Below are 142706 nucleotides of genomic sequence, written 5' to 3'. Positions count from 1 at the left end.
TGTGGAAGAAGAATTAAAAACCATCAAGAAAACGTTTTTGCCTCCATCTCTCTTCTTGTGTTCTTGAGTGAGCTTCCTCTTGTGTATACAGTGTATGTTTGGCACAACACCTCAAGCAAGTCCCCCCACCACGCGATTCTTGACATCTTTGATTCTTGATTTTTTCTTTGTATGCTTAAATTTGATGTATTGTTTATGTTATGAGCATCTTATGTTATGAATTTTAAGCATAGAATAAGTTTCTATTTGGGAAACTCTTAAAGGAATCCATTTCTCAAGAAAAGCAGTTTTTGTGATGTGCTAGGACTCACAAGCTTTCTTCTAGCAAATTCCTACTTAATTTGGAGTTTTGTGTCAAAAGTTTTATCACTTCAAGTAAATTGGACTTGAAACAAGAAAATAAATAAAACAACAAATTTTCGTGTAGACCTCTATGACACAGGTTTCGTCATGATTACTCACTCTTGAGTTTGTGCCAAAATTTTCCAGACCATCATCTATTCTTGGCCAAAAAGTAAAGCGATAATGTTTCCTCATCTATGTTGGGCCGGTTTATTCTTGCACATGTTTTTTCTATTATGAGTTGCTTTATTCTTGCCCACATTTCATCTATCTTGGGTCTTTCTTTCAGAGTATGCTTTTTGAACTAAATGTATTTCTTTACAGAGCATAGTTTTTGTGTAGGACTTGTTATGTTGTACTTTTGTCATTGTTTCAACTATGGTATGTATATTTTGTGATCTCATATTGCACTTATTCTCTTAGCTAGATATGCCAAATTCTATAATGGTCAACTCATTTCCTTTTGGACAATTTTCTATTCCTCACTTTCAAGGACAAGGATTCCTTGGATGGAAAGTAAACACACTGCTAATCCTTGAAGGCAATGACTTGCATGATATTGTTCTTGGTAATTATGAATGTATGCCTCAACCAATTGATCAGGCTCGTGATAATACCCTTGTAACTAAAGGATCTATCTTTGAAGAATGACAAACTTTTTATAATGTTTGGATCACAGGCGGTAAAATAACTCGTTGGTATATTCTTTTTGCTCTTCAAGAATCACTTATGCTTGATGTAATTAATCTTTCTTTTTCGAGCGAGGAACACAATAACGGATGCCACAAAAAGACAATTTAAAAATGATCATTGAATCCAAATATTTTCTTTTAACTTCATGCACTACCTAAATATTAAGGCTACACCATCAATAGAAGAGCGCCATTGCTTTTAACTTCAGGCTTTCTTACTTAAAACAAATATGTGCATCTCTTTTGCATAAGTGGTTTCATTTTTCTTGTGCCCCCGAATTGAAAGCACCTATCTTATCAAAGTTATTGATGACATATATAAAAATGGACCAAAAATCTTTGGGTAAAGAGAAATTACCAATAAAAAACAAATGTATGTTCAATCAACCATATGAGCATGATTCCAACTATGAGGTATCTAACACAAACAAACACATGCCTCCTAGTTGCTACATTCCTCACGACTGTGCTTAGTGAAGAGGAAGAACTCATCCTCAATTCAATCAACCAAAGGAGTATGATTCCAACTACGAGGGATATGAGAGAAACAAATACAAGCTACTAGCTACCGTTGTTGATGTGATGCTATGCATGCACTCGTGAAAACCCTAGTTGAAGGACATGAGTTAGATATTTTGAGTGAATGAATTCAATGGCACTATTCATATATTTTGGTTTGCCTCTTGAGATTGATTGTACAGAAAATCTAAGGTAGATGAGTAAGGGATCATGCATGAAGGGCCCAATGTTTTTTATGGTGAAATAGGTGGCACTGTGTGCAACTACTGAGTACATAATTTTAGCATTGTTTTGGAGTATCTTTACATTTTTGAAGAAAAACAAGGAATGGTCAGGGATGAACATATATGAAAAGAGTAGCTCCTAGCTTTCTTGAGAACACGTCCATGCATAATCCAATGATCATAAGCTCAATGGCCATAAGCATGGTGAATGATAACATAGAAAAGGATGGGAAATAACTGAACCTTCATTGAAATATGGTTAATTGACAAATGATGCATGATTTGTAGAAGAATAAAGGGAAATAGTAAAACATGTATTTTACATCTACTTGTATGCTTTGTGGGAAAAAGAGGGATTTTCCTTGCATTATTTCAAGAACATAAAGGAGGGTTGTAGTGCAACATGACTTTTGGATAAAGGAGGATCTTCATGAAGGGGAGTCAAACAATGTTATTATGGGAAAGTGCAGCTAGTGCATCTTTCCTTCTACTTTCATTTTTTGTATTCCCTAGACTATGTTAGAACTCACCTTGCTAAGGAGGCCAAGAGTGCAATGAAAGGATGGGAGTGCCAATTAATTGGACTCTTAGTTGTCTACAAGAAGACTTTGAAGTTTGATAGTCTGCCAGGCCTTTATCAGGGTTTCACTAGTTCTTTGATTGAATTCAATGTGTATATCATGGCAAATACTTTGGATTGTACCACTCTCTAAATCTAGAGGTGCTTGGTGACAATCTTCATCTTTTGGAGTCACTTCTAACTTTGATTGTGTTGAAGATGATCAACAGAAAATAGTATTCTTTAGTGTGGATCTATTTGGACAATGAGTGTGGTGGTAATTCAGAAAAGGGACGTCACCTTCATGACAATTCATAAGGTGACTATAGTGATGTGGAAATTAATAAAGTCTGGTCTTATATCTAGTGCAAATTCAAATGTTGATGATACATGTGCTAATTATCCTAATCAATCGATATGATCAGAGCTAAATCTAAAGAAGGGTGGCATGCAAAGCGTTGGGTTATAGAAACACAACATGTTACAGGTTGGCATTTTGGCTTGTAAGGCACGTTTGTAAGAAAAAACATATGGAATTCCAATTATGCTTAGCATAGTGATCAGCCTAAAACGAAAAAGCCTTAAGAAGTCCTATCAAGAGGCTCTTTTTACACTCAATCATCTAAACCTCATGATAGTTTGTGGTCTACCTTGATGGTGATCTTCTCTGACTACAAGGTTTCCTTTAAGCTTACTCCACTGGATTTATACATTTGACTCCAAGAAGGCACCAATCGTGTGACACATCAGAGGGATATGTAAGTTCAAAGAGGGTGGATGTCGTGATGTTGTGCATCCACTTATGAAAAACCTAGGAAAAAGGACATGAGTTAGATGTTTTGAGTAGTCGAAGTTAGTGACACTATCCATATATTTTGATTTGGCTAGTGAGATTGATTGTATTGATGATCTAAGTTAGATGAATAAGAGTTCATGCATGACGGGCCCAAAATTTTTAATGATAAAATGGGTGGCATTGTTTGACTAATGAGTACATGCTTTTAGCATTATTTTTGAGTACCTTTACATCTTTGGAAGGATAGAAGGAATGGTTAATGATCAATATATATGAGAAAGGTGCCTCATGGATTTCTTGAGAACACCTCCATACATGATCCAATGGATGTAAGTTGTGTGGCCATAAGAAAGGTGAATGATAACATGGTCAAGGATGGGGAAAATATTAACCTTCATTGAAATATGCTTGACTGGTGAATGATACTTGACTTGGAGACAAAGAAAGAGGAGAAAAATAAGTATTTAATATATACGGACATCCATTGTGGGAAAAATAAGGATTTTTCTTGCATGCTTTCAAGAACACAAAGGAGGGTGCGGGTGCAACATGCATTCTAGTAAAGGTGGATATTCATGTAGGGGAATGGGGGAATACTATTATGCAAAAGAGCAGCTAGGGTGTCTCCCCTCCTATTCTTCTTTTTGGGTATTCCTTATAATACATTAGAACACACCTTGCTAAGAAGGCCAATGCTACAAGGAAAGGAGGGGAGCATCAGTTCAATGGAATCTTGGTTGTCCTCAAGAAGACTATGAAGTTTAATGGCCTACCAAGGTTTTACTAGGGTTTCAACAATTCCTGTGTTGAAATCATTGTGTATACCATGACCACTACTTTGGACTATATGACTCTCTGAAGCTAGATGTGCTTGTTGAAAATATTCATTTTTTGGAGCCTCTTATAACTCTGATTGTGTTGATGGATATCGACCACCTACATGAAGAGGATGGTATTCTTCTATGTGGATCTATTGAGACTACTACTGTGGTGACAATTCAAGGGGTATAAGGCTTTCATGAAAATTTGAGAGATGACTATAATAAGGCATAAATTCATGAAGTGTGGTCTAACATCCAGTGTGAATTGAAGAGATGATGATGCATATACTTATTGTTCTAATTAAACGGGATTATAAGAGCTAAACCTAAAAATGGGTGGCATGCAAAGTGCCGAGTTATAGTAGTAGAACATGTCACACATTGGCATTTTGGCTTGTAAGGAAAGTTTGTAAAAAAACATATGGATTTCCAATGATGCTTAGCATAGTGATCAACTTAAGAGAAACAAGCCTTAACAAGTCCTATTAAGAGGCTCTTCCTACATGATGATCTGAACATCATGACAACTTGCGGCCTACCTTGATGCTAGTATTCTTCGACTACAACACTACCTTCAAGCTATACTCCACTAGATTTATAAATTTGACTTCAATGTGGCAACAAGTCGAGTCTCTCTCCATGCTTCTATGCTCAAAAAGACAACTGAGTAAAGGCAACAATAGTTCAAGACCTACCCTCCCCTACCAAAAAGTACAAAAGCTAATCCTTTTTTTTTTCCTTATCATGAGAGCTAGCACTACTAGGAACTCCTTTTGTGTCGTCTATGCTCCTTGCTACTACCATTAGGAGTTGAAAGTTCCCTGTTGTCATAGCTACCATCTAGCAAGGGCATCTTATCATGACTGAGGAACCCTTGGAAAGAAACAAGTGACATCAAGAGAGGCATATACCTACCCTAAAAGGAAAATCAAGCTTCACTTAATTTGCATATATTGGAGAAGTGGAGCAATTGATGTAGCTACCATAGTTCTTCTTAGCTTTTTTTATGTATGTGCTAGTCAATGCTCGACGGAAAGAATGAGATGAAAGAAGTTAGGCTTTATCTCACGTCAGAAAACATACTTGAAATTTTGGAGTGACTTAATAAGGGTTAACTACCAGGGCTTAGTTTTGATCACTTTGGAGAAATTTTATGCTCAGATGAAGTGAAGGGCTAAGTAGAGATTGGGGTTAATGTCAACCACTTCTAATCCATGGAAGTACTTGGATGAAGTGGAGAGTTAACATTGAGGATATTCTCATATGAAATTGTGATTTGGGTTTAAAGCTTTTGACTCTAGCTAATACTACAACTCTTCCTCCTCTTTCCTAAATCTCTTGGTAGAGACCCCAACTCTTATTGGCCTATATCCTCATCCTTCAAATATGAGTGTTCAAACCCAATGTGAAATGCAATGACAAGGTTGTAGGACGGGAGATAGGAATCATGAAGTTGACAAGGAGTTAATGAGGAATGTAGTAGGGGTAGATGTGATTATTGAAAAATTGTATACATGTAGTTAAGTGTAAAGATTTGGATATGGATTGTAGGATATGTAAAATATTACACGGCGCAGCGAACAGAATCTGAGAAAGAGATAGAGAGTACACAACAGATAAGAGGAGAATCAGTAAAATTCTTTAACTCCAAACAACTGATACAAAGATGGCTCTGTCCACCCGTGCGCTTCCACTGAGTGAAGCTTAGATGGCGATCTAGACAGAAGATAGGCGAAGAGCTTAAGGCTAGCTGGAACAACAACTCTGACTGGGTGAAAGATGAGTGTAAGATGGCTGCGAAGGGGTTTAGCTTTTATAGCCCGCGTAGGTCGTTAGGTCGGCCTGCTGACCGACCTACCATATGAGCCTCCACTAGTCGGCCAGGGAATATTCCAGGGAATATTCCCTTTACCATCGGGCCGGGGGCGCTGCCCCCGGACCCCCGCCAGGGGGGCCGCTGGCCCCCCTGGGACCCCCCAGCCAGGGGCCGCTTCCGCGGCCCCCGGACCCCACAATAGGGGCCCCTTTTAACTCCCTTACCACGCAACTCAATGCAATGTGCCTCGAGTTGCTACCAGCATAACCACTCCGTCTAACCCAAAGATTAGACCCACAACAGTCACCTTTTTGCCATCCGGTCACATAGACCTCATCTGATATACAAGTCAGGACTCAACCAATGTCCGGGCTCACACTTGGCTTCTCCTCATAATGGGGGCCTTACAACTTTGAGCACCATGGATCATTGGTAGTACCTAATGAGGGTGGGGCATTGATCATATCTAACACCCCCCCTCAATGTCCACCCATAGGTGAACTATCTCCTCGGCCCAATGCCGAGTCTCTGAAGATGAACTTGAAGCAGATCCTTCGTAAGTGCTTTGGTGAAGATATCTGCTCCATTCTCCTCTGTTGGACAGTAGACCAATTCCACTATCCCATCCTCCATCAAATCACGCACATAGTGATACTGGATCTCTATATGTTTGGTGCGTGCATGAAACACTGGATTTTTGGCAATGGCGATGCAACTCTGATTGTCACATCTCAGCACAGTTGGTTCTTCATCCTGCACTCCCATATGCCATAGAATCCTTCTCAACCATACGGCCTCACATGCAGCAAAACAAGCTGCCTTGTACTCTGCTTCGGTAGAAGACAATGCCACTGTTGGTTGCTTCTTACTAATCCAAGAGAAAATTCCTGAACCCAAAGAGAAACAATAACCAGAAACTGACTTCCTGGAATCAATGTCTCCTGCCCAATCTGAGTCACAGTTCCCCACAAGAGAAGTTCCGAAACTGTATGTGATACCATAGTCAAGAGTTTTCTTCAAGTATCTGAGCACCCGCATCCCAGCCTTCCAATGACTCTCATGAGGTTTGTTTGAGAACCTGCTCAAAACACCAACAGCAAAACTGATATCTGGTCTGGTGTTACACAAGTAGATTAGACTGCCGACCAACCTCCTATACCTCCCAATGTCTGCTAGTGCTGATGTATCCTCAACGGATAACTTTACATTCACCTCCATAGGTGTAGCTATCTCCTTGCACTCGGTCATGCCAAATGCCTTCAAGATCTCCCATGCATACTTCTTCTGAGAGATGAAGATCTTTCCTGGCTCTTGCCAGACTTCAATCCCCAAACAATAGTGCAGCAAGCCCAAGTCTGTCATTTCAAACTCAAAACTCAAAGCCTTTCGAGTTTGGTTGATCATATCTTCATAGTCACCTGTAATAAGAAGGTCGTCCACATATAGGACAATCACTACAGACTTTTTACCATCCCTGTAAACATACAAGTTAGCATCTGAGGCACATCTTTTGAAGTTTAGGTTTAAAAAGAACCTATCTATCCGCTGGTACCATGCTCTGGGGGCTTGTTTCAGCCCATACAATGCCTTCTTCAGTTTACACACTTTGTTCTCAGAATGGGGGGCCTCAAACCCTGGTGGCTGAGCCACGTACACCTCCTCCTTGAGGTCACCATTTAAGAACGCTGACTTAACATCCATTTGGTACACTGGCCACTTCTTGTGGGCAGCCACTGCAAGTACCGTGCGAATAGTGGTCATTCTGGCAGTTGGGGCAAATGACTCTTGAAAATCAAACCCTTCAACTTGTGAAAATCCTTGGGCAACCAGTCTAGCTTTGTACTTTTCTAAGGTACCATCAGCCTTGTACTTTACCTTCCAGATCCACTTGGTGCCAATAATCTTCCGCTTTGCTGGCCGATCCACTAGCTCCCAAGTGTCATTCTTCATTATGCTGTCATACTCCGCCTGCATAGCAGCCTTCCATGATGGATCTGCAAGTGCTTCTTCTAAGTCAGTTGGCTCCTTTACTTCTCTCATAATCTCAACCATCAAGGCCATGTTGACTATGTGAGCAGAAGCCCTCCTTTGCTCCTCTATTCTCTGAGACCTCCTTGGTCCGTCTGCCTTCTCCTCAACAGATGCAGGCATAGGATTATTGTGGTCATAGAGCTGCTTCACCCAGCGCGGCAATGGCTTTTCCGGTGGGGTGATGTCAGGTTGGTGAACTTTTTCCTCATCATCTGAAGATGATGCTTCCTCCTCCTTAAGGATAGGGATAGCTCTCGGGACAGGTTCATAGTGTTGAGATATCGAGCTCCACTCGTGATACGCCAGGGTGACCATTGTGCATTTATGTCACCGACGTGTTAGTTGCAGACGCGGTTGGTACACCGCCCCTGAATAATAGCTACACGATAGCTATCCTTATCTACTCTAGTTTGTGGCTCAGTTAGTATGCCACCTTAGTTAGTTGAGTTTGGTTTGAGACCCATATATACAGGGTTCTTCTATTTCTTTGTAAGAGAGTTCATTTGGCTTACACAAGTAAGAAGAGGAAAACTGTTTTCAGCCTCCACCCTTGTGTGTCTTCCCCCATTGTGCAAGCAAGAAAGCTTCAAGCGAGACTCCTTCCTTCTCTCCCACAATCTTGACATGGTATCAGAGCCTTGTTCGTGGTAAGGAGCTCAAGAAAGCAAGCCAAGCTCGCGGTGGTCTGGTAAGAGGAGCAGTGTTGCTTTCATTTCCTGTTTTGGGAGCAGATCTCTGCAGGTAGCACAGCCGGAAATTGCAGGAGTGCATTGTCTCAGGTTGAGACGCCCTTCGCGGTGAAGCAAGAGGGCAGTATATGCTGCGGGAGAGGGCTTTAGCCCTCGGCGACCTTGTTTTTTTTATTTGAGGCCATTTCGGGGCCTGTTTTGCAGACGGAAGTTTTCTGCACGCACTCAGGAAAAGGCTCAGTTTTATGCTGTGCGACCACTGTTCTACAGGTCGGTGAAAAGTTACTGTAGAAATTGCATCGTATGCTTGAGCGCAGAGACATTGGGAGTTTCAGAATCATCCTTGGTTCCTGTTTATGCAAAATCGTCACTAGGAAGCGACTGTGTGGTCAAATACCACTTTCGCCAGTTTTGGAGATTTGCCCTTGTGAGGGTGAAGCTGTGTTTTTTTGCAGTGACAGAATTTCTTGCAGTATTCTGTAATGGCGTCTGATTCTCTTTCACAGATTGTCACTGAAAAGCTTGACAAGAACAACTTCCAGGCATGGAAGTTTAGAATGACGAATTTCCTTATGGGAAAAGGATATTGGGAATTTGTTGCAGGAAATGAAGAAGAACCAGTTCTTCCTGATGTTCCCAATCAACAACAAATGCAGGCATTTAAAACATGGCATGAGAGAGCCAGGAAAGTTATGTATTGGCTGTCTATCAGTATTTCAGACTCTATGATTGTGCATATTCAGGATGCAAGTACGCCAAAGGAGGCATGGGATACTTTGTCAAAAATGTATAGCACAAATACGCAAGCCAGGAAAATGCAGCTCAAGCAAGAGTTGCATAATGTGCAAAGAGAAAGTATGAGCATCAACGACTACCACATGAAGGTGAAGAAGATTGCAGATGCACTTGCTTCCATTGGGTCGCCAGTGGAAGATGATGATTTAGTTTCCGTGACCTTGAATGGTCTAGGAAAGGATTATGCACAGTTTCGGACATCCATTTCAGTTCGTGAAAGATTTCCTGATTTTGAGGAGTTGATTGCTCTTCTAATTTCTGAGGAACAGAGAAATGGTGGTGCATCTTCTTCAGGAGGAACTTCAAAAGAAGCTGTCTTCTACTCAAATGCTGGAAGAGGTAGAGGCAGAGGTAGAGGAGGCCGATTTGGAGGCCGTGGCAGAAATCAAAATATGCAGCAAACTCAAGAAAACCAGTCCTATGGAGGAGGACGTGGTAACTCTAGAGGCAGGGGGAGCCAAAGAGGTCGTGGTGGATGGCAAAGAGGCCAAAATGCAAACAGTAATGTTGAATGCTACTATTGTGGTAAAATGGGTCATATGGCTAAAGACTGCTATAAAAAGCAGAATGACATCATGAATGGAAAACTGCAACAAGGAAATTATGCATCCTCTAGTAGACAGGGTGATGACAGAAATGAGCATCTGTTTATGGTGCAGCACATGAACAATTCTGTGACAAGTGCAGAAGAAAGCAACGATGTATGGTATGTTGACTCAGGTGCATCAAACCACATGACAGGTCATGCAGAATGGATGGAGGATGCAAGGAAAATGGAAAAACCAGGATTTGTGGAGACTGGTGATGATACTGCACATCCTATTGTGCAGATTGGAAAAATTCCCTTGTCTATGCAGGGTGGGAAAAAGAAATACCTGTCCGATGTATTTCATGTCCCGAATATTACCAAGAATCTGGTTTCAGTTGGTCAAATGGTTGAACAGGGCTTGCAGGTCAGATTTAATCCTCATGGATGCTTTGTTGAGGATATGAAAAATAAAGGTCGCTTGATAGCAAAAGGAAAGAAGAAGGGCAGAATGTTTACATTGGATGCAGACATGTCTGAATTGAGTGCAGCAATGTTTGCACATGGGACCGGTGTAGTTGCAGATATTGATATCTGGCATAAACGCATTGGTCATGTTAATGTACAGCGACTTAAATCAATGCAGGCCCAAAATATTGTTGCAGGATTGCCAAAATTCAAGGTTGCAGAAATGCATAAGGTATGTGAAGCCTGTCAGTTTGGAAAACAGGCAAGGAAACCATTTCCTAGACATGTTCAAGAGAGTGAGAAGCCATTGGAATTAATTCACTCTGATGTGTGGACAACTAAAGCTGCATCTCTTGGAGGCTGTCATTATTTTGTCAGTTTTATTGATGACTATAGCAGAAAAGTTTGGGTGTATTTTATGAAAAAGAAAAGTGAAGTTTTTGGGCATTTCAAAACTCTTAAAGCTATGGTTGAAAAAGAAACAGGCTTGCAGATAAAATGCCTAAGGTCAGATGGAGGGGGAGAGTACCTCTCAAATGAGTTTGCAAAGTTCTTGCAGGAGCATGGCATAAAGCAGCAATATTCATGCAGTTATACCCCACAACAAAATGGAATTGCAGAAAGGAAAAACAGGCATATTGGAGAGGTATCTCGTGCCATGCTCAATGAAAAAGACTTGCCAGATTTTTATTGGGCTGAAGCAGTTGCTACAGCAGTCTACATAATGAACAGGACTCCCACTGCAGCAATACATGGAATGACTCCAGAGGAGAGGTATACTGGTAGGAAACCAGATATTTCTCATTTGAAAATTTTTGGTTGCATTGCCTATGTACATGTGCCAGATGAGCTGAGATCCAAGTTGGATCCAAAAGCTGAGAAGTGCATCTTTATTGGTTACTCTCTGCAGCAAAAAGGGTATAGATGCTATAACCCTTCTACTCGTAAGTTTACAGTGAGCAGAGATGTTATTTTTGATGAGATGAGTAGCTGGTATAGACCAGTAAATGTGATTGATGATGAAGATGCACAAAATGGTAATGCTACACAGAATTCACAGCAGCAGTCACAAAATATTAGTGGACCTGGAGCGTCCTCTAGCAGTGGTTCACATTCTTCGCCATGGACAGGCAGATTGAGATCAGGAGAATCTTCTCAAAGCAATGCAGATAGTGGTATGCAGGTATCACGAAAAGGAAAAGAGAAGGTTGATCAGCCCATGTTTGATGTGAATGCAGGTCACTCTTATGTAGATGGTGAATCCAGTGGCTCAGAACAGAGCATTGATGATGAGTTGGGTATTCCTTCTATTGTTACACCTGGAGTAAGGAAGACCAGGGATGTTTTGAGAGCACCTGGGAGTGAACCTACTTTGCGCAGGTCTACAAGAGCTAGGTATCCTGTGGATAGGCTGAAATATGATGGATTTACAGCCATTCACTATGCATATATGGTCAAAGTGATACAGGAACCAGAACCCACATCTTTTGAGCAAGCCATGGGAAAAGAAAAATGGGAGAAAGCCATGGATGAAGAAATGGATGCCTTGGAAGCAAATGCTACATGGGAGTTAGTACCTTTGCCTAAAGGTAAGAATGCAATTGGCTGTAAGTGGGTTTATAAGGTGAAGCACAATGCTGATGGTTCTGTGAACAGATACAAGGCAAGATTAGTAGTCAAGGGGTATGCACAAACATATGGCATTGACTATGAAGAAACATTTAGTCCGGTTGCAAGGATGGCAACCGTAAGAGCAGTCATTGCTATGGCTGCATCAAAGGGATGGTCTTTACATCAGATGGATGTAAAGAATGCCTTCTTGCATGGTGATTTGCAAGAAGAGGTCTATATGGAGCAGCCACCAGGTTATGTGCATGCTGTTCATCCTGAGTTTGTTTGCAGGTTGAAGAAAGCCTTGTATGGCTTGAAGCAAGCACCTAGAGCATGGTCTGACAAGATAGGACAGTATCTTGTCACTATTGGCTTTCAGATTTCCAAGGCAGATTTCTCACTTTATGTGAGAAAAACAGAGAAAGGTATTATGCTGCTTGTCATTTATGTTGATGATTTGATTATGACAGGTGACAGTGATGAAGATATCCTTCATGTGAAAATGCTATTGAAGCAGAAGTTTGAGATGAAGGATTTGGGAGAGCTGCGTTATTTCTTGGGCATTGAGGTGATTAGATCACCAAGTGGGATACAGCTCTTGCAGAGGCAGTATGGATTGGACATGCTGTCCAAATATGGGATGACAGGCTGTAAGCCTATTTCAGTTCCTTTGGAGCAGAATGTGAAGCTGAGCACAGATACAGGTGAGCTTCTAGAAGACCCTACTATGTACAGACGCATAGTAGGAAGTTTGATTTATATGACTATTACCAGGCCAGATTTGAGCTATGCTGTTGGATTGGTAAGTCAGTTTATGCAGGCTCCAAGGAAACCACATTTGGATGCGGCTAGACGCATACTCAGGTATGTGAAGTCCACATTGCAGTATGGACTATTTTATGAGACTGGGATTCAGATACAGCTGCATGGATACACTGATGCTGATTGGGCTGGTAGTATTTCTGATAGACGATCTACCAGTGGATATGTGTTCTCTTTTGGGAGTGCTGCAGTCACTTGGAGCAGCAAGAAACAGCCTACAGTCGCCTTGTCGAGCACAGAGGCTGAGTACAGGGGTGCAGCAATGGCTGCATGTGAGGTAGCTTGGTTACATAAGCTACTTTATGATATGCATCAGTCTACAGATGGGCCAGTTGTCATTTATTGTGACAACATGAGTAGTATACACTTGGCAAATAACCCAGTCTATCATGCTAGAACAAAGCACATTGAGGTGCATTATCACTATGTGCGAGAGAGGGTTTTACTAGGTCTTATTGATCTAGTTTATGTCAGCACAGAGGATCAGGTAGCTGACATATTCACGAAGGCTTTGGGCGCAGAGAAGTTGCGCAAGTTCAGAGACCTGCTTGGTGTGCAGGAATTGGGATTGAGCTCGAGGGGGAGTGTTGAGATATCGAGCTCCACTCGTGATACGCCAGGGTGACCATTGTGCATTTATGTCACCGACGTGTTAGTTGCAGACGCGGTTGGTACACCGCCCCTGAATAATAGCTACACGATAGCTATCCTTATCTACTCTAGTTTGTGGCTCAGTTAGTATGCCACCTTAGTTAGTTGAGTTTGGTTTGAGACCCATATATACAGGGTTCTTCTATTTCTTTGTAAGAGAGTTCATTTGGCTTACACAAGTAAGAAGAGGAAAACTGTTTTCAGCCTCCACCCTTGTGTGTCTTCCCCCATTGTGCAAGCAAGAAAGCTTCAAGCGAGACTCCTTCCTTCTCTCCCACAATCTTGACACATAGTGGACTACTTCTTCGCTTGATGATAAAGTGGAAGACCTTGCCTTCTCCTCCTCCACTGTATGCGGCTCCTCCTTGAACACCACATCACGGCTCGCGATGATCTTCTTTGCCTCTTGGTCATATAACTTGTAAGCCTTCTGCTCATCACTATAACCCAAGAAGATACATTTTCTGCTTTTTGGTTGTAACTTGTTTCTCTTCTCATCTGGAACATGTGCATAACATTCACATCCAAAAATTCTGAAATGTGAAACAGATGGTTTCTTACCAGTGTAAGCCTCATGAGGTGTTTTTCCCTTGAGAGCCTTTGTGTAGCTCCGATTTAGAATGTAGACTGCAGTATTAACAGCTTCAGCCCAAAAATGGTTAGGCAATCCCTTGCCCTTTAGCATGCATCTTGCCATCTCCACAATGGTACGATTCCTGCGTTCCACAACACCATTCTGCTGAGGTGTGTGAGGCGTCGTCAATTGACGCTTGATCCCTTTGCTCTTGCAAAAGCCTTCAAACTCCTTTGAGTTGAACTCACCACCACCATCTGTTCTAAATTTCTTCACACTTTTCCCTGTTTCATTCTCAACAAGTATTAGCCATTCTTTAAACTTACCAAAAGCTTGAGCCTTATCACGAAGGAAGTACACCCACATCTTCCTACTGTAGTCGTCGACAATCAACATAAAATAAGAAGATCCCCCCAAGGCCTGTGTAGGCATCTTACCACACAAGTCAGCATGCACCAACTCTAGAGGAGCATGTGCTCTATTCTTGCTTTCTTGTGGAAATGCCTTTCTCTGTTGCTTGCCCATCATACAAGCTTCACATGGTTCCTTCAATTCAGTTATTGTAGGTAGGTGAGCAACCATACCTTGCTTTTGCATCTCCTTCAATACTGCAAATCCGATGTGTCCAAACCTTTCATGCCAAAGCTTACTTGTGCCCACTCCAGCGGTGGCTGTAAGAGCACTTAGCTCATACAGGTTGTTCCTTCTTTCTCCTTTGCCAACAATTGTGCCAGCACTATCAATAATTTCTGCACCTGTCTTCTTGAACCTCACTTCATGACCAAGATCAGTTATGGCAGCAACTGATAAGAGATTTCTCCTGATTTCGGGAACATACAACACATTTGAAAGCTTTTTGACTTCACCATTTGCAGCAACAAAAGAAATAGTACCTGTGCCCGCAGCAGGGCATTTAGCATCATTTCCAACCGTCACAGTGATGGATTCTTGTAGAGGCTGCATAGAACTGTATAGACCTTTCTTGTTGGTCATGTGACGGGAGGCCCCACTATCCAACACCCAAGAGTCAGTGGTAGATTCTTCTTGCGCCGAGGAGCACACTTCCTCAATGGTCGCCATGAATAATTCCAACTCTGCTTCAGCCGTATTGGCTGTCTCTTTCCCTTTAGTTTTAAGGGTACCATTCTTTTCATCTGCCTTCTTGACACGACAATCTGCAATTGCATGTCCTTTCTTCTTACAGTAGAAGCACTCTCCTTGAAACTTCTTCTTGCCGCCCTTTTTCTTTTTGTCACCATCATTTTTGGTGGAGGAAACACCTTTGCCTTTTGCATTGGCAGAGAATGCAGCATCTCCATTGTTGCTTCCTTCTCGGGCTTTCAGCCTCAACTCCTCCTCCATTAATAATGCACAAAACTCCTCAAAAGTCAAAGCTTGAGGTCTCACCTGAGTATTAAGGGCAGTTACTAGTCCATCAAACTTTTGTGGACAAATCCGAAGACACCTCCGAGCTAGCTCTTCGCTAGTCTTTTGTATCCCAGCGCCAGCCATCTGGTCGCGCAGATTCTTAATCCGAGTGATGAATGCTTCAACCGTCTCTCCTTCAGCAAACTTCTCCGCTGCTAGTTGATTCTCCAAGTTTTGAATCCTTGTTTGGTTTCGTGTTTCATACTGACTCCTTAGTACATTCCAAGCCTCTGACGCTTTGGTTGTATGCTGAATCAGAGTCAAAACACTGTCAGAACAGCTTGTAACTAAGGCACACAATGCATCTGCATTCCTTCGTTTCCAAGCTCGTAGAAGATCTGCATTCGGAGGAATCATCACACTAGGATTTGATGGGTCGGGGGTAGGCTGTGGTTCTGCGTCAGTCCCCAGCACAGTCTCCAGAAGCTCATAAGAATCAAGGATAGTTGTAATTTTGAACTTCCACAAGGTGTAGTTTGTACCATCTAACTTGCCTTCGCTGAAGGTTGGTGGACGAATCCTCAGTGTTTGAATAGCCGGTACAGCAGCACCACCTCCTGCACCGCTTCCTGATGCGCCAGAACTGCTTCCCGGAGTCGACATCGTTTCTCTTTGCTGTTGAAGCCTTTGCCTCTTGCACGCTCTCCGATCTCTAGAGCCCCCTGGGCTCTGATACCATGTAAAATATTACACGGCGCAGCGAACAGAATCTGAGAAAGAGATAGAGAGTACACAACAGATAAGAGGAGAATCAGTAAAATTCTTTAACTCCAAACAACTGATACAAAGATGGCTCTGTCCACCCGTGCGCTTCCACTGAGTGAAGCTTAGATGGCGATCTAGACAGAAGATAGGCGAAGAGCTTAAGGCTAGCTGGAACAACAACTCTGACTGGGTGAAAGATGAGTGTAAGATGGCTGCGAAGGGGTTTAGCTTTTATAGCCCGCGTAGGTCGTTAGGTCGGCCTGCTGACCGACCTACCATATGAGCCTCCACTAGTCGGCCAGGGAATATTCCAGGGAATATTCCCTTTACCATCGGGCCGGGGGCGCTGCCCCCGGACCCCCGCCAGGGGGGCCGCTGGCCCCCCTGGGACCCCCCAGCCAGGGGCCGCTTCCGCGGCCCCCGGACCCCACAATAGGGGCCCCTTTTAACTCCCTTACCACGCAACTCAATGCAATGTGCCTCGAGTTGCTACCAGCATAACCACTCCGTCTAACCCAAAGATTAGACCCACAACAGTCACCTTTTTGCCATCCGGTCACATAGACCTCATCTGATATACAAGTCAGGACTCAACCAATGTCCGGGCTCACACTTGGCTTCTCCTCATAATGGGGGCCTTACAACTTTGAGCACCATGGATCATTGGTAGTACCTAATGAGGGTGGGGCATTGATCATATCTAACAGGATACATGTAATTCAAATATTTATATGGGAAGTACAAATATAGTTACCATATCAAGTCATAGATATGCAGGAATAGGAAATTACTAATTAAGAACCTAAGGGGATGGAGGATTTGGCAATTGAACCACTTCAACTAATTATAGAGGAAGGAGGCATATTTAATGGATAGGATGTATGTAACTATGTTAAAATTTTTAATGAAACGATGCAATAATTTGATATCTAAGAGGATTATAGGATTGAATGCTTTGAATGTGTTCATGAAAGTGGTGTTTAAGAAACAAGTTCAGGAGATTCTATGGATGTATGGCATAACCTAGGATGACTGCATGTATGCTCTTAAAGTCTGGGAAGAATATAAGTGTGCCCAAAGAGCTAAGATTTGTATGCAAAATCATGATTTGTCTATTGAACTATTTGAGATTCCAATGCTAGATGCTCAAATTGCAAAGTATAATGCAAAAGTAGACATAAATTCAAAGATTATTGATGATGCATAGATTTTTTTCTTGACATGTATTGAACTATTAAAAATGATGTGGCTAATGATGCGATTGTGTTGTCTATTGATTTGATTGGTAGCATTCCTAATGAGGGTGTAATGATGGAGTTTTTTCATGCTAGTGTGCAAGAAATGGATGATGCTATGAGAGTTGAAGACGTGAAAGAAATCTATGCTTTGGGTGAATATGTAGATGTGTAGATGGATGCTTCAACCATGCAAGGCAAATATGATGCATTTATACATGATGTTCTCGTAACACATAAAAAGATACATATCAGGGAGATTTCTTCCTTGCAGTTTCTTGAGAATGAGACAAAATACTTTAATGTACCAAAGAAAAGGGTTCTTACAGTTGAACTTGAGGGATACACTAAGATTTTGGTTTACCATTTGATCTTGGAGGATCTAATGAGTTCAAGGGTTTAAATGCAGAGGGCTTGTGAAGATAGGAAACTCAACATGTGCAGGCATTGATAATGGACCCCTTGGTTAGAGGGATCTACACATCTATATTTAGCACTTCGATGGTTATTATGATCCTCACATGGTTACTAACTTATTAGTTATTATATTTAGTTTGTTGCACCTACTTTTACGACATACTTATAGCACTAGTCGATTAGTATAGTTTGTTATGCACTGTTTAACTTGGTATGTTACTTTGTTTTATATTGTATCTTATTTATACTTTGTATGCATTGTATTTTGGGTGGAAGAATAAGAAAAAACTAGTAAGAAAACGTTTTTGCCTTCATCTCTCTTTTTGTGTTCTTGAGTGAGTGGTTTCTTATGTGTATGGTGTTTGTTCGATGCAACAACTCAAACAAGTCCCCCCCACCACATGATTATTGACATGGTATCAAAGCGGTGCCACTAAGAGAGGCTAGTTTTGAAAGCTAAAGTGAAGGAGAAGAAGTAAGAATTAGAGCAAGCAAATGAGGAGTAAGAAGCTCTCCCATTCTTCCACTCTTTCTCTTAGATAGTGCATGTGGAGGCATGGAAGCAGGACATAGCAAAAATCTTAGATTGTTATGAGATTTGGTGTGCAGAAAAAGCATTTTATATTCTATAAGATAGTCTTGTTATGTTTTTGGCCATCCAAGGTTGTTTTGGGCCTCATTTCAAATCTGTATGGTTGCGAACAATAGTTTTAGGATATATTGCATTTTTTGTTGCATGGACCGAAAATGAATGCATAGGTTGCGAACAATAGTTTTAGGATATATTGCATTTTTTGTTTGATGGACCAAAAATGAATGCATAGGTTACAGATTTCGAATTTGTAAGTTTTGAGGTGTTTTGCAGGAATCAAACACAAGTTTTTTATGCAAATAGGTTACATAATCAATGTTACATACTCAATGTACTATTGAGTAGTCAATTAAAAAGACTACTTAGTATATTGATGTGCACTTGTGAAAGGTTATAGAAGACTTGCATACTATTTTGAATCAATTATGTGATGCTGATAAAGAATAATGAAAATCCCATCATTGAGAAGCTAGACAAGAACAATTATCTATCATGGAAGTTTCGTGTGACAAAATTTCTTATTGGAAAGGGCCTTTATGAGTTCGTTTCAGGTAAAACACAAGAGCCACAACTGAGTAACCTTACGACCACAAATGAATTAAAAGCATGGAAAGAATGAATGCAAAGGCAAAAAGGTGATGTATTGGCTATCTATAGTGATTGATAATACTATGTTGATATATATCAGAAATGGATAAACTTCACATGCAACTTAGACCATTTTAATAAAACATGTTTTTAATAAATACGAAGGCATGGAAGATTTAACTCAAGCAAGAGTTGAATACTTTGAGGAAAGGGAAAATGTCAATTAATATGTATATTTTGAAGGCGATGAGCATTGCAAATGCTTTGGCAACGATTGATACAATGGTTAATGATGATGATTTCATTTTATCTACTTTGGATGGCCTTAATAGTCAGAAGGCTTAGAAATCATTTACTATTTCTATATATATATATGAAAGACATTTCAAGATTTTGATGAGTTGGTCTCTCTCATGATCACTGAAGGGATCAATATGTAGGATGAATTATTTGAAAGAAGTGATAAACAAGTTCAAGAATTTTACTCGAGTTTAGAAAGGGAACATGGCAGATTTTCTTTGAGAGGCATTGGTATGGATGCATTGGCGATAACTAGCAAAATGGGTTTAATGAGAAATTTGGTGAAATGAAAGTTTCAAGAGGCCATGAAAATTGTGGAGATAGGGGGAGCACTAGAGGAAGAGGTAGATGATAGAATAGAGGTTCTCAAAATTATGGTATTGTGTGTCATTATTATGGTAAACCACGTCATCTTGCAGCCCATTGTTATGCTAAGAAGGATGATATCAATAGTGGTAAGTTACAGCAAGAAAACCATGCATTGTCTTCTCATGAAAAATGAAGACCAAATTGAGTGTTTGTTTATTATGTAGCATATGATGAATACGATTACCAGAAAGGGGATACATGATGATGTATGATTTGTCAATTTTGGTGACCCTAATAATATGATGAGTCGTGCTAAATGGTTTAGAAAGATAAATGATTTACAAAATCTAGGTTATGTGTAGACTGGTGATGATTCATGCCATCGAGTTTCACACATTGAAAAGATTCCCTTGTCCTTTCATGATGGCCAAAAAAAGTGTTTTTCAAATGTATTACATGTGCCATCAATCAAAAATAATTTAGTGTCTATTGGCCAAATGATAAAGCAAGAGTTGCAGGTTTGATTTAGTACAAAAGGTTATTTTGTAGAAGACTTTAATTATAAGTGCAGATTGATCACAAAATAAAGTAGAGCTCATCATATGTTCACTTTAGATGCTAGAATTCCTACTATGAATATTGCTACGTATACTAAAGGTAGAGTGATTGTAATTAGTAAAATATAGCACAAATACATTGGAAATACATGTTTCTAGTCTATTAAGGTTATGATTCTTGCTTTTCTTTTTGCACATAACTATTATGATCACCAACATCATCCAATGTATTACCACTACATGCATATCAACTGCTTATCTAATTAAAAATAACATCCGTGCTCACTCTAAACTCACGACCCTTTCTCTCTCCAATAGAAGTTGTGTGTGATAATGATTGACTGTGAAGGAGCTTGAATATAAATGAAAAAAATATGCCATAAATGGCAGCATATCGATGATTCTGCATAAAATGCTTAAATAAACATCATAATGGTCACAATAAAATGTCCAAAATACTTGGAAATGTCAAGTATGGATTAGACTCTTACAAGCTAATCAGATTGCTAGCATCCTCTCTTAGATCATGGGAAATTTGATATAATAGAATGATACAATGATAATGACTCATCATAGTCCATACAACAAAGACCACTAAAATAGGACCACGGATATCCAAGCAGTGGGTCATGAAGCCACCATTAAGGTTTCTCAAAGAGAATCTAAGTATTGATGTCAAGCGTCTAGTACAAGATTATCCCATTAAAAATGCCTCTAAACATACATGACCATAGACTACTTGCCATTGGTTAAGATCACCAAAGTGTTGCCTCATATGAGCATAAACTAGGAGCTAATGTTGCTCTATCACATAATAGCGAATGAACTTAGATGTCAATCTTAACTCTAGGATTCCAAAACTTGTCAGACTTCGGTTGATGTGTTAGGGATGCTCCTTTCTAGAACTTGTGTGCCTATATATCTATATAGATGAGGCATACTTGTGCTATCTCACCACCCACTTGCACGTCCTCTCTTGCATTGGGGAGTCATAAGGGATGATTGCATAATCGATATTAGAAACCAAGAGGAGATTCCAAGCCCTTTTTGTGGTCTCAAGAAGATGAGCATGCCCATTTCTTGGCCTTGGCTTTGGCCATGATTCAAGTCAGAGTCTAAGAAAGAGATGAGTAGAGGCATTAGGATCTTGCTTCATCTTTATCTTTGCCTTCCTTGAAGCCGCTATCTCTTTGCAATCCTTGTACAAATGTCCCTTTTTATCACAATGATAACAGTTGTCTGGGCCTTCAACTTTTTTTGGATGTCACCCCTCTTTGACATTATAAAGGCGTCACATGTCTGGGATGCTCTAAATCTTCATAACCTGTTGGGCGCTCCATATACACCTCTTCCTACAACTCACTATGCAAGCATGAATTATTTACATCCATTTAATACAAACTCCAATCTTTGGCTACTATCAAAGCAATCACACATCTTGTCATCCTAGCAATTGGAGTGAATGTCTCTTCATAATCTATGCTATATGTTTGAACATAGCCTTTTGCAATCAATCTATCCTTATACCTACTAACATAACCATCTGCATTACGCTTGATTTTATAAATACACTTATAGCCAATAACTTTCTTGCCCTCAGGAAATGGTACCAAATTCCAAGTCGTATATGGCTTCTAATTATCCATCTCATTCATTGGTGCATCCTAATGAGCATGACGAATAGCATACTTAGAGCAAGAGTGGACTCAACATTCTCGACCACCTTTATCATATAAGCATAATGATGAGTTGTATAGCCTTTAAAACCAAGTATTTTAATAGGGTACCTTGCCGTACTAGACATGTGTACCATTGGATCACTCACATGAACATATGCAAGACAACCAAACACTTTTTTAGGTGTGACACATTGAGCTTTTTGCTTATAAAGAATTCTTTAGGGGTTATGCCGTGAACTATAGCTATGAAAGTTATTGATAATATAGACATCAATATAAATATATTCATATCAAGAATATTTTAGCATATTCTTTTCAAACATCAATGGTCGTGTAACTTCTGTAATATATTTATTTTTTCTTTCAATAATCCCATTTTTATATGGGATATATTTGTGAGTAAACAATATCTTTATCCCATGAAACCTCAAGAAGTCATTGAACTCATTAGAGAGATAATTTCATTTTCCATCTGACCTCAAGCACTAACTTTCAAGTATGTTTTTATTTCAATAGCATCCTTGAAAGTTTGAAAGCGCTCAAATACATTGCTCTTTTTCTTCATGAAATATATCTATAGCTCTCTTGAACAATAATCAATAAACATGATAAAGTATTTTCTACCACCAAGAGATATATTCTGTGTAGGCCTCAAAATATGTGTGTTCAAAATATCAAGTATACTTCTACCCATATCTCTATCATGCAAAAAATGTTACCTTGCTTGCTTACCAAAGTGACATTCTTTATACACTTTATGAAATTTTGTAACTCTAAAAACAAGAAACCCTGTAATCAGCCCTTTAAAATACATTAATTTTAACCTTCACACATTTGTATGTCTAATATATTTGTGCTATATTTTAATGTTTGCAATCACTCATTTGCCTTTAGTTTACATAACATCATTCATAGTAGGAATTCTAGCATCTAAAGTGAACATGTGATGAACTCTACTTTATTTTGTAATCAATCTACCCTTGCTCTCAGGGGGATCGCAGTATAGAAGCCCTCTATATCATGTGTGTTCAAAGGATAGTTTAAAACCCCATTTTAAAAATTTCAAAGAGAGTGCATTTTCATGGCCCCTTGTATACAATTCAAATTAAAGCATGATGCTGCAATACTTTAGCCATTGAATTTTCACTATGATCTAAGATGAATATTCCCTCCCTCCAATAGAACCTATATGTGATAATGACTGACTCAGAGCAAAAAACTTTGGGATGGGATGGATTGTAAGAAGCTAGGAAGAATAGGGATTTAGTGTGTAAATAATATTGATGCCATGTCACACTGACATTGTTATAAAAGGAGAGGACATGTAAATTTTTTCTCATCTTTGACACATTAATACAGTATTTTCCTTCTCCTCTTCACCTTGCTCTCAGCTTCAATGGCTTCTTTCTCTTTCATGTCTTTCTCTCTCCTATTCTAGTATTTCTCTCTCCTCATGACCCTCTTTCTCTCACTTTTGCACTTATTCTCTCTCTTCTGTCGTCTTCTCTCTCCTCTTTCTCTCTCTCCAGTTCACTTCCAAGATTTCTATACTAATCATCAACTTCATTCTCAGCATCCAAAGCTCTATGTACTCCAAGACAGAAGCCTCACAAAACCCATGTGTCTGCAACCCTTATGTAAACTATGGCTTATGATAAAATGTCACAAATTTGTACCTTCTAGCATGTCATGATGCTCCTCACCTTTAAGCTACACTACAGCATCCTACAGAGCATCTTCATGTTTTTTCTTTATAGCTAAAAATCTTTCCAAGTTGCGCAACTCCCTGCGTATTCTTATTGACTCTTTCCCAGCCTATCACACATATACCAACCAGAGTGTTTGAGAAAAGCACAACGAAATCATGTGTAGTCATATGTATATAGTGAAACTTGCAAGGTGCATGTCTGGCCTTGAACATAAAACATTAGCATACATTGTGTAGCTCACTACAAACTTATTCAAGTTGTTTTGCATCCAATTGCTCCTCTTCTGATACAATGTCTAGATGATGTGTCTCCTTCTTAAGCAAAGAAGAATTCTATTGAGAAAAGAAAAGCTTGTAAATTCCAGCAAACTGCCTGACAAACACTATACCAGCACATATTGGCATAAGAAATCATAACCATGCACAAAGTTTAATTGTAGCTTTGAAAATGGGAAAGTAGAGTGATAACAAGCTTGCAGTTCAGTTGCACACCTTTTTAATAGCTGAAGATTCAACTAGAGATGTGAAGCAATTAGTTCAACAATATTCCTCCCACCGATTCAGGTACTTTTCTAGCTTTTCTTCAAGAGTATTGAACATTGCATCAAAGCCCTTTAAGACAGCACAAATAAGTATCAAGAAAGACCTGCACAAGGAATAGAAAGAGGCTCAATAGTGTCTCTATGAACATATATATGCTTTCTCATTATCCAATCTACTAGACAACTTTCTCATTGCCTAAAAGAGCTTAGGTTTAAAATCTAGAAATGATCAGTTTTGGAATGGATCCAATAATTAGCACCTTGGAATCATATGAGCTAAGAAAACCAGTGTCGCTAAAACCCAGCCAAGTAAGGTGAGAGCAAGGACTCAAGGGCAATGGCCCTTCCAACACTTTTCTCCATTGTTCTACCACATTGAATATTGTGAATTGCATCACATGAAATGAATACACAATCAGAGCAGAGGCTGAAAAGGATTTTGTAATGCAGGCACTCAATGTCCACCTATAGTGACTCCAGATGAGAAGCTTATGTTTTTACTCTGGAGCAGAGCCTCAGCCTTACTAGAGAATGACTATTGGAGCCTATCATGACCTTTGCTCTTTTCCTTCTTTCTTAAATCAGGATGTGAAGGAGGATTGGGTCTTCTATCAGGTGAAGATCCACCTTCTTCCTCACTGTGAAGCTACTCTCCATCCTCCCCATCATCACTGAAGTGCAGCATCACTTCTCTATCAATAACTAAAGGAAAGCTAGAATCACTACTAGGTAGGGTCATGTGAGATGGAACAATAGGTTCCCAAATACAAATTTTCCATCCAAGTCACCAATGGCTAAAGCATTTCCTTTCGGTCTCCACACTAAGCTGCAAATTTGAGATTCAAACTTCTGGCAGTATATGTCTTGTATGTTATCCACATCCCATATGATGACGTGATTGTCACCTCATGCGGTTGCAAGGTATTTGCCATTTGGTGACCAGACTAATGAGCCAACTGAAGCTGAATGCCCACCTTTGAGGTTGAAGACCTTTTCACCTGTATCCCGATCATACATAATCACATGCATACCATTTTTTGTGCCAAGAACTACCAAGACATCTCCCTTTGGATGCTAAGCAATTTCATTCCTCCCAGGGTGTAGCATGGTACAATGTGTGGATTTTCTTGATAGATGAGAGGCACCAGCACATGATAGAGCCATCACTACTAGCAGAGCTAATGCCAAAAACTCATTTTTGGGGTCAAGTGCAAGGCTAATGATAGGTGCATTGTGGCCGTTAAGGACTAGCACAATAGAGCTATCAATGGTACTGATAATCTTGATGCCATCATCCTCTCCTCCTGCTACAAGCAAAGAGCCTATGGAACTGAAGGAAACGGCATGGATGGGAAAAGTAAAGTGAGTAAGTGCTTTGGAACTCTCCATATGAGAAAAAAAAAGAGGAAGGCTATGAGAAACACTCACTCTGCAACTCAATCTCTACAATTGACAAGGGCCATCCTGAGTCAAACAAATTGGTTAACATAATAAAAATTAATGTGATCTTGTGTCTGAGGCTCTAAGCCATGAACTCATTCCATGGTAGAATTCATGCAATCCTGTGTTAGTTTGAAGGTGTGAAGAGACAAAAGAATGAAATTGTGACTGCTAGAGAAGATCTCATGCCATGTAGTGTCTCTGAAGAAATCTATATGCTGTAAATAGAAATCTTCACAGAGAAGCATTTAGTTCCACAAAACAAGAACTTGAATGAAATTTTGCAATGTCTGATAGAATTTAGAGAGTAAAGAGTGAGACTACGAGTGTTGGGAAACATTTGGTGCAACATTGTGTCCACAAAATAAATTTGCATAGATTTCCAGAAAAAAAATATTTTGTGAGTGAAATGTTGCAATGCATGAAAGAATTTCTCTCGTGTAGCATTATGTCCATAAATAATTTTGCATATACTTCTAGAAAATAGAAATTTTATGAAACAAATGTTGCTATGCCTAAAAGCACTTAGAGAGTAAAGAGCGAAATAGTCATAGTTGGTAAACATCTAATGCAACACAATGTCATTCCAAAATTTGCATGTTGTGAATATAGATCTACATGTGTTTCCACAAAATGAAGTTTTGCGAAGGAAAGATATAGAATGAGCATAGTTCTTCTGAATTGCCATTAGAGATTCATCAGAAAAACTATAGGGAGATGATGGAAAAAAAAAACTAGATAGGAGAAGAGCTTGACTAAGTGATTGAGGGAACTAGAAGCAAAGGTGAGGCCAGAAGGAGAGAGGGCAAGGGAGGTGATGGCAGAGAGATGGTGGGAGAGGCACCAAGAAGGGGTGAGAGAGGCAAGTGGGCAAGTGAGGAGGAGGAGGCCATGTGTGAAAGAAGATGAGGGCGTGAGAGGTGGTCGCCATGATTAGCTGCTACTAGCCTTCTTTGTCCCATGCAATGCATGGGTTGCCGTCACCCCTGTCGCCCAATTCCTTCCACCTCCAGCATTACGAAGGCCTTATTGCCCACCCTTGCTGCTACTCCTCCCACTCTGCTAAAGCCATTTCCTTTTGAGTTCTTTGCCATAGTTGGTTTGATTCCCCTTATCTCTCTCTCTCTTCTCTCTCTCTCTCTCTCTCTCTCTCTCTCTAGTGTTGCTATTAGCATGGAACTCTCACTTGGCGGGAATTTCCCATACAACACCAATCTAAGCTACCGATTTTCCTTTTATTTTTCTTTTTTTTGTTTTCTTTAAATGAAATGTGTGTTGGTTGTATTAAAAGTAAAAGGTAATTACATCAAAAGGGTGAATCCAACATAGAAGGATTGGGAGTTCATAGGTTTCTACGCATGCAAGAAAGCCAACATAGCTTCCATCAATTTATTACAACATGGCTAGTATTAGGTGGAGTGGGACTTGTTTGACTATGACAAGAGGGAGGTTGCATCTTCTTGCTCGAAGACTAATGTCCAATATTCTTCACAATGTTTAAGCGAAACATGCCGTTCTTGATGGATGACAAATTTTATAATTTCAAGTGGAGCTTCCTCTTCTTCCTTTTCTTTCTTTTATCCAGGCTGCAAGTTCTTTGCCAATTTCATTTAGAGGGAAACTGTTGAAGATATGCCATGGCTCTTACATGATAGACCATTAGGCTTACAAAATTCTTATTATTTCAAGTGTTTCAAGTAGTGCAACTATGGCTACCTCCAACCTAACAATTGCAACTATTCCAAGGAGTGGAACAAACTCATGAATTTACCTTCTCATTGTAGTCTATTCATGGAAGGCTCATCAATGACTCCATGATCCTTGTAACAGAGTCAAAAAAAGTCCACCTCCTCTCCCTCAATGGCCATGCAAGCTCCATAAATAATAAAAATGAGAAGAGGAGGAGGAGGAGGAGGGAGAATCAAGAGCTTCTCCAAATAGTCCCTCATTCTACCTCTACCTCTCCCTCTCTCTCTCTCTCTCTCTCACACACACACAAACACACACACACACACACACACACACACACTCTCTCTCTCTCTCTCTCTCTCTCTCTCTCTCTCTTCAACTCTCTCTCAAATAATAAGTAAGAAGTTCACAAGATTGCACACCACAAGAATGAGCTTATCCATTCACTTTCCAATTTTTATACATAGCCTTTTTTGGACACTCTCCTTCTACATTTGCTTAGAGAGGCCTTCTCTCACTTACATACATCATTTACATTCTTTCACTTTTGTGCATGTGTCGATGCAACTAGGAGATGAGTTGAGGAACCCCATGCAAGCTTGGAATATTTTCTCACACTCGAGGATCCAATTGATGCTTGAGGAGGTGCAATGCAAAGCTTAGGATGACATGTCTACCAATGTTCTTGAGATGTCCTACCCTTGAGGTGCCTTGAGTTTGTAAAGTGGGGTAGGGATAGGGGTTAAAGCCCCCTAGGTGTTATGATTGTGTGGGACCCTCAATCTTTATAAGGGAGTGGGAGTAGCAAGTCTTGCTTGGCCTTTTTTCTCTATTAATTGGTATAGGTGGTGTGGCAATGATAATTGCACAGGGCTTGTTAATTACTATGATTTGAGCAAACAGCACAAAGAGAGACAAAGGTCATAAATCAAGACATGTGACTGTCATAAAGAAAAGGGTGTGAAGAAGAGGTAGTATGTTGGGAGAACATAGGTTCGATACATTGAATCAAGCATGTAAAAAATAAATAGAGGGATTTCCGAAATCGCACGTGCCGCGATCGTAGTCTACAGACAGAAAACAACACTTCGAACACAGAAAAGAGGGAGTGAACTAAAAGCTTTCTAACCAAGTGTCTTAGGGTTTTACCCCCCCGCCCTTTCGGAGCCAATGGAACCATCATATTTATGATCTGAGCATTAGATCACTGATCTTTCCAAGAATATCCCCCTCCACAAAGAGATCCACTTCTCAACCACAAGCCCTCTTCTCTAATCCACTATAAATATGAGGCATGGGGAGGCACAAGGAGCATAAGGAGACCCCAAGAGGCTATAAGAGAGAGGTAGAGAGAAGGATACATGTCCAAGACATTGTGAGAGAGAGCTTGAGAGAGAGAGAGAGAGAGAGAGAGAGGAGTCACCCTGAGAGGCTGCAAGGAAGAGAGTTAGCTCAATCCATCTTCTCTTACACTCTCCCATCTCGAATCTATTCTGCCTTCTTAATCTCTTGAGTCTACTTACGGACGATGGCCCCCCAAGCGAAAAATGTCACATGTGGATGGCAATCCCATAACCAACAACGAAGCTTCAGACGAAGGCATCACCGTCAATCCAATTGCGGTTCCGGCCGTAAGTAATGTATTTCCAAATTGATAGATGCTTGTTTTGATTCTCGTATGAGATACATTAGGCCCATACTATGATACACGAGTATAGATCATTTCATCTCACATATTCGTAAGATGGAGCTTGTGAAGTGCATATATTAAGGAAAGTTAATTGCACCTGCATATGGCTTATTCGTTGATAGAGCAATCACAAGGAAGAATTAGTCAAGGGTTATGAATGATATAGTCATTAAAAGAACGATATTAAAAGATTGTGCATACAAGTGCTAGGTTAAAGCATAGTCAAGGGTTATAAATAGCATAATTGCTAAAATAATATGACATTAAGAATCATGAATAGAAAGTACTAGTTTAGATACTTCAAAAGTACTTAGCCTAAGAGCCCAAATATTAAGAAAAACTAGATTCTAGCTCAAGGCAAGGCCTATTGGAGTCTAATTACTTGAGATAATCTCTCACTTATCTTATCAAGTATTTACACATTATGCCTATAACATATTTTGATATATGAGGATAATTTCCTATTTGCCTCATGACTTGACTAAGAGCTAGTACAAGAAATTAATCGTAAGGGTTAAAACTAGATGTCTTGAGATCCGTCGGATAATGATGACTTTTGCCAATCCAAAATCAGGGTTGGGGTATCAATCAAGGTTAGTGACCTATAGAACTTACATCATGAATAGTGTTTGAACCCTTAGCATATGCCCTAGCCAAAGGAAGGAAGTGTTAAGAAACATTTTTGCATAGTATTGCTCTTAGATCCCAAGGGGGAGAGGAAATATACGATGGAAATGTTATATCATCTATTCTTGCATTGTTTGGAAAGAATGCAATTGGTTTTGTTGGTTGATCGAACAACATCCTAAATGCTTTTTACATTCAACTGGTTGTTAGTTGTTGTTTAGATGATTATTCCAAGTGCTTGTGATTTATGGTAAATGCATGGCAAGGGTCGATGATGACAAGTTGCCATGGGAATAAAGGAATGTTTTCTTGGAAAATGATATTAGGCATGGATGCCTTTTTTGTGATTGATTCTTAAAGGATTTAATTAAGGATATTTTGCACGGGTGGATCACCTCCATGATCACACCACGGATTTAGATTTGTATTACATTGACCTTTCGCAAGTGTACTATTATTTCACAAATTGACAAATAATGATAGTAAAAGATTATTATAAACTTGATCATAGCTAACCAAAGCAAGGTATGTTTGTATTTTCTCAATAAAATAAAATTCATTTTCTCTAAGAATTAGCAGAGTTCATGCTTTGCTAGTCACACAATGGGCGATGTTGGAAAAGTTCTTCTCTTTCCAAATAATAGTTGTAATTTCTCTTCGGTAAGCATGGGTTGCTGTATAAAGAAGCCTACATTTGTATCCATTATGAATACTCACTAGACAATTTTCTTTATACATGGCTCTAGTAACCTCATTAAACATTGTTTTTTTTAAAAATCATTATTAAAGCTTACACATTTGTGAATTATTTGTTGTGGTGGCAAAGGTGGATATTGATTGGTGAAAACAAGTATAAATTCCATGTTCAATCAATATGGCTAATGTGAGAGAGAGAGAGAGAGAGAGAGAAAGAAAGTTATATTAACGTCTTCTAAAGACCAAAACTAGCCTATGAGACAAACTGTGATACAAGTGATGAGGTCCAGCTATCCAAAATAAAAGTGTTGAATGAAAAGCTAAAAGCTGGAAACTGAAAATACGGTGCTGTGAGTGTGATAAGTGTCGTGTATGTGTATGTGCGTATGTAGCTCTGGGACTCTAGATAATGGCTACAAAGGGGGAACAAATGTCGGCTGTGATAGGAGAACAACTATCGGCTGTGATAAAGTGGTGCGATGTGTATATGTAGAAGATGCAGGGAGATATACTATCTTGGGATGTAGTAGCAATCATCGAAGTCACTAATAGCAGGTGATCCCTCCTAGATGCAGGATGTGGTACATCGACGCTGGAGAAAGAGCAAACTGGAGATCTGATTTCAGTCTGCTGTCGATGTAGATCAAGAATCCTCCGGATCTCCTGTCGGTGTGGCTGTGGGGTCCAAAACCCAGGGATCCTCGTGCGGTGTCGGGTACGATGGTCCTCAGCCTGCTATAGTGTGAGCCCGGAGGTCTAGCTGGAGGCTGGTACAGTAGTTCTCACTCTGTCTGTCTGAAAGAACTGTGTAATAGTCGTCTGGGTGGGCCCCTCTCTGACTGGGACCCGCTATGTGCTCTGCTCTCTGATGTGCCATGCCTCTCCCAGAAAATGGCCAAATGATCTCTAATCCATATCAGTCATACATCCATGAAGTGAGCTGCTCAATGTGTATCTAGATCTCAACTCTGAGTATGCCGAGCATCTGAGAACAAAATGGTCCTCACTCTCCACCTCTGATCTGCAAAGGGGGCATATCCTCTCCTCCTGTGGGATGCCACTGGCTCTGCCACTCTCAATCATAAGCTGATGTGATGATACCCTGAGCTGTCTAATAAGAACTCTCAATCGATGTGGCATATAGATCTGCATATATCTCGGAATCTCTATGAATCCCTGCTCTGATATGCTCAAGAATTGTGTATAATAATGTGCCATCTTTGATGGCAGTGGTTGTGCAGGGCTGACCCATGTCCTCTGTATATAAATATGCCATATCTCTTGTCTGATGACTCTTTTCCTCTCAGAGAGAGAGAGGGTGTAAGTGGGAGCCTGAGTATCATATAGAAGAGGTGGGAGTCTATCAATGTCCAGCCCATGTCTGTGTCAAACCAAGCTCTAGTCTGTGCATACCATGATGTGGTATCCCCCGCTCGAGCCATCTCCTGAGATGCCATATATGCTCTGTATGCAATGCGATCTCTGTCCATATCCTGAAATCTGTGTAGGAAGCAGACTATCTGAAATAATGCCTCGACTAGCATGGGTGGTGTGGCAAGCTCTGCTCGCACAATGTCATGTGGGACTGAGGCCTTGCTGCGAATCAATCTAGATATCATGATCACCTGAGGTCTCTCCATCAATGTCCATACATAATCGGCAAGGCCTGGCCCCCATATAGCTGCTCCATACATCTGTGCTAGAGTGACTAGAGTATCAAAGAGCCACCCCTTGGTGCGGGGCTCCTGGAAATGTGCCTGATGACACTGTCCCTCCATAAGAGCCAATGCTGAGTATCCTCTAGTAAGACGATTACGAGCTGCCTGTGTCATCGAGAAAGTCCCTGAAGCTACTGTAAAGGTGACTCCCAAATATACATATGATCCAGTGACCTCAATACTCCCTCCTGCTACCATGAAAATACTCTGTCTGCTTATCTGAGCTGATGTATGGAATATAAGAACCTTGGTTTTACCAAGGTTCACTGTCATGCCTCTCTATATGCAAAAATCATCCAATGCTAATAAATGTTGCTGTAATCCCTGAGTTGAGTCTGAGACCAACACAATGTCATCTACATATAGTAAGACATGAACTGTGGCTCCACTGAGATCTATACCTCCACTGGCTCGCTGTTGAATAAACTCTGCTATCTCATCAATGTATAGCCCAAACAAAGTCGGTGAGAGTGGGCATCCTTGTTTCACACCAATGGTGCTCACAAGGGGATCTGATATACCTCCCGGACATCTGACTCTACCAGTAACCCGCTCATATAGTGCATAAATACCCCACATCATGTCATCATCCACCCCCAGATCAAGTAGGCGTCTGAAAATCCTCTCTCTCGAAACCATGTCAAAGGCTTTGCGGAAATCCACAAATCAACAGTACAATATCTGTTTCTTCACTCGTGTCTGGTCGATTAGACAACGGAGAGTGAAGATGTGGTCTATGGTAGAAAATGCCCATCTGAACCCTGCCTATCCGGGGTGTCCGCATGCACTCTCTCTCTGCTAGCGTGCTGAGCTCCTCCTCCATCACCGTGCCATAAATTTTGGCCAAAACTGGCCCAATCATGATGGTCCTATATGTGTTAGGATCTATGGTGTGCTCTGTCCACGAGTCAGGGAACCCCTCAGACAATGTACGGTTGAAGAGGTGAGCAATGAGTGGAGCCATTGTGTCTCTGCCATATATAATATGCTCTATCTGAAGATCAAACTGGTCTCGAGCGCGGCCATGCTGTAACCGTGAGATATCATGTTTCACCATACTAGTGGTGAAAAAGGATGAAATACCCGGTCTTGGTGTACATGGTGTGGGTATCAGCGGCTGTGCGGGTACATGATATAAACTCTGTGCGTATCCATGCCATACTGCAGGGTCATGTATCGGTGTGGGTGAGCGTGGTTCTTTGATCTACCTCCATGCCTCTGCACAATCTCTGCTCATAAGAAGGTGGTATATATCCCAATATCTCTCCTCCTCCCATTCCCGCTTTTTACAGCGGGTCAAGCGGTGCATGCGTCTCTGCGCCTGTCTGTGTGTGATCTCTCCTCTGGCCTCCAAATCGCGTAGCTATCGACGTAGATCTCTGCACTCATCATCATACCACCTCTTCTGTGGCATGGTACCGGTGCGAGGGGGGTGCGTGTATGTGTGATGTGGAAAACTGAGTGTAGCAGAATCATGTAGAATGCGTGTGATATCAGTGGTCAGTGTATCAAGGGGTGCGTATGGATCAAGTGACGTGATGTGCTCCTCCAGATGTTGTGAGTAAACATGTGAGAGCTCATGAGTGAAGTGTATGGTAGTATGCATGTGGCGTATGATATCTGCAGGTGGTGATGGTAATGAGGTGAGGAGTGAGAAACTAAGAAAGGTGTGATCGGCACCAAGTGGAAGTCTCCCAAGGCCGAAGAACTCGATAGTATGCATCCCATCGATCGGTCCGAGCACATAATCTACAGTACTCTTGCCCCCCCATGTGGGAAGCATGTAAGACCTCCTGAATATGGCCATCGTGCCATCCCGTTATAAATAACGAGATGATGTATACTACCAAGCTCAAGTAAATGCCCTCCATACCCTATGGCGTCTGGCCCAGTATCTGCTGACTCCCTACTGATCCCCAACTCCTCAGGGTCTAATGCTCTCATGATCTCTGGCTGCTCCATATCAAAACTCTCACACTGTCGACTCTGTGTGCACCCGTTGAAGTCCCCCATAAGGAAGACCTCACCCAAACTAGAATATAGAATAATGTTCTCTGAGAGCTGTGAATAAGGGGAGGGGGAATCTCTGGCATGAATATCACCCTGCGTAGTAGCATATCTGGACCCTCGTGGTGAAAATTAGCATACTACCATATAGATCCATCTCTCATCTATTATCTGCACTCTGATCCATATGTAACTGGCCTCCTCATCTCGTCTCACTAACTGGATATGTCTTTGTATCCCCTGACGGAATAGAACTGCCACCCCTCCTAAGCCCCTAGATGTGCTTTGCCTAGTAGTAGCCCGGTATGCAGATACCCACTCAAATCCTGTAATGCGTGGAAGCCCTCTCTCTGGGCTCTCATGTGTCTCTGTGAGGCATATAACATCATGGTCGGGTAAAATCTCCTCAAGTCTGTCCGGTCGTGACCATAGGGAGCCGTTGCAGTTCCAAACTGCCACACGTATCGGGGTCTCCTGTACAGTCCTCTGCCCCGTCTCATAGGCCACGCCCCCCTATTTGGTGGGGCGTCCATCTATAAAAATCCGGCCATCTTGATAGAAGGCCTTACGGCCTTCTCTATGTGCTTGGAGTATCTGTGGCATGCATGCTCGTCCGTGTGCAATCTGCATCTGAGTCAGGTCCTCATCCATGAAGATGGGAGCCCCAGTCATCCCTCGGAGCGAAATCCGATTCCGAAAGAAAGTGGCTCTATCCTCCGGTGTGCTCATATGTAATATCAGAGCTCTGACCCTGGTAGTATCTCGTCCTGCACACCATGCCTGAGTAAAGGGCATGCTCGTGTACCCTAGTTGGGTGCATAGCCCGCGTGCGTCCTCCTCCGGAGAGGCCCCTTCAGGGAGCCCGATAATACGCATGTTCAATCTACGCGCGTTCCTAAGCCTCTCCTCCTCTAAGGTCTCTTGAACGCGGACTACCTCCTCCTTTTTATTTTCTTCCTGGACCTCCTTCTTAATGTTCTTCTTCACTACCTCAATCCACCCCTCCTTATTCCCTTCTAATTCTTCCTTCATGTTTGCTTTGATTTTTTCCTCCCATCCCTCTCTCGAAGCCTCAACTCCGGTTTTAATGCATACCTGGAGGTCCTCTCGTCATTCCTTCATGATAGCCTCTCGGAGGTCCGCTTTGAAATCTGCGTCCTCTCTTGCCTCCCGTAGATGTGACACTTTCGTTTGTAGCTTGTCCAGGTCGGTTTTGAGATCCCTCTTCTCTTCCATGAGTGTCTTCACCATCTCCTCTAGTCGCCGGATCCTCTCGTGGAGCCGACAGGTTTCTTGGTTCAAGGCATTATCCGCATCCTTCTTGAAATCTTTCTTCACCTCCTTGATAGCCTGACTGATTAGAAGCTCCACGTTATGGAGCTCGAGTGGCATGTCGCCTCACAAGGAAAAAGCCCCCTCGATAGACCCATTGAATGTCAGAGAGAACACCTTCAATGAAGAAAGTTTCCCACTTTTCACCTCCTCCTGAAAGTGCACATCCACAAATGTTGTCCCAGCTTGCACATTCCAAGAGCCTTCCTTCTGCAATGCCTCTAAGCTTGACAATGTGTAACCCTTTGGAAGAACTCCCAATAGATAAGCAATCAAGAAATGTCCTGCCTCGTGCAGATCTATGCCCGATGCTAGAGTAAGGGCAAGTAAGATGCCAAGCACTTGAATTTGATTTAGCTGCAATGTCTACCACATAACCAAGCCACCCAAGGCTACAGCAATTTGTAGATTCCTTCGAACTTCTCCAAGTGTAGAGTCCACAGGAGACAAAAGACAGTCTGTCTCTATATTATTCAGTCGCAAATCTGCAAGAGAGTATAACCTCTGTGGGACCTGTCTTGTAGAGCCAAAAGCCCTGACGCCATTGCGAGCGCCTCTAGAAGTAGGATGATGGCCAGGGCCTTGCTATCGTTCCCAGCCTCGAGTTCCTTGTCCAGACGCCTGAGAATGCTTGCTTTGGTATCCTCTTCTTCTTGCAAACTTAATTGCGGGGCAGAACCAGATTCATTTGAAGTGGAGACGCCTTCTCCATGTGAGGAGTTGTCCCGCAAACTCTTCTTCTGGCAAACTTAGTTGTGGGGCAGAATGAGAGAGAGAGAGAGAGAGAGAGAGAGAGAGAGAGAGAGAGAGAGATCATGATCTCGATCTCTCATTGTGCACGTCTTTGCTAACTTGACATCATGTTGTTGTAATATTAATATTCATAGGCTATACTTTGAACTAATCATATGTGTGTACATGTGTGTATGAGCATATTAAGACTTCCAATATACACACATAAATACATGCACACATACATATGTATATCTATTAATGAGAGAGAGGCATAGAAAGATAGATTTTTAGTGACAATAGTTTTTGAATAAGAGAGAGGGAGGGTTATGATTATGTAGAGGTTTTGATTCATGATTTTTCTATGTTTTTGCTATGTAGATTGATGCTCAAGATAGAGATGCATTGACAAATGTAATGCTAGAGGATACTATTACAAATGCTATGGTTGACAAGTCTAACATTATTAATGGGGATGTGATGATGGATCATATTGATGCTAATGTGCAAGAGATGGATGATGCTATCAGAGTTGAAGGTATGACATAAATATATCCTTTGGATGAATACACCAATGCGTAGATGGATGCTCCATAGACTCAAAGATATAGGATATTACACTAATATTTTGGTCTACCCTTTGATCTCAGAGGATTTAATGAGTTCATGGGTATTAGTCATGGAAGGCTATATGGATGATGGATGTCATGCACTATCAATGCCTTCTGATCTAGGTGGAATTAGAGATTGGAATTGTTATGCATTCTAGAATATACCGATGACTTGGCTATTTGATCCTAGTGGGAGGTTGATTATTCAAAAGAAGAAGTTCATGATCATATTAGTGTTTGATCTAGGTGGCTACATAGTGTGGCACATCAAAGGGATATGTAGGTTCGAAGAGGGTGGATATCGTGATGTTGTGCATCCACTTATGAAAAGCCTAGGAAAAAGGACATGAGTTAGATGTTTTGAGTAGTTGAAGTTAGCGACAATATTTATATATTTTGGTTTGGCTAGTGAGATTGATTGTATAGATGATCTAAGTTATATGAATAAAGGCTCATGCATGAAGGGCCCTAATTTGTTGATGGTGAAATGGGTGGCATTGTACGACTAATGAGTACATGCTTTTAGCATTGTTTTTGAGTACCTTTACATCTTTGGAAGGATAGGAGGAATGGTTAATGATCGGTATATACAAGAAAGGTGGCTCATGGCTTTCTTGATAACACCTCGATACATGATCCAATGGATGTAAGTTGTGTGGCCATAAGTGTGGTGAATGATAACATGGACAAGGATGGGAAAAAGCTCTCAACCTTCATTCAAATATGCTTGATTGGTGAATGATAGTTGACTTGGAGAAAAAAAAAGAGAAGGAGAAAAATAAGTATTTAATATATATTATCATGCATTGTGGGAAAAAAAGGGATTTTCCTTGCATGCTTTTAGGAACGCAAAGGAGGGTGGGGGTGCAACATGAATTCTGGTAAAGGAGGATGTTCATGTAGGGGGATGGGGGAATACTATTATGCATAAGAGCAGCTAGTGTGTCTTCCTTCCTACTTTTATTTTTGTGTATTCCCTAGACTACGTTAGAACACACCTTGCTAAGGAGGCCAACACTATAAAGAATGGAGGGGAGCATCAGTTCAATGGACTCTTGGCTTTCTACAAGAAGAGTTTGAAGTTTAATGGCCTTCTTAAGTTTTACTAGGGTTTCAATAGTTCTTGTGTTGAAATCATTGTGTATACCATGACCAATAATTTGGACTATATGACTCTCTAAAGCTAGATGTGCTTGTTGAAAATCTTTGTATTTTGGAGTCTCTTATAACTCTGACTCTGTTGATGGATATCAACCACCTACATGAAGAGGATGGTTTCTCTTGTGTGGATCTATTGGGACCACCAGTGTGTTGACAATTCAAGGGGTACAAGGCCTTCATGACAATTCAAGAGATGACTATAATAAGGTAAATATTCATGAAGTGTGGCCTAATATCTAGTGTGAATTGAAGTACTGATGATGCAATGTTGATACAATGCTTGACGTTGCTGATTTGGTTTTATGTAGAGAAGGCTTAGAAATCATTTGCTATTTTTGTATATATATGAAAGACATTTTGAGATTTTGATGAGTTGGCCTCTATCATGATTACCAAAGGGATCAATATGTGGGGTGAATTATCTGAGAGAAGTGGTAAACAGGTTCAAGCATTTTACTCAAGTTTAGAAAGGGAATGTGGTAGATCCTCTTCGAGAGATTGTGGTATAGTAGTATTGGTGATAACCAACAAAACAAGTTAAATGAGCATTTGGTGAAATGAAGGTTTCAAGAGGCCATGAAAACTTTAGAGACACGACGAGCTCTAGAGGAAGAGGTGGATGATAAAATAGAGGTTTTGGCAATTTTGGTATTGTTTGCCATTATTATTGTAACACATGTCATTTTACAGCCCATTCTTATAGGAAGAAGGATGATAACTATAGGAGTGGTAAATTACAACAACAAAACTATGCATCGTCCTTTCATGACAAAATGAAGACCAACATGAGCATCTGTTTGTTTTGTAGCATATGATGAATACTGTTCCAAGAAATGGGACACATGATGATATATGATTTGTCAGTTTAGGTGACTTTAATCATATGACGAGTCATGCTCAATGGTTTGGAAAGAAAGGGATTTACAAAATCTAGGTTATGTGTAGACGGTGCCATCCAATTTTAGAAATTAAAAAAAAATATATTCTTGCATGATGGCCAAACAAAGAGTCTATCAAATTTATTAAATGTGCCATTAATCACAAATAATTTAGTGGTTGGACAAATGATAAAGCAAGAGTTGCAATTTTGATGTAATGTAAAAGGTTGTTTTGTAGAAGACTAATGATAAGTGCAAGTTGATCCACAAAAGGAAGTGGAGCTCATCAATGTTCACTTTAGAATCTAGAATTCCTACTATGAATGTTGCTATGTATACTAAAAGAAAAGAAGTGGTTGCATACATTAAAATATAGCACAAATATATTGGACATACAAATGTGTAAAGGTTGAAATTAATGTAGTATAAACGGCTGATTGCAAGTTTGCTTGTTTTTAGGGTTATAAAATTTCATAAAGTGTATAAAGCATATCAGTTTGGTAAGCATGCAAGACAACCTTTTTCTCATGAGAAAGATATAAGTAGAAATATACTTGATGTTGTAAATACACATATTTCAGGGCCTACACAAAATATATCTCTTGGTGGTAGCAAATACTTTATCATGTTTATTGATTATTGTTCAAGAAAGCTATGGATATATTTCTTGAACAAAAAAGAGTGATGTATTTGAGCACTCCAAAACATCCAAGGCTGCTATTGAAATAGAAACATACTTGACAGTTAAGTACTTGAGGTCAGATGGAAGAGAATATTACCTCTCTAATGAGTTTACTGGCTTCTTGACATCTCACGGGATAAAGAGACTGTTTACTCACAAATATACCCCACAACAAAACGGGATTGTAGAAAGAAAAAAATAAACATATTGCAAATTTTGCACGAGCATTGATGGTTGAAAAGAATATGCCAAAATATTTTTTATATGAGGCTATTCATATTGATGTTTATATTATGAATAGCTTCCACATGTATAATTCATGGGATAAGCCCTAAAGAATGCTTTATAAGCAAAATGACCAATGTATCACACCTGAAAGTGTTTAGTTGTATTGCATATGTTCATGTACCAAATGAGCTACATAACAAAATTGATCAAAAGGCTAAAAAATATATTTTAATTAGATACTCTTTAGAGCAGAAAGGGTATTGTCATTATAACCCAATCATCATAGGTGAGTTTAGAGTGAGGAGGGATACTTTTTTAATGAGATAAGCTATTGATATGAATCTAGTGGTGATACATTAGATGATTATGATAATCATGATCGTTATGTGCAAAAGAAAAAGCAAAAATCATAGTCTTAGTAGACCATAAACATCATCTAGTACTACATCTACAATTAGCCCTTGGTTTGGGCGACTAAGGAGTAGCCCCACATCTTCAAGTGCATCTACAAGTATTGAAAGTAAAGACAAAGGGAATAAGAAAGTGTCGGATGGTAATGATGCATCTACCAGTTATTTGGGATCTGATTGAGATTCCAATATGGTTCAGAGAAATTGGATGTTGAGCTTGGTATTCCTTCAGTTAGGACACCAGGTGTAAAAAGAGCACATGGTAAGGTAAAGGCTCTACTGAGTGATCCTATGGTACATAGGTCTAGCATGGTAAGATACCCTATTAAATGATTTAGTTTTGAAGGTTATGCAACTCACCATTATGCTTACATGATAATGTTAGTTGAGAATGTTGAACCCACTTGCTTTGAGGATGCTATTGGTCATGCTTATTAGGATGTAGCAATGAATGAGATGGCTGCATTAGAAGCCAATAAGACTTGGAATTTGGTACCATTGCTTGAGGGCAAGAAAGTTATTTGCTATATGTAGATTTAAAAAATCAAGCAAAACATAGAAAGTTATGTTAGTAGTTGTAATGCTAGACTAATTGCAAAAGGTTATGCTCAAACATATAGCATATATTATGAAGAGACATTCACTCCAGTCTCTAGCATGGCAACATGTGTGATTGTCTTGATAGCACCCAAAGATTGGATTTTGTAGCAATTGGATGTCAAGAATGTATACTTGCATTGTGACTTGCCGGAAGAGGTGTATATGGAGCAGTTGACATGTTGTGAAGATTTAGAGCATCCCATATGTGAGGGCTCTATAGCATCAGAGGGAGGTGACATGTAGAACAAGTTGAAGGCCCATCCAAGTATTATCATTGTGATAAAAAGGGGCATTTTCACAAGGATTGCAAAAGAGGTAGAGGCTTCAAGGCAGAGATGAAGATGAAGCAAGATCCTAACTCCTCTACTCAATCATCATCTTTCTTAGACACTCAGACTTTGATCCTAGAAAAGGCCAAGGCCAAGAAATAGACATGATCATCTTCTTTAGATCGCAAAAAGGACTTGGTGTCTCCTCTTGCTTTCCAATACCAGTGATACAATCATCCCTTATGACTCTCCAATGCAAGAGAGGATGCGTAAGCGGGTGGTGAGATGGGGTAGGTACGCCTCATCTGTATCAATATATAGGTACACAAGTTCTATAAGGGAGCATCCTGAACACACCAACTGAAGTCTGACAAGTTTTGAAATCTTAGAGTTAAGATTGACATCTAAGTCCATGATAGGATATTATTTGACACAGCGGTATTAGCTCCTAGTTTGAACTCATATGAGGCAACACTTTGGCCATCTTGACAAAAGGCAAGGAATCTATGGTCACGTATGTTTAGAGGCATTTTTGATGGGATAATCTTGTACTAGATGCTCAACATTGACACTTAGATTCTGTTTGAAACACATTAGTGGTGGCTTCATCATCCACTACTTGGATATCCATGGTCCTATTTTGGTGGCCTTTGTTGTATAGACTATGATGAGTCATTTTCTTTATATCATTCTATTATATCAAATCACCCATGATCTAAGAGAGGATGTTAGCAATTTGATTAGCTTGTGTGAGTCTAATTCATATTTGACATTTCTAGGTCCTTTAGACATTTTATTGTGACCATTATGATGTTTATCTGAGCATTTTATGTAGATCGATATGTTGTCATTTATGGCATATTTTTTTCCTTTATATTCAAGCTCCTTCTCAGTCAATCATTATCACACACAAGTTCTATTGGAGCGAGAAATTTTTCATCTTAGATATAAATAAAATTCCATGGCTAAAGTATTCCAACATCATGCTTTAATTTGATTTATATAAAAAAATCCATGAAGTTACACTCTTTTAATTTTAAATTTATAGAAAAGATATAACTATTGCCTCTAAAATTCACAAATGGGGTATATAAATGATACAAAAATTCAAAAAATAAGTTTTTAAACTATCCTATAAGGTGATCCCCCCAAGGCAATCTCTATATAATTTCCTAGTTGAAAATTTGGTATATAATTTTCTACTTGAAAATTCACATAAGTTAGAGAAATTAGGGATTCCCTAGTTTTTGTAACTAGGAAATGTTTCATCTTCCCTATGAATTACTTTCCCTACCTATGTGTATCCTTTAGCAGAGAATTGATAGGGAATTTCTTTTTTTTTTCCCCTATGTAGGAAATGATTAAAAGTTCTTTGTGATAGTCATTCAATTGGTGAAAATAATTAGGATTGGCATGTAATCATGTATTCATGTAATCATCCTTCTGTTGGCACTCCAAAAGCTCTTCAAAACCATCTTCACTTTCCTCCCATGATTGTCGCCATAATAGATCATTCTTCATGTAGGCATGATTACACAATTGACAACTAATAGTTCCACCCCTTTCTATGCTCACTTCAACATGTTATATGGCCCTTATTATGCTATAGTCCCAAAGCACAACTTCTTCCATGGAGACCTAAAACAATGCACCCTAATTGTGACATCCCTATAGTTTTCTAATCAGCCTTGCACTAGTTGGGACATTACTATTGCCTTAGCTTCGTGTCAAACATTAGTGTTGACTTAGCCTTGTGTCAAATGCTCATGTCATGTTTCAACTATCTCTTTTTGCATTATTGTAGCTTTCTCTTCCTCGTCAACGTGAGGTGGGGTGAAGTTCCATCACTGGCATGTGCAGACGCCGTCTTCCCATCTTCTAATTCAATTCTAGGTTTTGGTGCCTTCTAGAATGGCACTTGGTATCTTCCACTCTAAACAATATTCAGTCACTTTCAAGTGATTATGTCCAAGATAAGTATCATGACTTGCATCCAATTTCCAAATGCTTTCTTTGTGAGCAATAGTGAGTCCAAAAGCCAGCATTGGTCCCTCTCAACCTACCGACTTCCCTCAATCCTCCATGGATCCAATCTAGCATGGTATATTAGGCACCCTCCTATTTGCATGGCTCTTCCATAGTCATGTCAAACATCATGTTGTAGTCCACGTTGCACTATTACATTATCATGAATTTCTTCAATATGCTATCAAGAAGCTTTGATCATGCTTGCTAAATTAGAGTTGATAAAAGAAAAAGAACTTCAAGAATCCAACAATACTTCTACATTCAAAACATTAGTTTGCACACTAATCGTGCTTACAATTCACTTTTGGGAACTTCATGTTGAGGCTTGCATGTATGAATGGTTCGCTTCTTGCATCCGTTCATCTAGGAGTTGTTTGATAATGAAAGCTCTTCAAGTTGAACATCTTATACGTACTTTCTTTATTACATTTCATGGTCTTTGTGGCTTCCAACAATTCTTGGATATGTGACCACACACATTACAATTGAAACACTTTGGCTATCCTTGGGTATCTTTACCAAGTAATCGTCTTTGAGCATTTTGGATAATGACTATCAAGGTTGGCTATATATTTTTTTCTTCTTGTTGAAAATATCTTCTTCGTCATTGAGAAGGTTTCCTTCAATTCCTTGAGCAATCTAAATATCATATGCAAAAGTCTCAAGACCTTGAACTTAACCCTGTACGAAGATCGTGTCTTAGTCTAGGCCATTAAAAAAATAACTTCACGTGCTCTATCATTTTTATATCAAATCTCATCACAATTTTCTTCAAATGCACAATAAATTGAGAAATTGTTTCATGCTCCTTTTGTTCACACTCATTAAATCTTTTGGAGAGCACTTTTTGCTACATTGTCATGAGCAAAATCTGGTACTATAGCTATCCTGAAAGAATTCCAATTATGTTTTAACTCGTCAAGTTGTTGAATATACCATGTGGATGTAATTCCTTTCAAAACCATTTGTTCCTCATTGAATGTTTCTCCTTCTTGCCACCATTGATGATCATCTGCAACATTTTTTAAGGGATCTAACCAAGATAATATGTCTACATCCTGTAGAATAGAAAAAGATTTTGGGTGAACCTTCCTATGTTGGGTTGAAGAAGAAGAAGAAGAAGAGGTAGCTTGATTAGCTAACAAATATAGAATGGCTTGATTAGTAGAAATTTGTTGGTTGGTTGTAGATAGTTGTTGCAATGCTACACTAAAAGATTACAACGAATAATCTAGGCTAGAAGGTTGAACAATAGACGATTCATAAGAAATCATAATTTCATCTCTTGGATTACCAAATCTGATGAGTGATGCTTCCTCTCTCCACCAATAACTATGTATAAAATTCCTATCCAACAAGATCTACAAGACACATTATATTGGCTAGAAAGGGGAAAGATCAATTACTGGAAAAAGAAAGATAAATAAAATAGAGCTTCAACTCTCATGTTTTCCTTCCTTCCTTCTCTAGACAATCCCTACTTAAATACATGAGTTAGTTACTAACAACAAAGAAGTGATTGGTTTGTTGGGGTGCTTAGTTTGTTGACTCACTAAACCAACACCCCTAACAAACTTTTGAACTTTCCTATGGTATGCTAAAGTTGGGGCCCGCCACAAAGCCATTTCCATGAATTTTAATAAAAAGAGAGAAATAAGGCTCCTTTTGATATTTCAACATATGAAGGACTACACAAAGTGTGGACTCGCTTTTGTAATTGTCGCAAATCATAATTATAAGCACATGTAACTTTATATATATAGGCCTTGGCTAAAATTGTCTTATCTAAAAGTGCAAGTATACTAAACCATTTACATCTCTGAGACACACATGTCCCTTGCAAGTAATGTGGTAATCGAGCTATTGCAAAAGATGGTCATGCATAATGTTGTTTACATCATGAGTTAAATTGGGGGGGGGGGTAATCCAAACACGTGATATGTATAGAGGGTATTGTAGATGGACCATATATATTAGGAACAATTATATTCTATTCTATACTTTTCATGCACGAATCAAGGGAGAAACTCTCTATAACAAGTGTAGATAGGAACTCACTTTTCACCTACTCCATTTAACTAGGAAAAACTACTTAGGTGTGATTGGAGATACTAAAAGCACCTTCCAAAACCACTAGTTGTAATGCCTTTATAAAGGTACCTCATCTTCATAAATAGAGTGCTCAATACTATTTTGTAATTGGACTCTTGCTACTCTTGTGTTGTCACTTATCTCCATCCCTCTCTCAATATTTTAAGACACAACTCATTCATATAAGATAGTAGCATAATGGGAAAAGGGTACCAATACCACACTTACAACCACTAACTTTGCCTAATCACCCACCCAACCAATCAAGATGCAAGAATGGCATTACCCTTGAATACGAGTAGCAAGGGATGAGATATCACAAGATTCAATGTCTAAAACGACTCACACCAGGCAAGACAAAGGATCACAATCAATATTTCTTATCTTTAAGGGTATCATTTGCATCATTCTTCAAGGGTTATTGTGTAGGACACAAGCATATGATATATGTCCTTATTAGAATTATAAGAAAATTCCTGGTATACAATAGGTGCATCTCATATAGGGGAGACACCCTCAGGGATTAGAAAGCTCCAAAAGATAATAAATAGATCACAAGAAATATGGCAAGCTTCATCAGAACTTCTTGCAATAGCTAATCACAATTATCCATGAGCCCATAGGCCAATTGTCTTACCTCCATAAGTAAGAGTTTTGACCTCACCAAAAACCAATCACATTTATATCATTGAACTAAACACAAAAGTTGATTATAAAACTAAATAATAGGCACACAAGCCAAAAAGATGACTTCTATTGAGTTGAGATAGAAAACTTGAAATTGAGCTCCACAAGACCACCCAAAGAACTATAAAATAATAACAATTTCTTTTAGGCCAAGAGCCCACAAGCCCTCACAAAAGCCTTAGCAAGACTTTAAAGATACCAAAAAAGAGCTAATTGCTACATGGCCATATACAAGATAAGTAGCACCACTCTAAACACCTCTTCCACAAAGCCAAATGCCAACAACACATGAACTCACAAAGAAACCCATTTTACACAATGAAAGATTAATACATAAATTCTCACCTTATATGAGTCTCATGGTACCATGGAAAATTTGCATCACATAATCATCATGGAAGTCTCACAAAGTTCCTCAATGGCTTATCCCTTTATTATACAATTCTAAGATGAAAAACAACCTCATTCTGTCATACAAAATAGCTCAATAGTGTTCTTCTTGAGGTTGCAACATCAACCTCTTGCTCATCTTCTTTGTGTTTTGAGAACAAGTTAGTAAAATATTTATTTAACTACCCATAAGAGAGGATAAAAGGTTGGAAAAACACTCTATAACAACACACTCAAGCTCATATCTTCTTTAAAGTAAGGGAAAAAATCAATGATCTCCAATTCTGAAGGGGTTGATAGGCTCATTTTGAGCATGGTATGGTCTTCAAAGACCTTCATGAGCTGGTCTTCTAAAGTAGCTTTATTCCTTTTCCGTTATAATAATTTATGCACACACACACATAAATGTATATATACGTGTGTGTGTGTGTGCATACATACACAATATACATACATATGTGTGTGTGTGTGTGTGTGTGTGTGTGTGATTCTTCTTAACCAAACCCTATAGTATGAGAACTTTATCCATGGTTTAGAAGAAAAGAAGGAGAAGAAGGCAACCCATCTACTCATGTAGTTCTTGAATGGAGAGAATATGACTATTATATTTACTTCAAATGGGAAGGAAAAGAAGAATAGTGGCAAGGGACATCCTTCCTTTCATTGTTGAAGGAGAAGAAAAATAAGAAACCACATACCAAGATATACAATAGTATGGTCATGTTTAACATAGTTGTGTCCTTTCCATCCTCCATTGTTACCAAGCCTAATGGCTCTTTCTATAAAGCTCTTGGAGTTCCCACCTTAGTTGCCTTGTGCTACAATCTATGTCACTGTGGTCCTAATCATTATAGTCATTTTTATGGAAATTAGTGGTTTTTTTTAATTTTGAGTTGGGAAAAAGGAATGGAAATGGGATAAAATTGGAGAAAATGTTAATTTTTAGTCAAAATAATAACACAATACAAATAAATCAGAAAATAACTATTTTCTATGAATAATAAATAAAAAAATAGCAAAAAATAAAGAAAACTGGAGTTTTCGCGCGCAAAAAATATGAAAAAATAATATTTATGTACGTGAATGTTTGGCAAGGTCAAAGCATGAGGTTAATCTTGAGTTTGACGCTTCCTTTGTGTTATAGTATGTGTTTAGTTTTTTTACATACAAAAATGATACAAAACAATCATTTACACCTATGCACCACAGCAAACCTAAACGGTGGGGGAGGGGATAAAGTTTGTGCGACGATCTAATTGCTGAAAATATACAAATTTTGATTTCCCTCTTTGTGCATAGCATTTAGGGATCGTTCCATAATTAAATATAGGTGACTATTAGCACGGAAGTTCTGGTGCTAGTCCCTAAAGCAGTGCAGCACGTAATGCTTAGTTAAAATTCATGAAAGGGTTGTTTTCCGCACCTCACATGGTTGGTTTTTTAAAATCATAAAATGGTTGTGCACAATTGTCATATACCTTGCATCAAGCATGCCATGTGGTATCTCCTAGCATGCATTGCACTTGATTGATAAACTTTGACCAATGCTAAGAGGACAGGAAACCCAAGCTGTAGGTTAGACGGGTGCTTCCATTGGGGAAAGTTTTGTGAGGTAAATAAAAATATCCTAGAACGCTGAATTATGAAAGAGTGCAGTTTTTGTGAATGTTATATGTGTTAGCTACGCATCTTGGGGCCAATCTCCGAGGTGTAGGAGAGTCGCAGTGGAACCACGGCAATTAGCTGGAGGTGCTTCCCTATGTGTGTATTAGGAGGCATTATGCTTATATGTTATGGGATCTCCCTCTGAGGAGAAGGGAAGATGAATGTTGGACTACATATTGGATACAAACACAAAATCGTCATAAGCATTTAGTGTAAAGTGAGTTTTAGATGCTCCTGGCCCGCAAGGCCGTGTGGTGGGGTTGTCTGTCGTATGCATGAGGTCCGGCTAATGCTATAGCCAGTGCTGGCCCATTTTAGGTCCCATTAGTGGTGCATTTGCAGAGAGTTGCCAACAAGTGGGGGCTCTTGAATCTAGGGTTTTTAGGGACCAAATAGTTGGTTTATCTCCTCTGACAAGGACCGTCAAGCCAAAATACAAAAACCAGAACGTACTGAGAGGGCTAGACGGCAATTGGAGATTGTAAGACGCTATTTTCCTCAAAGGAGCAGCTCGTTATGCATAAGTGGTAGTGGTTCTAGTAACCTAGGTGTTACGAGTAGCTCTTTGAGTGTAAGTGGAAGTCTTGGTACTTCCCTATTTCCAATTAATCAAACCACAAAAAATGGGGATGTATGTTGCCTACAAAAACTCCTGTTGTCAATGCGGTTGTGGCCATGGCACAACCTATCACAATTCTAGCACGTACACTCGATTTACCAGCATTAGGAGCACCGTTGCCCATTTTCCATGGGTTAGTAGAAGAAGATGAAGAACTCCACATTAAGGAGTTTCAAATGCTCATATTCAACTATCAAATCAAAGATGAAGGACACCAAATGATGTTCTTCAATATGACGTTAAAAAGAAGAGCGGCAGTGTGGTATCACAGTCTGGAAGCTGGAACCATAACTAGCAGTGCCCAATTCTTTACGGCTTTCCATAGAGAGTTTTCCCCTAATAAGGGTGGGCAATATTGGCTACGTGTTTTAAATGTAACACGCCAAGAGCCAAATGAGAATGTCCAAGCATATTCCAAGAAACTAAAGCAAGTTCTTCGCAAACTTAATGCTTATATTCCCATTCCAGCGGCTGCACAATTATAATATTTCCTACATGGATTGGATTTTAATATCCAGGTGCTGTTGAGTAGTGTTGCTTTGGCCGATATTGACACTGCCATTACCCAAGTAGAAGGAGTAGAGTTGCACTTGCAAGCTGCTTATGCAGCAAGGATAAATTGGAATGGTAATAATTTGGCCTTGACCAATGGGAGTCAAGGGGACCCCATGTTAAAAATGAGTAGCAGAGGGAGTATCATGTCGAATTTGCCTATGTTACCAGTTCCTCCTAGCATGACTATGCCTATGGCTAGTCAGGCGGCCTCACTAAATAGTGGTGGAAACCAAACAATGAATCCTAATGTTGTCCCAGTTGGTCAGCGGCCAATTCCTAATCAAGTGGTTAGGCCCATGGGATGACAGACTGACGATCACGACTATGAGTCAAGTGCTTCTAATGTCCTTGGTGAAGTTAAGGACATGATGAAGCACTACACCGATATGATCTCTGAATAGTATCGACAAATAGCTGTGGATGTCAATTTCCTTAAGAAGCAACAGAATTTGATTGGGAGCTGACGCCCTGAAGAGGGTGGCCCCTCAAGATTCAGCTGTAAGTGGTGTGGGGGCCAACATTTCCCTAAAAATTGCCCAAATGTCAAATGTGATATTTTTCGGAAGTCTGGCCACTTAGCTGCTACCTGTTGGAGTAAGATCTGTTCTCTCCAACAAGGGAGTAAACAACCACGTCCAGTTAACCATCGCGCGCAAGGGAATAATCTCCAACAAGACGATGGACCAAGGCAAATACTGCAAAAAGGAAAGGCTTCTAATCTATGAGCCATAACAAGGGGTCAAAAGATTGAAGAGGGTGACAAAGGAATGGTAAAACCTGTCGAGGGAAGCCCTAAGCAAGATGCTAGGGAAAAGTGAGTCCTAAATCCTGATAAGGAAGGTGGACCGTTAAGACCTGTTGGCAGTAAAGTCGATCCCGAGGAGGATAAAGGATTGCCAAGAAAGAAGGTAAAGGCTAAAAAAGAAGCACCAAAGCCGATGGAAAGACCAAAGGAGAGAATGGTGTGGCGCGAGAAGAGAAATTTAGCTAATTACCATGACTTTGATCTAGCAAGTTCCCATTGCGAAGTCAAACCAGACGTGAATCTCCTGCAATTGATTAAACTTTCTCTAGGAGTAAGCAAGGAATTCAAGGAAATCCTACGTATAGGGTATATAGTAGAATCTTTGGGCATAGCTAGAGTGGGGGAAGATTGGTTTGATCATACTGAAAAGCATTGCCCTAGGGCTCCAGCATATGTGGATGGAATATTAGTGGAACATGCTATCATGGACACTGGATCCTCCGTCAATATCATAAGTTTAGACTTAATGAAGAGGTTAGGTCTAGAGATCCAAAAAGACGGCTCCACTCTTCTTAGGATGGCTGATGATAGTCTAAGACTACCAAAAGGTTGCATTACTAAGGTTCACAATACAGTTGCGAGCATGGAATGCTATCTAGACTTTAGGGTGATAAGGTTTGTAAGATGTCTTAGCTATCGGGTTTTGCTAGGCAGGCCATGGATTCCACGGACAGATTGTTAAGTCGATATACCCGCTGGTCAAGTGATTCTAGGTCGAGGTACCCATTGTGCAATAGTGGATGCTTACCCTGAGTCTCCTCAGAGTGAGAAAGCTCCACTATCCTCCACTGAACTAGAAACAGTAGATGATCCATTTGGTAGTGAGACGTCATCGAGGGATGGATCTAAGGAAGGGTCCACTACAGAGGATATTTATCAGATAACCTTGAATGAGCCGATAGAGCCTCACGATTGAATAAGAGACGCGGACATTATTGAGCTGGATCTTGGTACGCTAAATGATTCATGAACAATTAAACTAGGGTCCATGCTCAGTTCGGAAGAAAGAAAGGATTATGTGTCCTTAATTTGAGAGTTTCGTGACATTTTTGCTTGGAGCTATGATGAACTTCAAGGTATTCGTCCCAGTCTAGTTGTGCATACTATTTCTGTAAACGAAGGTACTTGCCCTGTACGTTAGAAAGTAAGGCGTATGCCTTTTGAATTAAGGGATGGGTTGTACAAGGAACTACAAAAGTTGTGTAAAGCGGGTTTGATCTTCTCTGTTCAGCATACTGAATGGTACTCACCAGTTGTGATCAGGAAGAAGAATAATAATCAAATCCATATTTGTGTAGATTTTAGAGAGTTGAATAAGCAGACTGTTAAAGATTACTACATGTTGCCGTTTATTGACCAAATTTTGGATCAACTAGCGAGTAGGGAAATATATTCGTTTATGGACTGCTTTGCAGGGTATAGCCAAATAGCGATCGCTGAGCAAGACAAGCTAAAAACGACGTTTATTATAGTCTTTGGTATGTTTGCATACCATGTGATGGCATTTGGGTTGTGTAATGCACCTGGTTTGTGGCAAAGAACAACCGACAAGACCTTTGGTGACATCTCCCCAGAGGAGTTGAAAGTATTCATTGATGATCTAGGGGCAGCCATCATAAGGGATAGACAGTTGATCATTTTGCAGAAGTTTTTTGAGCGTTGCAGACAATTTTGCATAGCTCTTAACCTATGGAAGTGTGTGTTCAGAGTCCCTTATGGGCTCTTGTTAGGCCATGTGGTTAGTTTTGTAGGGATTGCGACTGATCCTGAAAAGATCAAGGTCATAGTCGATATGAGTCCACCACATACTCCAAAGGAAGTGCATAGCTTTCTGTCATCAGTAGGGTATTATCGGAGGTTTATCAATGCCTTGGCAGAAATAACATTACCATTGACTAACCTATTGTCCTTTAATTGATAGTTTTCATGGAGTGATGCTTGCAAAGTGTCTTTTGATTATGTGAAGTAGGAGCTTGCCAAAGCACCTGTTTTAAAAGCACCAAAAAGGGGCAAAATGTTCTATATATTTTCAGCAGCAACCATGTATAGTGGTACCATCCGATAGCTTTGGGAGAAAAAGTGGTACCATCCGATAGCTTTTGCTAGTCGAAAGTTGGGTGTATCAGAAATTAACTACACCTATATGGAGAAGTTGTGCCTTGCGATGGTATCTGTGACCAAAAAGTTTAGGTACTACATTCTTTACGAGAGGGTGGTTTTTTGTACGAAGACGGAAGGGCTTTGATTGTTGTTGAATAAGTTACAGTCACTTGACCATTTAGCAAAGTGGTTAATCACTTTGCAGGAATTTGATTATGAGATTAAGAGCAAGCGGCTAAAGCTTCAGGGCATTATAGAGTGTCTTGTGGATTTTGGAGAGCCAAAAGAGGTCTTGGCTAAAGGAAGTGGCATGGAGACTTTGTTCAAGATTGATACAGCGGCTATTCCCTCTTGGTATGCTGCTATAATGCTCCATCTTTCTACGGGAGAGACTAGAGATACTTTATCAAAATCGGAGAAGAGGAAGATTAAACAGCAGGCATTAAAATTCTCCTTGATCGTAGGAACATTATATTGGCAGGGTGTTGATGATATTTATCGCCGATGTGTGATGCTTGACGAGGTTCCCTTTATTTTGGAAGAGTGCCATGACTCTGCTTGTGGAGGGCACTTTGTTGGGCGGTTAACGAAACAGAAAGCTTTAAGAGCTGGATATTGGTGGCCATCCATCTTCCAAGATCCCTTTGAGTACGTTAAGAGATGTGATACCTTTCAAAGCCATGACAGCAAAGAGAATAGGAAATGCCCACTTACACCTATCATGGCTATCCTTCCATTTAAGAAGTGGGGCTTAGTTTTGATCACTTTGGAGAAATTTTATGCTCAGATGAAGTGAAGGGCTAAGTAGAGATTGGGGTTAATGCCAACCACTTCTAATCCATGGAAGTACTTGGATGAAGTGGAGAGTTAACATTGAGGATATTCTCATATGAAATTGTGATTTGGGTTTAAAGCTTTTGACTCTAGCTAATACTACAACTCTTCCTCCTCTTTCCTAAATCTCTTGGTAGAGACCCCAACTCTTATTGGCCTATATCCTCATCCTTCAAATATGAGTGTTCAAACCCAATGTGAAATGCAATGACAAGGTTGTAGGACGGGAGATAGGAATCATGAAGTTGACAAGGAGTTAATGAGGAATGTAGTAGGGGTAGATGTGATTATTGAAAAATTGTATACATGTAGTTAAGTGTAAAGATTTGGATATGGATTGTAGGATACATGTAATTCAAATATTTATATGGGAAGTACAAATGTAGTTACCATATCAAGTCATAGATATGCAGGAATAGGAAATTACTAATTAAGAACCTAAGGGGATGGAGGATTTGGCAATTGAACCACTTCAACTAATTATAGAGGAAGGAGGCATATTTAATGGATAGGATGTATGTAACTATGTTAAATTTTTTAATGAAACGATGCAATAATTTGATATCTAAGAGGATTATAGGATTGAATGCTTTGAATGTGTTCATGAAAGTGGTGTTTAAGAAACAAGTTCAGGAGATTCTGTGGATGTATGGCATAACCTAGGATGACTGCATGTATGCTCTTAAAGTCTGGGAAGAATATAAGTGTGCCCAAAGAGCTAAGATTTGTATGCAAAATCATGATTTGTCTATTGAACTATTTGAGATTCCAATGCTAGATGCTCAAATTGCAAAGTATAATGCAAAAGTAGACATAAATTCAAAGATTATTGATGATGCATAGATTTTTTTCTTGACATGTATTGAACTATTAAAAATGATGTGGCTAATGATGCAATTGTGTTGTCTATTGATTTGATTGGTAGCATTCCTAATGAGGGTGTAATGATGGAGTTTTTTCATGCTAGTGTGCAAGAAATGGATGATGCTATGAGAGTTGAAGACGTGAAAGAAATCTATGCTTTGGGTGAATATGTAGATGTGTAGATGGATGCTTCAACCATGCAAGGCAAATATGATGCATTTATACATGATGTTCTCGTAACACATAAAAAGATACATATCAGGGAGATTTCTTCCTTGCAGTTTCTTGAGAATGAGACAAAATACTTTAATGTACCAAAGAAAAGGGTTCTTACAGTTGAACTTGAGGGATACACTAAGATTTTGGTTTACCATTTGATCTTGGAGGATCTAATGAGTTCAAGGGTTTAAATGCAGAGGGCTTGTGAAGATAGGAAACTCAACATGTGCAGGCATTGATAATGGACCCCTTGGTTAGAGGGATCTACACATCTATATTTAGCACTTCGATGGTTATTATGATCCTCACATGGTTACTAACTTATTAGTTATTATATTTAGTTTGTTGCACCTACTTTTACGACATACTTATAGCACTAGTCGATTAGTATAGTTTGTTATGCACTGTTTAACTTGGTATGTTACTTTGTTTTATATTGTATCTTATTTATACTTTGTATTCATTGTATTTTGGGTGGAAGAATAAGAAAAAACTAGTAAGAAAACGTTTTTGCCTTCATCTCTCTTTTTGTGTTCTTGAGTGAGTGGTTTCTTATGTGTATGGTGTTTGTTCGATGCAACAACTCAAACAAGTCCCCCCCACCACATGATTATTGACATGGTATCAAAGCGGTGCCACTAAGAGAGGCTAGTTTTGAAAGCTAAAGTGAAGGAGAAGAAGCAAGAATTAGAGCAAGCAAATGAGGAGTAAGAAGCTCTCCCATTCTTCCACTCTTTCTCTTAGATAGTGCATGTGGAGGCATGGAAGCAGGACATAGCAAAAATCTTAGATTGTTATGAGATTTGGTGTGCAGAAAAAGCATTTTATATTCTATAAGATAGTCTTGTTATGTTTTTGGCCATCCAAGGTTGTTTTGGGCCTCATTTCAAATCTGTATGGTTGCGAACAATAGTTTTAGGATATATTGCATTTTTTGTTGCATGGACCGAAAATGAATGCATAGGTTGCGAACAATAGTTTTAGGATATATTGCATTTTTTGTTTGATGGACCAAAAATGAATGCATAGGTTACAGATTTCGAATTTGTAAGTTTTGAGGTGTTTTGCAGGAATCAAACACAAGTTTTTTATGCAAACAGGTTACATAATCAATGTTACATACTCAATGTACTATTGAGTAGTCAATTAAAAAGACTACTTAGTATATTGATGTGCACTTGTGAAAGGTTACAGAAGACTTGCATACTATTTTGAATCAATTATGTGATGCTGATAAAGAATAATGAAAATCCCATCATTGAGAAGCTAGACAAGAACAATTATCTATCATGGAAGTTTCGTGTGACAAAATTTCTTATTGGAAAGGGCCTTTATGAGTTCGTTTCAGGTAAAACACAAGAGCCACAACTGAGTAACCTTACGACCACAAATGAATTAAAAGCATGGAAAGAATGAATGCAAAGGCAAAAAGGTGATGTATTGGCTATCTATAGTGATTGATAATACTATGTTGAGATATATCAGAAATGGATAAACTTCACATGCAACTTAGACCATTTTAATAAAACATGTTTTTAATAAATACGAAGGCATGGAAGATTTAACTCAAGCAAGAGTTGAATACTTTGAGGAAAGGGAAAATGTCAATTAATATGTATATTTTGAAGGCGATGAGCATTGCAAATGCTTTGGCAACGATTGATACAATGGTTAATGATGATGATTTCATTTTATCTACTTTGGATGGCCTTAATAGTCAGAAGGCTTAGAAATCATTTACTATTTCTATATATATATATGAAAGACATTTCAAGATTTTGATGAGTTGGTCTCTCTCATGATCACTGAAGGGATCAATATGTAGGATGAATTATTTGAAAGAAGTGATAAACAAGTTCAAGAATTTTACTCGAGTTTAGAAAGGGAACATGGCAGATTTTCTTTGAGAGGCATTGGTATGGATGCATTGGCGATAACTAGCAAAATGGGTTTAATGAGAAATTTGGTGAAATGAAAGTTTCAAGAGGCCATGAAAATTGTGGAGATAGGGGGAGCACTAGAGGAAGAGGTAGATGATAGAATAGAGGTTCTCAAAATTATGGTATTATGTGTCATTATTATGGTAAACCACGTCATCTTGCAGCCCATTGTTATGCTAAGAAGGATGATATCAATAGTGGTAAGTTACAGCAAGAAAACCATGCATTGTCTTCTCATGAAAAATGAAGACCAAATTGAGTGTTTGTTTATTATGTAGCATATGATGAATACGATTACCAGAAAGGGGATACATGATGATGTATGATTTGTCAATTTTGGTGACCCTAATAATATGATGAGTCGTGCTAAATGGTTTAGAAAGATAAATGATTTACAAAATCTAGGTTATGTGTAGACTGGTGATGATTCATGCCATCGAGTTTCACACATTGAAAAGATTCCCTTGTCCTTTCATGATGGCCAAAAAAAGTGTTTTTCAAATGTATTACATGTGCCATCAATCAAAAATAATTTAGTGTCTATTGGCCAAATGATAAAGCAAGAGTTGCAGGTTTGATTTAGTACAAAAGGTTATTTTGTAGAAGACTTTAATTATAAGTGCAGATTGATCACAAAATAAAGTAGAGCTCATCATATGTTCACTTTAGATGCTAGAATTCCTACTATGAATATTGCTACGTATACTAAAGGTAGAGTGATTGTAATTAGTAAAATATAGCACAAATACATTGGAAATACATGTTTCTAGTCTATTAAGGTTATGATTCTTGCTTTTCTTTTTGCACATAACTATTATGATCACCAACATCATCCAATGTATTACCACTACATGCATATCAACTGCTTATCTAATTAAAAATAACATCCGTGCTCACTCTAAACTCACGACCCTTTCTCTCTCCAATAGAAGTTGTGTGTGATAATGATTGACTGTGAAGGAGCTTGAATATAAATGAAAAAAATATGCCATAAATGGCAGCATATCGATGATTCTGCATAAAATGCTTAAATAAACATCATAATGGTCACAATAAAATGTCCAAAATACTTGGAAATGTCAAGTATGGATTAGACTCTTACAAGCTAATCAGATTGCTAGCATCCTCTCTTAGATCATGGGAAATTTGATATAATAGAATGATACAATGATAATGACTCATCATAGTCCATACAACAAAGACCACTAAAATAGGACCACGGATATCCAAGCAGTGGGTCATGAAGCCACCATTAAGGTTTCTCAAAGAGAATCTAAGTATTGATGTCAAGCGTCTAGTACAAGATTATCCCATTAAAAATGCCTCTAAACATACATGACCATAGACTACTTGCCATTGGTTAAGATCACCAAAGTGTTGCCTCATATGAGCATAAACTAGGAGCTAATGTTGCTCTATCACATAATAGCGAATGAACTTAGATGTCAATCTTAACTCTAGGATTCCAAAACTTGTCAGACTTCGGTTGATGTGTTAGGGATGCTCCTTTCTAGAACTTGTGTGCCTATATATCTATATAGATGAGGCATACTTGTGCTATCTCACCACCCACTTGCACGTCCTCTCTTGCATTGGGGAGTCATAAGGGATGATTGCATAATCGATATTAGAAACCAAGAGGAGATTCCAAGCCCTTTTTGTGGTCTCAAGAAGATGAGCATGCCCATTTCTTGGCCTTGGCTTTGGCCATGATTCAAGTCAGAGTCTAAGAAAGAGATGAGTAGAGGCATTAGGATCTTGCTTCATCTTTATCTTTGCCTTCCTTGAAGCCGCTATCTCTTTGCAATCCTTGTACAAATGTCCCTTTTTATCACAATGATAACAGTTGTCTGGGCCTTCAACTTTTTTTGGATGTCACCCCTCTTTGACATTATAAAGGCGTCACATGTCTGGGATGCTCTAAATCTTCATAACCTGTTGGGCGCTCCATATACACCTCTTCCTACAACTCACTATGCAAGCATGAATTATTTACATCCATTTAATACAAACTCCAATCTTTGGCTACTATCAAAGCAATCACACATCTTGTCATCCTAGCAATTGGAGTGAATGTCTCTTCATAATCTATGCTATATGTTTGAACATAGCCTTTTGCAATCAATCTATCCTTATACCTACTAACATAACCATCTGCATTACGCTTGATTTTATAAATACACTTATAGCCAATAACTTTCTTGCCCTCAGGAAATGGTACCAAATTCCAAGTCGTATATGGCTTCTAATTATCCATCTCATTCATTGGTGCATCCTAATGAGCATGACGAATAGCATACTTAGAGCAAGAGTGGACTCAACATTCTCGACCACCTTTATCATATAAGCATAATGATGAGTTGTATAGCCTTTAAAACCAAGTATTTTAATAGGGTACCTTGCCGTACTAGACATGTGTACCATTGGATCACTCACATGAACATATGCAAGACAACCAAACACTTTTTTAGGTGTGACACATTGAGCTTTTTGCTTATAAAGAATTCTTTAGGGGTTATGCCGTGAACTATAGCTATGAAAGTTATTGATAATATAGACATCAATATAAATATATTCATATCAAGAATATTTTAGCATATTCTTTTCAAACATCAATGGTCGTGTAACTTCTGTAATATATTTATTTTTTCTTTCAATAATCCCATTTTTATATGGGATATATTTGTGAGTAAACAATATCTTTATCCCATGAAACCTCAAGAAGTCATTGAACTCATTAGAGAGATAATTTCATTTTCCATCTGACCTCAAGCACTAACTTTCAAGTATGTTTTTATTTCAATAGCATCCTTGAAAGTTTGAAAGCGCTCAAATACATTGCTCTTTTTCTTCATGAAATATATCTATAGCTCTCTTGAACAATAATCAATAAACATGATAAAGTATTTTCTACCACCAAGAGATATATTCTGTGTAGGCCTCAAAATATGTGTGTTCAAAATATCAAGTATACTTCTACCCATATCTCTATCATGCAAAAAATGTTACCTTGCTTGCTTACCAAAGTGACATTCTTTATACACTTTATGAAATTTTGTAACTCTAAAAACAAGAAACCCTGTCATCAGCCCTTTAAAATACATTAATTTTAACCTTCACACATTTGTATGTCTAATATATTTGTGCTATATTTTAATGTTTGCAATCACTCATTTGCCTTTAGTTTACATAACATCATTCATAGTAGGAATTCTAGCATCTAAAGTGAACATGTGATGAACTCTACTTTATTTTGTAATCAATCTACCCTTGCTCTCAGGGGGATCGCAGTATAGAAGCCCTCTATATCATGTGCGTTCAAAGGATAGTTTAAAACCCCATTTTAAAAATTTCAAAGAGAGTGCATTTTCATGGCCCCTTGTATACAATTCAAATTAAAGCATGATGCTGCAATACTTTAGCCATTGAATTTTCACTATGATCTAAGATGAATATTCCCTCCCTCCAATAGAACCTATATGTGATAATGACTGACTCAGAGCAAAAAACTTTGGGATGGGATGGATTGTAAGAAGCTAGGAAGAATAGGGATTTAGTGTGTAAATAATATTGATGCCATGTCACACTGACATTGTTATAAAAGGAGAGGACATGTAAATTTTTTCTCATCTTTGACACATTAATACAGTATTTTCCTTCTCCTCTTCACCTTGCTCTCAGCTTCAATGGCTTCTTTCTCTTTCATGTCTTTCTCTCTCCTATTCTAGTATTTCTCTCTCCTCATGACCCTCTTTCTCTCACTTTTGCACTTATTCTCTCTCTTCTGTCGTCTTCTCTCTCCTCTTTCTCTCTCTCCAGTTCACTTCCAAGATTTCTATACTAATCATCAACTTCATTCTCAGCATCCAAAGCTCTATGTACTCCAAGACAGAAGCCTCACAAAACCCATGTGTCTGCAACCCTTATGTAAACTATGGCTTATGATAAAATGTCACAAATTTGTACCTTCTAGCATGTCATGATGCTCCTCACCTTTAAGCTACACTACAGCATCCTACAGAGCATCTTCATGTTTTTTCTTTATAGCTAAAAATCTTTCCAAGTTGCGCAACTCCCTGCGTATTCTTATTGACTCTTTCCCAGCCTATCACACATATACCAACCAGAGTGTTTGAGAAAAGCACAACGAAATCATGTGTAGTCATATGTATATAGTGAAACTTGCAAGGTGCATGTCTGGCCTTGAACATAAAACATTAGCATACATTGTGTAGCTCACTACAAACTTATTCAAGTTGTTTTGCATCCAATTGCTCCTCTTCTGATACAATGTCTAGATGATGTGTCTCCTTCTTAAGCAAAGAAGAATTCTATTGAGAAAAGAAAAGCTTGTAAATTCTAGCAAACTGCCTGACAAACACTATACCAGCACATATTGGCATAAGAAATCATAACCATGCACAAAGTTTAATTGTAGCTTTGAAAATGGGAAAGTAGAGTGATAACAAGCTTGCAGTTCAGTTGCACACCTTTTTAATAGCTGAAGATTCAACTAGAGATGTGAAGCAATTAGTTCAACAATATTCCTCCCACCGATTCAGGTACTTTTCTAGCTTTTCTTCAAGAGTATTGAACATTGCATCAAAGCCCTTTAAGACAGCACAAATAAGTATCAAGAAAGACCTGCACAAGGAATAGAAAGAGGCTCAATAGTGTCTCTATGCACATATATATGCTTTCTCATTATCCAATCTACTAGACAACTTTCTCATTGCCTAAAAGAGCTTAGGTTTAAAATCTAGAAATGATCAGTTTTGGAATGGATCCAATAATTAGCACCTTGGAATCATATGAGCTAAGAAAACCAGTGTCGCTAAAACCCAGCCAAGTAAGGTGAGAGCAAGGACTCAAGGGCAATGGCCCTTCCAACACTTTTCTCCATTGTTCTACCACATTGAATATTGTGAATTGCATCACATGAAATGAATACACAATCAGAGCAGAGGCTGAAAAGGATTTTGTAATGCAGGCACTCAATGTCCACCTATAGTGACTCCAGATGAGAAGCTTATGTTTTTACTCTGGAGCAGAGCCTCAGCCTTACTAGAGAATGACTATTGGAGCCTATCATGACCTTTGCTCTTTTCCTTCTTTCTTAAATCAGGATGTGAAGGAGGATTGGGTCTTCTATCAGGTGAAGATCCACCTTCTTCCTCACTGTGAAGCTACTCTCCATCCTCCCCATCATCACTGAAGTGCAGCATCACTTCTCTATCAATAACTAAAGGAAAACTAGAATCACTACTAGGTAGGGTCATGTGAGATGGAACAATAGGTTCCCAAATACAAATTTTCCATCCAAGTCACCAATGGCTAAAGCATTTCCTTTCGGTCTCCACACTAAGCTGCAAATTTGAGATTCAAACTTCTGGCAGTATATGTCTTGTATGTTATCCACATCCCATATGATGACGTGATTGTCACCTCATGCGGTTGCAAGGTATTTGCCATTTGGTGACCAGACTAATGAGCCAACTGAAGCTGAATGCCCACCTTTGAGGTTGAAGACCTTTTCACCTGTATCCCGATCATACATAATCACATGCATACCATTTTTTGTGCCAAGAACTACCAAGACATCTCCCTTTGGATGCTAAGCAATTTCATTCCTCCCAGGGTGTAGCATGGTACAATGTGTGGATTTTCTTGATAGATGAGAGGCACCAGCACATGATAGAGCCATCACTACTAGCAGAGCTAATGCCAAAAACTCATTTTTGGGGTCAAGTGCAAGGCTAATGATAGGTGCATTGTGGCCGTTAAGGACTAGCACAATAGAGCTATCAATGGTACTGATAATCTTGATGCCATCATCCTCTCCTCCTGCTACAAGCAAAGAGCCTATGGAACTGAAGGAAACGGCATGGATGGGAAAAGTAAAGTGAGTAAGTGCTTTGGAACTCTCCATATGAGAAAAAAAAAGAGGAAGGCTATGAGAAACACTCACTCTGCAACTCAATCTCTACAATGGACAAGGGCCATCCTGAGTCAAACAAATTGGTTAACATAATAAAAATTAATGTGATCTTGTGTCTGAGGCTCTAAGCCATGAACTCATTCCATGGTAGAATTCATGCAATCCTGTGTTAGTTTGAAGGTGTGAAGAGACAAAAGAATGAAATTGTGACTGCTAGAGAAGATCTCATGCCATGTAGTGTCTCTGAAGAAATCTATATGCTGTAAATAGAAATCTTCACAGAGAAGCATTTAGTTCCACAAAACAAGAACTTGAATGAAATTTTGCAATGTCTGATAGAATTTAGAGAGTAAAGAGTGAGACTACGAGTGTTGGGAAACATTTGGTGCAACATTGTGTCCACAAAAGAAATTTGCATAGATTTCCAGAAAAAAAATATTTTGTGAGTGAAATGTTGCAATGCATGAAAGAATTTCTCTCGTGTAGCATTATGTCCATAAATAATTTTGCATATACTTCTAGAAAATAGAAATTTTATGAAACAAATGTTGCTATGCCTAAAAGCACTTAGAGAGTAAAGAGCGAAATAGTCATAGTTGGTAAACATCTAATGCAACACAATGTCATTCCAAAATTTGCATGTTGTGAATATAGATCTACATGTGTTTCCAAAAAATGAAGTTTTGCGAAGGAAAGATATAGAATGAGCATAGTTCTTCTGAATTGCCATTAGAGATTCATCAGAAAAACTACAGGGAGATGATGGAAAAAAAAAACTAGATAGGAGAAGAGCTTGACTAAGTGATTGAGGGAACTAGAAGCAAAGGTGAGGCCAGAGGGAGAGAGGGCAAGGGAGGTGATGGCAGAGAGATGGTGGGAGAGGCACCAAGAAGGGGTGAGAGAGGCAAGTGGGCAAGTGAGGAGGAGGAGGCCATCTGTGAAAGAAGATGAGGGCGTGAGAGGTGGTCGCCATGATTAGCTGCTACTAGCCTTCTTTGTCCCATGCAATGCATGGGTTGCCGTGACCCCTGTCGCCCAATTCCTTCCACCTCCAGCATTACGAAGGCCTTATTGCCCACCCTTGCTGCTACTCCTCCCACTCTGCTAAAGCCATTTCCTTTTGAGTTCTTTGCCATAGTTGGTTTGATTCCCCTTATCTCTCTCTCTCTTCTCTCTCTCTCTCTCTCTCTCTCTCTCTCTAGTGTTGCTATTAGCATGGAACTCTCACTTGGCGGGAATTTCCCATACAACACCAATCTAAGCTACCGTTTTTCCTTTTATTTTTCTTCTTTTTGTTTTCTTTAAATGAAATGTGTGTTGGTTGTATTAAAAGTAAAAGGTAATTACATCAAAAGGGTGAATCCAACATAGAAGGATTGGGAGTTCATAGGTTTCTACGCATGCAAGAAAGCCAACATAGCTTCCATCAATTTATTACAACATGGCTAGTATTAGGTGGAGTGGGACTTGTTTGACTATGACAAGAGGGAGGTTGCATCTTCTTGCTCGAAGACTAATGTCCAATATTCTTCACAATGTTTAAGCGAAACATGCCGTTCTTGATGGATGACAAATTTTATAATTTCAAGTGGAGCTTCCTCTTCTTCCTTTTCTTTCTTTTATCCAGGCTGCAAGTTCTTTGCCAATTTCATTTAGAGGGAAACTGTTGAAGATATGCCATGGCTCTTACATGATAGACCATTAGGCTTACAAAATTCTTATTATTTCAAGTGTTTCAAGTAGTGCAACTATGGCTACCTCCAACCTAACAATTGCAACTATTCCAAGGAGTGGAACAAACTCATGAATTTACCTTCTCATTGTAGTCTATTCATGGAAGGCTCATCAATGACTCCATGATCCTTGTAACAGAGTCAAAAAAAGTCCACCTCCTCTCCCTCAATGGCCATGCAAGCTCCATAAATAATAAAAATGAGAAGAGGAGGAGGAGGAGGAGGGAGAATCAAGAGCTTCTCCAAATAGTCCCTCATTCTACCTCTACCTCTCCCTCTCTCTCTCTCTCTCTCTCTCACACACACACACAAACACACACACACACACACACACTCTCTCTCTCTCTCTCTCTCTCTCTCTCTCTCTTCAACTCTCTCTCAAATAATAAGTAAGAAGTTCACAAGATTGCACACCACAAGAATGAGCTTATCCATTCACTTTCCAATTTTTATACATAGCCTTTTTTGGACACTCTCCTTCTACATTTGCTTAGAGAGGCCTTCTCTCACTTACATACATCATTTACATTCTTTCACTTTTGTGCATGTGTCGATGCAACTAGGAGATGAGTTGAGGAACCCCATGCAAGCTTGGAATATTTTCTCACACTCGAGGATCCAATTGATGCTTGAGGAGGTGCAATGTAAAGCTTAGGATGACATGTCTACCAATGTTCTTGAGATGTCCTACCCTTGAGGTGCCTTGAGTTTGTAAAGTGGGGTAGGGATAGGGGTTAAAGCCCCCTAGGTGTTATGATTGTGTGGGACCCTCAATCTTTATAAGGGAGTGGGAGTAGCAAGTCTTGCTTGGCCTTTTTTCTCTATTAATTGGTATAGGTGGTGTGGCAATGATAATTGCACAGGGCTTGTTAATTACTATGATTTGAGCAAACAGCACAAAGAGAGACAAAGGTCATAAATCAAGACATGTGACTGTCATAAAGAAAAGGGTGTGAAGAAGAGGTAGTATGTTGGGAGAACATAGGTTCGATACATTGAATCAAGCATGTAAAAAATAAATAGAGGGATTTCCGAAATCGCACATGCCGCGATCGTAGTCTACAGACAGAAAACAACACTTCGAACACAGAAAAGAGGGAGTGAACTAAAAGCTTTCTAACCAAGTGTCTTAGGGTTTTTCCCCCCCGCCCTTTCGGAGCCAATGGAACCATCATATTTATGATCTGAGCATTAGATCACTGATCTTTCCAAGAATATCCCCCTCCACAAAGAGCTCCACTTCTCAACCACAAGCCCTCTTCTCTAATCCACTATAAATATGAGGCATGGGGAGGCACAAGGAGCATAAGGAGACCCCAAGAGGCTATAAGAGAGAGGTAGAGAGAAGGATACATGTCCAAGACATTGTGAGAGAGAGCTTGAGAGAGAGAGAGAGAGAGAGAGAGAGAGAGAGAGAGAGAGAGAGAGAGAGAGAGGAGTCACCCTGAGATGCTGCAAGGAAGAGAGTTAGCTCAATCCATCTTCTCTTACACTCTCCCATCTCGAATCTATTCTGCCTTCTTAATCTCTTGAGTCTACTTACGGACGATGGCCCCCCAAGCGAAAAATGTCACATGTGGATGGCAATCCCATAACCAACAACGAAGCTTCAGACGAAGGCATCACCGTCAATCCAATTGCGGTTCCGGCCGTAAGTAATGTATTTCCAAATTGATAGATGCTTGTTTTGATTCTCGTATGAGATACATTAGGCCCATACTATGATACACGAGTATAGATCATTTCATCTCACATATTCGTAAGATGGAGCTTGTGAAGTGCATATATTAAGGAAAGTTAATTGCACCTGCATATGGCTTATTCGTTCATAGAGCAATCACAAGGAAGAATTAGTCAAGGGTTATGAATGATATAGTCATTAAAAGAACGATATTAAAAGATTGTGCATACAAGTGCTAGGTTAAAGCATAGTCAAGGGTTATAAATAGCATAATTGCTAAAATAATATGACATTAAGAATCATGAATAGAAAGTACTAGTTTAGATACTTCAAAAGTACTTAGCCTAAGAGCCCAAATATTAAGAAAAACTAGATTCTAGCTCAAGGCAAGGCCTATTCGAGTCTAATTACTTGAGATAATCTCTCACTTATCTTATCAAGTATTTACACATTATGCCTATAACATATTTTGATATATGAGGATAATTTCCTATTTGCCTCATGACTTGACTAAGAGCTAGTACAAGAAATTAATCGTAAGGGTTAAAACTAGATGTCTTGAGATCCGTCAGATAATGATGACTTTTGCCAATCCAAAATCAGGGTTGGGGTATCAATCAAGGTTAGTGACCTATAGAACTTACATCATGAATAGTGTTTGAACCCTTAGCATATGCCCTAGCCAAAGGAAGGAAGTGTTAAGAAACATTTTTGCATAGTATTGCTCTTAGATCCCAAGGGGGAGAGGAAATATACGATGGAAATGTTATATCATCTATTCTTGCATTGTTTGGAAAGAATGCAATTGGTTTTGTTGGTTGATCGAACAACATCCTAAATGCTTTTTACATTCAACTGGTTGTTAGTTGTTGTTTAGATGATTATTCCAAGTGCTTGTGATTTATGGTAAATGCATGGCAAGGGTCGATGATGACAAGTTGCCATGGGAATAAAGGAACGTTTTCTTGGAAAATGATATTAGGCATGGATGCCTTTTTTGTGATTGATTCTTAAAGGATTTAATTAAGGATATTTTGCACGGGTGGATCACCTCCATGATCACACCGCGGATTTAGATTTGTATTACATTGACCTTTCGCAAGTGTACTATTATTTCACAAATTGACAAATAATGATAGTAAAAGATTATTATAAACTTGATCATAGCTAACCAAAGCAAGGTATGTTTGTATTTTCTCAATAAAATAAAATTTATTTTCTCTAAGAATTAGCAGAGTTCATGCTTTGCTAGTCACACAATGGGCGATGTTGGAAAAGTTCTTCTCTTTCCAAATAATAGTTGTAATTTCTCTTCGGTAAGCATGGGTTGCTGTATAAACAAGCCTACATTTGTATCCATTATGAATACTCACTAGACAATTTTCTTTATACATGGCTCTAGTAACCTCATTAAACATTGGTTTTTTTAAAAATCATTATTAAAGCTTACACATTTGTGAATTATTTGTTGTGGTGGCAAGGGTGGATATTGATTGGTGAAAACAAGTATAAATTCCATGTTCAATCAATATGGCTAATGTGAGAGAGAGAGAGAGAGAGAGAGAGAGAGAGAGAGAGAGAGAGAGAGAGAGAGAGAGAGAGAGAGAGAGAGAGAGAGAAAGAAAGTTATATTAACGTCTTCTAAAGACCAAAACTAGCCTATGAGACAAACTGTGATACAAGTGATGAGGTCCAGCTATCCAAAATAAAAGTGTTGAATGAAAAGCTAAAAGCTGGAAACTGAAAATACGGTGCTGTGAGTGTGATAAGTGTCGTGTATGTGTATGTGCGTATGTAGCTCTGGGACTCTAGATAATGGCTACAAAGGGGGAACAAATGTCGGCTGTGATAGGAGAACAACTATCGGCTGTGATAAAGTGGTGCGATGTGTATATGTAGAAGATGCAGGGAGATATACTATCTTGGGATGTAGTAGCAATCATCGAAGTCACTAATAGCAGGTGATCCCTCCTAGATGCAGGATGTGGTACATCGACGCTGGAGAAAGAGCAAACTGGAGATCTGATTTCAGTCTGCTGTCGATGTAGATCAAGAATCCTCCGGATCTCCTGTCGGTGTGGCTGTGGGGTCCAAAACCCAGGGATCCTCGTGCGGCGTCGGGTACGATGGTCCTCAGCCTGCTATAGTGTGAGCCCGGAGGTCTAGCTGGAGGCTGGTACAGTAGTTCTCACTCTGTCTGTCTGAAAGAACTGTGTAATAGTCGTCTGGGTGGGCCCCTCTCTGACTGGGACCCGCTATGTGCTCTGCTCTCTGATGTGCCATGCCTCTCCCAGAAAATGGCCAAATGATCTCTAATCCATATCAGTCATACATCCATGAAGTGAGCTGCTCAATGTGTATCTAGATCTCAACTCTGAGTATGCCGAGCATCTGAGAACAAAATGGTCCTCACTCTCCACCTCTGATCTGCAAAGGGGGCATATCCTCTCCTCCTGTGGGATGCCACTGGCTCTGCCACTCTCAATCATAAGCTGATGTGATGATACCCTGAGCTGTCTAATAAGAACTCTCAATCGATGTGGCATATAGATTTGCATATATCTCGGAATCTCTATGAATCCCTGCTCTGATATGCTCAAGAATTGTGTATAATAATGTGCCATCTTCGATGGCAGTGGTTGTGCAGGGCTGACCCATGTCCTCTGTATATAAATATGCCATATCTCTTGTCTGATGACTCTTTTCCTCTCAGAGAGAGAGAGGGTGTAAGTGGGAGCCTGAGTATCATATAGAAGAGGTGGGAGTCTATCAATGTCCAGCCCATGTCTGTGTCAAACCAAGCTCTAGTCTGTGCATACCATGATGTGGTATCCCCCGCTCGAGCCATCTCCTGAGATGCCATATATGCTCTGTATGCAATGCGATCTCTGTCCATATCCTGAAATCTGTGTAGGAAGCAGACTATCTGAAATAATGCCTCGACTATGGGTGGTGTGGCAAGCTCTGCTCGCACAATGTCATGTGGGACTGAGGCCTTGCTGCGAATCAATCTAGATATCATGATCACCTGAGGTCTCTCCATCAATGTCCATACATAATCGGCAAGGCCTAGCCCCCATATAGCTGCTCCATACATCTGTGCTAGAGTGACTAGAGTATCAAAGAGCCACCCCTTGGTGCGGGGCTCCTGGAAATGTGCCTGATGACACTGTCCCTCCATAAGAGCCAATGCTGAGTATCCTCTAGTAAGACGATTACGAGCTGCCTGTGTCATCGAGAAAGTCCCTAAAGCTACTGTAAAGGTGACTCCCAAATATACATATGATCCAGTGACCTCAATACTCCCTCCTGCTACCATGAAAATACTCTGTCTGCTTATCTGAGCTGATGTATGGAATATAAGAACCTTGGTTTTACCAAGGTTCACTGTCATGCCTCTCTATATGCAAAAATCATCCAATGCTAATAAATGTTGCTGTAATCCCTGAGTTGAGTCTGAGACCAACACAATGTCATCTACATATAGTAAGACATGAACTGTGGCTCCACTGAGATCTATACCTCCACTGGCTCGCTGTTGAATAAACTCTGCTATCTCATCAATGTATAGCCCAAACAAAGTCGGTGAGAGTGGGCATCCTTGTTTCACACCAATGGTGCTCACAAGGGGATCTGATATACCTCCCAGACATCTGACTCTACCAGTAACCCGCTCATATAGTGCATAAATACCCCACATCATGTCATCATCCACCCTCAGATCAAGTAGGCGTCTGAAAATCCTCTCTCTCGAAACCATGTCAAAGGCTTTGCGGAAATCCACAAATCAACAGTACAATATCTGTTTCTTCACTCATGTCTGGTTGATTAGACAACGGAGAGTGAAGATGTGGTCTATGGTAGAAAATGCCCGTCTGAACCCTGCCTATCCGGGGTGTGCGCATGCACTCTCTCTCTGCTAGCGTGCTGAGCTCCTCCTCCATCACCGTGCCATAAATTTTGGCCAAAACTGGCCCAATCATGATGGTCCTATATGTGTTAGGATCTATGGTGTGCTCTGTCCACGAGTCAGGGAACCCCTCAGACAATGTACGGTTGAAGAGGTGAGCAATGAGTGGAGCCATTGTGTCTCTGCCATATATAATATGCTCTATCTGAAGATCAAACTGGTCTCGAGCGCGGCCATGCTGTAACCGTGAGATATCATGTTTCACCATACTAGTGGTGAAAAAGGATGAAATACCCGGTCTTGGTGTACATGGTGTGGGTATCAGCGGCTGTGCGGGTACATGATATAAACTCTATGCGTATCCATGCCATACTGCAGGGTCATGTATCGGTGTGGGTGAGCGTGGTTCTTTGATCTACCTCCATGCCTCTGCACAATCTCTGCTCATAAGAAGGTGGTATATATCCCAATATCTCTCCTCCTCCCATTCCCGCTTTTTACAGCGGGTCAAGCGGTGCATGCGTCTCTGCGCCTGTCTGTGTGTGATCTCTCCTCTGGCCTCCAAATCGCGTAGCTATCGACGTAGATCTCTGCACTCATCATCATACCACCTCTTCTGTGGCATGGTACCGGTGCGAGGGGGGTGCGTGTATGTGTGATGTGGAAAACTGAGTGTAGCAGAATCATGTAGAATGCGTGTGATATCAGTGGTCAGTGTATCAAGGGGTGCGTATGGATCAAGTGACGTGATGAGCTCCTCCAGATGTTGTGAGTAAACATGTGAGAGCTCATGAGTGAAGTGTATGGTAGTATGCATGTGGCGTATGATATCTGCAGGTGGTGATGGTAATGAGGTGAGGAGTGAGAAACTAAGAAAGGTGTGATCGGCACCGAGTGGAAGTCTCCCAAGGCTGAAGAACTCGATAGTATGCATCCCATCGATCGGTCCGAGCACATAATCTACAGTACTCTTGCCCCCCCATGTGGGAAGCATGTAAGACCTCCTGAATATGGCCATCATGCCATCCCGTTATAAATAACGAGATGATGTATACTACCAAGCTCAAGTAAATGCCCTCCATACCCTATGGCGTCTAGCCCAGTATCTGCTGACTCCCTACTGATCCCCAACTCCTCAGGGTCTAATGCTCTCATGATCTCTGGCTGCTCCATATCAAAACTCTCACACTGTCGACTCTGTGTGCGCCCGTTGAAGTCCCCCATAAGGAAGACCTCACCCAAACTAGAATATAGAATAATGTTCTCTGAGAGCTGTGAATAAGGGGAGGGGGAATCTCTGGCATGAATATCACCCTGCGTAGTAGCATATCTGGACCCTCGTGGTGAAAAGTAGCATACTGCCATATAGATCCATCTCTCATCTATTATCTGCACTCTGATCCATATGTAACTGGCCTCCTCATCTCGTCTCACTAACTGGATATGTCTTTGTATCCCCTGACGGAATAGAACTGCCACCCCTCCTAAGCCCCTAGATGTGCTTTGCCTAGTAGTAGCCCGGTATGCAGATACCCACTCAAATCCTGTAATGCGTGGAAGCCCTCTCTCTGGGCTCTCATGTGTCTCTGTGAGGCATATAACATCATGGTCGGGTAAAATCTCCTCAAGTCTGTCCGGTCGTGACCATAGGGAGCCGTTGCAGTTCCAAACTGCCACACGTATCGGGGTCTCCTGTACAGTCCTCTGCCCCGTCTCATAGGCCACGCCCCCCTATTTGGTGGGGCGTCCATCTATAAAAATCCGGCCATCTTGATAGAAGGCCTTACGGCCTTCTCTATGTGCTTGGAGTATCTGTGGCATGCATGCTCGTCCGTGTGCAATCTGCATCTGAGTCAGGTCCTCATCCATGAAGATGGGAGCCCCAGTCATCCCTCGGAGCGAAATCCGCTTCCGAAAGAAAGTGGCTCTATCCTCCGGTGTGCTCATATGTAATATCAGAGCTCTGACCCTGGTAGTATCTCGTCCTGCACACCATGCCTGAGTAAAGGGCATGCTCGTGTACCCTAGTCGGGTGCATAGCCCGCGTGCGTCCTCCTCCGGAGAGGCCCCTTCAGGGAGCCCGATAATACGCATGTTCAATCTACGCGCGTTCCTAAGCCTCTCCTCCTCTAAGGTCTCTTGAACGCGGACTACCTCCTCCTTTTTATTTTCTTCCTGGACCTCCTTCTTAATGTTCTTCTTCACTACCTCAATCCACCCCTCCTTATTCCCTTCTAATTCTTCCTTCATGTTTGCTTTGATTTTTTCCTCCCATCCCTCTCTCGAAGCCTCAACTTCGGTTTTAATGCATACCTGGAGGTCCTCTCGTCATTCCTTCATGATAGCCTCTTGGAGGTCCGCTTTGAAATCTGCGTCCTCTCTTGCCTCCCATAGATGTGACACTTTCGTTTGTAGCTTGTCCAGGTCGGTTTTGAGATCCCTCTTCTCTTCCATGAGTGTCTTCACCATCTCCTCTAGTCGCCGGATCCTCTCATGGAGCCGACGGGTTTCTTGGTTCAAGGCATTATCCGCATCCTTCTTGAAATCTTTCTTCATCTCCTTGATAGCCTGACTGATTAGAAGCTCCACGTTATGGAGCTCGAGTGGCATGTCGCCTCACAAGGAAAAAGCCCCCTCGATAGACCCATTGAATGTCAGAGAGACCACCTTCAATGAAGAAAGTTTCCCACTTTTCACCTCCTCCTGAAACTGCACATCCACAAATGTTGTCCCAGCTTGCACATTCCAAGAGCCTTCCTTCTGCAATGCCTCTAAGCTTGACAATGTGTAACCCTTTGGAAGAACTCCCAATAGATAAGCAATCAAGAAATGTCCTACCTCGTGCAGATCTATGCCCGATGCTAGAGTAAGGGCAAGTAAGATGCCAAGCACTTGAATTTGATTTAGCTGCAATGTCTGCCACATAACCAAGCCACCCAAGGCTACAGCAATTTGTAGATTCCTTCGAACTTCTCCAAGTGTAGAGTCCACAGGAGACAAAAGACAGTCTGTCTCTATATTATTCAGTCGCAAATCTGCAAGAGAGTATAACCTCTGTGGGACCTGTCTTGTAGAGCCAAAAGCCCTGACGCCATTGCGAGCGCCTCTAGAAGTAGGATGATGGCCAGGGCCTTGCTATCGTTCCCAGCCTCGAGTTCCTTGTCCAGACGCCTGAGAATGCTTGCTTTGGTATCCTCTTCTTCTTGCAAACTTAATTGCGGGGCAGAACCAGATTCATTTGAAGTGGAGACGCCTTCTCCATGTGAGGAGTTGTCCCGCAAACTCTTCTTCTGGCAAACTTAGTTGTGGGGCAGAATGAGAGAGAGAGAGAGAGAGAGAGAGAGAGAGAGAGAGAGAGAGAGAGAGAGAGATCATGATCTCGATCTCTCATTGTGCACGTCTTTGCTAACTTGACATCATGTTGTTGTAATATTAATATTCATAGGCTATACTTTGAACTAATCATATGTGTGTACATGTGTGTATGAGCATACTAAGACTTCCAATATACACACATAAATACATGCACACATACATATGTATATCTATTAATGAGAGAGAGGCATAGAAAGATAGATTTTTAGTGACAATAGTTTTTGAATAAGAGAGAGGGAGGGTTATGATTATGTAGAGGTTTTGATTCATGATTTTTCTATGTTTTTGCTATGTAGATTGATGCTCAAGATAGAGATGCATTGACAAATGTAATGCTAGAGGATACTATTACAAATGCTATGGTTGACAAGTCTAACATTATTAATGGGGATGTGATGATGGATCATATTGATGCTAATGTGCAAGAGATGGATGATGCTATCAGAGTTGAAGGTATGACATAAATATATCCTTTGGATGAATACACCAATGCGTAGATGGATGCTCCATAGACTCAAAGATATAGGATATTACACTAATATTTTGGTCTACCCTTTGATCTCAGAGGATTTAATGAGTTCATGGGTATTAGTCATGGAAGGCTATATGGATGATGGATGTCATGCACTATCAATGCCTTCTGATCTAGGTGGAATTAGAGATTGGAATTGTTATGCATTCTAGAATATACCGATGACTTGGCTATTTGATCCTAGTGGGAGGTTGATTATTCAAAAGAAGAAGTTCATGATCATATTAGTGTTTGATCTAGGTGGCTACATAGTGTGGCACATCAAAGGGATATGTAGGTTCGAAGAGGGTGGATATCGTGATGTTGTGCATCCACTTATGAAAAGCCTAGGAAAAAGGACATGAGTTAGATGTTTTGAGTAGTTGAAGTTAGCGACAATATTTATATATTTTGGTTTGGCTAGTGAGATTGATTGTATAGATGATCTAAGTTATATGAATAAAGGCTCATGCATGAAGGGCCCTAATTTGTTGATGGTGAAATGGGTGGCATTGTACGACTAATGAGTACATGCTTTTAGCATTGTTTTTGAGTACCTTTACATCTTTGGAAGGATAGGAGGAATGGTTAATGATCGGTATATACAAGAAAGGTGGCTCATGGCTTTCTTGATAACACCTCGATACATGATCCAATGGATGTAAGTTGTGTGGCCATAAGTGTGGTGAATGATAACATGGACAAGGATGGGAAAAAGCTCTCAACCTTCATTCAAATATGCTTGATTGGTGAATGATAGTTGACTTGGAGAAAAAAAAAGAGAAGGAGAAAAATAAGTATTTAATATATATTATCATGCATTGTGGGAAAAAAAGGGATTTTCCTTGCATGCTTTTAGGAACGCAAAGGAGGGTGGGGGTGCAACATGAATTCTGGTAAAGGAGGATGTTCATGTAGGGGGATGGGGGAATACTATTATGCATAAGAGCAGCTAGTGTGTCTTCCTTCCTACTTTTATTTTTGTGTATTCCCTAGACTACGTTAGAACACACCTTGCTAAGGAGGCCAACACTATAAAGAATGGAGGGGAGCATCAGTTCAATGGACTCTTGGCTTTCTACAAGAAGAGTCTGAAGTTTAATGGCCTTCTTAAGTTTTACTAGGGTTTCAATAGTTCTTGTGTTGAAATCATTGTGTATACCATGACCAATAATTTGGACTATATGAATCTCTAAAGCTAGATGTGCTTGTTGAAAATCTTTGTATTTTGGAGTCTCTTATAACTCTGACTCTTTTGATGGATATCAACCACCTACATGAAGAGGATGGTTTCTCTTGTGTGGATCTATTGGGACCACCAGTGTGTTGACAATTCAAGGGGTACAAGGCCTTCATGACAATTCAAGAGATGACTATAATAAGGTAAATATTCATGAAGTGTGGCCTAATATCTAGTGTGAATTGAAGTACTGATGATGCAATGTTGATACAATGCTTGACGTTGCTGATTTGGTTTTATGTAGAGAAGGCTTAGAAATCATTTGCTATTTTTGTATATATATGAAAGACATTTTGAGATTTTGATGAGTTGGCCTCTATCATGATTACCAAAGGGATCAATATGTGGGGTGAATTATCTGAGAGAAGTGGTAAACAGGTTCAAGCATTTTACTCAAGTTTAGAAAGGGAATGTGGTAGATCCTCTTCGAGAGATTGTGGTATAGTAGTATTGGTGATAACCAACAAAACAAGTTAAATGAGCATTTGGTGAAATGAAGGTTTCAAGAGGCCATGAAAACTTTAGAGACACGACGAGCTCTAGAGGAAGAGGTGGATGATAAAATAGAGGTTTTGGCAATTTTGGTATTGTTTGCCATTATTATTGTAACACATGTCATTTTACAGCCCATTCTTATAAGAAGAAGGATGATAACTATAGGAGTGGTAAATTACAACAACAAAACTATGCATCGTCCTTTAATGACAAAATGAAGACCAACATGAGCATCTGTTTGGTTTGTAGCATATGATGAATACTGTTCCAAGAAATGGGACACATGATGATATATGATTTGTCAGTTTAGGTGACTTTAATCATATGACGAGTCATGCTCAATGGTTTGGAAAGAAAGGGATTTACAAAATCTAGGTTATGTGTAGACGGTGCCATCCAATTTTAGAAATTAAAAAAAAATATATTCTTGCATGATGGCCAAACAAAGAGTCTATCAAATTTATTAAATGTGCCATTAATCACAAATAATTTAGTGGTTGGACAAATGATAAAGCAAGAGTTGCAATTTTGATGTAATGTAAAAGGTTGTTTTGTAGAAGACTAATGATAAGTGCAAGTTGATCCACAAAAGGAAGTGGAGCTCATCAATGTTCACTTTAGAATCTAGAATTCCTACTATGAATGTTGCTATGTATACTAAAAGAAAAGAAGTGGTTGCATACATTAAAATATAGCACAAATATATTGGACATACAAATGTGTAAAGGTTGAAATTAATGTAGTATAAACGGCTGATTGCAAGTTTGCTTGTTTTTAGGGTTATAAAATTTCATAAAGTGTATAAAGCATATCAGTTTGGTAAGCATGCAAGACAACCTTTTTCTCATGAGAAAGATATAAGTAGAAATATACTTGATGTTGTAAATACACATATTTCAGGGCCTACACAAAATATATCTCTTGGTGGTAGCAAATACTTTATCATGTTTATTGATTATTGTTCAAGAAAGCTATGGATATATTTCTTGAACAAAAAAGAGTGATGTATTTGAGCACTCCAAAACATCCAAGGCTGCTATTGAAATAGAAACATACTTGACAGTTAAGTACTTGAGGTCAGATGGAAGAGAATATTACCTCTTTAATGAGTTTACTGGCTTCTTGACATCTCACGGGATAAAGAGACTGTTTACTCACAAATATACCCCACAACAAAACGGGATTGTAGAAAGAAAAAAATAAACATATTGCAAATTTTGCACGAGCATTGATGGTTGAAAAGAATATGCCAAAATATTTTTTATATGAGGCTATTCATATTGATGTTTATATTATGAATAGCTTCCACATGTATAATTCATGGGATAAGCCCTAAAGAATGCTTTATAAGCAAAATGACCAATGTATCACACCTAAAAGTGTTTAGTTGTATTGCATATGTTCATGTACCAAATGAGCTACATAACAAAATTGATCAAAAGGCTAAAAAATATATTTTAATTAGATACTCTTTAGAGCAGAAAGGGTATTGTCATTATAACCCAATCATCATAGGTGAGTTTAGAGTGAGGAGGGATACTTTTTTAATGAGATAAGCTATTGATATGAATCTAGTGGTGATACATTAGATGATTATGATAATCATGATCGTTATGTGCAAAAGAAAAAGCAAAAATCATAGTCTTAGTAGACCATAAACATCATCTAGTACTACATCTACAATTAGCCCTTGGTTTGGGCGACTAAGGAGTAGCCCCACATCTTCAAGTGCATCTACAAGTATTGAAAGTAAAGACAAAGGGAATAAGAAAGTGTCGGATGGTAATGATGCATCTACCAGTTATTTGGGATCTGATTGAGATTCCAATATGGTTCAGAGAAATTGGATGTTGAGCTTGGTATTCCTTCAGTTAGGACACCAGGTGTAAAAAGAGCACATGGTAAGGTAAAGGCTCTACTGAGTGATCCTATGGTACATAGGTCTAGCATGGTAAGATACCCTATTAAATGATTTAGTTTTGAAGGTTATGCAACTCACCATTATGCTTACATGATAATGTTAGTTGAGAATGTTGAACCCACTTGCTTTGAGGATGCTATTGGTCATGCTTATTAGGATGTAGCAATGAATGAGATGGCTGCATTAGAAGCCAATAAGACTTGGAATTTGGTACCATTGCTTGAGGGCAAGAAAGTTATTTGCTATATGTAGATTTAAAAAATCAAGCAAAACATAGAAAGTTATGTTAGTAGTTGTAATGCTAGACTAATTGCAAAAGGTTATGCTCAAACATATAGCATATATTATGAAGAGACATTCACTCCAGTCTCTAGCATGGCAACATGTGTGATTGTCTTGATAGCACCCAAAGATTGGATTTTGTAGCAATTGGATGTCAAGAATGTATACTTGCATTGTGACTTGCCGGAAGAGGTGTATATGGAGCAGTTGACATGTTGTGAAGATTTAGAGCATCCCATATGTGAGGGCTCTATAGCATCAGAGGGAGGTGACATGTAGAACAAGTTGAAGGCCCATCCAAGTATTATCATTGTGATAAAAAGGGGCATTTTCACAAGGATTGCAAAAGAGGTAGAGGCTTCAAGGCAGAGATGAAGATGAAGCAAGATCCTAACTCCTCTACTCAATCATCATCTTTCCTAGACACTCAGACTTTGATCCTAGAAAAGGCCAAGGCCAAGAAATAGACATGATCATCTTCTTTAGATCGCAAAAAGGACTTGGTGTCTCCTCTTGCTTTCCAATACCAGTGATACAATCATCCCTTATGACTCTCCAATGCAAGAGAGGATGCGTAAGCGGGCGGTGAGATGGGGTAGGTACGCCTCATCTGTATCAATATATAGGTACACAAGTTCTATAAGGGAGCATCCTGAACACACCAACTGAAGTCTGACAAGTTTTGAAATCTTAGAGTTAAGATTGACATCTAAGTCCATGATAGGATATTATTTGACACAGCGGTATTAGCTCCTAGTTTGAACTCATATGAGGCAACACTTTGGCCATCTTGACAAAAGGCAAGGAATCTATGGTCACGTATGTTTAGAGGCATTTTTGATGGGATAATCTTGTACTAGATGCTCAACATTGACACTTAGATTCTGTTTGAAACACATTAGTGGTGGCTTCATCATCCACTACTTGGATATCCATGGTCCTATTTTGGTGGCCTTTGTTGTATAGACTATGATGAGTCATTTTCTTTATATCATTCTATTATATCAAATCACCCATGATCTAAGAGAGGATGTTAGCAATTTGATTAGCTTGTGTGAGTCTAATTCATATTTGACATTTCTAGGTCCTTTAGACATTTTATTGTGACCATTATGATGTTTATCTGAGCATTTTATGTAGATCGATATGTTGTCATTTATGGCATATTTTTTTCCTTTATATTCAAGCTCCTTCTCAGTCAATCATTATCACACACAAGTTCTATTGGAGCGAGAAATTTTTCATCTTAGATATAAATAAAATTCCATGGCTAAAGTATTCCAACATCATGCTTTAATTTGATTTATATAAAAAAATCCATGAAGTTACACTCTTTTAATTTTAAATTTATAGAAAAGATATAACTATTGCCTCTAAAATTCACAAATGGGGTATATAAATGATACAAAAATTCAAAAAATAAGTTTTTAAACTATCCTATAAGGTGATCCCCCCAAGGCAATCTCTATATAATTTCCTAGTTGAAAATTTGGTATATAATTTTCTACTTGAAAATTCACATAAGTTAGAGAAATTAGGGATTCCCTAGTTTTTGTAACTAGGAAATGTTTCATCTTCCCTATGAATTACTTTCCCTACCTATGTGTATCCTTTAGCAGAGAATTGATAGGGAATTTCTTTTTTTTTTCCCCTATGTAGGAAATGATTAAAAGTTCTTTGTGATAGTCATTCAATTGGTGAAAATAATTAGGATTGGCATGTAATCATGTATTCATGTAATCATCCTTCTGTTGGCACTCCAAAAGCTCTTCAAAACCATCTTCACTTTCCTCCCATGATTGTCGCCATAATAGATCATTCTTCATGTAGGCATGATTACACAATTGACAACTAATAGTTCCACCCCTTTCTATGCTCACTTCAACATGTTATATGGCCCTTATTATGCTATAGTCCCAAAGCACAACTTCTTCCATGGAGACCTAAAACAATGCACCCTAATTGTGACATCCCTATAGTTTTCTAATCAGCCTTGCACTAGTTGGGACATTACTATTGCCTTAGCTTCGTGTCAAACATTAGTGTTGACTTAGCCTTGTGTCAAATGCTCATGTCATGTTTCAACTATCTCTTTTTGCATTATTGTAGCTTTCTCTTCCTCGTCAACGTGAGGTGGGGTGAAGTTCCATCACTGGCATGTGCAGACGCCGTCTTCCCATCTTCTAATTCAATTCTAGGTTTTGGTGCCTTCTAGAATGGCACTTGGTATCTTCCACTCTAAACAATATTCAGTCACTTTCAAGTGATTATGTCCAAGATAAGTATCATGACTTGCATCCAATTTCCAAATGCTTTCTTTGTGAGCAATAGTGAGTCCAAAAGCCAGCATTGGTCCCTCTCAACCTACCGACTTCCCTCAATCCTCCATGGATCCAATCTAGCATGGTATATTAGGCACCCTCCTATTTGCATGGCTCTTCCATAGTCATGTCAAACATCATGTTGTAGTCCACGTTGCACTATTACATTATCATGAATTTCTTCAATATGCTATCAAGAAGCTTTGATCATGCTTGCTAAATTAGAGTTGATAAAAGAAAAAGAACTTCAAGAATCCAACAATACTTCTACATTCAAAACATTAGTTTGCACACTAATCGTGCTTACAATTCACTTTTGGGAACTTCATGTTGAGGCTTGCATGTATGAATGGTTCGCTTCTTGCATCCGTTCATCTAGGAGTTGTTTGATAATGAAAGCTCTTCAAGTTGAACATATTGTACGTACTTTCTTTATTACATTTCATGGTCTTTGTGGCTTCCAACAATTCTTGGATATGTGACCACACACATTACAATTGAAACACTTTGGCTATCCTTGGGTATCTTTACCAAGTAATCGTCTTTGAGCATTTTGGATAATGACTATCAAGGTTGGCTATATCTTTTTTTCTTCTTGTTGAAAATATCTTCTTCGTCATTGAGAAGGTTTCCTTCAATTCCTTGAGCAATCTAAATATCATATGCAAAAGTCTCAAGACCTTGAACTTAACCCTGTACGAAGATCGTGTCTTAGTCTAGGCCATTAAAAAAATAACTTCACGTGCTCTATCATTTTTATATCAAATCTCATCACAATTTTCTTCAAATGCACAATAAATTGAGAAATTGTTTCATGCTCCTTTTGTTCACACTCATTAAATCTTTTGGAGAGCACTTTTTGCTACATTGTCATGAGCAAAATCTGGTACTATAGCTATCCTGAAAGAATTCCAATTATGTTTTAACTCGTCAAGTTGTTGAATATACCATGTGGATGTAATTCCTTTCAAAACCATTTGTTCCTCATTGAATGTTTCTCCTTCTTGCCACCATTGATGATCATCTGCAACATTTTTTAAGGGATCTAACCAAGATAATATGTCTACATCCTGTAGAATAGAAAAAGATTTTGGGTGAACCTTCCTATGTTGGGTTGAAGAAGAAGAAGAAGAAGAGGTAGCTTGATTAGCTAACAAATATAGAATGGCTTGATTAGTAGAAATTTGTTGGTTGGTTGTAGATAGTTGTTGCAATGCTACACTAAAAGATTACAACGAATAATCTAGGCTAGAAGGTTGAACAATAGACGATTCATAAGAAATCATAATTTCATCTCTTGGATTACCAAATCTGATGAGTGATGCTTCCTCTCTCCACCAATAACTATGTATAAAATTCCTATCCAACAAGATCTACAAGACACATTATATTGGCTAGAAAGGGGAAAGATCAATTACTGGAAAAAGAAAGATAAATAAAATAGAGCTTCAACTCTCATGTTTTCCTTCCTTCCTTCTCTAGACAATCCCTACTTAAATACATGAGTTAGTTACTAACAACAAAGAAGTGATTGGTTTGTTGGGGTGCTTAGTTTGTTGACTCACTAAACCAACACCCCTAACAAACTTTTGAACTTTCCTATGGTATGCTAAAGTTGGGGCCCGCCACAAAGCCATTTCCATGAATTTTAATAAAAAGAGAGAAATAAGGCTCCTTTTGATATTTCAACATATGAAGGACTACACAAAGTGTGGACTCGCTTTTGTAATTGTCGCAAATCATAATTATAAGCACATGTAACTTTATATATATAGGCCTTGGCTAAAATTGTCTTATCTAAAAGTGCAAGTATACTAAACCATTTACATCTCTGAGACACACATGTCCCTTGCAAGTAATGTGGTAATCGAGCTATTGCAAAAGATGGCCATGCATAATGTTGTCTACATCATGAGTTAAATTGGGGGGGGGGGGTAATCCAAACACGTGATATGTATAGAGGGTATTGTAGATGGACCATATATATTAGGAACAATTATATTCTATTCTATACTTTTCATGCACGAATCAAGGGAGAAACTCTCTATAACAAGTGTAGATAGGAACTCACTTTTCACCTACTCCATTTAACTAGGAAAAACTACTTAGGTGTGATTGGAGATACTAAAAGCACCTTCCAAAACCACTAGTTGTAATGCCTTTATAAAGGTACCTCATCTTCATAAATAGAGTGCTCAATACTATTTTGTAATTGGACTCTTGCTACTCTTGTGTTGTCACTTATCTCCATCCCTCTCTCAATATTTTAAGACACAACTCATTCATATAAGATAGTAGCATAATGGGAAAAGGGTACCAATACCACACTTACAACCACTAACTTTGCCTAATCACGCACCCAACCAATCAAGATGCAAGAATGGCATTACCCTTGAATACGAGTAGCAAGGGATGAGATATCACAAGATTCAATGTCTAAAACGACTCACACCAGGCAAGACAAAGGATCACAATCAATCTTTCTTATCTTTAAGGGTATCATTTGCATCATTCTTCAAGGGTTATTGTGTAGGACACAAGCATATGATATATGTCCTTATTAGAATTATAAGAAAATTCCTGGTATACAATAGGTGCATCTCATATAGGGGAGACACCCTCAGGGATTAGAAAGCTCCAAAAGATAATAAATAGATCACAAGAAATATGGCAAGCTTCATCAGAACTTCTTGCAATAGCTAATCACAATTATCCATGAGCCCATAGGCCAATTGTCTTACCTCCATAAGTAAGAGTTTTGACCTCACCAAAAACCAATCACATTTATATCATTGAACTAAACACAAAAGTTGATTATAAAACTAAATAATAGGCACACAAGCCAAAAAGATGACTTCTATTGAGTTGAGATAGAAAACTTGAAATTGAGCTCCACAAGACCACCCAAAGAACTATAAAATAATAACAATTTCTTTTAGGCCAAGAGCCCACAAGCCCTCACAAAAGCCTTAGCAAGACTTTAAAGATACCAAAAAAGAGCTAATTGCTACATGGCCATATACAAGATAAGTAGCACCACTCTAAACACCTCTTCCACAAAGCCAAATGCCAACAACACATGAACTCACAAAGAAACCCATTTTACACAATGAAAGATTAATACATAAATTCTCACCTTATATGAGTCTCATGGTACCATGGAAAATTTGCATCACATAATCATCATGGAAGTCTCACAAAGTTCCTCAATGGCTTATCCCTTTATTATACAATTCTAAGATGAAAAACAACCTCATTCTGTCATACAAAATAGCTCAATAGTGTTCTTCTTGAGGTTGCAACATCAACCTCTTGCTCATCTTCTTTGTGTTTTGAGAACAAGTTAGTAAAATATTTATTTAACTACCCATAAGAGAGGATAAAAGGTTGGAAAAACACTCTATAACAACACACTCAAGCTCATATCTTCTTTAAAGTAAGGGAAAAAATCAATGATCTCCAATTCTGAAGGGGTTGATAAGCTCATTTTGAGCATGGTATGGTCTTCAAAGACCTTCATGAGCTGGTCTTCTAAAGTAGCTTTATTCCTTTTCCGTTATAATAATTTATGCACACACACACATAAATGTATATATACGTGTGTGTGTGTGTGTGTGTGTGTGTGTGATTCTTCTTAACCAAACCCTATAGTATGAGAACTTTATCCATGGTTTAGAAGAAAAGAAGGAGAAGAAGGCAACCCATCTACTCATGTAGTTCTTGAATGGAGAGAATATGACTATTATATTTACTTCAAATGGGAAGGAAAAGAAGAATAGTGGCAAGGGACATCCTTCCTTTCATTGTTGAAGGAGAAGAAAAATAAGAAACCACATACCAAGATATACAATAGTATGGTCATGTTTAACATAGTTGTGTCCTTTCCATCCTCCATTGTTACCAAGCCTAATGGCTCTTTCTATAAAGCTCTTGGAGTTCCCACCTTAGTTGCCTTGTGCTACAATCTATGTCACTGTGGTCCTAATCATTATAGTCATTTTTATGGAAATTAGTGGTTTTTTTTAATTTTGAGTTGGGAAAAAGGAATGGAAATGGGATAAAATTGGAGAAAATGTTAATTTTTAGTCAAAATAATAAAACAATACAAATAAATCAGAAAATACCTATTTTCTATGAATAATAAATAGAAAAAATAGCAAAAAATAAAGAAAACTGGAGTTTTCGCGCGCAAAAAATATGAAAAAATAATATTTATGTACGTGAATGTTTGGCAAGGTCAAAGCATGAGGTTAATCTTGAGTTTGACGCTTCCTTTGTGTTATAGTATGTGTTTAGTTTTTTTACATACAAAAATGATACAAAACAATCATTTACACCTATGCACCACAGCAAACCTAAACGGTGGGGGAGGGGATAAAGTTTGTGCGACGATCTAATTGCTGAAAATATACAAATTTTGATTTCCCTCTTTGTGCATAGCATTTAGGGATCGTTCCATAATTAAATATAGGTGACTATTAGCACGGAAGTTCTGGTGCTAGTCCCTAAAGCAGTGCAGCACGTAATGCTTAGTTAAAATTCATGAAAGGGTTGTTTTCCGCACCTCACATGGTTGGTTTTTTAAAATCATAAAATGGTTGTGCACAATTGTCATATACCTTGCATCAAGCATGCCATGTGGTATCTCCTAGCATGCATTGCACTTGATTGATAAACTTTGACCAATGCTAAGAGGACAGGAAACCCAAGCTGTAGGTTAGACGGGTGCTTCCATTGGGGAAAGTTTTGTGAGGTAAATAAAAATATCCTAGAACGCTGAATTATGAAAGAGTGCAGTTTTTGTGAATGTTATATGTGTTAGCTACGCATCTTGGGGCCAATCTCCGAGGTGTAGGAGAGTCGCAGTGGAACCACGGCAATTAGCTGGAGGTGCTTCCCTATGTGTGTATTACGAGGCATTATGCTTATATGTTATGGGATCTCCCTCTGAGGAGAAGGGAAGATGAATGTTGGACTACATATTGGATACAAACACAAAATCGTCATAAGCATTTAGTGTAAAGTGAGTTTTAGATGCTCCTGGCCCGCAAGGCCGTGTGGTGGGGTTGTCTGTCGTATGCATGAGGTCCGGCTAATGCTATAGCCAGTGCTGGCCCATTTTAGGTCCCATTAGTGGTGCATTTGCAGAGAGTTGCCAACAAGTGGGGGCTCTTGAATCTAGGGTTTTTAGGGACCAAATAGTTGGTTTATCTCCTCTGACAAGGACCGTCAAGCCAAAATACAAAAACCAGAACGTACTGAGAGGGCTAGACGGCAATTGGAGATTGTAAGACGCTATTTTCCTCAAAGGAGCAGCTCGTTATGCATAAGTGGTAGTGGTTCTAGTAACCTAGGTGTTACGAGTAGCTCTTTGAGTGTAAGTGGAAGTCTTGGTACTTCCCTATTTCCAATTAATCAAACCACAACAAATGGGGATGTATGTTGCCTACAAAAACTCCTGTTGTCAATGCGGTTGTGGCCATGGCACAATCTATCACAATTCTAGCAGGTACACTCGATTTACCAGCATTAGGAGCACCGTTGCCCATTTTCCATGGGTTAGTAGAAGAAGATGAAGAACTCCACATTAAGGAGTTTCAAATGCTCATATTCAACTATCAAATCAAAGATGAAGGACACCAAATGATGTTCTTCAATATGACGTTAAAAAGAAGAGCGGCAGTGTGGTATCACAGTCTGGAAGCTGGAACCATAACTAGCAGTGCCCAATTCTTTACGGCTTTCCATAGAGAGTTTTCCCCTAATAAGGGTGGGCAATATTGGCTACGTGTTTTAAATGTAACACGCCAAGAGCCAAATGAGAATGTCCAAGCATATTCCAAGAAACTAAAGCAAGTTCTTCGCAAACTTAATGCTTATATTCCCATTCCAGCGGCTGCACAATTATAATATTTCCTACATGGATTGGATTTTAATATCCAGGTGCTGTTGAGTAGTGTTGCTTTGGCCGATATTGACACTGCCATTACCCAAGTAGAAGGAGTAGAGTTGCACTTGCAAGCTGCTTATGCAGCAAGGATAAATTGGAATGGTAATAATTTGGCCTTGACCAATGGGAGTCAAGGGGAGCCCATGTTAAAAATGAGTAGCAGAGGGAGTATCATGTCGAATTTGCCTATGTTACCAGTTCCTCCTAGCATGACTATGCCTATGGCTAGTCAGGCGGCCTCACTAAATAGTGGTGGAAACCAAACAATGAATCCTAATGTTGTCCCAGTTGGTCAGCGGCCAATTCCTAATCAAGTGGTTAGGCCCATGGGATGACAGACTGACGATCACGATTATGAGTCAAGTGCTTCTAATGTCCTTGGTGAAGTTAAGGACATGATGAAGCACTACACCGATATGATCTCTGAATAGTATCGACAAATAGCTGTGGATGTCAATTTCCTTAAGAAGCAACAGAATTTGATTGGGAGCTGACGCCCTGAAGAGGGTGGCCCCTCAAGATTCAGCTGTAAGTGGTGTGGGGGCCAACATTTCCCTAAAAATTGCCCAAATGTCAAATGTGATATTTTCCGGAAGTCTGGCCACTTAGCTGCTACCTGTTGGAGTAAGATCTGTTCTCTCCAACAAGGGAGTAAACAACCACGTCCAGTTAACCATTGCGCGCAAGGGAATAATCTCCAACAAGACGATGGACCAAGGCAAATACTGCAAAAAGGAAAGGCTTCTAATCTATGAGCCATAACAAGGGGTCAAAAGATTAAAGAGGGTGACAAAGGAATGGTAAAACCTGTCGAGGGAAGCCCTAAGCAAGATGTTAGGGAAAAGTGAGTCCTAAATCCTGATAAGGAAGGTGGACCGTTAAGACCTGTTGGCAGTAAAGTCGATCCCGAGGAGGATAAAGGATTGCCAAGAAAGAAGGTAAAGGCTAAAAAAGAAGCACCAAAGCCGATGGAAAGACCAAAGGAGAGAATGGTGTGGCGCGAGAAGAGAAATTTAGCTAATTACCACGACTTTGATCTAGCAAGTTCCCTTTGCGAAGTCAAACCAGACGTGAATCTCCTGCAATTGATTAAACTTTCTCTAGGAGTAAGCAAGGAATTCAAGGAAATCCTACGTATAGGGTATATAGTAGAATCTTTGGGCATAGCTAGAGTGGGGGAAGATTGGTTTGATCATACTGAAAAGCATTGCCCTAGGGCTCCAGCATATGTGGATGGAATATTAGTGGAACATGCTATCATGGACACTGGATCCTCCGTCAATATCATAAGTTTAGACTTAATGAAGAGGTTAGGTCTAGAGATCCAAAAAGACGGCTCCACTCTTCTTAGGATGGCTGATGATAGTCTAAGACTACCAAAAGGTTGCATTACTAAGGTTCACAATACAGTTGCGAGCATGGAATGCTATCTAGACTTTAGGGTGATAAGGTTTGTAAGATGTCTTAGCTATCGGGTTTTGCTAGGCAGGCCATGGATTCCACGGACAGATTGTTAAGTCGATATACCCGCTGGTCAAGTGATTCTAGGTCGAGGTACCCATTGTGCAATAGTGGATGCTTACCCTGAGTCTCCTCAGAGTGAGAAAGCTCCACTATCCTCCACTGAACTAGAAACAGTAGATGATCCATTTGGTAGTGAGACGTCATCGAGGGATGGATCTAAGGAAGGGTCCACTACAGAGGATATTTATCAGATAACCTTGAATGAGCCGATAGAGCCTCACGATTGAATAAGAGACGCGGACATTATTGAGCTGGATCTTGGTACGCTAAATGATTCATGAACAATTAAATTAGGGTCCATGCTCAGTTCGGAAGAAAGAAAGGATTATGTGTCCTTAATTTGAGAGTTTCGTGACATTTTTGCTTGGAGCTATGATGAACTTCAAGGTATTCGTCCCAGTCTAGTTGTGCATACTATTTCTGTAAACGAAGGTACTTGCCCTGTACGTTAGAAAGTAAGGCGTATGCCTTTTGAATTAAGGGATGGGTTGTACAAGGAACTACAAAAGTTGTGTAAAGCGGGTTTGATCTTCTCTGTTCAGCATACTGAATGGTACTCACCAGTTGTGATCAGGAAGAAGAATAATAATCAAATCCATATTTGTGTAGATTTTAGAGAGTTGAATAAGCAGACTGTTAAAGATTACTACATGTTGCCGTTTATTGACCAAATTTTGGATCAACTAGCGAGTAGGGAAATATATTCGTTTATGGACTGCTTTGCAGGGTATAACCAAATAGCGATCGCTGAGCAAGACAAGCTAAAAACGACGTTTATTATAGTCTTTGGTATGTTTGCATACCATGTGATGGCATTTGGGTTGTGTAATGCACCTGGTTTGTGGCAAAGAACAACCGACAAGACCTTTGGTGACATCTCCCCAGAGGAGTTGAAAGTATTCATTGATGATCTAGGGGCAGCCATCATAAGGGATAGACAGTTGATCATTTTGCAGAAGTTTTTTGAGCGTTGCAGACAATTCTGCATAGCTCTTAACCTATGGAAGTGTGTGTTCAGAGTCCCTTATGGGCTCTTGTTAGGCCATGTGGTTAGTTTTGTAGGGATTGCGACTGATCCTGAAAAGATCAAGGTCATAGTCGATATGAGTCCACCACATACTCCAAAGGAAGTGCATAGCTTTCTGTCATCAGTAGGGTATTATCGGAGGTTTATCAATGCCTTGGCAGAAATAACATTACCATTGACTAACCTATTGTCCTTTAATTGATAGTTTTCATGGAGTGATGCTTGCAAAGTGTATTTTGATTATGTGAAGTAGGAGCTTGCCAAAGCACCTGTTTTAAAAGCACCAAAAAGGGGCAAAATGTTCTATATATTTTCAGCAGCAACCATGTATAGTGGTACCATCCGATAGCTTTGGGAGAAAAAGTGGTACCATCCGATAGCTTTTGCTAGTCGAAAGTTGGGTGTATCAGAAATTAACTACACCTATATGGAGAAGTTGTGCCTTGCGATGGTATCTGTGACCAAAAAGTTTAGGTACTACATTCTTTACGAGAGGGTGGTTTTTTGTACGAAGACGGAAGGGCTTTGATTGTTGTTGAATAAGTTACAGTCACTTGACCATTTAGCAAAGTGGTTAATCACTTTGCAGGAATTTGATTATGAGATTAAGAGCAAGCGGCTAAAGCTTCAGGGCATTATAGAGTGTCTTGTGGATTTTGGAGAGCCAAAAGAGGTCTTGGCTAAAGGAAGTGGCATGGAGACTTTGTTCAAGATTGATACAACGGCTATTCCCTCTTGGTATGCTGCTATAATGCTCCATCTTTCTACGGGAGAGACTAGAGATACTTTATCAAAATCGGAGAAGAGGAAGATTAAACAGCAGGCATTAAAATTCTCCTTGATCGTAGGAACATTATATTGGCAGGGTGTTGATGATATTTATCGCCGATGTGTGATGCTTGACGAGGTTCCCTTTATTTTGGAAGAGTGCCATGACTCTGCTTGTGGAGGGCACTTTGTTGGGCGGTTAACGAAACAGAAAGCTTTAAGAGCTGGATATTGGTGGCCATCCATCTTCCAAGATCCCTTTGAGTACGTTAAGAGATGTGATACCTTTCAAAGCCATGACAGCAAAGAGAATAGGAAATGCCCACTTACACCTATCATGGCTATCCTTCCATTTAAGAAGTGGGGCTTAGTTTTGATCACTTTGGAGAAATTTTATGCTCAGATGAAGTGAAGGGCTAAGTAGAGATTGGGGTTAATGTCAACCACTTCTAATCCATGGAAGTACTTGGATGAAGTGGAGAGTTAACATTGAGGATATTCTCATATGAAATTGTGATTTGGGTTTAAAGCTTTTGACTCTAGCTAATACTACAACTCTTCCTCCTCTTTCCTAAATCTCTTGGTAGAGACCCCAACTCTTATTGGCCTATATCCTCATCCTTCAAATATGTGTTCAAACCCAATGTGAAATGCAATGACAAGGTTGTAGGACGGGAGATAGGAATCATGAAGTTGACAAGGAGTTAATGAGGAATGTAGTAGGGGTAGATGTGATTATTGAAAAATTGTATACATGTAGTTAAGTGTAAAGATTTGGATATGGATTGTAGGATACATGTAATTCAAATATTTATATGGGAAGTACAAATGTAGTTACCATATCAAGTCATAGATATGCAGGAATAGGAAATTACTAATTAAGAACCTAAGGGGATGGAGGATTTGGCAATTGAACCACTTCAACTAATTATAGAGGAAGGAGGCATATTTAATGGATAGGATGTATGTAACTATGTTAAATTTTTTAATGAAACGATGCAATAATTTGATATCTAAGAGGATTATAGGATTGAATGCTTTGAATGTGTTCATGAAAGTGGTGTTTAAGAAACAAGTTCAGGAGATTCTGTGGATGTATGGCATAACCTAGGATGACTGCATGTATGCTCTTAAAGTCTGGGAAGAATATAAGTGTGCCCAAAGAGCTAAGATTTGTATGCAAAATCATGATTTGTCTATTGAACTATTTGAGATTCCAATGCTAGATGCTCAAATTGCAAAGTATAATGCAAAAGTAGACATAAATTCAAAGATTATTGATGATGCATCGATTTTTTTCTTGACATGTATTGAACTATTAAAAATGATGTGGCTAATGATGCAATTGTGTTGTCTATTGATTTGATTGGTAGCATTCCTAATGAGGGTGTAATGATGGAGTTTTTTCATGCTAGTGTGCAAGAAATGGATGATGCTATGAGAGTTGAAGACGTGAAAGAAATCTATGCTTTGGGTGAATATGTAGATGTGTAGATGGATGCTTCAACCATGCAAGGCAAATATGATGCATTTATACATGATGTTCTCGTAACACATAAAAAGATACATATCAGGGAGATTTCTTCCTTGCAGTTTCTTGAGAATGAGACAAAATACTTTAATGTACCAAAGAAAAGGGTTCTTACAGTTGAACTTGAGGGATACACTAAGATTTTGGTTTACCATTTGATCTTGGAGGATCTAATGAGTTCAAGGGTTTAAATGCAGAGGGCTTGTGAAGATAGGAAACTCAACATGTGCAGGCATTGATAATGGACCCCTTGGTTAGAGGGATCTACACATCTATATTTAGCACTTCGATGGTTATTATGATCCTCACATGGTTACTAACTTATTAGTTATTATATTTAGTTTGTTGCACCTACTTTTACGACATACTTATAGCACTAGTCGATTAGTATAGTTTGTTATGCACTGTTTAACTTGGTATGTTACTTTGTTTTATATTGTATCTTATTTATACTTTGTATTCATTGTATTTTGGGTGGAAGAATAAGAAAAAACTAGTAAGAAAACGTTTTTGCCTTCATCTCTCTTTTTGTGTTCTTGAGTGAGTGGTTTCTTATGTGTATGGTGTTTGTTCGATGCAACAACTCAAACAAGTCCCCCCCACCACATGATTATTGACATGGTATCAAAGCGGTGCCACTAAGAGAGGCTAGTTTTGAAAGCTAAAGTGAAGGAGAAGAAGCAAGAATTAGAGCAAGCAAATGAGGAGTAAGAAGCTCTCCCATTCTTCCACTCTTTCTCTTAGATAGTGCATGTGGAGGCATGGAAGCAGGACATAGCAAAAATCTTAGATTGTTATGAGATTTGGTGTGCAGAAAAAGCATTTTATATTCTATAAGATAGTCTTGTTATGTTTTTGGCCATCCAAGGTTGTTTTGGGCCTCATTTCAAATCTGTATGGTTGCGAACAATAGTTTTAGGATATATTGCATTTTTTGTTGCATGGACCGAAAATGAATGCATAGGTTGCGAACAATAGTTTTAGGATATATTGCATTTTTTGTTTGATGGACCAAAAATGAATGCATAGGTTACAGATTTCGAATTTGTAAGTTTTGAGGTGTTTTGCAGGAATCAAACACAAGTTTTTTATGCAAACAAGTTACATAATCAATGTTACATACTCAATGTACTATTGAGTAGTCAATTAAAAAGACTACTTAGTATATTGATGTGCACTTGTGAAAGGTTACAGAAGACTTGCATACTATTTTGAATCAATTATGTGATGTTGATAAAGAATAATGAAAATCCCATCATTGAGAAGCTAGACAAGAACAATTATCTATCATGGAAGTTTCGTGTGACAAAATTTCTTATTGGAAAGGGCCTTTATGAGTTCGTTTCAGGTAAAACACAAGAGCCACAACTGAGTAACCTTACGACCACAAATGAATTAAAAGCATGGAAAGAATGAATGCAAAGGCAAAAAGGTGATGTATTGGCTATCTATAGTGATTGATAATACTATGTTGAGATATATCAGAAATGGATAAACTTCACATGCAACTTAGACCATTTTAATAAAACATGTTTTTAATAAATACGAAGGCATGGAAGATTTAACTCAAGCAAGAGTTGAATACTTTGAGGAAAGGGAAAATGTCAATTAATATGTATATTTTGAAGGCGATGAGCATTGCAAATGCTTTGGCAACGATTGATACAATGGTTAATGATGATGATTTCATTTTATCTACTTTGGATGGCCTTAATAGTCAGAAGGCTTAGAAATCATTTACTATTTCTATATATATATATGAAAGACATTTCAAGATTTTGATGAGTTGGTCTCTCTCATGATCACTGAAGGGATCAATATGTAGGATGAATTATTTGAAAGAAGTGATAAACAAGTTCAAGAATTTTACTCGAGTTTAGAAAGGGAACATGGCAGATTTTCTTTGAGAGGCATTGGTATGGATGCATTGGCGATAACTAGCAAAATGGGTTTAATGAGAAATTTGGTGAAATGAAAGTTTCAAGAGGCCATGAAAATTGTGGAGATAGGGGGAGCACTAGAGGAAGAGGTAGATGATAGAATAGAGGTTCTCAAAATTATGGTATTGTGTGTCATTATTATGGTAAACCACGGCATCTTGCAGCCCATTGTTATGCTAAGAAGGATGATATCAATAGTGGTAAGTTACAGCAAGAAAACCATGCATTGTCTTCTCATGAAAAATGAAGACCAAATTGAGTGTTTGTTTATTATGTAGCATATGATGAATACGATTACCAGAAAGGGGATACATGATGATGTATGATTTGTCAATTTTGGTGACCCTAATAATATGATGAGTCGTGCTAAATGGTTTAGAAAGATAAATGATTTACAAAATCTAGGTTATGTGTAGACTGGTGATGATTCATGCCATCGAGTTTCACACATTGAAAAGATTCCCTTGTCCTTTCATGATGGCCAAAAAAAGTGTTTTTCAAATGTATTACATGTGCCATCAATCAAAAATAATTTAGTGTCTATTGGCCAAATGATAAAGCAAGAGTTGCAGGTTTGATTTAGTACAGAAGGTTATTTTGTAGAAGACTTTAATTATAAGTGCAGATTGATCACAAAATAAAGTAGAGCTCATCATATGTTCATTTTAGATGCTAGAATTCCTACTATGAATATTGCTACGTATACTAAAGGTAGAGTGATTGTAATTAGTAAAATATAGCACAAATACATTGGAAATACATGTTTCTAGTCTATTAAGGTTATGATTCTTGCTTTTCTTTTTGCACATAACTATTATGATCACCAACATCATCCAATGTATTACCACTACATGCATATCAACTGCTTATCTAATTAAAAATAACATCCCTGCTCACTCTAAACTCACGACCCTTTCTCTCTCCAATAGAAGTTGTGTGTGATAATGATTGACTGTGAAGGAGCTTGAATATAAATGAAAAAAATATGCCATAAATGGCAGCATATCGATGATTCTGCATAAAATGCTTAAATAAACATCATAATGGTCACAATAAAATGTCCAAAATACTTGGAAATGTCAAGTATGGATTAGACTCTTACAAGCTAATCAGATTGCTAGCATCCTCTCTTAGATCATGGGAAATTTGATATAATAGAATGATACAATGATAATGACTCATCATAGTCCATACAACAAAGACCACTAAAATAGGACCACGGATATCCAAGCAGTGGGTCATGAAGCCACCATTAAGGTTTCTCAAAGAGAATCTAAGTATTGATGTCAAGCGTCTAGTACAAGATTATCCCATTAAAAATGCCTCTAAACATACATGACCATAGACTACTTGCCATTGGTTAAGATCACCAAAGTGTTGCCTCATATGAGCATAAACTAGGAGCTAATGTTGCTCTATCACATAATAGCGAATGAACTTAGATGTCAATCTTAACTCTAGGATTCCAAAACTTGTCAGACTTCGGTTGATGTGTTAGGGATGCTCCTTTCTAGAACTTGTGTGCCTATATATCTATATAGATGAGGCATACTTGTCCTATCTCACCACCCACTTGCACGTCCTCTCTTGCATTGGAGAGTCATAAGGGATGATTGCATAATCGATATTAGAAACCAAGAGGAGATTCCAAGCCCTTTTTGTGGTCTCAAGAAGATGAGCATGCCCATTTCTTGGCCTTGGCTTTGGCCATGATTCAAGTCAGAGTCTAAGAAAGAGATGAGTAGAGGCATTAGGATCTTGCTTCATCTTTATCTTTGCCTTCCTTGAAGCCGCTATCTCTTTGCAATCCTTGTACAAATGTCCCTTTTTATCACAATGATAACAGTTGTCTGGGCCTTCAACTTTTTTTGGATGTCACCCCTCTTTGACATTATAAAGGCGTCACATGTCTGGGATGCTCTAAATCTTCATAACCTGTTGGGCGCTCCATATACACCTCTTCCTACAACTCACTATGCAAGCATGAATTATTTACATCCATTTAATACAAACTCCAATCTTTGGCTACTATCAAAGCAATCACACATCTTGTCATCCTAGCAATTGGAGTGAATGTCTCTTCATAATCTATGCTATATGTTTGAACATAGCCTTTTGCAATCAATCTATCCTTATACCTACTAACATAACCATCTGCATTACGCTTGATTTTATAAATACACTTATAGCCAATAACTTTCTTGTCCTCAGGAAATGGTACCAAATTCCAAGTCGTATATGGCTTCTAATTATCCATCTCATTCATTGGTGCATCCTAATGAGCATGACGAATAGCATACTTAGAGCAAGAGTGGACTCAACATTCTCGACCACCTTTATCATATAAGCATAATGATGAGTTGTATAGCCTTTAAAACCAAGTATTTTAATAGGGTACCTTGCCGTACTAGACATGTGTACCATTGGATCACTCACATGAACATATGCAAGACAACCAAACACTTTTTTAGGTGTGACACATTGAGCTTTTTGCTTATAAAGAATTCTTTAGGGGTTATGCCGTGAACTATAGCTATGAAAGTTATTGATAATATAGACATCAATATAAATATATTCATATCAAGAATATTTTAGCATATTCTTTTCAAACATCAATGGTCGTGTAACTTCTGTAATATATTTATTTTTTCTTTCAATAATCCCATTTTTATATGGGATATATTTGTGAGTAAACAATATCTTTATCCCATGAAACCTCAAGAAGTCATTGAACTCATTAGAGAGATAATTTCATTTTCCATCTGACCTCAAGCACTAACTTTCAAGTATGTTTTTATTTCAATAGCATCCTTGAAAGTTTGAAAGCGCTCAAATACATTGCTCTTTTTCTTCATGAAATATATCTATAGCTCTCTTGAACAATAATCAATAAACATGATAAAGTATTTTCTACCACCAAGAGATATATTCTGTGTAGGCCTCAAAATATGTGTGTTCAAAATATCAAGTATACTTCTACCCATATCTCTATCATGCAAAAAATGTTACCTTGCTTGCTTACCAAAGTGACATTCTTTATACACTTTATGAAATTTTGTAACTCTAAAAACAAGAAACCCTGTCATCAGCCCTTTAAAATACATTAATTTTAACCTTCACACATTTGTATGTCTAATATATTTGTGCTATATTTTAATGTTTGCAATCACTCATTTGCCTTTAGTTTACATAACATCATTCATAGTAGGAATTCTAGCATCTAAAGTGAACATGTGATGAACTCTACTTTATTTTGTAATCAATCTACCCTTGCTCTCAGGGGGATCGCAGTATAGAAGCCCTCTATATCATGTGCGTTCAAAGGATAGTTTAAAACCCCATTTTAAAAATTTCAAAGAGAGTGCATTTTCATGGCCCCTTGTATACAATTCAAATTAAAGCATGATGCTGCAATACTTTAGCCATTGAATTTTCACTATGATCTAAGATGAATATTCCCTCCCTCCAATAGAACCTATATGTGATAATGACTGACTCAGAGCAAAAAACTTTGGGATGGGATGGATTGTAAGAAGCTAGGAAGAATAGGGATTTAGTGTGTAAATAATATTGATGCCATGTCACACTGACATTGTTATAAAAGGAGAGGACATGTAAATTTTTTCTCATCTTTGACACATTAATACAGTATTTTCCTTCTCCTCTTCACCTTGCTCTCAGCTTCAATGGCTTCTTTCTCTTTCATGTCTTTCTCTCTCCTATTCTAGTATTTCTCTCTCCTCATGACCCTCTTTCTCTCACTTTTGCACTTATTCTCTCTCTTCTGTCGTCTTCTCTCTCCTCTTTCTCTCTCTCCAGTTCACTTCCAAGATTTCTATACTAATCATCAACTTCATTCTCAGCATCCAAAGCTCTATGTACTCCAAGACAGAAGCCTCACAAAACCCATGTGTCTGCAACCCTTATGTAAACTATGGCTTATGATAAAATGTCACAAATTTGTACCTTCTAGCATGTCATGATGCTCCTCACCTTTAAGCTACACTACAGCATCCTACAGAGCATCTTCATGTTTTTTCTTTATAGCTAAAAATCTTTCCAAGTTGCGCAACTCCCTGCGTATTCTTATTGACTCTTTCCCAGCCTATCACACATATACCAACCAGAGTGTTTGAGAAAAGCACAACGAAATCATGTGTAGTCATATGTATATAGTGAAACTTGCAAGGTGCATGTCTGGCCTTGAACATAAAACATTAGCATACATTGTGTAGCTCACTACAAACTTATTCAAGTTGTTTTGCATCCAATTGCTCCTCTTCTGATACAATGTCTAGATGATGTGTCTCCTTCTTAAGCAAAGAAGAATTCTATTGAGAAAAGAAAAGCTTGTAAATTCCAGCAAACTGCCTGACAAACACTATACCAGCACATATTGGCATAAGAAATCATAACCATGCACAAAGGTTAATTGTAGCTTTGAAAATGGGAAAGTAGAGTGATAACAAGCTTGCAGTTCAGTTGCACACCTTTTTAATAGCTGAAGATTCAACTAGAGATGTGAAGCAATTAGTTCAACAATATTCCTCCCACCGATTCAGGTACTTTTCTAGCTTTTCTTCAAGAGTATTGAACATTGCATCAAAGCCCTTTAAGACAGCACAAATAAGTATCAAGAAAGACCTGCACAAGGAATAGAAAGAGGCTCAATAGTGTCTCTATGCACATATATATGCTTTCTCATTATCCAATCTACTAGACAACTTTCTCATTGCCTAAAAGAGCTTAGGTTTAAAATCTAGAAATGATCAGTTTTGGAATGGATCCAATAATTAGCACCTTGGAATCATATGAGCTAAGAAAACCAGTGTCGCTAAAACCCAGCCAAGTAAGGTGAGAGCAAGGACTCAAGGGCAATGGCCCTTCCAACACTTTTCTCCATTGTTCTACCACATTGAATATTGTGAATTGCATCACATGAAATGAATACACAATCAGAGCAGAGGCTGAAAAGGATTTTGTAATGCAGGCACTCAATGTCCACCTATAGTGACTCCAGATGAGAAGCTTATGTTTTTACTCTGGAGCAGAGCCTCAGCCTTACTAGAGAATGACTATTGGAGCCTATCATGACCTTTGCTCTTTTCCTTCTTTCTTAAATCAGGATGTGAAGGAGGATTGGGTCTTCTATCAGGTGAAGATCCACCTTCTTCCTCACTGTGAAGCTACTCTCCATCCTCCCCATCATCACTGAAGTGCAGCATCACTTCTCTATCAATAACTAAAGGAAAACTAGAATCACTACTAGGTAGGGTCATGTGAGATGGAACAATAGGTTCCCAAATACAAATTTTCCATCCAAGTCACCAATGGCTAAAGCATTTCCTTTCGGTCTCCACACTAAGCTGCAAATTTGAGATTCAAACTTCTGGCAGTATATGTCTTGTATGTTATCCACATCCCATATGATGACGTGATTGTCACCTCATGCGGTTGCAAGGTATTTGCCATTTGGTGACCAGACTAATGAGCCAACTGAAGCTGAATGCCCACCTTTGAGGTTGAAGACCTTTTCACCTGTATCCCGATCATACATAATCACATGCATACCATTTTTTGTGCCAAGAACTACCAAGACATCTCCCTTTGGATGCTAAGCAATTTCATTCCTCCCAGGGTGTAGCATGGTACAATGTGTGGATTTTCTTGATAGATGAGAGGCACCAGCACATGATAGAGCCATCACTACTAGCAGAGCTAATGCCAAAAACTCATTTTTGGGGTCAAGTGCAAGGCTAATGATAGGTGCATTGTGGCCGTTAAGGACTAGCACAATAGAGCTATCAATGGTATTGATAATCTTGATGCCATCATCCTCTCCTCCTGCTACAAGCAAAGAGCCTATGGAACTGAAGGAAACGGCATGGATGGGAAAAGTAAAGTGAGTAAGTGCTTTGGAACTCTCCATATGAGAAAAAAAAAGAGGAAGGCTATGAGAAACACTCACTCTGCAACTCAATCTCTACAATGGACAAGGGCCATCCTGAGTCAAACAAATTGGTTAACATAATAAAAATTAATGTGATCTTGTGTCTGAGGCTCTAAGCCATGAACTCATTCCATGGTAGAATTCATGCAATCCTGTGTTAGTTTGAAGGTGTGAAGAGACAAAAGAATGAAATTGTGACTGCTAGAGAAGATCTCATGCCATGTAGTGTCTCTGAAGAAATCTATATGTTGTAAATAGAAATCTTCACAGAGAAGCATTTAGTTCCACAAAACAAGAACTTGAATGAAATTTTGCAATGTCTGATAGAATTTAGAGAGTAAAGAGTGAGACTACGAGTGTTGGGAAACATTTGGTGCAACATTGTGTCCACAAAAGAAATTTGCATAGATTTCCAGAAAAAAAATATTTTGTGAGTGAAATGTTGCAATGCATGAAAGAATTTCTCTCGTGTAGCATTATGTCCATAAATAATTTTGCATATACTTCTAGAAAATAGAAATTTAATGAAACAAATGTTGCTATGCCTAAAAGCACTTAGAGAGTAAAGAGCGAAATAGTCATAGTTGGTAAACATCTAATGCAACACAATGTCATTCCAAAATTTGCATGTTGTGAATATAGATCTACATGTGTTTCCAAAAAATGAAGTTTTGCGAAGGAAAGATATAGAATGAGCATAGTTCTTCTGAATTGCCATTAGAGATTCATCAGAAAAACTACAGGGAGATGATGGAAAAAAAAAACTAGATAGGAGAAGAGCTTGACTAAGTGATTGAGGGAACTAGAAGCAAAGGTGAGGCCAGAGGGAGAGAGGGCAAGGGAGGTGATGGCAGAGAGATGGTGGGAGAGGCACCAAGAAGGGGTGAGAGAGGCAAGTGGGCAAGTGAGGAGGAGGAGGCCATCTGTGAAAGAAGATGAGGGCGTGAGAGGTGGTCGCCATGATTAGCTGCTACTAGCCTTCTTTGTCCCATGCAATGCATGGGTTGCCGTCACCCCTGTCGCCCAATTCCTTCCACCTCCAGCATTACGAAGGCCTTATTGCCCACCCTTGCTGCTACTCCTCCCACTCTGCTAAAGCCATTTCCTTTTGAGTTCTTTGCCATAGTTGGTTTGATTCCCCTTATCTCTCTCTCTCTTCTCTCTCTCTCTCTCTCTCTCTCTCTCTAGTGTTGCTATTAGCATGGAACTCTCACTTGGTGGGAATTTCCCATACAACACCAATCTAAGCTACCCTTTTTCCTTTTATTTTTCTTCTTTTTGTTTTCTTTAAATGAAATGTGTGTTGGTTGTATTAAAAGTAAAAGGTAATTACATCAAAAGGGTGAATCCAACGTAGAAGGATTGGGAGTTCATAGGTTTCTACGCATGCAAGAAAGCCAACATAGCTTCCATCAATTTATTACAACATGGCTAGTATTAGGTGGAGTGGGACTTGTTTGACTATGACAAGAGGGAGGTTGCATCTTCTTGCTCGAAGACTAATGTCCAATATTCTTCACAATGTTTAAGCGAAACATGCCGTTCTTGATGGATGACAAATTTTATAATTTCAAGTGGAGCTTCCTCTTCTTCCTTTTCTTTCTTTTATCCAGGCTGCAAGTTCTTTGCCAATTTCATTTAGAGGGAAACTGTTGAAGATATGCCATGGCTCTTACATGATAGACCATTAGGCTTACAAAATTCTTATTATTTCAAGTGTTTCAAGTAGTGCAACTATGGCTACCTCCAACCTAACAATTGCAACTATTCCAAGGAGTGGAAAAAACTCATGAATTTACCTTCTCATTGTAGTCTATTCATGGAAGGCTCATCAATGACTCCATGATCCTTGTAATAGAGTCAAAAAAAGTCCACCTCCTCTCCCTCAATGGCCATGCAAGCTCCATAAATAATAAAAATGAGAAGAGGAGGAGGAGGAGGAGGGAGAATCAAGAGCTTCTCCAAATAGTCCCTCATTCTACCTCTACCTCTCCCTCTCTCTCTCTCACACACACACACACACACACAAACACACACACACACACACACACACTCTCTCTCTCTCTCTCTCTCTCTCTCTTCAACTCTCTCTCAAATAATAAGTAAGAAGTTCACAAGATTGCACACCACAAGAATGAGCTTATCCATTCACTTTCCAATTTTTATACATAGCCTTTTTTGGACACTCTCCTTCTACATTTGCTTAGAGAGGCCTTCTCTCACTTACATACATCATTTACATTCTTTCACTTTTGTGCATGTGTCGATGCAACTAGGAGATGAGTTGAGGAACCCCATGCAAGCTTGGAATATTTTCTCACACTCGAGGATCCAATTGATGCTTGAGGAGGTGCAATGCAAAGCTTAGGATGACATGTCTACCAATGTTCTTGAGATGTCCTACCCTTGAGGTGCCTTGAGTTTGTAAAGTGGGGTAGGGATAGGGGTTAAAGCCCCCTAGGTGTTATGATTGTGTGGGACCCTCAATCTTTATAAGGGAGTGGGAGTAGCAAGTCTTGCTTGGCCTTTTTTCTCTATTAATTGGTATAGGTGGTGTGGCAATGATAATTGCACAGGGCTTGTTAATTACTATGATTTGAGCAAACAGCACAAAGAGAGACAAAGGTCATAAATCAAGACATGTGTATGTCATAAAGAAAAGGGTGTGAAGAAGAGGTAGTATGTTGGGAGAACATAGGTTCGATACATTGAATCAAGCATGTAAAAAATAAATAGAGGGATTTCCGAAATCACACGTGCCGCGATCGTAGTCTACAGACAGAAAACAACACTTCGAACACAGAAAAGAGGGAGTGAACTAAAAGCTTTCTAACCAAGTGTCTTAGGGTTTTACCCCCCCGCCCTTTCGGAGCCAATGGAACCATCATATTTATGATCTGAGCATTAGATCACTGATCTTTCTAAGAATATCCCCCTCCACAAAGAGCTCCACTTCTCAACCACAAGCCCTCTTCTCTAATCCACTATAAATATGAGGCATGGGGAGGCACAAGGAGCATAAGGAGACCCCAAGAGGCTATAAGAGAGAGGTAGAGAGAAGGATACATGTCCAAGACATTGTGAGAGAGAGCTTGAGAGAGAGAGAGAGAGAGAGAGAGAGAGAGAGAGAGAGAGAGAGAGAGAGAGAGAGAGAGGAGTCACCCTGAGAGGCTGCAAGGAAGAGAGTTAGCTCAATCCATCTTCTCTTACACTCTCCCATCTCGAATCTATTCTGCCTTCTTAATCTCTTGAGTCTACTTACGGACGATGGCCCCCCAAGCGAAAAATGTCACATGTGGATGGCAATCCCATAACCAACAACGAAGCTTCAGACGAAGGCATCACCGTCAATCCAATTGCGGTTCCGGCCGTAAGTAATGTATTTCCAAATTGATAGATGCTTGTTTTGATTCTCATATGAGATACATTAGGCCCATACTATGATACACGAGTATAGATCATTTCATCTCACATATTCGTAAGATGGAGCTTGTGAAGTGCATATATTAAGGAAAGTTAATTGCACCTGCATATGGCTTATTCGTTGATAGAGCAATCACAAGGAAGAATTAGTCAAGGGTTATGAATGATATAGTCATTAAAAGAACGATATTAAAAGATTGTGCATACAAGTGCTAGGTTAAAGCATAGTCAAGGGTTATAAATAGCATAATTGCTAAAATAATATGACATTAAGAATCATGAATAGAAAGTACTAGTTTAGATACTTCAAAAGTACTTAGCCTAAGAGCCCAAATATTAAGAAAAACTAGATTCTAGCTCAAGGCAATGCCTATTCGAGTCTAATTACTTGAGATAATCTCTCACTTATCTTATCAAGTATTAACACATTATGCCTATAACATATTTTGATATATGAGGATAATTTCCTATTTGCCTCATGACTTGACTAAGAGCTAGTACAAGAAATTAATCGTAAGGGTTAAAACTAGATGTCTTGAGATCCGTCGGATAATGATGACTTTTGCCAATCCAAAATCAGGGTTGGGGTATCAATCAAGGTTAGTGACCTATAGAACTTACATCATGAATAGTGTTTGAACCCTTAGCATATGCCCTAGCCAAAGGAAGGAAGTGTTAAGAAACATTTTTGCATAGTATTGCTCTTAGATCCCAAGGGGGAGAGGAAATATACGATGGAAATGTTATATCATCTATTCTTGCATTGTTTGGAAAGAATGCAATTGGTTTTGTTGGTTGATCGAACAACATCCTAAATGCTTTTTACATTCAACTGGTTGTTAGTTGTTGTTTAGATGATTATTCCAAGTGCTTGTGATTTATGGTAAATGCATGGCAAGGGTCGATGATGACAAGTTGCCATGGGAATAAAGGAATGTTTTCTTGGAAAATGATATTAGGCATGGATGCCTTTTTTGTGATTGATTCTTAAAGGATTTAATTAAGGATATTTTGCACGGGTGGATCACCTCCATGATCACACCGCGGATTTAGATTTGTATTACATTGACCTTTTGCAAGTGTACTATTATTTCACAAATTGACAAATAATGATAGTAAAAGATTATTATAAACTTGATCATAGCTAACCAAAGCAAGGTATGTTTGTATTTTCTCAATAAAATAAAATTCATTTTCTCTAAGAATTAGCAGAGTTCATGCTTTGCTAGTCACACAATGGGCGATGTTGGAAAAGTTCTTCTCTTTCCAAATAATAGTTGTAATTTCTCTTCGGTAAGCATGGGTTGCTGTATAAACAAGCCTACATTTGTATCCATTATGAATACTCACTAGACAATTTTCTTTATACATGGCTCTAGTAACCTCATTAAACATTGGTTTTTTTTAAAATCATTATTAAAGCTTACACATTTGTGAATTATTTGTTGTGGTGGCAAGGGTGGATATTGATTGGTGAAAACAAGTATAAATTCCATGTTCAATCAATATGGCTAATGTGTGTGAGAGAGAGAGAGAGAGAGAGAGAGAGAGAGAAAGAAAGAAAGTTATATTAACGTCTTCTAAAGACCAAAACTAGCCTATGAGACAAACTGTGATACAAGTGATGAGGTCCAGCTATCCAAAATAAAAGTGTTGAATGAAAAGCTAAAAGCTGGAAACTGAAAATACGGTGCTGTGAGTGTGATAAGTGTCGTGTATGTGTATGTGTGTATGTAGCTCTGGGACTCTAGATAATGGCTACAAAGGGGGAACAAATGTCGGCTGTGATAGGAGAACAACTATCGGCTGTGATAAAGTGGTGCGATGTGTATATGTAGAAGATGCAGGGAGATATACTATCTTGGGATGTAGTAGCAATCATCGAAGTCACTAATAGCAGGTGATCCCTCCTAGATGCAGGATGTGGTACATCGGCGCTGGAGAAAGAGCAAACTAATTTCAGTCTGCTGTCGATGTAGATCAAGAATCCTCCGGATCTCCTGTCGGTGTGGCTGTGGGGTCCGAAACCCAGGGATCCTCGTGCGGCGTCGGGTACGATGGTCCTCAGCCTACTATAGTGTGAGGTCGGAGGTCTGGCTGGAGGCTGGTACAGTAGTTCTCACTCTGTCTGTCTGAAAGAACTGTGTAATAGTCGTCTGGGTGGGCCCCTCTCTGATTGGGACCCGCTATGTGCTCTGCTCTCTGATGTGCCATGCCTCTCCCAGAAAATGGCCAAATGATCTCTAATCCATATCAGTCATACATCCATGAAGTGAGCTGCTCAATGTGTATCTAGATCTCAACTCTGAGTATGCCGAGCATCTGAGAACAAAATGGTCCTCACTCTCCACCTCTGATCTGCAAAGGGGGCATATCCTCTCCTCCTGTGGGATGCCACTGGCTCTGCCACTCTCAATCATAAGCTGATGTGATGATACCCTGAGCTGTCTAATAAGAACTCTCAATCGATGTGGCATATAGATCTGCATATATCTCGGAATCTCTATGAATCCCTGCTCTGATATGCTCAAGAATTGTGTATAATAATGTGCCATCTTCGATGGCAGTGGCTGTGCAGGGCTGACCCATGTCCTCTGTATATAAATATGCCATATCTCCTGTCTGATGACTCTTTTCCTCTCAGAGAGAGAGAGGGTGTAAGTGGGAGCCTGAGTATCATATAGAAGAGGTGGGAGTCTATCAATGTCCAGCCCATGTCTGTGTCAAACCAAGCTCTAGTCTGTGCATACCATGATGTGGTATCCCCCGCTCAAGCCATCTCCTGAGATGCCATATATGCTCTGTATGCAATGCGATCTCTGTCCATATCCTGAAATCTGTGTAGGAAGCAGACTATCTGAAATAATGCCTCGACTAGCATGGGTGGTGTGGCAAGCTCTGCTCGCACAATGTCATGTGGGACTGAGGCCTTGCTGCGAATCAATCTAGATATCATGATCACCTGAGGTCTCTCCATCAATGTCCATACATAATCGGCAAGGCCTGGCCCCCATATAGCTGCTCCATACATCAGTGCTGGAGTGACTAGAGTATCAAAGAGCCACCCCTTGGTGCGGGGCTCCTGGAAATGTGCCTGATGACACTGTCGCTCCATAAGAGCCAATGCTGAGTATCCTCTAGTAAGGCGATTACGAGCTGCCTGTGTCATCGAGAAAGTCCCTGAAGCTGCTGTAAAGGTGACTCCCAAATATACATATGATCCAGTGACCTCAATACTCCCTCCTGCTACCATGAAAATACTTTGTCTGCTTATCTGAGCTGATGTATGGAATATAAGAACTTTGGTTTTACCAAGGTTCACTGTCATGCCTCTCTATATGAAAAAATCATCCAATGCTAATAAATGTTGCTGTAATCCTGAGTTGAGTCTGAGACCAACACAATGTCATCTACATATAGTAAGACATGAACTGTGGCTCCACTGAGATCTATACCTCCACTGGCTCGCTGTTGAATAAACTCTGCTATCTCATCAATGTATAGCCCAAACAAAGTCGGTGAGAGTGGGCATCCTTGTTTCACACCAATGGTGCTCACAAGGGGATCTGATATACCTCCCGGACATCTGACTCTACCAGTAACCCGCTCATATAGTGCATAAATACCCCACATCATGTCATCATCCACCCCCAGATCAAGTAGGCGTCTGAAAATCCTCTCTCTCGAAACCATGTCAAAGGCTTTGCGGAAATCCACAAATCAACAGTACAATATCTGTTTCTTCACTCGTGTCTGGTCGATCAGACAACGGAGAGTGAAGATGTGGTCTATGGTAGAAAATGCCCGTCTGAACCCTGCCTATCCGGGGTGTGCGCATGCACTCTCTCTCTGCTAGCGTGCTGAGCTCCTCCTCCATCATCGTGCCATAAATTTTGGCCAAAACTGGCCCAATCATGATGGTCCTATATGTGTTAGGATCTATGGTGTGCTCTGTCCACGAGTCAGGGAACCCCTCAGACAATGTACGGTTGAAGAGGTGAGCAATGAGTGGAGCCATTGTGTCTCTGCCATATATAATATGCTCTATCTGAAGATCAAACTGGTCTCGAGCGCGGCCATGCTATAACCGTGAGATAGCATGTTTCACCATACTAGTGGTGAAAAAGGATGAAATACTCGGTCTTGGTGTACATGGTGTGGGTATCAGCGGCTGTGCGGGTACATGATATAAACTCTGTGCGTATCCATGCTATACTGCAGGGTCATGTATCGGTGTGGGTGAGCGTGGTTCTTTGATCTACCTCCATGCCTCTGCACAATCTCTGCTCATAAGAAGGTGGTATATATCCCAATATCTCTCCTCCTCCCATTCCCGCTTTTTACAGCGGGTCAAGCGGTGCATGCGTCTCTGCACCTGTCTGTGTGTGATCTCTCCTCTGGCCTCCAAATTGCGTAGCTATCGACGTAGATCTCTGCACTCATCATCATACCACCTCTTCTGTGGCATGGTACCGGTCCGAGGGGGGTGCGTATGGATCAAGTGACGTGATGTGCTCCTCCAGATGTTGTGAGTAAACATGTGAGAGCTCATGAGTGAAGTGTATGGTAGTATGCATGTGGCGTATGATATCTGCAGGTGGTGATGGTAATGAGGTGAGGAGTGAGAAACTAAGAAAGGTGTGATCGGCACCGAGTGGAAGTCTCCCAAGGCCGAAGAACTCGATAGTATGCATCCCATCGATCGGTCCGAGCACATAATCTACAGTACTCTTGCCCCCCCATGTGGGAAGCATGTAAGACCTCCTGAATATGGCCATCGTGCCATCCCGTTATAAATAACGAGATGATGTATACTACCAAGCTCAAGTAAATGCCCTCCATACCCTATGGCGTCTGGCCCAGTATCTGCTGACTCCCTACTAATCCCCAACTCCTCAGGGTCTAATGCTCTCATGATCTCTGGCTGCTCCATATCAAAACTCTCACACTGTCGACTCTGTATGCGCCCGTTGAAGTCCCCCATAAGGAAGACCTCACCCAAACTAGAATATAGAATAATGTTCTCTGAGAGCTATGAATAAGGGGAGGGGGAATCTCTGGCATGAATATCACCCTGCGTAGTAGCATATCTGGACCCTCGTGGTGAAAAGTAGCATACTGCCATATAGATCCATCTCTCATCTATTATCTGCACTCTGATCCATATGTAACTGGCCTCCTCATCTCGTCTCACTAACTGGATATGTCTTTGTATCCCCTGATGGAATAGAACTGCCACCCCTCCTAAGCCCCTAGATGTGCTTTGCCTAGTAGTAGCCCGGTATGCAGATACCCACTCAAATCCTGTAATGCGTGGAAGCCCTCTCTCTGGGCTCTCATGTGTCTCTGTGAGGCATATAACATCATGGTCGGGTAAAATCTCCTCAAGTCTGTCCGGTCGTGACCATAGGGAGCCGTTGCAGTTCCAAACTGCCACACGTATCGGGGTCTCCTGTACAGTCCTTTGCCCCGTCTCATAGGCCACGCCCCCCTATTTGGTGGGGCGTCCATCTATCAAAATCCGGCCATCTTGATAGAAGGCCTTACGGCCTTCTCTATGTGCTTGGAGTATCTGTGGCATGCATGCTCGTCCGTGTGCAATCTGCATCTGAGTCAGGTCCTCATCCATGAAGATGGGAGCCCCAGTCATCCCTCGGAGCGAAATCTGCTTCCGAAAGAAAGTGGCTCTGTCCTCCGGTGTGCTCATATGTAATATCAGAGCTCTGACCCTGGTAGTATCTCGTCCTGCACACCATGCCTGAGTAAAGGGCATGCTCGTGTACCCTAGTCGGGTGCATAGCCCGCGTGCGTCCTCCTCCGAAGAGGCCCCTTCGGGGAGCCCGATAATACGCATGTTCAATCTACGCGCGTTCCTAAGCCTCTCCTCCTCTAAGGTCTCCTGAACGCGGACTACCTACTCCTTTTTATTTTCTTCCTGCACCTCCTTCTTAATGTTCTTCTTCACTACCTCAATCCACCCCTCCTTATTCCCTTCTAATTCTTCCTTCATGTTTGCTTTGATTTTTTCCTCCCATCCCTCTCTTGAAGCCTCAACTTCGGTTTTAATGCATACCTGGAGGTCCTCTCGTCATTCCTTCATGATAGCCTCTCGGAGGTCCGCTTTGAAATCCGCGTCCTCTCTTGCCTCCCGTAGATGTGACACTTTCGTTTGTAGCTTGTCCAGGTCGGTTTTGAGATCCCTCTTCTCTTCCATTCACCATCTCCTCTAGTCGCCGGATCCTCTCATGGAGCCGACGGGTTTCTTGGTTCAAGGCATTATCCGCATCCTTCTTGAAATCTTTCTTCACCTCCTTGATAGCCTGGCTGATTAGAAGCTCCACGTTATGAAGCTCGAGTGGCATGTCGCCTCACAAGGAAAAAGCCCCCTCGATAGACCCATTGAATGTCAGAGAGACCACCTTCAATGAAGAAAGTTTCCCACTTTTCACCTCCTTCTGAAACTGCACATCCACAAATGTTGTCCCAGCTTGCACATTCCAAGAGCCTTCCTTCTGCAATGCCTCTAAGCTTGACAATGTGTAACCCTTTGGAAGAACTCCCAATAGATAAGCAATCAAGAAATGTCCTGCCTCGTGCAGATCTATGCACGATGCTAGAGTAAGGGCAAGTAAGATGCCAAGCACTTGAATTTGATTTAGCTGCAATGTCTGCCACATAACCAAGCCACCCAAGGCTACAGCAATTTGTAGATTCCTTCGAACTTCTCCAAGTGTAGAGTCCACAGGAGACAAAAGACAGTCTGTCTCTATATTATTCAGTCGCAAATCTGCAAGAGAGTATAACCTCTGTGGGACCTGTCTTGTAGAGCCAAAAGCCCTGACGCCATTGCGAGCGCCTCTAGAAGTAGGATGATGGCCAGGGCCTTGCTATCGTTCCCAGCCTCGAGTTCCTTGTCCAGACGCCTGAGAATGCTTGCTTTGGTATCCTCTTCTTCTTGCAAACTTAATTGCGGGGCAGAACCAGATTCATTTGAAGTGGAGACGCCTTCTCCATGTGAGGAGTTGTCCCGCAAACTCTTCTTCTGGCAAACTTAGTTGTGGGGCAGAATGAGAGAGAGAGAGAGAGAGAGAGAGAGAGAGAGAGAGAGAGAGATCATGATCTCGATCTCTCATTGTGCACGTCTTTGCTAACTTGACATCATGTTGTTGTAATATTAATATTCATAGGCTATACTTTGAACTAATCATATGTGTGTACATGTGTGTATGAGCATATTAAGACTTCCAATATACACACATAAATACATGCACACATACATATGTATATCTATTAATGAGAGAGAGGCATAGAAAGATAGATTTTTAGTGACAATAGTTTTTGAATAAGAGAGAGGGAGGGCTATGATTATGTAGAGGTTTTGATTCATGATTTTTCTATGTTTTTGCTATGTAGATTGATGCTCAAGATAGAGATGCATTGACAAATGTAATGCTAGAGGATACTATTACAAATGCTATGGTTGACAAGTCTAACATTATTAATGGGGATGTGATGATGGATCATATTGATGCTAATGTGCAAGAGATGGATGATGCTATCAGAGTTGAAGGTATGACATAAATATATCCTTTGGATGAATACACCAATGCGTAGATGGATGCTCCATAGACTCAAAGATATAGGATATTACACTAATATTTTGGTCTACCCTCTGATCTCAGAGGATTTAATGAGTTCATGGGTATTAGTCATGGAAGGCTATATGGATGATGGATGTCATGCACTATCAATGCCTTCTGATCTAGGTGGAATTAGAGATTGGAATTGTTATGCATTCTAGAATATACCGATGACTTGGCTATTTGATCCTAGTGGGAGGTTGATTATTCAAAAGAAGAAGTTCATGATCATATTAGTGTTTGATCTAGGTGGCTACATAGTGCGGCACATCAAAGGGATATGTAGGTTCGAAGAGGGTGGATATCGTGATGTTGTGCATCCACTTATGAAAAGCCTAGGAAAAAGGACATGAGTTAGATGTTTTGAGTAGTTGAAGTTAGCGACAATATTTATATATTTTGGTTTGGCTAGTGAGATTGATTGTATAGATGATCTAAGTTATATGAATAAAGGCTCATGCATGAAGGGCCCTAATTTGTTGATGGTGAAATGGGTGGCATTGTACGACTAATGAGTACATGCTTTTAGCATTGTTTTTGAGTACCTTTACATCTTTGGAAGGATAGGAGGAATGGTTAATGATCGGTATATACAAGAAAGGTGGCTCATGGCTTTCTTGATAACACCTCGATACATGATCCAATGGATGTAAGTTGTGTGGCCATAAGTGTGGTGAATGATAACATGGACAAGGATGGGAAAAAGCTCTCAACCTTCATTCAAATATGCTTGATTGGTGAATGATAGTTGACTTGGAGAAAAACAAAGAGAAGGAGAAAAATAAGTATTTAATATATATTATCATGCATTGTGGGAAAAAAAGGGATTTTCCTTGCATGCTTTTAGGAACGCAAAGGAGGGTGGGGGTGCAACATGAATTCTGGTAAAGGAGGATGTTCATGTAGGGGGATGGGGGAATACTATTATGCATAAGAGCAGCTAGTGTGTCTTCCTTCCTACTTTTATTTTTGTGTATTCCCTAGACTACGTTAGAACACACCTTGCTAAGGAGGCCAACACTATAAAGAATGGAGGGGAGCATCAGTTCAATGGACTCTTGGCTTTCTACAAGAAGAGTCTGAAGTTTAATGGCCTTCTTAAGTTTTACTAGGGTTTCAATAGTTCTTGTGTTGAAATCATTGTGTATACCATGACCAATAATTTGGACTATATGACTCTCTAAAGCTAGATGTGCTTGTTGAAAATCTTTGTATTTTGGAGTCTCTTATAACTCTGACTCTGTTGATGGATATCAACCACCTACATGAAGAGGATGGTTTCTCTTGTGTGGATCTATTGGGACCACCAGTGTGTTGACAATTCAAGGGGTACAAGGCCTTCATGACAATTCAAGAGATGACTATAATAAGGTAAATATTCATGAAGTGTGGCCTAATATCTAGTGTGAATTGAAGTACTGATGATGCAATGTTGATACAATGCTTGACGTTGCTGATTTGGTTTTATGTAGAGAAGGCTTAGAAATCATTTGCTATTTTTGTATATATATGAAAGACATTTTGAGATTTTGATGAGTTGGCCTCTATCATGATTACCAAAGGGATCAATATGTGGGGTGAATTATCTGAGAGAAGTGGTAAACAGGTTCAAGCATTTTACTCAAGTTTAGAAAGGGAATGTGGTAGATCCTCTTCGAGAGATTGTGGTATAGTAGTATTGGTGATAACCAACAAAACAAGTTAAATGAGCATTTGGTGAAATGAAGGTTTCAAGAGGCCATGAAAACTTTAGAGACACGACGAGCTCTAGAGGAAGAGGTGGATGATAAAATAGAGGTTTTGGCAATTTTGGTATTGTTTGCCATTATTATTGTAACACATGTCATTTTACAGCCCATTCTTATAGGAAGAAGGATGATAACTATAGGAGTGGTAAATTACAACAACAAAACTATGCATCGTCCTTTCATGACAAAATGAAGACCAACATGAGCATCTGTTTGTTTTGTAGCATATGATGAATACTGTTCCAAGAAATGGGACACATGATGATATATGATTTGTCAGTTTAGGTGACTTTAATCATATGACGAGTCATGCTCAATGGTTTGGAAAGAAAGGGATTTACAAAATCTAGGTTATGTGTAGACGGTGCCATCCAATTTTAGAAATTTAAAAAATATATATTCTTGCATGATGGCCAAACAAAGAGTCTATCAAATTTATTAAATGTGCCATTAATCACAAATAATTTAGTGGTTGGACAAATGATAAAGCAAGAGTTGCAATTTTGATGTAATGTAAAAGGTTGTTTTGTAGAAGACTAATGATAAGTGCAAGTTGATCCACAAAAGGAAGTGGAGCTCATCAATGTTCACTTTAGAATCTAGAATTCCTACTATGAATGTTGCTATGTATACTAAAAGAAAAGAAGTGGTTGCATACATTAAAATATAGCACAAATATATTGGACATACAAATGTGTAAAGGTTGAAATTAATGTAGTATAAACGGCTGATTGCAAGTTTGCTTGTTTTTAGGGTTATAAAATTTCATAAAGTGTATAAAGCATATCAGTTTGGTAAGCATGCAAGACAACCTTTTTCTCATGAGAAAGATATAAGTAGAAATATACTTGATGTTGTAAATACACATATTTCAGGGCCTACACAAAATATATCTCTTGGTGGTAGCAAATACTTTATCATGTTTATTGATTATTGTTCAAGAAAGCTATGGATATATTTCTTGAACAAAAAAGAGTGATGTATTTGAGCACTCCAAAACATCCAAGGCTGCTATTGAAATAGAAACATACTTGACAGTTAAGTACTTGAGGTCAGATGGAAGAGAATATTACCTCTCTAATGAGTTTACTGACTTCTTGACATCTCATGGGATAAAGAGACTGTTTACTCACAAATATACCCCACAACAAAACGGGATTGTAGAAAGAAAAAAATAAACATATTGCAAATTTTGCACGAGCATTGATGGTTGAAAAGAATATGCCAAAATATTTTTCATATGAGGCTATTCATATTGATGTTTATATTATGAATAGCTTCCACATGTATAATTCATGGGATAAGCCCTAAAGAATGCTTTATAAGCAAAATGACCAATGTATCACACCTGAAAGTGTTTAGTTGTATTGCATATGTTCATGTACCAAATGAGCTACATAACAAAATTGATCAAAAGGCTAAAAAATATATTTTAATTAGATACTCTTTAGAGCAGAAAGGGTATTGTCATTATAACCCAATCATCATAGGTGAGTTTAGAGTGAGGAGGGATACTTTTTTAATGAGATAAGCTATTGATATGAATCTAGTGGTGATACATTAGGTGATTATGATAATCATGATCGTTATGTGCAAAAGAAAAAGCAAAAATCATAGTCTTAGTAGACCATAAACATCATCTAGTACTACATCTACAATTAGCCCTTGGTTTGGGCGACTAAGGAGTAGCCCCACATCTTCAAGTGCATCTACAAGTATTGAAAGTAAAGACAAAGGGAATAAGAAAGTGTCGGATGGTAATGATGCATCTACCAGTTATTTGGGATCTGATTGAGATTCCAATATGGTTCAGAGAAATTGGATGTTGAGCTTGGTATTCCTTCAGTTAGGACACCAGGTGTAAAAAGAGCACATGGTAAGGTAAAGGCTCTACTGAGTGATCCTATGGTACATAGGTCTAGCATGGTAAGATACCCTATTAAATGATTTAGTTTTGAAGGTTATGCAACTCACCATTATGCTTACATGATAATGTTAGTTGAGAATGTTGAACCCACTTGCTTTGAGGATGCTATTGGTCATGCTTATTAGGATGTAGCAATGAATGAGATGGCTGCATTAGAAGCCAATAAGACTTGGAATTTGGTACCATTGCTTGAGGGCAAGAAAGTTATTTGCTATATGTAGATTTAAAAAATCAAGCAAAACATAGAAAGTTATGTTAGTAGTTGTAATGCTAGACTAATTGCAAAAGGTTATGCTCAAACATATAGCATATATTATGAAGAGACATTCACTCCAGTCTCTAGCATGGCAACATGTGTGATTGTCTTGATAGCACCCAAAGATTGGATTTTGTAGCAATTGGATGTCAAGAATGTATACTTGCATTGTGACTTGCCGGAAGAGGTGTATATGGAGCAGTTGACATGTTGTGAAGATTTAGAGCATCCCATATGTGAGGGCTCTATAGCATCAGAGGGAGGTGACATGTAGAACAAGTTGAAGGCCCATCCAAGTATTATCATTGTGATAAAAAGGGGCATTTTCACAAGGATTGCAAAAGAGGTAGAGGCTTCAAGGCAGAGATGAAGATGAAGCAAGATCCTAACTCCTCTACTCAATCATCATCTTTCTTAGACACTCAGACTTTGATCCTAGAAAAGGCCAAGGCCAAGAAATAGACATGATCATCTTCTTTAGATCGCAAAAAGGACTTGGTGTCTCCTCTTGCTTTCCAATACCAGTGATACAATCATCCCTTATGACTCTCCAATGCAAGAGAGGATGCGTAAGCGGGCGGTGAGATGGGGTAGGTACGCCTCATCTGTATCAATATATAGGTACACAAGTTCTATAAGGGAGCATCCTGAACACACCAACTGAAGTCTGACAAGTTTTGAAATCTTAGAGTTAAGATTGACATCTAAGTCCATGATAGGATATTATTTGACACAGCGGTATTAGCTCCTAGTTTGAACTCATATGAGGCAACACTTTGGCCATCTTGACAAAAGGCAAGGAATCTATGGTCACGTATGTTTAGAGGCATTTTTGATGGGATAATCTTGTACTAGATGCTCAACATTGACACTTAGATTCTGTTTGAAACACATTAGTGGTGGCTTCATCATCCACTACTTGGATATCCATGGTCCTATTTTGGTGGCCTTTGTTGTATAGACTATGATGAGTCATTTTCTTTATATCATTCTATTATATCAAATCACCCATGATCTAAGAGAGGATGTTAGCAATTTGATTAGCTTGTGTGAGTCTAATTCATATTTGACATTTCTAGGTCCTTTAGACATTTTATTGTGACCATTATGATGTTTATCTGAGCATTTTATGTAGATCGATATGTTGTCATTTATGGCATATTTTTTTCCTTTATATTCAAGCTCCTTCTCAGTCAATCATTATCACACACAAGTTCTATTGGAGCGAGAAATTTTTCATCTTAGATATAAATAAAATTCCATGGCTAAAGTATTCCAACATCATGCTTTAATTTGATTTATATAAAAAAATCCATGAAGTTACACTCTTTTAATTTTAAATTTATAGAAAAGATATAACTATTGCCTCTAAAATTCACAAATGGGGTATATAAATGATACAAAAATTCAAAAAATAAGTTTTTAAACTATCCTATAAGGTGATCCCCCCAAGGCAATCTCTATATAATTTCCTAGTTGAAAATTTGGTATATAATTTTCTACTTGAAAATTCACATAAGTTAGAGAAATTAGGGATTCCCTAGTTTTTGTAACTAGGAAATGTTTCATCTTCCCTATGAATTACTTTCCCTACCTATGTGTATCCTTTAGCAGAGAATTGATAGGGAATTTCTTTTTTTTTTCCCCTATGTAGGAAATGATTAAAAGTTCTTTGTGATAGTCATTCAATTGGTGAAAATAATTAGGATTGGCATGTAATCATGTATTCATGTAATCATCCTTCTGTTGGCACTCCAAAAGCTCTTCAAAACCATCTTCACTTTCCTCCCATGATTGTCGCCATAATAGATCATTCTTCATGTAGGCATGATTACACAATTGACAACTAATAGTTCCACCCCTTTCTATGCTCACTTCAACATGTTATATGGCCCTTATTATGCTATAGTCCCAAAGCACAACTTCTTCCATGGAGACCTAAAACAATGCACCCTAATTGTGACATCCCTAGAGTTTTCTAATCAGCCTTGCACTAGTTGGGACATTACTATTGCCTTAGCTTCGTGTCAAACATTAGTGTTGACTTAGCCTTGTGTCAAATGCTCATGTCATGTTTCAACTATCTCTTTTTGCATTATTGTAGCTTTCTCTTCCTCGTCAACGTGAGGTGGGGTGAAGTTCCATCACTGGCATGTGCAGACGCCGTCTTCCCATCTTCTAATTCAATTCTAGGTTTTGGTGCCTTCTAGAATGGCACTTGGTATCTTCCACTCTAAACAATATTCAGTCACTTTCAAGTGATTATGTCCAAGATAAGTATCATGACTTGCATCCAATTTCCAAATGCTTTCTTTGTGAGCAATAGTGAGTCCAAAAGCCAGCATTGGTCCCTCTCAACCTACCGACTTCCCTCAATCCTCCATGGATCCAATCTAGCATGGTATATTAGGCACCCTCCTATTTGTATGGCTCTTCCATAGTCATGTCAAACATCATGTTGTAGTCCACGTTGCACTATTACATTATCATGAATTTCTTCAATATGCTATCAATAAGCTTTGATCATGCTTGCTAAATTAGAGTTGATAAAAGAAAAAGAACTTCAAGAATCCAACAATACTTCTACATTCAAAACATTAGTTTGCACACTAATCGTGCTTACAATTCACTTTTGGGAACTTCATGTTGAGGCTTGCATGTATGAATGGTTCGCTTCTTGCATCCGTTCATCTAGGAGTTGTTTGATAATGAAAGCTCTTCAAGTTGAACATCTTGTACGTACTTTCTTTATTACATTTCATGGTCTTTGTGGCTTCCAACAATTCTTGGATATGTGACCACACACATTACCATTGAAACACTTTGGCTATCCTTGGGTATCTTTACCAAGTAATCGTCTTTGAGCATTTTGGATAATGACTATCAAGGTTGGCTATATCTTTTTTTCTTCTTGTTGAAAATATCTTCTTCGTCATTGAGAAGGTTTCCTTCAATTCCTTGAGCAATCTAAATATCATATGAAAAAGTCTCAAGACCTTGAACTTAACCCTGTACGAAGATCGTGTCTTAGTCTAGGCCATTAAAAAAATAACTTCACATGCTCTATCATTTTTATATCAAATCTCATCACAATTTTCTTCAAATGCACAATAAATTGAGAAATTGTTTCATGCTCCTTTTGTTCACACTCATTAAATCTTTTGGAGAGCACTTTTTGCTACATTGTCATGAGCAAAATCTGGTACTATAGCTATCCTGAAAGAATTCCAATTATGTTTTAACTTGTCAAGTTGTTGAATATACCATGTGGATGTAATTCCTTTCAAAACCATTTGTTCCTCATTGAATGTTTCTCCTTCTTGCCATCATTGATGATCATCTGCAACATTTTTTAAGGGATCTAACCAAGATAATATGTCTACATCCTATAGAATAGAAAAAGATTTTGGGTGAACCTTCCTATGTTGGGTTGAAGAAGAAGAAGAAGAAGAGGTAGCTTGATTAGCTAACAAATATAGAATGGCTTGATTAGTAGAAATTTGTTGGTTGGTTGTAGATAGTTGTTGCAATGCTACACTAACAGATTACAACGAATAATCTAGGCTAGAAGGTTGAACAATAGACGATTCATAAGAAATCATAATTTCATCTCTTGGATTACCAAATCTGATGAGTGATGCTTCCTCTCTCCACCAATAACTATGTATAAAATTCCTATCCAACAAGATCTACAAGACACATTATATTGGCTAGAAAGGGGAAAGATCAATTACTGGAAAAAGAAAGATAAATAAAATAGAGCTTCAACTCTCATGTTTTCCTTCCTTCCTTCTCTAGACAATCCCTACTTAAATACATGAGTTAGTTACTAACAACAAAGAAGTGATTGGTTTGTTGGGGTGCTTAGTTTGTTGACTCACTAAACCAACACCCCTAACAAACTTTTGAACTTTCCTATGGTATGCTAATGTTGGGGCCCGCCACAAAGCCATTTCCATGAATTTTAATAAAAAGAGAGAAATAAGGCTCCTTTTGATATTTCAACATATGAAGGACTACACAAAGTGTGGACTCGCTTTTGTAATTGTCGCAAATCATAATTATAAGCACATGTAACTTTATATATATAGGCCTTGGCTAAAATTGTCTTATCTAAAAGTGCAAGTATACTAAACCATTTACATCTCTGAGACACACATGTCCCTTGCAAGTAATGTGATAATCGAGCTATTGCAAAAGATGGTCATGCATAATGTTGTCTACATCATGAGTTAAATTGGGGGGGGGGGGGGGGGGGGGGGGTAATCCAAACACGTGATATGTATAGAGGGTATTGTAGATGGACCATATATATTAGGAACAATTATATTCTATTCTATACTTTTCATGCACGAATCAAGGGAGAAACTCTCTATAACAAGTGTAGATAGGAACTCACTTTTCACCTACTCCATTTAACTAGGAAAAACTACTTAGGTGTGATTGGAGATACTAAAAGCACCTTCCAAAACCACTAGTTGTAATGCCTTTATAAAGGTACCTCATCTTCATAAATAGAGTGCTCAATACTATTTTGTAATTGGACTCTTGCTACTCTTGTGTTGTCACTTATCTCCATCCCTCTCTCAATATTTTAAGACACAACTCATTCATATAAGATAGTAGCATAATGGGAAAAGGGTACCAATACCACACTTACAACCACTAACTTTGCCTAATCACCCACCCAACCAATCAAGATGCAAGAATGGCATTACCCTTGAATACGAGTAGCAAGGGATGAGATATCACAAGATTCAATGTCTAAAACGACTCACACCAGGCAAGACAAAGGATCACAATCAATCTTTCTTATCTTTAAGGGTATCATTTGCATCATTCTTCAAGGGTTATTGTGTAGGACACAAGCATATGATATATGTCCTTATTAGAATTATAAGAAAATTCCTGGTATACAATAGGTGCATCTCATATAGGGGAGACACCCTCAGGGATTAGAAAGCTCCAAAAGATAATAAATAGATCACAAGAAATATGGCAAGCTTCATCAGAACTTCTTGCAACAGCTAATCACAATTATCCATGAGCCCATAGGCCAATTGTCTTACCTCCATAAGTAAGAGTTTTGACCTCACCAAAAACCAATCACATTTATATCATTGAACTAAACACAAAAGTTGATTATAAAACTAAATAATAGGCACACAAGCCAAAAAGATGACTTCTATTGAGTTGAGATAGAAAACTTGAAATTGAGCTCCACAAGACCACCCAAAGAACTATAAAATAATAACAATTTCTTTTAGGCCAAGAGCCCACAAGCCCTCACAAAAGCCTTAGCAAGACTTTAAAGATACCAAAAAAGAGCTAATTGCTACATGGCCATATACAAGATAAGTAGCACCACTCTAAACACCTCTTCCACAAAGCCAAATGCCAACAACACATGAACTCACAAAGAAACCCATTTTACACAATGAAAGATTAATACATAAATTCTCACCTTATATGAGTCTCATGGTACCATGGAAAATTTGCATCACATGATCATCATGGAAGTCTCACAAAGTTCCTCAATGGCTTATCCCTTTATTATACAATTTTAAGATGAAAAACAACCTCATTCTGTCATACAAAATAGCTCAATAGTGTTCTTCTTGAGGTTGCAACATCAACCTCTTGCTCATCTTCTTTGTGTTTTGAGAACAAGTTAGTAAAATATTTATTTAACTACCCATAAGAGAGGATAAAAGGTTGGAAAAACACTCTATAACAACACACTCAAGCTCATATCTTCTTTAAAGTAAGGGAAAAAATCAATGATCTCCAATTCTGAAGGGGTTGATAGGCTCATTTTGAGCATGGTATGGTCTTCAAAGACCTTCATGAGCTGGTCTTCTAAAGTAGCTTTATTCCTTTTCCGTTATAATAATTTATGCACACACACACATAAATGTATATATACGTGTGTGTGTGTGTGCATACATACACAATATACATACATATGTGTGTGTGTGTGTGTGTGTGTGTGATTCTTCTTAACCAAACCCTATAGTATGAGAACTTTATCCATGGTTTAGAAGAAAAGAAGGAGAAGAAGGCAACCCATCTACTCATGTAGTTCTTGAATGGAGAGAATATGACTATTATATTTACTTCAAATGGGAAGGAAAAGAAGAATAGCGGCAAGGGACATCCTTTCTTTCATTGTTGAAGGAGAAGAAAAATAAGAAACCACATACCAAGATATACAATAGTATGGTCATGTTTAACATAGTTGTGTCCTTTCCATCCTCCATTGTTACCAAGCCTAATGGCTCTTTCTATAAAGCTCTTGGAGTTCCCACCTTAGTTGCCTTGTGCTACAATCTATGTCACTGTGGTCCTAATCATTATAGTCATTTTTATGGAAATTAGTGGTTTTTTTTAATTTTGAGTTGGGAAAAAGGAATGGAAATGGGATAAAATTGGAGAAAATGTTAATTTTTAGTCAAAATAATAACACAATACAAATAAATCAGAAAATACCTATTTTCTATGAATAATAAATAGAAAAAATAGCAAAAAATAAAGAAAACTGGAGTTTTCGCGCGCAAAAAATATGAAAAAATAATATTTATGTACGTGAATGTTTGGCAAGGTCAAAGCATGAGGTTAATCTTGAGTTTGGCGCTTCCTTTGTGTTATAGTATGTATTTAGTTTTTTTACATACAAAAATGATACAAAACAATCATTTACACCTATGCACCACAGCAAACCTAAACGGTGGGGGAGGGGATAAAGTTTGTGCGACGATCTAATTGCTGAAAATATACAAATTTTGATTTCCCTCTTTGTGCATAGCATTTAGGGATCGTTCCATAATTAAATATAGGTGACTAGTAGCACGGAAGTTCTGGTGCTAGTCCCTAAAGCAGTGCAGCACGTAATGCTTAGTTAAAATTCATGAAAGGGTTATTTTCCGCACCTCACATGGTTGGTTTTTTAAAATCATAAAATGGTTGTGCACAATTGTCATATACCTTGCATCAAGCATGCCATGTGGTATCTCCTAGCATGCATTGCACTTGATTGATAAACTTTGACCAATGCTAAGAGGACAGGAAACCCAAGCTGTAGGTTAGACGGGTGCTTCCATTGGGGAAAATTTTGTGAGGTAAATAAAAATATCCTAGAACACTGAATTACCAAGGCAAATACTGCAAAAAGGAAAGGCTTCTAATCTATGAGCCATAACAAGGGGTCAAAAGATTAAAGAGGGTGACAAAGGAATGGTAAAACCTGTCGAGGGAAGCCCTAAGCAATATGCTAGGGAAAAGTGAGTCCTAAATCCTGATAAGGAAGGTGGACCGTTAAGACCTGTTGGCAGTAAAGTCGATCCCGAGGAGGATAAAGGATTGCCAAGAAAGAAGGTAAAGGCTAAAAAAGAAGCACCAAAGCCGATGGAAAGGCCAAAGGAGAGAATGGTGTGGCGCGAGAAGAGAAATTTAGCTAATTACCACGACTTTGATCTAGCAAGTTCCCTTTGCGAAGTCAAACCAGACGTGAATCTCCTGCAATTGATTAAACTTTCTCTAGGAGTAAGCAAGGAATTCAAGGAAATCCTACGTATAGGGTATATAGTAGAATCTTTGGGCATAGCTAGAGTGGGGGAAGATTGGTATGATCATACTGAAAAGCATTGCCCTAGGGCTCCAGCATATGTGGATGGAATATTAGTGGAACATGCTATCATGGACACTGGATCCTCCGTCAATATCATAAGTTTAGACTTAATGAAGAGGTTAGGTCTAGAGATCCAAAAAGACGGCTCCACTCTTCTTAGGATGGCTGATGATAGTCTAAGACTACCAAAAGGTTGCATTACTAAGGTTCACAATACAGTTGCGAGCATGGAATGCTATCTGGACTTTAGGGTGATAAGGTTTGTAAGATGTCTTAGCTATCGGGTTTTGCTAGGCAGGCCATGGATTCCACGGACAGATTGTTAAGTCGATATACCCGCTGGTCAAGTGATTCTAGGTCGAGGTACCCATTGTGCAATAGTGGATGCTTACCCTGAGTCTCCTCAGAGTGAGAAAGCTCCACTATCCTCCACTGAACTAGAAACAGTAGATGATCCATTTGGTAGTGAGACGTCATCGAGGGATGGATCTAAGGAAGGGTCCACTACAGAGGATATTTATCAGATAACCTTGAATGAGCCGATAGAGCCTCACGATTGAATAAGAGACGCGGACATTATTGAGCTGGATCTTGGTACGCTAAATGATTCATGAACAATTAAATTAGGGTCCATGCTCAGTTCGAAAGAAAGAAAGGATTATGTGTCCTTAATTTGAGAGTTTCGTGACATTTTTGCTTGGAGCTATGATGAACTTCAAGGTATTCGTCCCAGTCTAGTTGTGCATACTATTTCTGTAAACGAAGGTACTTGCCCTGTACGTTAGAAAGTAAGGCGTATGCCTTTTGAATTAAGGGATGGGTTGTACAAGGAACTACAAAAGTTGTGTAAAGCGGGTTTGATATTCTCTGTTCAGCATACTGAATGGTACTCACCAGTTGTGATCAGGAAGAAGAATAATAATCAAATCCATATTTGTGTAGATTTTAGAGAGTTGAATAAGCAGACTGTTAAAGATTACTACATGTTGCCGTTTATTGACCAAATTTTGGATCAACTAGCGAGTAGGGAAATATATTCGTTTATGGACTGCTTTGCAGGGTATAACCAAATAGCGATCGCTGAGCAAGACAAGCTAAAAACGACGTTTATTATAGTCTTTGGTATGTTTGCATACCATGTGATGGCATTTGGGTTGTGTAATGCACCTGGTTTGTGGCAAAGAACAACCGACGAGACCTTTGGTGACATCTCCCCAGAGGAGTTGAAAGTATTCATTGATGATCTAGGGGCAGCCATCATAAGGGATAGACAGTTGATCATTTTGCAGAAGTTTTTTGAGCGTTGTAGACAATTTTGCATAGCTCTTAACCTATGGAAGTGTGTGTTCAGAGTCCCTTATGGGCTCTTGTTAGGACATGTGGTTAGTTTTGTAGGGATTGCGACTGATCCTGAAAAGATCAAGGTCATAGTCGATATGAGTCCACCACATACTCCAAAGGAAGTGCATAGCTTTCTGTCATCAGTAGGGTATTATCGGAGGTTTATCAATGCCTTGGCAGAAATAACATTACCATTGACTAACCTATTGTCCTTTAATTGACAGTTTTCATGGAGTGATGCTTGCAAAGTGTCTTTTGATTATGTGAAGTAGGAGCTTGCCAAAGCACCTGTTTTAAAAGCACCAAAAAGGGGCGAAATGTTCTATATATTTTCAGCAGCAACCATGTATAGTGGTACCATCCGATAGCTTTGGGAGAAAAAGTGGTACCATCCGATAGCTTTTGCTAGTCGGAAGTTGGGTGTATCAGAAATTAACTACACCTATATGGAGAAGTTGTGCCTTGCGATGGTATCTGTGACCAAAAAGTTTAGGTACTACATTCTTTACGAGAGGGTGGTTTTTTGTACGAAGACGGAAGGGCTTTGATTGTTGTTGAATAAGTTACAGTCACTTGACCATTTAGCAAAGTGGTTAATCACTTTGCAGGAATTTGATTATGAGATTAAGAGCAAGCGGCTAAAGCTTCAGGGCATTATAGAGTGTCTTGTGGATTTTGGAGAGCCAAAAGAGGTCTTGGCTAAAGGAAGTGGCATGGAGACTTTGTTCAAGATTGATACAGCGGCTATTCCCTCTTGGTATGCTGCTATAATGCTCCATCTTTCTACGGGAGAGACTAGAGATACTTTATCAAAATCGGAGAAGAGGAAGATTAAACAGCAGGCATTAAAATTCTCCTTGATCGTAGGAACATTATATTGGCAGGGTGTTGATGATATTTATCACCAATGTGTGATGCTTGACGAGGTTCCCTTTATTTTGGAAGAGTGCCATGACTCTGCTTGTGGAGGGCACTTTGTTGGGCGGTTAACGAAACAGAAAGCTTTAAGAGCTGGATATTGGTGGCCATCCATCTTCCAAGATCCCTTTGAGTACGTTAAGAGATGTGATACCTTTCAAAGCCATGACAGCAAAGAGAATAGGAAATGCCCACTTACACCTATCATGGCTATCCTTCCATTTAAGAAGTGGGGCATTGACTTTGTGGATCCTATCACCCCGTCGTCTACTACTCAGAAGAGGTACATTATAGTAGCAACTGATTATTTTACAAAATGGTCAGAAGCACGGGCGATGAGGTAGGACAATGCAAAAGAGACTACCAATTTCCTACTTAAGCAAATCATCTGCCAATTTGGTCCACCAAAAGAAATAGTATCGGACCATGGAACTCACTTTTTAAACAAAGTGATTAAAAGTCTGACTGAAGCTTGGAAAATCAAGCATAACAAGATGACTCCCTATAATCCGCAAGCAAATGGACAAGTCGAAAGTACCAATAAGCAACTTGTGGGTATCCTATCCAAGATAGTCTCCAAAAAGAAGCGGAACTGGGATACAAAATTATATGTGATGGTTTGGGCGTATAATATGATGTTTAAATGAGCCAGCGGCCACACCCCATTCAAATTAGTCTATGGGGAGGAGTGTGACTTGCCCTTATAAATTGAGTTGTCAACCATTAGATTCGCAATCAATCATTCTCTGGGTGATGAAGATGCCCTATTTGAGCGGTTTATAACTATAGCCCACTTGGATGAGCTCAAATTGCAGAGTTTGTTGCACCAGGAGGTAGCTAAACGTCAGATGAAACAGTTGCATGATCTGAAAGTGAAGAAATATACTTTTAAAAAGGAGCAGTTAGTTTTATATTACGATGCACATAGGGAGCTATTTCTCAGAAAGCTGGAACCTCGATGGGATGGCCCTTACAAGATAGTTCAGATAGGTAAAAATAAGTCCACAGTTCTATTAGCTGATCTACAAGGAGTGGAATTTAAGAATAAGGTTAATCTTAATAAGATTAAACCTTATTATTTCTAAGTATGCTAATGCGGAAAAATGCATTGTAGGTCCATGTTGGGGCTGATTGGAGACCTGCGCAGGAGAGCTTAAATTGGTTGATGGGGCGGTTAATCCCTTATTTGGAGCACCCATATCTCGAGAAAAGATATCATTAGGAGAGGCTTATTTGGTGGAGCAAGGGATATAAAGTGATTGAGTAAGAAGATGGTACCTTTGTGTTGGAGATTAAAGTTTTCTGCTATCACTGCTTACAAATCTTGAAAGCATCCATGTTGAGTTTAATGAAGAAGGTGTGATGGAGCCGTCAATTCATCCTCTAAATATGTTGAACTTTGACTATCACAATTACGAATAGGGGAGTTCTTGATGGCTGGCTGTGTAAACCCATTATGGATGTATACATTATACTTTGATGGAGCAAGCAGGGGCCCTAATAGAAAAGGAAGTGCTGGAGTAGTTATCCAAGATCCCCGACGTAGAGTTACAATGAAATTAGCTGCTTACCTCGGGGTAGGATTCACTAACAACATGGCCGAGTATAAAGCCCTGATTATGGGATTGAATATTACCAAGAAAGGTGGCATGAGGTGGTTGTTAATAAAAGGGGAGTCCCAACTGATCTTAAATCAACTCAATGGGACATATACAATCCGAAATCCTCTCCTTCGTATGTATCATCGAATTGCTATAATCCTACTTGATGAATTTGAGAGCATATCTCTTCAGCTGATTCTACGTTATTGGAATTAGTTTGCGGACTCCTTAGCTAATTTTTCTTATGAAGAGGACCTCTTTTTCAAGTGTGGTCCTAGTCCGGATATTGTTGTTGATAATGAGACAAGACCTGGTTGCTTTGTGGGGAATGTTATCAGACCACGTCTTATATGGCAGGCGATGGTTGATATGGGTGATGCAAAGAGTGGCCAAGACCCATCTACCATTATTATCCTAGACCCATAGGTTGATCAGAAGACATGTTATGCATACGCCTCTTGCTATATATACAGGAGGTATGGGCCATAATTTGATGCATTTAGTTTAGGGCTGAGAGCCTATTTTTACCCTTGGAATAGAGTGTATTTGCGCATATTTACATTTTTCCAAGGACAGATCTCTATGAGCTGTTTTGTTTGATTCCGTTAGGCCAAGAGGGCAATTGCTTTAAGTAGTTAATGTCTAGTTTCGTTAGACCAAGAGGGCCAGTTGTTTTCGGGTTTTAATAATCTATTTCTTTAGGCCAAGAGGCCGAGTTAGTTTGCAGTGAAATGTGCTATTTCTTTAGGCCAAGAGGGCCCTATCTCTATTTGGTGTAGGTACGTTTAATGCTTTGTTGTTTTAGTGATTGCACCATACAGGTTGACGAAGTCGCTGGAGGGAGCCTTTGCTGCAAAGGAGCTTCTTGTGGCCATTCCAGGTGCTTTGGTCCCTTTTCCAAGTCTTTTCCCTTAAGCAATTAATGATATATGTGCGGGTGAGGGTTACTTTCTTTTGTTTGTTAGGGAAGGGAAATCATGGCATGAAGTCCCAGGTTTAGGTTCTGTTTATCTGGGGGAGATCTGAGTAGTCATTGACTCCTACAAGGCATTGCTGGGCATTGAAAGACTTGTTTTAGATGGGAGTTCTAGTGACCTTGTTCTGCTGACCTGTTAGGCAGCCATTCTAGGAGTTTCTGTTAGTTGTGAGGCCATTAGAGAAGCCTACTAAAATAATGATGGAAAGAGACAAAACCATAAAGATCTGAAAGACAATATATGAATATACAGAGGTGTGTAAAAAGGGGTTTTAATCCCTATAAAAATAAAAAAGGAAAGAAAGAAAAAATCCTTAAGTTGTTTTTCATCACCTTGCAGGCCTAGTAGGTTCCTAGGGATGAGACAAGATCCGGGGCCGATACCTTGCTCTTCCTTGGGGTGACATCATGCCATAAAAGAAGAAAATAAAAGAAGGTTGGAGCCAAAATAAAAGTAAGCGATTAAGTGTCGCCTTGCGAGGGCTTGGTAGGTTCTTGGGTACCGAGACAAGACGACCTGAGGCCGATGCCCTGTTCTCCTTGAGTCACTACGCTCAGCTCCCTCCTTTTTACACGCTTGACTATGGAAAAATAAAAGGCTAAAAGAGAAGAGTATTGTGCTTAAAAAAAAGATAATACATTTTTCTCACGCTATAGGAGTCCTCGCCTAGGGGGAGATCGTGGTTGAGTTGTCCTTAGTTAGGTAGGTAGTTCAAACCACCACTTATTATGACCTCTTTGATAGCTCTTTTCAGCTTGGCTCTGTTGTAGCAGTTGGTTACCGATTGGTTTCGGGCCTTCTTTCAGATTATGCCGGGCCTACTCCTTATGGATTTCATGCCTTGGTTTTGTCAGGGGGTAGGGTATGAGTTGTGATGTGTTGTGTTGTGCATTTTTTGTATCAGCTTGATGCTCCTTGTTGTTGTTTCTGTGCAAATCTATTCGTGGGATTCGACGAGCTGAGTCGTCCGATCCTATGGTCGCCAATGATAGATAATTTTTTATGCCGAGAAGTGCTTTAAAATAGCCAAAAATTATGAATATCAAGGGAAAAATAGACTTCGTCGAAGGCAGCGGTGGCAATTAGTACGATTTTAAGCGGCAATGCCTAGAAACGCGTAAAAGAGCCACTGGACCGCGATCAGAGAATTCTCATAATTTTTTTGCATGACAGATGAGACCCTAGGACCTACTCGGTATTGTGGGACCTCAAGACCGACGTGCAGGAATTTTCGGCTCACAGTTTGGGTACTGGACATGGAAAAGGAAGTGCCCGAAAGGCCAAAGGGCCAAAGTGGGGAGAAGCCAAAGGGTGTGACCCTTAGGGGGGCCTTTGGCCCCAAAAAATCAACGAAATGAGGGGAAGAGGGGGCGATTTTTTCGTGTGAAGAAGAAGGGAGGATGAAGAAGGTGCAGATCAAGGAAATGGGGAAGGGGGGGACTCCATAGCCATATGAGAGCCTCCATATACCCATACCAACTGAAGACAACAGCAGACTGAAGGCCTTCCACACTTCCTATTGTTGGCCTTGTCCCGTCAAATGATGCACTGAGCAAAGAGATTAGAATCTAGTCTTTCTCTCTCCTCCCTCTCTCTCCTGCATAGAGGGAATTCATGTGTAAGAAATCAAGAAGAAGAGGGGCTGAAGAATGCTTGTCGATCGGATTGCTTCAAGATGAAGAGGAGGCTGAGGAAAGAGGCTCAACACTAAAGAATGGTTGCTAGTCGGTATGCGGGTTGCTCAGAATAATCATTAAAAAACCTGTAACATGCAAGACACGCGGTATGCTTCAATTTTACAAAGAAATTTGATTATTTTTGTTGTTTCATGGTCCAAATGTTGTTCATATACAATGAAATTTTGTTTGAACCTTTTTTACATCTTGATTGAGGGTTGTAACTATAGAAATACAGAACCCCTATTTATTTAGAGCCATTATTAATTCTTTAAAACCCGCAAAATGTCATTTTTAATGGAAATTAGTGGTTTTTTCAATTTTGAGTTGGAGAAAAGGAATGAAAATGGGATAAGATTAGAGATAATGTTAAGTTTCAATCAAAATAATAAGCCAATATAAATAAATTAGAAAATACCTATTTTCCATGAATAATAAATAGAAAAAAAAAGCAAAAATAAAGAAAATTGGGGTTTTCGCACTCAAAAAATATGGAAAATTAAGATTTATGTGCATGAATGTTTGGCAAGGTTAAAGCATGAGGTTAAGCCTCAATTTTGCCTCGTCCTTTGTGTTATAGTACGCGTTTATTGTTTTTTACATACAAAAAAGATACAAAATAACCATTTACACCTATGCACAGCAGCAACACCTAAACGGTGAGGGGAGGGGGATAAAGTTTGTGCGACGATCTAATTACTGAAAAGATACAAATTATGATTTTCCTCTTTGTGCATAGCATTTAGGGATTGTTCCATAATTGAATATAGGTGACTAGTAGCACGGAAGTTCTGGTGCTAGTCCCTAGAGCAGCGCAGTACGTAACGCTTAGTTAAAATTCATGAAAGGGCTGTTTTTCGCACCTCACGTGGCTAGTTTTTTTTAATCATAAAATGGTTGAGCACAATTTTCGTACACCTTGCATCAAGCATGCCATGTGGTATCTCCTGGAATACATTGCACTTGATTGATAAACTTTGACCAACGTTGAGAGGATAGGAAACCCAAGCTGTAGGTTAGACGAGTGCTTCCATTGGGGAAAGTTTTGTGAGGCAAATCAAAATCTCCTGGAACGCTGAATTATGAAAGAGTGGAGTTTGTGCGAACGTTATATGTGTTAGCGACGCATCTTGGGGCCAATCTTCGAGGTGTAGGAGAGTCACAGTGTAGCTGCGGTAATCAACCAAGAGGTGCTTCCCTATGTGTGTATTACGAGGCATTATGCCTATATGTTATGGGATCTCCCTCTGAGGAGAAGGGAAGATGAATGTTGGACTACATATTGGATACAAACACAAAATCGTCATAAGCATTTAGTGTAAGGTGAGTTTTAGACACTCCTAGCCCGCAAGACCATGTGGTGGGGTTGTTTGTCGTATGCATGAGGGCTATAGCACTATGGCCAGTGTCGGCCCATTTTAGGTCCCATCAAAATTTCCATTTTAGGTTATCGCGAGAGCAAGAAAATTATCATCATTCATGTGGATTAGGTCAATTAAAACGTTATCATTAAGCATTTTATTTAAGTCTCTAATAATGACTCCCATTCACATATCCACAGGGGCTCATTAAAAATGACAAACCAATGTTTCCGTGGCTCCACTAACTTGTGTATTTTAAGGGTTATTCCGCTACTAATTTCCATTACATCATTTCAAGGCTCAAATTTTATTAAAGAGCATAAAAGTTTTGTAACTCATGACATACACATAGTACCATGAAAACTCGAACAATCAACCGTTGGAGCTATATATAGCTCACCCTATCTAGACTAGGTCTCAACTATATATATGTAGATCGTGATCAATATGAAATAGTCTTTGAAAGTGTACATGGTGTGTCTCTTCTCTCCCTCTTGCATCTCTATATATCTTCTCTCTCTACATCTTACCATGGTATCAAAGCTATCATGTTTGACTACAACCAATTCCTTGAAGAAGACAATCAAGAAGTATATCTATGTGGTAATATCTCTTTGATTCTTGATTCATGTTCTTTTCATGCTTAAATTTGATGTGTTATGTTTGTTATGAGCATCTTATGTTATGAAATTTAAGCATAGAAGAAGTTCACTCGATCATCATTTAGATTGCATATACATTGAATTGTAGATATGCCTTACTTGGACAACCCAAAATTTTCTATTTGGGAAACTCTTAAAGGAATGCCTTTCTCAAGAGAAATAGATTTTGTGATATGTAGGACTCACAAGCTTTCTTCTAGCAAATCTCTACTCAATTTGGAGTTCTATGTCAAAAGTTATATCAATGCAGGTAAACTGGACTCGAAACAAGAAAACAAACAAAACAATAGCTTTCCATGTAGACTTCTATGACACATGTCTCATCAGGATTACTCATTGTTGAGTTTCTACCAAAATTTTTCACATCATCATCTATTCTTAGCCAAAAAGTAAAGTGATAATGTTTTCTCATCTATGTTGGTCCGGTTTATTCTTGCACACGTTTTGTCTATTTTGGGTCACTTTATTCTTGCCCACATTTCATCTATATTGGGTCTCTTTCTTTTGGAGTATGCTTTTGAACTAAACATCCTTCTTTACAGCATAGCTTCTGTGTACGACTTGTTCTGTAGTACTTTCATCATTGTTTTGTCTATGGTGTGTGAATTCTATGCTCTCATATTGTACTTATTCTATGATCTCATATTGTATGACTTGTTGTGTTGTACTTTTGTCATTGTTTCATGCATGGTGTACAAATTCTATGATCTCATATTGTACTTATTCTCTCAGCCAGATATGTCAAATTCTATAATGGTCAACGGATTTCCTTCTGGACAGTGTTCTATCCCTCACTTTCAAGGACAAGGATTCCTTGGATGGAAAGTAAACATGGTGCTAATCCTTGAATGCAATGACTTGCATGATATTGTTCTTGGTAATTATGAATGTCTGCCTCAACCAATTGATCGGGCTCGTGATAATACCCTTGTAATTGAAGGACCTATCTTTGAATAATGAAAAACTATTTATAACGAGTACGATAGAGGCGATAAAGTATCTCATTAGTATATTCTTTTTGTTCTTCAAGAATCTCTTATGCTTGATGTATGTAATCTTCTAACTCACAAGCTATATGGGAATATTTGATAACAAATTTTGAGAACAAAACTATCACAGAGATACTTTATCTTTGTAGTCATCTCATTGAGTTACAATACAACATCGGAACTTCTATGACAACACATATCAAATCATTGAAGAATATTATCAATTAGCTTGTTGCCTTTGTTGGTGATGCCATTCCACAAAAACAATTGGTGACACAGCTTCTTGACACTGTAAAGGATCTTGCTTATGATAATATTGTTACCATATTAGTTGACAAAGATGGGATCAATTTTGATCAAGGTTGTATATCTTTGATTGAATATTCACAACGACAACACAGAAATCAAGAAATTGCAATGATTTCACAATAGGACATAGTCAAAACAAATCAATCAAGCTTTATTTTCTCAAAGGCATTCCTTTCCATGCTTTACATATAGTGGTGACTTCTCTCATCTCAAGATTCCTAACAGATGTTGTTCTTATTGCGATAGAAATGATCACACTACAAATGATTGCTAGTAGGCAAAACAATATGATGAAGAATATGGTATTACAAATAAACAACCATGTTTATCCAGAGATTATTCTCCTTATCATCAACCCATCTATGTTTAAAGAGGCATTTTGATTCAAATCGTAATAGAGCATCCTGGTGATCTTAATAGTAAAATATAGCATCATCGCTTTGATCATTCTGATTTTTCTTAGCTTGTCGATCTTTATTGGTGTGACCTTGTTCAAGATATGGAATTCAAAGCTCGTCCTCAGATGGCTATTTGTGAATATTGTACACTTAGAAAGCATTTTCACAAACCCTTTTCCATTTCCACCACAACTCATTCCAAAGATTTTCTTGATCTGATTTACAATAATATGTGTGGATATTTTTCTCCATCAAAATTTCAAGATCAATATTTCATGACTTTTATTGATGACTTTTCAAGATACACCATTGTTTTTCTCTTGTGAAACAAATTAGAAGCCTTATTGTCTTTTAAGCAATATCAAAAAGTTGTCGAACTTCATATGGGTTGACACAATAATAAACTTTGTAGTGATAATGGTGGAGAATACATTTCAAAATGTTTTGATGATTATTATAATAATAAGGGTATTCATCATGAATATACGGTTCCCTACACTCCTCAATAGAATGGTATTATTGAATGTAAAAACAAGACTATCCTCAATGCCATATGATGTATGCTCATTCATTCTGGCTTATCTTGATATTTCTAGGCTGAAGCAATCTTAACAGCAGTATTTTTGCAAAATTATCTTTCTATGACTGCTCCTTGTAAAATAAAGATTGCTACTTGGATAGGGAAAACTCCTTTTGTTTCATATTTTTGAACCTTTAGGTGTATTGCTAATATTCAAGTACCCAAAGAGACTCCTAGAAAACTTGACCATTCTAGTTTGAAAGTTATTTTCATTAGATATTCTTATTTTTCTAAGGGATACAAGTTTTATGATCCATCCTCCAAGCAAGTAATCATAAGTCGTAATTCTATTTTCAATGAGCAACTTATGGGCAGCACATGGTCTGAAGAGGATGCTAGGAGGACTTGGTCATTGGAGGACATTGATGACAAAAAGTCATTACTCACTACTTTTCCTTTTCTATATGATGATGAAGGTTTATATTGATCTCCCAATTGAAAATTTATGTGGTACCTATCATGTTTATGATGTTGATATTCTTGAGAATGCTCTCAATATTTGTGAAGATCTTGTCTCCTACAATGATGCCATGTCATCCCCACAAAAGGAAAAATGGCAAGAGGCTATGGAAATTGAGCATTAATCTCTTCTCTCTAAAGGTACATGGATTCTAACTGAGTTACCACCTAGATGTACTGCTATTAAATGCAAGTGGGTTTATAAGACTAAAACAAAATCAGATGGAACATTTGAAAATTTTGAAGCAAGGCTAGTTGCCAAACATTTTTTACAAATTGAAGGAGTTGATTGTTGAGAAACATTCTCACCTATTGATCCTCTTACTAGTATTTAGGTCTTGTTAGTTTTTGTTGTGGAGTTTGATTTGGAGGTTCATCAAATGGATGTGAAAACTGCTTTTCTTAATGAGAAATTAAAGAAAGAGATACACATGGAGAAAATCAAGGGATATGCATGGTGAGAGCTATGGCAAGAGAGTAAGAGAAAGAGCAAGAGAAAGAGCAAGAGAAAGAGCAAGAGAAAGAGCGAGAGAGAGAGAGAGAGAGAGAGAGAGCGAGAGAGAGAGAGAGAGAGAGAGAGAGAGAGAGAGAGAGAGAGAGAGAGAGAGAGAGAGAGAGAGAGAGAGAGTCACAATGTGGGAACTCCAATAGTCACAATGTGTGACCAACCTTCCCTTCATTCAACGGTCACTTAAAGAATACAGAATGTGTGACAGTGATGGGTGTCTGCCACCTGTAGTGTGTAGTGGCAAGTACTGTCAGTGTAATAATACACAAGCGACTAGGCAAAGGCGCCTTTAACCCCAATAATCTCCCACTTAAAGGCAAATATGTCTTGGTGAGGAGTAAAAAGAAAAATAAAAGACAATACAGCATATACACATGTATAACAGAATGAGGAAAGACGTCATCTCATCCCACGCCCATCAACCTCCTGAGGAAGGAAAAGCGCTCTATAGAAAGGCTTTTCATGAGCAAGTCTACAAGATTCTGATCAGTCAAGATCTTAAGAAGGTCAATGGACTTGTCCTCAATGACCCCACGTATGAAGTGATACCTCACCTCAATGTGTTTTATCTTTGCATGGAAGACCATATTCTTGGCTAACTAGATATCACTCATAGAATCCGAATGCAGGGTAGGGATAGCATCAATACCAAGGTCATGAACCAAACGACCCAATCAAACGGCCTCCTTGCAAGCCTCAATGGTTGCAACATACTCCGCCTTTATAGTAGAAAGGGCCATGCATTTCTTCACCTTGGACATCCATGAAACCACACCTCTAGCATAAGTGAACACATAGCCAGAAGTGGACTCCCTACTATCTACATGTCTTACATAATCAAAGTCAATGTACCCCATGACTCCTGTATCTTGGCTGCCATAGCATATGTGCATATCTGAAGTGCCCTTTAGGTACCTCATGATACCCTTCACAACATCCCAATGCTTCTTGCCAGGTGTAGCCATATAGTGTGCCACAACACCAACTGCAAATGCAATATTTAGATGAGTGGCTATCATGGCAACTTCCCAATATAGATGGATATGGAATCTTGGCCACCTTGGTCCTCTACTCATCTACCTTCATACAATCAACCTGTGATACCTTCACATAAGAAGGCAATGGATAGCCAATAGGCTTCACGTCTTGCATGCAGAAGCGCTCAAGGACTTCATGAATGTACTCCCTCTACGACAAGTAGATGAGTCCTTGATGCATGTCCTGTCTAATGCGCATACCAAGTATGTGAGAGGTCTGTCCCAGATCCTTTATCTCAAAGCTCTTCTTGAGTTGAGCCTTAAGAGCATCTAGCTTATCATTTTCTTTCCCTACTAATAGCATGTCATCCACATAGAGTACTAAAATACAATTACCGATCCATAGCACTATGGTTGTAGCCTTGTGACTGCATAAAGACATCGGACTTATGATACCATTTTCTAGGTGCCTAATTCAATCCATAAAGACTTTTCTTCAACTTGTACACTAGGTACTCCATGCTGGGCTCTGCAAAGCCCTTAAACTGCTCCATGTAAATCTCATCATGCAAGTCCCCATGTAAGTGTCAAGATTGTGGGAGAGAAGGAAGGAGTCTCACTTGTAGCTTTCTTGCTTGCACAATGGGGGAATACACACAAGGGTGGAGGCTGAAAAACAGTTTTCCTCTTCTTAGTTGTGTAAGCCAAAAGAACTCTCATACAAAGAAATAGAAGAACCCTATATGTGGGTCTCAAACCAAACTCAACTAACTAAGGTGGCATACTAACTGAGCCACTAACTAGAGTAGATAAGGATAGCTGTCATGTAGCTATTATTCATGGACGGTGTACCAACCGCATCTGCAATAATTGACAAGTCGGTGACAAAAATACACAACGGTCACCCTGGTGTATCACGAGTGGAGCTCGATATCTCAACACTCCCCCTCGAGCTCAATCCCAATTCCTGCACACCAAGCAGGTCTCTAAACTTGTGCAGCTTCTCTGCGCCCAATGCCTTCGTGAATATGTCAGCTACCTGATCCTCTGTGCTGACATAAAATAGATCAATAAGACCTAGTAAAACCCTCTCCCGCACATAGTGATAATGCACCTCAATGTGCTTTGTTCTAGCATGATAGAGTGGGTTATTTTCCAAGTGTATACTACTCATGTTGTCACAATAAATGACAACTGGCCCATCTGTAGGCTGATGCATATCATAAAGTAGCTTATACAACCAAGCTACCTCACATGCAGCCATTGCTGCACCCCTGTATTCAGCCTCTGTGCTTGATAAGGCAACTGTAGGCTGTTTCTTGCTGCTCCAAGTGACTGCAGCACTCCCAAAAGAGAACACATATCCACTGGTAGATCGTCTATCAGAAATGCTACCAGCCCAATCAGCATCAATGTATCCATGCAACTGTATCTGAACCCCAGTCTCATAAAATAGTCCATACTGCAATGTATACTTCACATACCTGAGTATGCGTCTAGCCGCATCCAAATGCAGTTTCCTTGGAGCTTGCATAAACTGACTTACCAATCCAACAGCAAAGCTCAAATCTTGCCTGGCAATAGTCATATAAATCAAGCTTCCTACTATGCGTCTGTACATAGTAGGGTCTTCCAGAAGCTCACCTGCATCTGCGCTCAGCTTCACATTCTGCTCCAAAGGAACTGAAATAGGCTTATAGCCTGTCATCCCATATTTGGATAGCATGTCCAATCCATACTGCCTCTGCAAGAGCTGTATCCCACTTGGTGATCTAATCACCTCAATGCCCAAGAAATAACGCAGCTCTCCCAAACCCTTCATCTCAAACTTCTACTTCAATAGCATTTTCACATGAAGGATATCTTCATCATTGTCACCTGTCATAATCAAATCATCAACATAAATGACAAGTAGCATAATATCTTTCTCTGTTTTTCTCACATAAAGTGAGAAATCTGCCTTGGAAATCTGAAAGCCAATAGTGACAAGATACTGTCCTATCTTGTCAGACCATGCTCTAGGTGCTTGCTTCAAGCCATATAAGGCTTTCTTCAACTTGCAAACAAAACTCAGGATGAACAGCATGCACATAACCTGGTGGCTGCTCCATATAGACCTCTTCTTGCAAATCACCATGCAAGAAGGCATTCTTTACATCCATCTGATGTAGAGACCATCCCTTTGATGCAACCATAGCAATGACTGCTCTTACATTTGCCATCCTTGCAACCGGACTGAATGTCTCTTCATAGTCAATGCCATATGTTTGTGCATACCCCTTGACTACTAATCTTCCATTGTATCTATTCACAGAACCATCTGCATTGTGCTTCACCTTATAAAACCACTTACAGCCAATTTCATTCTTACCTTTAGGCAAAGGTACCAATTCCCATGTAGCATTTTCTTCCAAGGCATCCATTTCTTCATCCATGGCTTTCTCCCATTTTTCTTTTCCCATGGCTTGCTCAAAAGAAGTGGGTTCTGGTTCCTGTATCACTTTGACCATATATGCATAGTGAATGGCTGTAAATCCATCATATTTCAGCCTATCCACAGGATACCTAGCTCTGGTAGACCTGCGCAAAGTAGGTTCACTCCCAGGTTCTCTCAAAACATCCCTGGTCTTCCTTACTTCGGGTGTAATAATAGAAGGAATACCCAACTCATAATCAATGCTCTGTTCTGAGCCACTGGATTCACCATCCACATAAGAGTGACCTGCATTCACATCAAACATGGGCTGATCTACCTTTTCTTTTCCCTTTCGTGATACCTACATACCACTATCTGCATTGCTTTGAGAAGATTCTCTTGATCTCAATCTGCCTGTCCATGGAGAAGAATGTGAACCACTACTAGAGGATGCTCCAGGTCCACTAATATTTTGTGATTGCTGCTGTGAATTCTGTGCAGCATTACCATTTTGTGCATCTACATCATCAATCACATTTACTGGTTTATACCAGCTACTCATCTCATCAAAAACAACATCTCTGCTCACTGTAAACTTACGAGTAGAAGGGTTATAGCATCTATACCCTTTTTGCTGCAGAGAGTAACCAATAAAGATGCACTTCTCAGCTTTTGGATCCAACTTGGATCTCAACTCATCTGGCACATGTACATAGGCAATGCAACCAAAAATTTTCAAATGAGAAATATCTGGTTTCCTACTAGTATACCTCTCCTCTGGAGTTATCCCATGTATTGCTGCAGTGGGAGTCATGTTCATTATATAGACTGTTGTAGCAACTGCTCCAGCCCAGTAAAAATCTGGCAAGTCTTTTTCATTGAGCATGGCACAAGATACCTCTCCAATATGCCTATTTTTTCTTTCTGCAATTCCATTTTGTTGTGAGGTATGACTACATGAATATTGCTGCTTTATGCCATGCTCCTGCAGGAACCTTGCAAACTCATTTGAGAGGTACTCTCCCCCTCCATCTGACCTTAGGCATTTTATTTGCAGGCCTGTTTCTTTTTCAACCATAGCTTTAAGAGTTTTGAAATGCCCAAAAACTTCACTTTTCTTTTTCATAAAATATAACCAAACTTTTCTGCTATAGTCATCAATAAAAGTGACAAAATAATGACAGCCTCCAAGAGATGCAGCTTTAGTAGTCCACACATCAGAATGGATTAATTCCAATGGCTTCTCACTCTCTTGAACATGTCTAGGAAATGGTTTCCTTGCCTGTTTTCCAAATTGGCAGGCTTCACATACCTTATGCATTTCTGCAACCTTGAATTTTGGCAATCCTGCAACAATATTTTGGGCATGCATTGATTTAAGTCGCTGTACATTAACATGACCAATGCGTTTATGCCAGATATCAATATCTGCAACTACACCGGTCCCATGTGCAAACATTGCTGCACTCAATTCAGACATGTCTGCATCCAACGTAAACATTCTGCCCTTCTTTCCTTTTGCTATCAAGCGACCTTTATTTTTCATATCCTCAACAAAGCATCCATGAGGATTAAATCTGACCTGCAAGCCCTGCTCAACCATTTGACCAACAGAATCCAGATTCTTGGTGATATTCGGGACATGAAATACATCAGACATGTATTTCTTTTTTCCATCCTGCATAGACAAAGGAATTTTTCCAATCTGCACAATAGGATGTGTAGTATCATCACCAGTCTCCACAAATCCTGGTTTTTCCATTTTCCTTGCATCCTCCATCCATTCTGGATGACCTGTCATGTGGTTTGATGCACCTGAGTCAACATACCATACATAATTGCTTTCTTCTGCACTTGTCACAGAATTGTTCATGTGCTGCACCATAAACAAATCCTCATTTCTGTCATCACCCTGTCTACTAGAAGATGCATAATTCCCTTGTTGCAGTTTTTCATTCATGATGTCATTCTGCTTTTTATAGCAGTCTTTAGCCATATGACCCATTTTACCACAGTAGTATCATTCAACATTACTGTTTGCATTTTGGCCTCTTTGCCATCCACCACGACCTCTTTGGCTCCCCCTGCCTCTTGAGTTACCACGTCCTCCTCCATAGGACTGGTTTTCTTGAGTTTGCTGCATATTCTGATTTCTACCACGGCCTGCAAATCGGCCTCCTCTACCTCTGCCTCTACCTCTTCCAACATTTGAGTAGAAGACATCTTCTTTTGAAGTTCCTCCTAAAGAGGATGCACCACCATTTCTCTGCTCCTCAGAAATTAGAAGAGCAATCAACTCCTCAAAATCAGGAAATCTTTCACGAACTGGAATGGATATCCGAAACTGTGCATAATCCTTTCCTAGACCATTCAAGGTCACAGAAACTAAATCATCATCTTCCACTGGCGACCCAATGGAAGCAAGTGCATCTGCAATCTTCTTCACCTTCATGTGGTAGTCATTGATGCTCATACTTTCTCTTTGCACATTATGCAACTCTTGCTTGAGCTGCATTTTCCTGGCTTGCGTATTTGTGCTATACATTTTTGACAAAGTATCCCATGCCTCCTTTGGCGTACTTGCATCCTGAATATGCACAATCATAGAGTCTGAAATACTGATAGACAGCCAGTACATAACTTTTCTGGCTCTCTCATGCCATGCTTTGAATTCTTGCATTTGCTGTTGATTGGGAACATCAGGAAGAACTGGTTCTTCTTCATTTCCTGCAATATCCTTTTCCCATAAGGAAATTCATCATTCTAAACTTCCATGCTTGGAAGTTGTTCTTGTCAAGCTTTTCAGTTACAATCTGTGAAAGAAAATCAAACGCCATTACAGAATACTGCAAAAAATTCTTTCACTGCAAAAAACTCAGCTTCACCCTCACAAGGGCAAATCTGCAAAACTGGTGAAAGTGGTATTTGACCACACAGTCACTTCCTAGTGACGATTTTGCATAAACAGGAACCAAGGATGATTCTGAAGCTCCCAATGTCTCTGCGCACAAGCATATGATGCAATTTCTACAGTAACTTTTCACCGTCCTGTAGAACAGTGGTCGCACAATATAAAATAGGGTATTTTCCTGAGTGCGTGCAGAAAACTTCTGCCTCCAAAACAGGCCCCGAAATGGCCTCAAATCAAAAAAACAGGGTCGTCGTGGGCTAAAGCCCTCGCCCGCACCATATACTGCCCTCTTGCTTCACCGCGAAGGGCGTCTCAACCTGAGACAATGCACTCTTGCAATTTTGGACTGTGCTACCTGCAAAGATCTGCTCCCAAAACAGAAAATAAAAGCAACACTGCTCCTCTTACCAGAACACCGCGAGCTTGGCTTGCTTTCTTGAGCTCCTTACCACGAACAAGGCTCTGATACCATGTCAAGATTGTGGGAGAGAAGGAAGGAGTCTCACTTGTAGCTTTCTTGCTTGCACAATGGGGGAATATACACAAGGGTGGAGGCTGAAAAACAGTTTTCCTCTTCTTAGTTGTGTAAGCCAAAATAACTCTCATACAAAGAAATAGAAGAACCCTATATGTGGGTCTCAAACCAAACTCAACTAACTAAGGTGGCATACTAACTGAGCCACGAACTAGAGTAGATAAGGATAGCTATCATGTAGCTATTATTCATGGACGGTGTACCAACCGCATCTGCAACTGACAAGTTGGTGACATAAATACACAACGGTCACCCTGGCGTATCACGAGTGGAGCTCGATATCTCAACAGTAAGAAAGCTGTCTTGACATCCATTTGGTACAAGTCCAAGTCAAGCTATGCAACCAAAGCCAAGACTAAGCGCAGGGTGGTCATCTTAACCACAAGAGAGAAAACATAATCAAATCAATACCATGCTCTTGCTTAAAACCCTTTGCTACCAATCTAACCTTGTATGCCGGCTTTGGGTATCCAAGGGTACTTTTCAGCTTGTACACCCACTTGCATGGCAGAGCCTTCTTGCTAGTAGCAGGCAAGGAAACCAAATCCCAAGACATATTATTATCCAAGGAGTTTATCTCAAACTACATAGCCCTCTCCTAGGAGTAACTGTTACCCCTACACATAGCCTCATCATAGGTGAGAGGCTCTCGTGCTTCTGTAACTAAGACATCGTGCATGGAGGGCTCAAATCTATCAAGTGGGCATCTATCTCTCATAAAACACTGTATTGCAAGCTTTATTGCATGCCCAACATTCTATCCAAAACCTTGGCCATGAGCATCTGCTTGGCTCCTCTTGAAATATAAACCTATATATCTCCACAACTCTCTCAAGCTGTCTATGAATCTTTTCTTCATGGAAGACTACATTATGGTGGCTGCGGATGACTTTTCGTGCATGTGGATCCCATAGACAATAACCCATCTCTCCTACATCTCCATAACCAAGGAATATGTGTTTAAAACTCTTAGGATCTAGCTTGTTACGCTTGCCCTTGGGTAGATGGCAAAATGCCTCACATCCAAAAGACACGCGAATGAGCATAAGAGTAACTGCCTCAACCATAAAGTGCTAGGGTAGGCCTGCATGGCTAAGCATTCTACGAACCCTTTCTTGGATGGTCCTATTCATGCGCTCAACCATACCATTCCAAGGAGGGGTGTATAGGGGTGGTCAACTGACGCTTTATACCCCTCTCATCGGCGTAACTGCTCAAAAGCACGTGATACATATTCATTTACATTATCTATCCCAAGGCATTTCAATCTATTCCCACACTCGTTTTCTACCAATGCAAGCCATCTCTGAAAAACTGCAAAGACATTGGGCATCTGCTTTATGGGATAAGCCCATATCTTACGTGAAAAATCATATATGAAAGTAAATAAATATTTCGCACCACCCATAAACTAATAGGGCATGGGCCCACAGACATCATAGTGAACCAAAGCTAAGGGCTCACTCATGCATGACATACCAAACTTCTTATGAGTAGACCTAGTCTGTGTGCCATAAACACAATGATCACAAGAATCCAAATGAGAATAGTCAATGGGTGGTAAGTATTGCAAACCAGAAAGCATTCTCATTCCCTTAACGGACATGTGCCCCAAATGAGCATTCCAAAGAGATACATGAGGTAAAGACCCCATAGACAAAGCATGATCAACTATAGATCTAGAAACAGCTAAGGGGTAGAGGCTGCCAGCCTTGGCACCTCTTGCAAGCACAAGCCTGCCACGAGTAATCTTCCATGTAGAGTCTCCAAAAGATACATGATATCATGTGCCATCAAGTTGTCCAACGGACATTAGACTACATGTCAATGCAGGTACATGACATACATAGTGCATAACAAAGCTTCTATCAGAAGGATATTGCAACCTAACATCACCAATGTCGACAATCTCAAGAGACTTGTCATCACCCAAGTGTAGAGAACCTGAGATAGAATGGTATGAATGAAACCACTCTCGGCAAGGTGTCACTTGAAAGGATGCACCTAAGTCCAAGAGCCAACACTGTGTATACATAAAGTGTATCTTTGTTATCTGCAAAGCACTAGATGAAGCTTGTACAAGGATATAATCCCCATCAAAATCCTTGGGTTGCATAACATTGATCTCTTCAATCTTAACACTTGACTTAGTAGGTACTATGCTACAATCAGAAGACTTATCTTACACTTTCTCTTTTCCCTTCTCTTTGCGCCTTTCATTGCGTAGTTCATGACACTATGGCCTTATGTGGCCTTTCTCCCCACAATGATGACATGTCAAATTGGCATTCCTACCACAGGATTTCCTGCGTGACTTTCCACAAGACTTGAACCGAGATTTTTGCAAATCCCATCCACAGCCACTATCGCGGCCATTCTTTTCATTTCCATCATTTCTACCTCTAATGATCAAAGCATGAGACACACATAAGGCATCCAAATTCTTACGATTTATCTCTTTCTGCAGAAGAGAGCTCTCAACACTTGATAGCTTCAAAGTAGTGGTAGAAGCATATAAAGCAATGCGGAATACATCCCAAGACTCATTAAGAGTTCCAAGAAAGAACAACAAAGAGATATCCTCTTTGAAATAAATGCCCTATGAGCCCAAGTTCTTAAGAATAGCATGAAATTGGTGTAGATGATCTGACATGGTCACATTCTCTTTCATGCGGAGATCCATAAGCTATTTCAACCAATACATTTGACTTGCAGAACTTTGCTTGTCACAGAGGTTCTTGATATTATCCCAAAGCTGCCAAGCACTTTGTGCTTCCTTAATCACATTGTAATGCACTCGTTTAGTAAGAGACAAGATGAGAGTGGACTTGCATAACTCATCAAGCTCCATCCATTCGTCATTAATCATAGTTTCAGGCTGCTCTCCACTCAACCTTAGTGTCCTTATCTGTGATTTCTGCACCAATACCTGCCAAACTAGGCTCTTCCAATAGGCATAATTCATACAATCAAGCTTATTGATATTGAAGATAGCACTACCAATGGAAGAAGATGCCATATTGCAAGGTGAAACAATGCAAATAGTTCAAAATTGCTTGCTGTAAAATGTAGAAAATGACAAGAAACCACCAAAACCAAGGAAAAATGGCAAGAAACGAGCATCTAATGATGATGCCCACCAAGTACCATCCAAAGTACATCAAACCAAGATGATTAAGCATGAAAAGTACATCACAGTAGTCTGGAGATATATGCTTGCTATAATAATTTGTAGCAGTGTACGATGAGAGATGATTAAGTTACAATACAACATCGAAACTTCTATGACAACACATATCGAATTATTCAAAAACATTATCAATCAACTTGCTGCCTATTGGTGATGCCATTCCATGCAAGCAATTGGTAACATAACTTCTTGACACTGTAAAGGATTACTTATGATAATATTGTTACCATATTATCTAACAAAGTTGGGATCAATTTTGATCAAGCTTGGATATCTCTGATTGAATATTCACAATGACATGAAGGACAATACATAAATCAAGAAACAACTATGATCTTACAAGAGGACATAGTCAAAACAAATCAATCAAGAATTACTTGCTCAAAGATATTTTTTTCCATGCTTTATACATAGGAGTCATCGTGGTGATAACTTCTATCATCTTAAGTTTTCTAATAGACATTATTCTTATTGCAATAGAAATAATCACATTACAGATGATTTTCGAGCAAAATAATATGAGGAAGAATATGGTATTACAAATAAACAACCATGTTTATCCACAGATTATTCTCCTTGTGACTACTACAAAAAGAGTGATTATCAAACCCATCTAT

At 39.3% G+C, this 142706-nt stretch overlaps 3 pseudogenes; all 3 read right to left on the bottom strand.

Moving 5' to 3' along the window:
• Window positions 1-35261: 35261 nt before the first annotated feature.
• Window positions 35262-71157, bottom strand: LOC148028506 (uncharacterized; annotated as a pseudogene).
• Window positions 71158-71441: 284 nt separating this feature from the next.
• On the bottom strand, window positions 71442-106937 carry LOC148028505 (uncharacterized; annotated as a pseudogene).
• Window positions 106938-107451: 514 nt separating this feature from the next.
• On the bottom strand, window positions 107452-122707 carry LOC148028504 (uncharacterized; annotated as a pseudogene).
• Window positions 122708-142706: the final 19999 nt, after the last annotated feature.

The sequence above is a fragment of the Lygodium microphyllum genome, chromosome 11, assembly GCF_053477565.2.
Source record: "Lygodium microphyllum isolate KBCC chromosome 11, Lygodium_microphyllum_v1.1.10, whole genome shotgun sequence".
Taxonomy (NCBI): domain Eukaryota; kingdom Viridiplantae; phylum Streptophyta; class Polypodiopsida; order Schizaeales; family Lygodiaceae; genus Lygodium; species Lygodium microphyllum.
Note: the sequence above shows the minus strand (reverse complement) of the source record. Positions and strands in the feature narration are given on the sequence as shown.